The 144,179-nt window shown below is 42.2% G+C and overlaps 2 protein-coding genes across 7 annotated transcripts; both read right to left on the reverse strand.

Annotated features, from left to right (window-relative positions):
- Positions 1-14,322: 14,322 nt before the first annotated feature.
- On the reverse strand, positions 14,323-114,537 carry LOC133753321 (nuclear RNA export factor 2-like). Of its 6 annotated transcripts, none has more exons than XM_062183850.1 (22): positions 114,422-114,537; positions 37,299-37,396; positions 22,590-22,779; positions 22,227-22,371; positions 21,859-21,942; positions 21,665-21,769; positions 21,476-21,556; positions 21,273-21,342; positions 21,032-21,120; positions 20,804-20,872; positions 20,521-20,630; positions 19,041-19,077; positions 18,569-18,637; positions 18,433-18,488; positions 18,186-18,293; positions 18,009-18,067; positions 17,784-17,899; positions 17,644-17,686; positions 16,672-16,741; positions 15,674-15,856; positions 14,707-14,767; positions 14,323-14,578 (listed from the first exon to the last, which is right to left on the reverse strand). In XM_062183850.1, the coding sequence occupies exons 1-22, from the start codon at positions 114,439-114,441 to the stop codon at positions 14,534-14,536; spliced, it is 1,908 nt and encodes a 635-aa protein (XP_062039834.1). In that variant the 5' UTR covers positions 114,442-114,537; the 3' UTR covers positions 14,323-14,533. The 6 variants fall into 6 exon arrangements, with proteins under 6 accessions (XP_062039834.1, XP_062039833.1, XP_062039837.1 ...); XM_062183849.1 differs by having other exon boundaries at positions 20,804-20,911; XM_062183853.1 differs by having other exon boundaries at positions 20,804-20,911; positions 114,476-114,531.
- A 25,388-nt stretch (positions 114,538-139,925) lies between these two features.
- TMSB15A (thymosin beta 15A) lies at positions 139,926-142,840 on the reverse strand. The gene is made up of 3 exons (XM_062183330.1): positions 142,751-142,840; positions 141,084-141,196; positions 139,926-140,358 (listed from the first exon to the last, which is right to left on the reverse strand). The coding sequence occupies exons 2-3, from the start codon at positions 141,181-141,183 to the stop codon at positions 140,321-140,323; spliced, it is 138 nt and encodes a 45-aa protein (XP_062039314.1). The 5' UTR covers positions 141,184-141,196; positions 142,751-142,840; the 3' UTR covers positions 139,926-140,320.
- Positions 142,841-144,179: the final 1,339 nt, after the last annotated feature.

A 144,179-nucleotide genomic window follows, 5' to 3' on the forward strand; every position in this document is an offset into this window, starting at 1 on the left:
CAAGCCCCTTCTGTCAGGTTCTATTTGCCTCTCAATCAGAAAACTTAATTGTAGCTTAGACAGCACCTTTCATAGCTCCTCTAACTAGACTCTGTCCTTTGTTCTAGACCCTGTCTAGCGCACTTGGGCCTCATTCCTTCGTAATTATAACCTCTACTCTACTTCCAATGGCTCTACTCCCAACCTGTGTGTACTGATGGTCCTCTTCCCCACTTAATGCTGTATAATTGTTCAAACCTGGTTAATGCCACTCTTAGGATCATTGGTTACTATCCTCACTCTGTCTTTTATGAACTTGTCTAAATATTATCAGAGTCGACAAACTTGGAAGGCTTCCATAGCCTTGGCAACTCATGACGAGAGCCTAGGGTGGTTACTGGCACCATAAACTAGAGTGTCAATTTGTTGGGTCAACAACAGGAGCCACTGTGCACTTGCTCCTCATGTGGGATCTGTCCTTAATGTGTTGTACATTGTGATTTAATGCTATAACTAGTACTCAAACAGTATGCTTCACTTTGTGTTTCTATGTAGGTGCAAACTATTAAAATCTTTATACTAAATTGATCTTCTGTATAGAAAGAGAATTGAAAATGAAATCTTGATGTGATTGGAAGGGAAGAGGGAGCGGGAGAGGGGAGGGTTGCGGGTGGGAGGTAAGTTATGGGAGGGGGAAGCCATTGTAATCCATAAGCTGTACACTGGAAATTTATATTCATTAAATAAAAGTTAAAAAAAAGATTATGAAGATGATGAGATAGAAGAAATGCAAGAAGCAGATCTCAAAAAATTGATAAGAACATTAAGAAGTTCTCAAAAACAAATTCTTGAACTACAGAAATCCTTCATGGACAAGATAGAAAATCTCTCTCGTGAAAATGAAATATTAAGGAGGAATCAAAATGAAATGAAACAACTAGTGGAACAAGAAACTCTGATAGTGAAGAGAAATCATAATGAAATGAAGAATTCAGTAGATCAAATGACAAACACATTAGAGAGGCTTAAAAACAGAATGGGTGAAGCAGAAGAGAGAATATCGGACTTAGAAGACAGAGAACAGGAAAGGAAACAGGCAAACCAAAGAAAAGAAGAAGAAATTAGAAATCTAAAAAATATTGTCGGGAATCTACAGGATACTATTAAAAAACCCAACATTCGGGTTCTAGGAGTTCCTGAAGGCATGGAGAGGAAGAAAGGATTAGAAGGCATTTTCAGTGAGATACTAGCAGAAAATTTCCCAGGTTTGGAGAAGGACAGAGGCATCTTAGTACAGGAAGCTTATAGAACCCCTAATAAACATGACCAAAAGAGATCCTCACCACGACACATTGTAATCAAACTCACCACAGTGAAACATAAAGAAAAGATCCTAAAAGGTGCAAGAGAGAAACGCCAGATCACTCTTAGAGGATCTCCAATTAGACTCACAGCAGACTTCTCATCAGAAACCCTACAAGCTAGAAGGGAATGGCGAGACATAGCCCAGGTACTAAGAGAGAAAAACTGCCAGCCCAGAATATTATATCCTGCAAAGCTCTCATTTGTGAATGAAGGTGAAATTAAGACTTTTCATAGCAAACACAAACTGAAAGAATTTGTCGCCACTCGTCCAGCTCTGAAAAAGATGCTTAAAGATGTGTTACACACAGAAACACGGAAACATGGTCACCAATATGAAAGAAGGTAAAGGAAGGAAACCTCACAGCAAAAGATCTCAGGAAGCTCAATTTCTCTTTGACATAGAATTAAACTCTGATGCTCTGTTAAAGCAATGTGTTAAAGTAATCTATTATGTTCTCTTGATGTCTGTTCAATTCTAATTGTTCAAAAACAGCTGAATTTTTATTAAGAGCTATGGGTTATTTAAATATGTGCTTATTTTCAAAGATTTGAAGAATCACCTTGTAACAATGATCAAATTTGGTCTATGTTATGTCATGATTTTAAGGAATCTTATTTCAACCAGATATTTTGGATTTTGAGCCTTCTTGGCATTCTTGACAGGCATTCAAAAAATCAAAGTTTCAAACAATCTGGACTCTAAAATTTCCAGTAAATCTTGGACTTTGGTTTTTCCAGTTTGGGCCCAACTGAAAAAATCGAAGGACCTATGTCTCTCATCTTATAGAGACACCAAAATCAGGCTATTTGGATTATAGTAGAAGTACTGTCAAGATGTGACATGGTACTAAATTTTAAGTTTCTATAATGGAAAATGCTATTAATACAAATGTTTGAGAATTAAAAAGTCTAATGATTTTGTGTTACTAGACATGATAATTATCTTAATGAGAAAGCCCCAGAAGCCTAAAGGGTTAAATACTTGTAAAATCCTACAGGTGCTTTCAAAAATACTGTGAAGTAAGCAAGTGCCTCTTGTTGGTTGATGAGTTTATAATTTTAAACATGGCGACGTAAAGTCTTTTGTCATCCACAGTTAGATATGATTTGCTGCTAATAAAACTAAAGTGTTGTTGGTTCTGTGTTTAGCTGTCCTCCTATAGTTCCTATGGACTTTTTCCAGCCACTTCTATTGTATTCAGTACTTTGGGATGGCTCTGTCAACAGATGAAGCCAATAATGTATTGACAGTACCAACTGAGAGAAAGTATGGTTAACTGAGGTTACTAAAAACAAAAAGCAATTCAAATCAATTGGCAATCTACAAAAAGAGTTAAAGATTTTAAAAGCTATTATTAAAATTGCTATATTGGACTATTATGCTATGTTATATGTGTGTACATATTGTATGTCCACATAGGAAAATTTTATTAAGAGTTTTATTTTAAATGGCTTATAGATAAGATTGTCCATAAATTTAAGCTGCTAAAATTAATCAAAGATACATTTAATTTGTGTGACCTGAATCTCTGCATCATATGTTTTATACTTGGTGGTAGAAACTAAAAACATTTTATATGGTTGTACTTAAGTTTACTGGTTAAACAAACTACACCATGTTAGATATTTAAGAGGTGTTTCCAAATACATGATTCTTAAAATTTATAGAAGGCAATGGACCTTCTGGTAAATGTTTTCTTAAGTTGTTATCTAATGGTTGAAACTATTTGCTAAGTATTCATGTGATATTGCTATTGTCAGCAAGCGATCTAGGACTTGCTCCCTCATTTCTCTATTCTAAGCCCAACTTGTTCTTTCATTTCTCTATTCTCCTCAAGGTAGGAAACTAATTCTATTATGAAGGAATCTGTAGGATGCACAATTTAATCTTTAGACCTTATAAAAGGGATGGCTAACATTTTTCTGTAATAGCATAGCCAAAATAAGAACTTAAATAATAATCTCATAGCTAGATTTACTTCGCCATCAGTGAAGTAAACAGTAAGTAGGAAAAAACCTCCCTTTCAGACCAAAGGGAAAGAAAGTTTTTAAGTGAGAATATAATTTTCCTCATGGGCATTGTCTACCTTAGAAAAACTACTACAGAACATGCCTGTGACTATAGACTTGTAGTTCAGGCCACCGAAGATTAGAGATGGGACGTGGGCACTCCCTTGACTTGCATCCTCTGGTCTGCTTTAACACAAATCAGGAGGAAAAAAAAGCTAGGCATCAGAAGCAATGGGTGGCAGGCCTATTAATGGCTGATCTGTACAGTGATCTGCCCTCAAGGAGACCCAACAGGCCAGTCCACTGCAGTGGCTTTCAATGTGGTAAGCCTGGGCTTCAGCAGAAGTCAGCTTGTGAAGAGCCCTGGCAGCTCTGCCAAGAGTTGGATCACTGGAAATGGACCTGCCCTGGAGTCGAAGGATGCCCAGGTCAGAGCCACAGATCTTATTGGCTCTAAGCTGAAAAGCCCTTCACTCAGCCCAACTTCCAAAGTGACCACTGCAGCTGAGGGGACGGCCAAGTAGGGTCAGCAACATTGCGGGCAGAACTGCAAATTTCTTGTTAGAGATGCCACCTGCCTTTACCTGACCAGCTCTCCTCCCAGGCCAGCCAAGTAATGAAAGTCAACAGAGTGCCTTCCCCTAGGAGCTTCACACCTCCCTTAGGATGTACCCCAGGCGAAGAGATAGATAGGTCTGGGCCTCTTAACTTACAAGGCCTAAAGCCCACCAGATTATTATCAAGCCCCTTCTGTCAGGTTCTATTTGCCTCTCAATCAGAAAACTTAATTGTAGCTTAGACAGCACCTTTCTTAGCTCCTCTAACTAGACTCTGTCCTTTGTTCTAGACCCTGTCTAGCGCACTTGGGCCTCATTCCTTCGTAATTATAACCTCTACTCTACTTCCAATGGCTCTACTCCCAACCTGTGTGTACTGATGGTCCTCTTCCCCACTTAATGCTGTATAATTGTTCAAACCTGGTTAATGCCACTCTTAGGATCATTGGTTACTATCCTCACCCTGTCTTTTATGACCTTGTCTAAATATGATCAGAGTCGGCAAACTTGGAAGGCTTCCATAGACTTGGCAACTCATGACGACAGCCTAGGGTGGTTACTGGCGCCATAAACTAGAGTGTCAATTTGTTGGGTCAGCAACAGGAGTCACTGTGCACTTGCTCCTCATGTGGGATCTCTGTCCTTAATGTGCTGTACATTGTGATTTAATGCTATAACTAATACTCAAACAGTATGTTCCACTTTGTGTTTCTATGTAGGTGCAAACTGTTGAAATCTTTACTTAATGTATACTAAATTGATATTCTGTATATAAAGAGAATTGAAAATGAATGGTGATGTGAATCCAAGGGGAGAGGGAGCGGGAGAGGGGAGGGTTGCAGGTGGGAGGGAAGTTATTTGAGGGGGAAGCCATTGTAATCCATAAGCTGTACTTTGGAAATTTATATTCATTAAATAAAAGTTTTTAAAAAAAGAAAAAAAAGATATATGAGGAGATCAAGAAATTGAACAACAGAAAAACAAGAAATTCAGTTAAAAAATGGGCTAAGGATATGAACAGACATTTCTGAAAGGATGAAATACAAACAGCCAATAGACACTTGAAAGAATGCTCAGGTTCACTAGCCATCATGGAAATGCGAATAAAAAGTATAAAGAGATTTCACTTGACTCCATTTAGAATGGCTATCACTAAAAAATAAAATATTCTGGCATGGATGGGGGGAAGGCACCCTAATGCACTGTTGGTAGAATGTATACTGGTACAAACATTATGAAAGACAATGTGGAGATTCTCAGAAATCTGAAAATAGATCTACCATCTGCCCTAGCCATTCCATTCCTGAGAATTTACCCAAAGGAAATGAAATCCGCATGTGCAAGAGTTGTCCACACCCACATGATTACATCAACTCAGCTTACAATAACTAAGATATGAAATCAACTCAGATGTCCATCAACTCATGACTGGATAAGAAAATGTGGTGTATATATACACGATGGAATACTATTCAGCTATAAAACAATGAAATCCTTTCATAATAAAATGGATCCAACTGAGGACCATTATGCTCAGTGAAGTAAGCCAGTCCCAAAAAGACAAACATCATATAGTTTCCCTGATTTTTAGTAACTGATATAGAGTACAAAAATGTATTGTATGTGAATGAAACTGACATTTTGAGATTTGATTAATGTTTATAGCCTTTGTTCATACTTTGGAGGAACAGTGATCTTTCGCTGCTTGTTGAATTTTTTTATTTATTGTGGGGTTAAGCTTGTGATTATAAAGCAAATTTAAGGCATGTCATTACAAAAATTAAAATAAAAATAAGAAAGGAAGGAGAAGGGAGTGAGGCAGTGAAAGAGGGAGGGAGTGTAGTGTGAGAAGTATCATATTCTTAAAACTATATATATATATGAAATACATGAAATTTGTTCTCTTTATATATTTTTTAAAAAAATAAGCAATCCATTAAGAAAAAATAAGGAGAAAAGTTTGTTTTTTTAAAAAATGAACACAGTCTACAAAGCAATATGGAATACTATTAATGTAACGAATACTTGATTTATTAGGGATATCTGGAGAAGACACAGAAAAGGGCATTGAGATTCTACTGAACAAAATAATAGTTGAAAATTTCCCAAATCTTGAAATAGATACAGACATCCAGATTTTGGGAGCTCAAAGGACCCCCAACCAGACTCGACCAAAAAAGACATCCGTCCAAGGCATATTATAGTCAAATTATCTAATGTTAAAAAGCCTCTGCACATGGGAGACCCGGAGGAAGCTCCTGACTTCTGGCTTTTTATTGCCCCAGCTTTGGCCATTCCAGTCATTTGAGGAGTGAACCAATAGATGGAAGACCTCTCTCTGCCTCTTCCTCTGCCTCTCTGTAACTCTGTCTTTTTAGTAAATTAATAAATCTTTAAAAAATGACTAAAAATCATTGAAGAAAATAAGAAAGTAATTACAAAATTTCTTGAACAAAAAAGGATGTGAAAAACACAACATAATAAAACCTGTGATATACAGCCAAAGCAATATTAGGAGGAAAGTTTACAGCAGTACATGCTTACATTGAAAGCAGCAGAAAGATCTCAAACAATCTAATGATTCATCTCAAAGATTTTAAAAAGCAAGAGAAAAACAAAACAAAAATGAGCAGGAGGTAAGAAATGTAAGAATCAGAGCAGAAATAAATGAAATAGACACTTTAAAATATAAAAGGTAACCAAAAAAGCTATTTGAGAAGATTAAATAGATAAAACTTTGCCAGACTAACAGAGAAAGGAGAAAAAAGTAAAACAAACAAAATGAAAAATAAAACATTCTAATTGGTACCACAGAAATACACAAGATGTTAAGAAACTATTGTATGGGGCTGGCATTTTGACATAGTGGGTTAAGCTGCTGCCTGCAACAGCAGCTCCCACATTGGAGTGCTTTTGAAGTATAAGTCCCAGCTGCTCTGCTTCTCACTCAGCTTCCTGCTAATGTTCCTGGAAAGGCAGACGAAGGTGGTCCAAAAGCTTGGGCCCCTGATACCCCTGTGGGGAAGAGTGGGTGGCAGATTTTCTCTCTCTCTCTCTCTCTCCATTTGTAACTGAGCTTTTCAAGTAAATAAATAAATATCTGAAATAAATAAATAGAAAAGAAACTACTATGAATAACTATGTGCTAACAAATTGGAAAATCTCAAAAGAAATGGATAAATTCAAGGATACATATAACCTAACTAATTGAATCAAAATGAAAACATTTCAACAGATCTACAACAAGCAACAAGATTGAAGTAGCAATTAAAAATCTCCCATCAAAGAAAAACCCAGGGACCTCTGAATTTAAAACTGAAATCTACAAAAGATTTAAAAAAGAACTAACTCCAATACTTTCAAAACTATTCCCAAATATTGAAAAGGATAGAACTCTGTCAAACCATTTATAAAAGGCAGAAAACCAAAGACACAACACAAAAAGAAAACTACACCAACATCCTTGATGAACACAGATGCAAAAGTTTTCAACAAAATATTAACCCACTGAATCCAACACAGTAAAATTAACAGTCATACATCACAACCATGGGAGATTTATCTGAGAAATTCAAGTGTCGTTCAACATTTGTTAATCATCCTCATAAATCACATCAACAGAACATAGAACAAAAAACATGGTCATCTCCACAGATACAGAGAAAGCATTTGTAAGATGCAACATTCCTTCATGAAAAAATATCTCAGCAAATAGGTTATAGAAGGAGCATACCTCAAGATTACAAAGGCTATAAATGAAAAACACCCCATACGACAAATATCAGCCAACATCGTGCTAATTGGGGAACAGTTGAAAGCATTTCTCTTCAGATCTGAAACAAGACAAGGATGTCTACTAACACCATTCTTCTTCAATATAGTGTTGCAATTATTAGCAATAGCAATCAGGGAGGAGAAATAAATAAAAGATGTCAACACTGGAGAGGAAGAACTCAAAATATCCACATTTGCAGATGACATTATGAACATAAATAACCCAAAACACTCCTTGTATAACCGATAGAACTCATAAACCAATTCAGTAAAGTCACAGGGTACAAAATCAATGTACAGGGGCCAGCGCTGTGGCGTAGTGGGTTAAGCTGCCATCTGCAGTGCCGGCACTCCTGGCTGATCCACTTCCAATCCAGCTCCCTGCTAATGCACCAGGGAAAGTAGTGGAATATGGCCCAAGTCCTTGGGCCCCTGTACCCACATGGGAGACCCTGAGGAAGCTCCTGGCTCCTGGCTTCAGATCAGCACAGCTCCAGCTGTTGCAGCTAATTGGAGAGTGAATCAGCAGATGGAAGACCTCTCTCTCTCTCTCTCTCTCTCTCTCCCCTCCCCCCAGAGTCTCCTTCTCTCTCTGTGTAACTCTGACTTTCAAATAAATAAATAAATCTTTTAAAAAAACACAAAATCAATGTACAGAAAGTACCATTTTTCTACACAAGTTATGATCTCCCTGAAAGCCAACAAAGAAATGGCATTCACAGTCGCTGCAAGATAATCATGAATTTAAACATAAATTTAACCAAAGAAGTGAAAGATTTCCTTTTTTTATTTTTTATTTCATAAATGTCAATTTACAAAGTGCAACTTTTGTATTGTTGTGGCTTCCCCCCCCCCAACCTCCCTCCCTCCCGTGGCCCTCCCCTCTCCCTCTCCCATCCCGCCCTTCATCGAGTTTCATTTTCAATTACCTTCATATACTGAAGATCAACTTAGTATATACTAAGCAAGGATTTCAACAGGCTGCATTCACACAACCGCACAAGGTATAGGGTATTGTTCGACTAGTGGTGTTTTTAAGTTTCATAGTAAAACACATTAAGGACAGAGATCCTACTTGGGGAGCATGTATCCAGTGACTCCCATTGTTGATTTAACAATTGGCACTTTTATTCATGATGTCAGCAATCACCCAAGACTCTTGCCATGAGCTGTCTAGGCTATGGAAGCCCCTTGAGTTCACCGACTCTGAACTTGTTTAGTCAAGGCCGTATCGCAGTGGAGGTTCCTTCCTCCCTTCAGAGAAAGGCGCCTCTCTCCTTGATGGCCTGTTCCTTCTTCTAGGGTCTTGTTCACCAGGGTCTTTCATTTAGATTGTTTTTTGCCACCGAATCATGGCTTTCCATGCCTGTGAGACTCTCATGGACCTTTTAGCCAGATCCGAATGTCCCAAGGGTTGATTCTGAGGCAGGATTGCTGTTTTGGGCGTTTGCCATTCTATGAGTCTGCTGTGTGTCCTGCTTCCCCTGCAGGATCATTCTCTCCCTTTTAATTCTATCCTTCATTATTTGCTTACACTGGTCTTATTTGTGAAATCTCTTCGACACATACCCTATCTTTTTGATCGGTTGTGTATTTATACTTATCACTTTACCAAGTGCGCTGGCATTGGTACCTGCCTCCTTGGTAAGATTGAGTTGAAATCCCCTGGCACATTTCTAGTTCCACCATTGGAGGTAAGTCCGAGTGAGCATGTGCCAACCTATATATCTCCTCCCTCTCTTATTCCCACTCCTATGTTTAACAGAGATCACTTTTCTGTTAATTTTAAACGCCTAAGAATGATTGCGCATTGATTACAGAGTTCAACCAGTGGTCTTATGTAGAACAAACAGAACAAGAAAGATTTTTATAACAAAAAATTACAAAACACTGATGGAAATACTAAGGACATAAAATAATAGAAAGCTGTTCCTTATTCATGCATTGGAAGAATTAATATCATTGAAATATCCACACTACCTAAAGCAATGTACAAATAAGTGCAATCTATCAAAATGAAAATGAATTAGAAAAAAATAATTATAAAATTCATATGCAACCATAAAATACCCACAATTTCCAAAGTAATCATGAACAAAAACAAATCAAACTGGAGGTCTCACAATATCAGATTTTCAAAGCATACTACACCACTGTAGTAATTAAAACAGCATGCTACTGGCACAAAAACTGACACATAGATCAATAGAATGGAATAGAGGGCCAAGAAGTTAATCCTTGTACATAGAGCCATCTGATTTTTTATAAATTTGCTGATAACTCTGGCTTCAGAATCAGCCCTTAAAGCATTCGTATCCAGCTAAAAAGCCCACGAGAGTTTCTCAGGCATGGAAAGCCAAGACACTGTGGCAAAAAATGACCTAAATGAAAGATCTCTGTGAGATCCTGGTGGAAAGAAGGGACCATCAAAGAAAGAGGTACCTTTCTCAAAGGGAGGAGAGAACTTCCACTTTGATCATGGCCTTGTCTAAATAAGGTCAGAGTTTGTGAACTCAAGAGGCTTCCATAGCCCTGGCAGTTCATAACAAGAGCCCGGGTGATTACTGACATCATAAATAAGAGTGTCATTTGTTAAATCAACAACGGGAGTCACTGTGCACTTGCTCCCCATGTAGGATCTCTGTCCTTAATGTGTTGTACTATGAGAAATAATGGTAAAAATAGTCTTCAAACAGTACTTTATACTTTGTGTTTCTGTGTGGGTGTAAACTGTTGAAATCTTTACTTCTGTAAAGATTTTTCTTCTGATCTTCTGTATATAATTGAAAATGAATCTTAATGAAGAATGGGATGGGAGAGGGAGTAGGAGATGGGATGGTTTGTGAGTGGGAGGGTGGTTATGGGGGGAAGAACCATGATAGTCCAAAAGTTATACTTTTGAAATTTATATTTATTAAATAAAAGTTTTCTAAAAAAAAAAAAGAAATACTATTGGGGATGGAGGGCAAACAGAAAGTTAAAATTCACTTTGGAACTGGCACTGAAAGGCAGTAGGTTAATTCTCGGCCTGCAGTGCCAGCATCCCATATTGGCACTGGTTTTAGTCCTAGCTGCTCCTCTTCTGATACAGCTCTACTATGGCTTGAGAAATTTGTAGAAGATGGCCCAAATCCTTGGGCCTCTGCACCTGCGTAGGAGACTTGGAAAGCTCCTGGCCCCTGGCTTCAGATTGGCCAAGCTCTGGCTGTTGCAGCCATTTGGGGAGTGAACCAGGAGATGGAAGACCTTTGTCTCTGTCGCTCCCTTTCACTTTCTGTAACTAAACCTCTCAAATAAATAAACTCTTAAAAAATAAATAAATTTGGCCTGCGCCGCGGCTCACTAGGCTAATCCTCCGCCTTGCGGCGCCGGCACACCGGGTTCTAGTCCCGGTTGGGGCGCCAGATTCTATCCCGGTTGCCCCTCTTCCAGGCCAGCTCTCTGCTGTGGCCAGGGAGTGTAGTGGAGGATGGCCCAAGTGCTTGGGCCCTGCACCCCATGGGAGACCAGGAGAAGCATCTGGCTCCTACCATTGGATCAGCGCGGTGCGCCGGCCACAGCGCGCCAGCCACGGCGGCCACTGAAGGGTGAACCAACGGCAAAGGAAGACCTTTCTCTCTTTCTCTCTCTCTCACTGTCCACTCTGCCTGTCAAAAATAAATAAATAAATAAATAAATAAATAAATAAATTCGCTAATAAAACATATTGGAGAAAGGACCGTCTTTTCAATAAATGTTGCTGGCAAACCTGGATGTAGAATGAAATTAGATCCTACCCCTCAACATATACAATGATAAACTCAAGATGGATCAAAGACCTAAATGTAAGATCTGAAACTATGACATTTCTAGAAGTGAACATAGGAGACATTGGTATAGGAGATGATTCTATGGATAATGTCCCCAAAATCACTGTCAAAAAAAGCAAAATGAGACAAATGGTATCAAAATCAGAAGCTTCTGTATAGCAATTGAATAGATCAAGGAAGTGGAGAGGTATCTGACAGAATGGGAAAAAATATTCACAAGCTACCTGACAAAAATCAATATCCAAAATAAATCATGACTTCAAAAAAACTTGACAACAAAAATCAAGTGAATAAATGGACAAAGGAACTTAATAGATAGTTCCCAAAAGAAGATATACAAATGGCCAAGAAATATATGAATAAACTCTCAATGTAACTAGCCATCAAGGAAATGTGAATCAAGACCACAATGAGGTATCAACTTACCCCTCTCAGAATGACTAATATCAATTACACAGAGGGGCCGGCACTGTGGGGTAGTGGGTAAAGCCACTGCCTGCAATGCCAGCATCCCATATGGGTGTCGGTTTGAGTCTTGGCTGCTCCATTTCCAATACAGCTCTCTGTTATGGCATGCGAAGGCAGTGGAGGATGGCCCAAGTCCTTGGGCCCCTGCACCCATGTAGGAAACCCAGAAGAAGCTCCTGGCTCCTGGCTTTGGGTCTGTCCAGCTCCGGCCATTGTGGCCATCTGGGGAGTGAACCAGTGGATGGAAGACCTCTCTCTCTTTCTCTCTCTCTCTCTCTCTGCCTTTCCTTCTCTGTGTAACTCTTTCAAATAAATAAATAAACCTTAAAAAAAGAGGAACCTGTATATGGTTCATTAGTTGTGACAAATATACTAACATGAGATATTAATACTAAGTGTGGTGAGGAGTACATGGAAACTCTTTTATTACTACTTTATAATGCTTGTAACTTTAAAACTATTACAATATTAACAAATGCATTTAAAGTGCTCTTTCCTCCATAATGTATCAAAATAGAAACAAAAAAATGTTCAAGTATAGGAAATACATTGTGCAAAATATTAATGAGGAGTCATAATTTTAAACCGGTGGCATGTTACCTATGGATTTATAGGATTGTAACCTGTAATTTGAGTCATCTATACCCCATAATGGAGTGACAATCTCCATTCAGCTTCCAATTCTAGCTTCCTGGTAAGGCACACTATGGGAATCAGCTGATATCGCAAGTACTTGGGACTCTATCACCCATGTGTAAGATCCGCATTGTGTTTTAGGCTCCTAGCTTGACCTTTGCCTTTGCAGTTATTTCTTGGGTGAACCAGTGGATGGAAAACCTTTCTTGTCTCTCTTTGGATCTTTCTCCCTTTCAAAGAAATTTTAAAAATGAATTAAAGTTATTTTAAAAAACTATGCTGGTGGAGTCAGTGCTGTGGCATAGTGGATAATGCTGCTGCCCGCAGTGTCAGCATCCCATATGTGCACCAGTTCGAGTCCCAGGTGATTCTCTTCCAGTCCAGCTCTCTGCTATGGCCTGGGAAAGCAGAAGGTAGCCCAAGTCCTTGGGCCCCTGTACCTACCTGCATGGGAAATCTGGAAAAAGCTCCTGACTCTTGGCTTCGGGTCGGCCGAGTTTTGGCTGTTGCAGTCTTTTGGGGAATGAACCAGCAGATGGAAGACCACTCCCTGCCAACTCTGTCTTTTAAATAAATAAATATTTTAAAAAAAACTACACCAGACTCTTGTCTAAAGTGAAAGCATTACAGAAGTGTGAAAATAAATTGTGCAAATTTCCCTTTCAACTCCTGTCTAAAGTTTGAAACTGCTAACTGCCAACCATTGAGAGGTCCCACAGAGCTGACCAGAATATGATATTCTGTACTACTGTTTTTTTGGAAGTGAAAATGACTAGCTGAATTCCCTTAAGACAGAGCACACGGTGTCAGCTCTCTGATAAATGCACTGGGCAAATAGGCTGACTCACACCACACTCTAAGTGCAACTATGAGACCCCCTTGCACAGCCAGGAAGGGGAACAAGCTTGTCAGTGTATGGCAGGGTAGGTATTATCCCGGTGAGAGCTGTGAAAAGGCCCATTTCTCATCCATTTCTGTTTGTGAAAATGTTCAAATATTAGGAATAAGAAGTAAATTTTAAAATGTATTTCTTGGGGTCCAGCATTGTGGTATAGTGGGTAAAGCCACCACTTGGGATGCTGGCACCCCATATAGGTGCCAGTTAGTGTCCTAGCTGCTACACTTTTTATCCAGCTCCCTGCTAATGGCCTGGGAAAAACCTCAGTAGATGGTCCAAATGTTTGGATGCCTGCACCCACGTGGAAGATGCAGGTGAAGACCCTGGTTCCTAGTTCAGCCCTAGTGTTCTGGCCATCTGGTAAGTGAATCAGTGGATGGAGATCTCTCTCTCTCTCTCTCTCTCTCTCTCTCTCTGAAGATCTTTCAAATAAATAAATCTTTTGAAAATGCATTTCTCTCCTCTCCTCTCTGCCTCCCCTCTCCTGCATTCCCAGCTTCCTTAGTCTTCAGTAGACAGGAGACATCCCCTGCAAAGTTCTTGTTTGTGTCTTGTTACATGCCTGTTTCTGCAGGCCTCCAGGCAGAGCATCTAACAGAGTCAAACTGTCTGCAAGGCAATCCCTGGAAGTAGCCTGTGTTCCTTTCATTGGAATGCACTGCTAAACTATCCAGGGAGGCAAGTCTGTTGTATCTGCTAGGGACAGCCAGAGAGAACGATGTAGGTCAATAAGGAGTGGAGGCTTTCATCCTTGGCCCGGTTGGTTCATGGCTAGGGCAAAAGAAGAGCAATCTGGGACACAAAACATACAACACAAAATGCCACTCTTTATTATGAACAAAACCAGCAATATTTAGTAGAGAAAAAAGAAAACATATTCGATCTTTTGAATAGTTATTATACCATTCCTACAATGAACTCTTTGCTTCTCAGATGGATAAGTCTCCAATCTTATTCATAAATGTGGCTTTATATTGCTGGAAACGAGAACCAAAGATGACGCGGACAGAGATGAAGACAACATCCAAGGGCTCCTTTTAGACACTCTGTTGGAAGGCCTCCTTTGGGATCGTGCCCTTTGTCTGGAGGGAAGGAATTGGGACATCAGAAGAGCCAGGAGCTCAGAGTTATACCACCAAGCCACCTGACCTCCACCTTCCGGAAGGCCCAGAGCCATCCATCTTTTACCCACTTGCTTCCTGGACCTCACCTGGAGGTTAATGAAGGCCTGTGCTGCTCTGGTGTAGTTCCACTCATTCTCTTCAAGGCACCTGGAGTGGGAAAACATACACCAGTAACACAAGAGATCGCTAATCTCTCCACATCCTCACCAACAGTTAGTATCCATCATTTATTGTTTAAGTCATCATAGTTGCTGTGAAGTGGTCACTCATTATGATTTTTACTTACACCTCCCTAATGACTAATGATGACCAGAATTTTCCATGTTCTTGTAGGACATTTGTATGTCTTCTATGGAGAAAGGCCCATTCAAAAACTTTCTGCACTTTAAAATTTGGAATGTCTTTTTATTGTTGGTTGTAAAGTTTGTTCATATATTTTTGTCTGATATGTGGCTGTCAAATATCATGTCTCATTCTGTCACGTGGCTTTTAACTGTCTCAATCGTGTCCATTTGACGGAACAAGCACAGAAGCTTCAGCCATTTTAGGTTTCTTGTTACCCCTGCCTTCTTTCAAGAGATCATATCTGTCTCACACCCTGTATTGTTCCCCACCCCACCCCTGCATTCTTCCCCAGGTTTGGAAGCCAGTGGGCCAAACCTGAAGAACCAGTATGGAGAAGCTCACCTCTGCCTGCTGTCCCACCCACCCTGACCCCTAGCCCACCTAAGATATAAAAAGGCCCAGCCTGCTGGGGTCTGGGCCTCTGCCAGGTGTTTGGTCTGTGAGCATGATGGCAGTTGATCGACCTCTGTGGTTTTATTTTCTCTGAATAAATTCAGTCTGGCTGTGAGTTCATATTATTTCTTTCCATCTACCTGTATAAAAGTGTGACACCTTTTTCTCAGGCCCGTTAGTTTTGTATGACAGCAAAATAATCACATAGCTCCTTCCCCAAATTGCCTATGTGTTTCTATTCTGCATACCCTTGCTGTTCCAACTTCCCATTCCCCAGTCTCCAACTTCCCTCTCCCAAGCCCACCCAGAACTCACTTTTGAGACCACTCAAATTTCATCCCAGACTGGGTGGAGAAAGACTGCACCATTTGCAGCTGCAGCTGGGAGAGTGCGGGTGTGCAACTGGAGCTCGGTGTGGCTCCTGGGATGGAGGAGGTGCACTGTAACATGCTGCTGCTGACGTTCTTCAAAAACAGCTGGTCATTCGTGATGCAGAGACTATAATTTAAAAAGCATGTTCTCAAACTACTGCACAGGTGGACATCGCCAGACTCCCATCAACAGCATCCTCCATAACCACTGCCACTCAGCAACTGAATATTTTGCCTATCCCCACTGTTCGCACCTCCCAAGTCCCTAGGCTACTACTCTCTATCCGCCCCAGTTGGAGAGACTGTTTACCACCCATACTTCATCTGTAGTCTTACCCTTTCTGTGTACGACAGTGAAAGGGAGTGGAAAGAGATATGAGAAGGCACCGAGTCACAGAAAGTTCAAGTAATGGATTAACATCACATAGGCAGTGTTGCAGTCAGGAAGAGAACCCACACTCTGATTTCAGAGACCACGCTCTGAACCTCTAGCTCACACTGCTCCCTGGATGTACTGCTGGCCCTTCCTAATACTGGGAATATCCTCAGTACTACACCAGCACATTCCCACAACACTGGCCCCAGGGAGGAATGGGTTTTCTTTCTTTTTTTTTTTTTCATTTATTAAACTTTTATTTAATGAATATAAATTTCCAAAGTACAGCTTGGGATGTGAGGGCGATCTGGCTGCAACATCTGTCACCCCATTGATCGCCAGGGTTGATTCGGCTGATCTGGCTGGCTAGGCAGGTGTCCCCTTCCTCCCTCACCGCTCCATGTGCGTCCCTCCCAAGGCTGTGCGCTCGGTCGAAGAGGACGACCTTCCCCGCTAGAGGAGGACCGGTCTTTGGTCAAGGGTATACGAGTAGCTGCGCTCCCCTGCTAGAACCTCCAAACAAGCTCTCAAGGAATGGGTTTTCTTACCAGCAACACAGCACATACCTGGAAGTGCTGCCAGGGATAGCGATGAAGGTCCGGGTGAAGGCAAACACAGAATCCGGAGAACTGTTTTCTATTTAAAGGACAATAAGAAAAATATAGAGTTGCACGTGCTTTATCCGCTCACACACCATGCCCAGTCCAGGTCTTACACTCAAGGGGTTCAAGGTGAGACAAATGTTTGCTTTGTGTTAGGACAGCTGGGCGGACAGCCGGTGGGAATGGGGGAAGTAACAACAGGAAGACTCCACGCCTGGTGGTAGGGCTCCCATGTGACCAATCACCTCACAAGTTCACTTGATTCCTGTTTCACACCTGGGCAAGAGACAGCTAGTACAGCGCCATTTTGTGTATGGAAAAAAATGAGGGGTAAGATAACTGGCCCAAGGACACAAAGTAAGCACTTGAAATGGCACCACCAAACTCCACAGCCTGGGGCTGGGGTTGTAGCACCTGTGACTCTGGCATCCCATATAGGCATCAGCTCCTGTCCCAAACACTCTACTTCTGACAGCTCTCTTCTAATGTACCTGTCCAAGCTGTGGAAGATGGCCTAAGTCCTTATGTCCCTGTACCTACATGGGACACCTGGATGAAGCTCCTGGATCCTGGCTTTGGCCTGGCCCAGTTCTGGCCACTGTGGTCATCTGGGGAGTGAATTAGTGGATGGAAATTTCCCTCTCTCTCTCTCTCCCCCCTCCCCCTCTCCCCCTCTTTCTTCCCTCCCTCCCTCTAACTGCCCTTTAAATAAATGAATCTTAAAAGAAAAGCCTCCACAGCTTATATCCCTGATACCTGAGCGATGCAGGGAGGAAGTCATGGGCCTAGGACGGTTTATGAGCAGAATAGGGTCAGGAGAAATGAAAGGGAGAACAGGAAGGAGGGGAACAGATTGTGGAAGGCTGGGTGAGTTCTGAGGGGCAGGCCAGTCGGAGGAAGGGAGTGGTGGGGGCTCTGAGGTGACTCTACACTCACCTTCCTTGAACACCCCGTTGACAGAAAAGCAGAGCATAGTTTCCTGAAAGGGAAGAATTCAGACACTCAGGATCCCCCTTCACCTCCCATCCAGCTCCAGCTTCCTGGGGCCCGCTTGATGGAAGAAGGCAGATGCTCACCGTATGGAACCACATGTCTATTGAGAAAGAATTAAAGTCATGTTTGGTTCTTGGCAACACACTGAGAGCATCCACTATGTCACGGCTTGTGTGCTTCAATAGCTGCCTTCGCAAGTCTGTGCGGGAAGGGAATAGAAGATCGTTAATTGCCACACTCTGTCTCTGGGACCCTGCAACTGTCCCCTCTATACCCTCTTACCCACTTACGGGTATACACACACTTACGGGGGTCCGTGACACTCTTGATATTCCTGCTGTTCTGTAAGTACACAAACAGGCCGCTCCTAGAGGATGAGGAACAATAAATAGTGATCTAGGCAGTGTTGCTGTCACAGGAGCTGACCTGTGCCTGTCTGGGAGCTACATGGCCATAGACAAACTGAACTGAACTGCAGTACTCACGGGACTGGGTCCATGGAGTTGAAGGGCATGGTTAGAGAGAAGCAGGCCCTGTCATGGTAAGTACCAAGGAGACTATGACGATCCCCGTGGTCATAGATGAAGTAATACCTGTGGGGAGCAATGAGGAAAGGCTATCTCTGTGGTTCAGGACCCAAATGAGACTTGAAAACTCCTGTGAGCAGATCTGTGCTTGGGTGGGATGCCTGTCCTATTCCTCGCCTTCCTCGTGATGTCTGGGCATACTTACTCCTGCAGGAATTGCAGGACGAGACTCTTCAGCATTTCAGTTCCTTTTGGGATTTCCTGGAATAAAATCATTTGATGATGTGACTGATAAACCTCCCTTGCGACATCTCACATCCTGCTTTGTCTTTCTTCCTCACCTTGCAGAGTTTTACTAACTTAGGAGCACCAACATCAATGACAACAGGTGAGGCGATCTCTCGGCCATCCTGGATGGAGAAGAGAAGAGGAAGTAATCAGTGGAGACCACGAAAGTGACACTGGTTTACACAAGAGATGAACAGGCCTGGAAGGGAACAAGGGTTACAGCTAGGGGAGAAGTGTCCCCAAGAATTTCGTGGACAAAATTACAGTGGACAGCCACTTCATGGAGTCCTGGATAGCTTTTCTATTATATGCAATTGGGGCTTTGCATGTGTATGTGCACTTGTTTTTGTGTGTCTCTATGGACACATACCCAGGGAAACAATCATAGCTTTTTCAGGAATCCAAGTTCTCATCAGACGAGGTGCTGAAGCAAATATGTATCTAGAGAAGCCCAAAGAGCTTAGGGGGCAGGTATGGATGTTGGGTATATAGCAAGAGGGGAGAATGATAATTACAGATACTTACCAAGCGTAACAAATTAGGGAAGCAGTCCTGCATGGCACTGTCCAAATCAAAAAAAGAGAATGAAGCAACTGACAGTTTTGTTTGCACATCTTCTCCCCGTTTTCATCTCCCTCTTCCCTCTCCTTCTGCCTGTGTACCTCCCATCCATATTGTCCTGACACTCTTCTCTATGGCCGCAAAAAGCATCACTGGCAGTCCAGGTGTCCTTCCCCTCCCTGTCTCAATTACTGCCCTCCAAGTCCCTTCAGAGGCTTTTCAGGAAGTAGGGTATGGGATGGGAGATCAGGCCTCACCTATTTCTTTGAGTGTCCAGCACTCTTCTAGGCATGGCTGGGACTAGACCAGCTCATCTTCCCAGAGATGACCCAGGAGGAGACTGGATCAGGGAAGGGAGTGAGGCTCAGGTAGCAAGGAGAAGGTGGCATGTTGATGATGAGACAGAGGGAGTGAAGGTAGGCCAGGGAGATGTGGGGGAGACATAATAGGGACAAAGGAGGAACAGGAAGCAAATGGAAGGGGAAGAGGCTTGACCATGGTGTTGAGGTCAGAGAGGAAGAGAGCAGAGAGCATAAAGCAGCTCACTTGCTACAACTATTTCCTTCAGTGGCCCATGGCTGGGCCCTGGGACTGAGATGGGCATGGAGACAGTTATCTATTAGGCTTGGGCCCCTAGATGAAGGTTGAACTTTTTTCACCCATGTGAGGTCAGTCACAGCTGGACATGGTCAATGGAGCAGCCATGGGGGCAAGAGGCCTTCCCCAGAAGGCCAGACCCCAGCTCAGCATGGGGTGGAGGGTCTTGGCCCCTCTTAGGATCATTATGTTTTCTTCTCAAGATCCCCATGTAGCTGTGCCTGTCTGAGTCATCAGTGCCTAAAGCACGGATTTATATCCATCATGGACTATCCAAGGATCCTCTGGAGGACCGGGTGGGATGACATAATGAGGAGGAATGAAGGGGCAGTTCTCCTGTCAGCTTGTCCTTCTGTCTCCACAAACTCCTCTTCCCTTAGCCTTCCACTCCTGCTTCAAGAAGCCCTCTCTCATTGCCAGTGGCCCACATCTGACCCCCTGGAAACTGGATTTCTCCCAAAGGAGGGCCCAGCTCATAGCACTGGGCAGTGGAACAGGTGTCATGACAACAGCCATCTAGAACCTCGGCCGTTAGTACAGGGCAAGTAAGTCCCCATGTCAGCCTGGGACAGGGTGTGGGACCTGTTCTGGAGCAAAGGAAGGATGGCCCCTCTTAGGACACAGGAAAAAAGCCAGCTCCATCCCATCCTGGAGACAGGAAGGCCGGAGTGAACATGAGGGTCTGTACTGAAGAATCCACCTCAGTCCATATCACCAGTGTCTGGATCAAGGCTGTGGTCTTCCATAAAGGACTGAACTGTGGCCTCCTGCAGGTGGTAGTTTCAGGGGCAGCTTAAGCTCCCAGGGGATTAATGTCCACAGAATGGTGACAGGCACCTCCACTGACCTTATGTAGGCAGAGTGGTTAGGGAAGGTTCTGCACAACGGGTTGCCTTCTAGCCACAACTCTTCAAGATTCAGCTCTTTTAGCTTGTTTAATTCACATGCTGTCTTCAGCTGAGAAAAACAGAGGAAACTGGAAATTGAGTCACTGGGAGAGAGACATCAAGGACCCTTCACCCCCAGCCCCAATCCTCACCCACATGTACTTTTTATGTGCATATTGTTGTCATCTGAAGTGCACTCCTACTCACGCTCAACCCCAATTGCATCTAGCATCTTCTTCTCACCTCATTGTTGGAGAGGTTCAGGATCTTGACTTTAGGAGCATTCTCTATAATATCACACAGGCCGTCCAGCTGGTACAGTTTGTTGTTGCACAAGTTCAAAGACAACAGCTTTTTAGAAGGGGGAGTTAAAGTGACTGTTACCATCTATGACCTGGGAGCCAATTCTGCCCTCCACATCTTCTCCTTTACACCTCAACTTAAATTCCAGCACTGGGTGTAGGACCTCACCTCAGGGAAATTTTCTTCAATGATCTTCAGTGTGGCAGCCATGCACTGTCTTCGATTCAGAATCATATCAATATCATGGCCAACCAAGTCTTTGGGAAGCCAAGAGAAGGGAATCAGAAGTAGAGGCATTCAGAAAGACCAGCATCAGCACAATACCCTTTCCAAGTTGTCATCCCCTTGTCTCCCTCCCACATAAGACCCTTTGCCTTCAGCTGCCCAGGAATTTTCCTATGAGATGTACCTGGATCAAAGCGGAGGTTCTGGAGGTCAAGAGCTTGCCGGGAAGCATCATATCGCTTGTTCAAGGTCAACTGCAGAGACAAATGCGGAGCGCACAGCTCTGAGGTTGTGGGAGTGCTGGTGACAGGGAATTCTGGGGCTGCAGGAAGAAGAGGTGGGTCTGGGGAGGTGTAAGTTACACAGCATGTCTTGAGTCCACATTACCTTTAGCTGCTCCATTTCCTCTGGCTTCAACTTATTCTTCACAGAGTAGGGTACAGAAGAGCGGTTGACGAAGATAGGTATCTAGGAAAAGGAGGTGCGTGCAGGGGTGGGGGTGGGGTGAACACCAGGGCCTTTAATATCAAAGAATTCCATCAGCCCCTGGCCCTGGCAATCAGTACAGGCACACACCTTTCGGTTCTCATCATCACAAATCTTGTGGCTCACATTCTTCAGTGCAGATGCAGTGTCAGAATATTGCACAAAGAACCGAGCCTGATTGTTGATGTAATGAAACTATGGGGAATGAAGGGAAAAACAGTAGTCTCACAGCCAAGCCTCCTCTCTCCCCTGTGCCTACCCACCTGGCTTCACCACACTCTTACATCAACCGGAATGAAGTGAACAGCGGACTCGCTCTGGATTGAGCTTATCAGCCATTTCTTGTTATACTTTCTCCCATTGGGAATCTAAGTGTAGAAGGCAGAAATAAGCAGTTAGTGACAACACAGAATTAAGGATGGAGAATAGACTCAACCAAGTATTCTTTTGGGACCTTCTAACTAGCTTTAACAAACACCTGAAGAAGAATTTCTTGCTTTTATGCCAAATATGGGTTTTGCAGACCTCTCTTCTTTCCCCATTTAAAATCTCCTCCAGCAAGTCAACTGAAGGTCTTTTGTGCAAACTTCCTTCTTATGAGATTTTTTTACAATATTTCACCTCCACATGCAGACACTGACAAGACACTCACTGTGACCTTGAACCAGCATGCTATAGTTCCATCCTCTGTTTGCTCCCCCATTTCTCCCTCTGGACGTTTCTTAGATCCATACGCATCCACATGGTCATGATTATATTTCAGTCTCCTCTTGCTGCATTGCATACTATTGGGAGTGCTGAGGAAAGGGAAAGAAGCAGAGTGTGGTAAGTAGTAGACAGTATTCTGTAACGCTTCCCACGACTGATACCAGGGCTGCAGACAGGATTTCTCAGCCAGCACTCCACTTATAGCATTCTTCAGTCTTTCCATTATAAGAAGAGCAGGACCACGGAGAATGAGAGTTTTGCATTCTCAGGAATTGCTTCATGCAAATCAAGTTCCTCAGTCACTTACCGTCTTAACTGGGGTTCGTGGTGTACATTCCTCATTGCTACCGTTCCATCATCATCCTGGCGGCGTGAAGGGAAATGCTCATGCCTACCATGTTCATAAAGAAGGTTCCTCCTGGCAAAATTACCCTGGAAAGAACCCCAACTTCTCTTCCTTCCTTCATGAACACTACTGCTGCCACTGTGTTCTGAAACTGGGAACAAACAAACAAGTTTGAAGTCACATCAGTGCTCACAGGCTGTGTAACATATCATAGGCTAACACCATAGCAGGGCATTCAAGGTACCAATGTGCCCCCAGGGGACCAATCACACAAACACCAGAAAACAGAAATCCTCTCCCTGTACAGACATTTTACATATGGCACAAGAAAAAAATCTACAAGGAGGAAGCATCTGTGTGGAACCTTTATAAACCAGATCATGCATACCCGAAACGGTTAGACTGGGCACCACCCACACAGCAGGACTTGTCCTATTCTTGCCTTCTTCTCTCAGTCTTCTCTAAACTGACAACTGAACCATAACCTGGGAGACAAACTCTGTCGAGCCTTCCAAATCCAATCAGCCACCAAACTGATTTTGTGCAAGCTGAGCTTTCTTTGCTGGCACAGTGCAAGCTTTAAGGATAGGTGAGACTGATGCAACAGCCTCCTAACTTCTTCCTCTGCTTCCGTCTTTGCACTTGGTTTGCAGTATCTGGAGCAAGCTTTCTGTTGTCCCACCCTGAAATGCTTTTATTCCAGAGGTCAACACTTTCTAAACTGTACTCTTCTATAACAAGAATCTAAATGACAAACTGGAATGGTAAGGCATCAACTACAATTTCCAAATGTTTGGAAAGTCCCTGTTATTTTAAATGTGCCAATGCATCTTTCATTTTCTTTTCATGTTCTGGAGCAAAAGCTAACTACTAAGCTTGTGCCTAATTAGTGTTTGTTAAATTTGACAGATAAATAATGCTTGCTTGTGAATTCTAGGAACTGGCCTGGGGAAAGCCAGCTGAAATTACCAAGTAATCTGGCCCTCCCAGGTCAGCATGACCAGAGAATTGGACTTATGTAACAAAATATAAAGGAGTACAAGTAAGCAATGCACAATATAAATAGGCTATAGGCTGAGTGGGCCTCATCCTGGTTAATGAAACTCTGGAATCTCTTAATGTTTGCCTCTTTCATATCCCAGCCAAATAACATTTCACAGCTGCTTAATTGTGCAGAACACCCGGTAATGCACTCCTTACAATAAAGTCAAGCCATCCTCAGGTTTCTCAAGGACTCCACTGATGTCCAAGATTGACATAATACCATTGTCAAACCCATAACAAACTTCAGTAACTATATATCCTGACTTGCCATTAGGCACATTCCCAGCAGCCCAAACTCCCTTTTGTACTCCTTCAAAACCAAGACTGCCCTCGCTGAAGAAGACAGTAATTCTGAGGCACTGATCTGCTATCTTTCTCATTGGTTTATTAAGCTTTTTCTTTCCTTTACCCACAAACTTTATCCATATTATTCTGCTGTGGCATCATTGACAAGAACTGGGCTACTGGTACCATTATTTTTCTGTTGTTGATTGGTAGTTTGACTCTATCATGGTCAGAGAACACAGTAAGTATGATTCCAGTGCTTTTAGAATTGCTGCAATTTGTTTTATGGCCCAGAAGTCAGTCTACCGTCACAAATGTTGCCAGGTACTTGAAAAAAAAAAGAAAAAGAAAAACCAAAACCCTCCAAAAGTTATTGTAGTCACATACAGCATTCTACTTATATTCCATTTACATCTCATCACTGTATTGATTGCACTATTTAGAGCTTCCACTTTCTTCCTGTGTGTCTGTCTAGTAATTATATCACTTGCAGAGAGGGAGGTGTGGAAGTACCCAACCATAATTGCAGTTTTGGCTACTTCTTTTAACTCCATCAGTTTTTACACTGTGTACTTTGAGATTTTGAGTTTACACACACAGGATACTTACAAACTCTTGGTGGATTGATTGTTTTGTCATGCATTGTCTCACTTTGCATCTCTATAATTTTCTTTGCACTGACATCAAGTTTATTGGAGAGTGTAGCCTCAGGTATGCTTATAAAATGCTTTGAGTTATATTTCACTCTGCATTCATTCCTTGGAGTTCTGTTGCTGATCCACATCAAAACTTTTGCACATTTCCCCATCACCACTCCCCCAGGTTCACCAACATCATACCCAATACCCAATTCACTCTGTGGTGAGACTTAGCATGCCATCTCACTTCTCTCTCTCATACGTAGATCCTCAAAGGGTATTTTATTTTACCAGAGTCAACTGAAATGATATATCAGCAGATGATAACAGGAGTTGGTTTTTGGAGAGGTGGCTGAGGTAATTAGATTGTTATAAACCAACATCCTGGGGACGGCACTGTGGTGTAGAGAGGGTAAAGCCGCCGCCTGCAGTGCTGGCATCACACATGGGCACCGGTTCCTGTCCCGGCTGCTCTACTTCCGATCCAGCTCTCTGCTAAGGCTTGAGAAAGCAGAAGATGGCCCAAGTCCTTGGGGCCCTGCACCGGCATGGGAGACCTGGAAGATGCTCCTGGCTCCTGGCTTCAAATTGGCACAGCTCTGGCCATTGTGGCTATTTGGGGCATGGACCAGCGGATGGAAGACCTCCCCGCCCCCCGCCTCTCTGTAACTCTGCCTTTCAAAAAATTAAATAAATAAATTTTTAAAAAATAAACCAACTTCCTCTTGGACTTGAGTCTTTCTATTATGCTTGTTGTACATTACTTACTCCACACTAATTCAGGACACACTTGTGAAGAAACCTTGGTTCACTCCTGATCACTTTACAATGTGCTGATTACATCCAGATCTCAGATTAACTCCTTGGTGGTGGTAGTGGTGGTAGAGTGTGTGTGTGCTGGGGGGGGGGGGGCGGGGACCATTAATTTGACTGAGTGACATATGGCCAAAACAATTCTGCTACTCATAACTTTTGGGACTTTCCCAGTATATTAGTGAAAGCGAAATAAAATGTGAATGGAATATTTAACCCACACATTCCACCTGTTAGCTCTCAAGAACTTGGAAGTGGCCTGGAGTGCCCTTTCCCTTATATTTTACATCTCTCAGCAGGTTTGCCTTCATACCATATCCAGAGTCCACCTACTTTTTGGCCCTTCCATTGATACCACCCTGCCCTGTACTATACTGCCTTCGAAAAGCACTTCTGCTGTTATACTCCCTTAATATCCTTTTTCAACACAGCAGGCAGAGAGTTGTTTTAAAATTTAAGTCAAATCCTTCCATTCCCCTGCTCAAAGTCCTATAACAGGGATTTGAAGCTCCCTTCAATATGTTCAAAAGCCGTAAGTCCATATGATTCTCAAAACAACAACAAAGGACCTTACTTCTGACACTTGGAGAATCCCAGGAAAGCAACTCATTTCCATGAAATGAAAAAAATCGAATACTAAAGTGATGGCTAAGGGCACATGATAACAGTATGGAGTATAGGAAGGAACCAACTTTCTTTCAGAAATTATGTCACTGAGGGAAAAATGTGAAAGTGAACTACCGAATGGCCAACAGCTACAATCTCAGGCAAGACAATCACAGGGGCCAGAGCTGAGGCACAGCAGGTAAAGCCGCTGCCTGCAGTGCTGTCATCCCATATGTGTGCCAGTTCAAGTCCCGGCTGCTATATTTCCAATCCAACTCTCTGCTATGGTCTGGGAAAGCAGCAGAAGATGGCTCAAGTTCTTAGGCCCCTGCAACCGTGTGGGAAGGCCTGGAGGAAGCTCCTGGCTCCTGGCTTCATATTGGTGCAGCTCCGGCCACTGCAGTCAATTGGGGAATGAACCAGCAGATGGAAGACTCTCTCTCTCTCTCTCTCTCTCTCTGCCTCTCCTTCTCTGTGTAACTCTGACTTTCAAATAAATAAATAAATAAATAATTAAAAAAGACAATCACACAGGACAGTGTATAAGTGATACAAAGCCAGAGAGAGACCCAAAGGACATAGACTCCAAAAACAAAATATGGACCGGTACATCTGCATACCGAATTCTGCTTCAGTCTGATGGCTCCCAGTCCACAATCCCCTGCATATACTGGTTCTCACAATGTGAGATCTAGGTAATGATCCCACTTCACTGTGAAGCTTTAAGATTGTGACTATTTGTGCTCAGTTCTTCAGGTTCACCTGATTCTACCCTATAGGACCTAGGGAAGAACTGTCAGCATTTCAGCACTTCAGACCAACACCTGCAGTGCAAAATTTCCAGCATAATCTGTATTAATCCCAAAGGGTTGGGGAAAGGTCCCCTTCACATCCATCAGTGACAGGAATAGGAATCTGGGGTGCTATGTGCAAGCATCAGTCATATCCTCCCAACAGGAAAGGAGAAGGTCCCATCATTTTCACAGATATTGGTGTCACAAAACCAAGCATCATTCAAGATTGCCTGGCAGGACAAGCAGATAGCCCCTTCTGTGTTCCTCAGCTCCAAGAACAAGGCTCCAGCCATCACAAAACCTAGTCTGGCTGACACCCCACTCTCTGGGCACTAAAGCTATATACATACTAGGAAGATATACATATACTCGCTTCAAAGTCATACTTCTTCCCCCATGAACTGCTGCAGACTAGACAACTGTGGCTATCACAGACACTTCTGACACTGATTACTGGTGAATAAACCACTCAAATGTTATACTTTTGGGTTCTCGTCGAACTAAAAGCAAAACAACAATCCAAGTAATACCCTCAATTCCATATAAACAAACGTATTTCCCAACAAAACATACTCCATAAAGAAGGAAATATTACACAAGATATTCAGATGAAAATGCAGGGAGAAAGTAAACATGAAGAAACAAGGCAACATGACACCTCTAAAAGAACACAACAGTTCTCCAGAAACAGGTTTTAATTCAAAGGAAATTTGTGAAATGTCTGAAAAACAATTTAAGGGGCTGCCATAGTGGCGTAGTATGCTAAGCCTCCACTTACGTGCCGGCATCCCATATGGGTGCCATTTTGTGTCCCGGCTGCTCCTCTTCTGATCCAGCTCTCTGCTAGTGGCCTGGGAAAGCAGTGGAGGATGATGGCCCAAGTGCTTTGGACCCTGCATCTGCTTGCGAGACCCAGAAGAAGCTCCTGGTTCTTGGCTTCAGATCTGCTCAGCTCTGGCCATTGTGGATATTTGGGGAGTGAACCAGCCAATGGAAAACCTTTCTCTCTGTCCCTCCCTCTCTCTGTGTATAACTCTACCACTCAAATAAATAAAATCTTTTAAAAAAGAATTCAAAATAATTATCCTAGAAAAACTCAATGAGATGCAGGAGAATACAGACTGTTTAGGAAGTGAGAAAAATAATACATGATATTCTAAATGAAAAACTCAACAAAAAGAGAGAAATCATTAAAAATCTCTTTTTACAAAGGAGGACATTATGTATTGATGATACAAGAAAATAATAAAAATCAAAAATATAGATGCATGCAACACAAGGCCACCCAGATATATAAAGCAAATATTATTAGACCTAAAGGGAGATATAAACCCCCATACAATAATAAGGGATTCCAACACCTCACTGTCATCATAGACAGATCATCCAGAAAATCAGCAAAAATATGAGAGCATTAAACTGTAATAGGAATCAAATGGATCAAACAGAAGTTTATAGAATATTTTACCCAACAGCTACAGAATACACATTTTTCTCATTTGCACAAGGAAGATTTTCTATGATAGACCATTTATTAAGCCACAAATCAAGTCTCAGCAAATTTTTTAAAAATTGAAATCACATCACATATCTTCTCAGACCACAGAGATAAAACAAGAAATCAACAATAAGAATAATAGAACATTGACATACATGAAAAATGAACAATATGCTCCTGAATTACCAATGGATGACTAAAGAAATTAAAAAGGAAATAAACAATTTCTTCAAATTAATCAAATTGGAAACATATAACATATGAAAATCTGTGGGACACAGCAAAGCAATATTAAGAGGTAAGCTTACCCCAATAATTGTACACTTCTTAAAAAAAAAGATTTCCGTTACCTAATATATACTAAACTGATCTTCTGTATATAAAGAGAATTGAAAATGAATCATGATGTGATTGGAAGGGGAGAGGGAGCGGGAAAGGGGAGGGTTGTGGGTGGGAGGGAAGTTTTGGGAGGGGGAAGCCATTGTAACCCATAAGCTGTACTTTGGAAATTTATATTCATTAAATAAAAGTTTAATTAAAAAAAAGATTTCACATAAACAATCTAACAATGCAGTAAGAACTCTGACTCCCAAAATTAGAGGCAGAAATAACCAAAACTTAAAGTAATAAAAAAGATTAAGAGAAAAACCGGTGTTTTAAAAGAGATAAACAAAATGGAGAAACTTTTAGCCAGAATAACAAACAATAAAGAGAAAAAAATTCAAATAAAATTAGAGATTAAAAAGGATACATTACATTTGATACCACAGAATACAAAAGATCATAAGAAATTAGTATGGACAATTATATGTTAAAAATTGGAAAATGTGGGAGAAATGGACAAATTCCTGAATATATACAACCTAAAAGATTAAAACAAGAAGATATATAACTAAACAGCACAATAATAAAAGTATTTCTATTGAAGCAGTAATTAAAAATAGCCCATCAAAGAAAATTCCAGAACCCCATGGCTTTACAACTGAGTTCTAAAAACACTTAAACGGTGACTGTTTCAAATACTTCTCAAAATATTTCAAAACACTGAAAAAAGATGGAACTCTACCTAACTTTTTTTTTGACAGGCAGAGTGGACAGTGAGAGATAGAGACAGAGAGAAAGGTCTTCCTTTTCCGTTGGTTCACCCCTCAACGGCCGCTGCGGCTGGCACACTGCAGCCAGCGCACCGCGCTGATCCGAAGCCAGGAACCAGGTGCTTCCCCTGGTCTCCCATGCGGGTTCAGGGCCCAAGCATTTGGGCCATCCTCCACTGCACTCCCAGGCCACAGCAGAGAGCTAGACTGGAAGAGGAGCAACCGGGACAGAATCCGGCGCCCCGACCGGGACTAGAACCTGGGGTGCTGGCACCGCAGGCAGAGGATTAGCCTAGTGAGCCACGGCGCCAGCCGTCTACCTAACTCTTTTTATGAGTCCAGCATTATTCTGATACCAAGAACAAAACCAAAATCAAGACAATGGAAAAAAGAAAACTACAGACCAATATGCTTGATGAACATAGATGCAAAAATTCTCAACAAAATATTAGCAAACTGAATAAAATACTACATCAAAAAGATCACACATCATGATCAAATGGGATTTTTACCTGGAATGCAAGGGTATGGCAACATTTGCAAATCAAAAATAAGTCATGGGGCTGGTGCTGTGACATATCAGGTAAAGCTGCTGGCTACAGTTCCAGCATCCCATATGGGTGCTGGTTCGAGTCCCAGCTGCTCCACTTCCCACGCAGCTCTCTGCTATGGCCTGGGAAAGCAGTGAATGATGGCCCAAGTCCTTGGGCCCCTGCACCCACGTGGAAGACCTAGAAGAGGCTCCTGGTTCCTGGCTTCAGATCCGCACAGCTCCGGCTTTTGTGACCAATTGGGGAGTGAACCATCGGATGGAAGACCTCTCTCCCTCTTTCTCTCTCTGCCTCTCCTTCCTTCTCTGTTTAACTCTGACTTTCAAATAAATAAATAAATCTTTAAAAAAAATAAGTCATAAGTCACATCAACAGAGTGAAGAATTAAAAAATGCTTAACTAAATGGATGCAGAGAAAAGCATTTGATAATATTCAACATCACTTCATAATTTAAAAAAAATCTTAACAAATTAGGTATAGATGAAACATGAGCTCAAAATTATAAAGGCGTACTGAATGGGAAAAAGCTTAAAGTATTATCCCTCAGACTACAACAAGATGAGGAATCCATTTTCACCACTCTCATTTAATATAGTATTTAAAGTATCAGCAAGAGCAATTAGAAAAGATAAAGAACTAAAGGGCATCAAGATGGGAAAAGAGGAAATGAAACTATTCATGTTCACAAAATACATGCTTTTGTACATGGAAATTTCTGCACACTAAACCAAAACTGATAAAGCAAATAAATGAAGCTGCAGGATACAAAATCAACATACAATAAAAAGTCTCATTTTAATATATGAATAATGATCTTGCTGGAGGAGAAATCAATAAATAAATCTTATTCACAACAGATGAAAATGTAAATATTTGTAAATATGTGCAAATAAATTTAAGCAAAAAAGTGAATGAGCTCTACAATGAAAATTATAAAATGAGAAAACCACATTTTCTTTTTGTTATTTATTTATTTTTTGACAGACAGAGTGGATAGTGAGAGAGAGAGACAGAGAGAAAGGTCTTTCTTTTGCCGTTGGTTCACCCTCCAATGGCCGCCGCGGCCGGTGCGCTGCAGCCAGCGCACCGCGCTGATCCGATGGCAGGAGCCAGGTGCTTCTCTTGGTCTCCCATGGGGTGCAGGGCCCAAGCACTTGGGCCATCCTCCACTGCACTCCCTGGCCACAGCAGAGAGCTGGCCTGGAAGAGGGGCAACCGGGACAGAATCCGGTGCCCCAACCGGGACTAGAACCCGGTGTGCCGGCGCCGCAAGGTGGATGATTAGCCTAGTGAGCCGCGGCGCCGGCCAAGAAAACCGCATTTTCTTAACCTCTTCCTGTGACTACAGTGTACAACCAAGTTTGAAAATGACTATGTTAAAGCCTCTGCTTTTTGTTTATACTTGAAGATGCGTGGAATGCCTGCCACCTCTTTTGCTGACTTTCCACTCAGTGCCATTTTGGAGACCCAGTGAATCTATTAGCTCAGAGCAGGAGTTAGGAAACTACCATAACCCTGGCCAAATATGACCTATGGCCAGTTTTAGCAAGGCCTGCAACCTCAGAATGTGTTTTACACATTATAATTCATTGTAAAATATCAAAACCAGTCTATAATTCCAAGACATGTGAAAATTACTTGGAAATCACAGGTTTGGGTTCATAAATAAAGTTTTATTGGAATACATAACTACGGTATCTGTTACAGCTGATTTGTTCTACAATGGCAAAGTTGAATAATTCCAATCGAGACGAAATGGCCAGCCATGTCTCAAATATTTATGATCTGGCCCTTACTTGGAAAAGATTACTGATCTCTGGCTTAGGGCACATGTCTTTAGAGTAAGCTCACGGTAGCTCTGATAAATGGCTGCAGTCACTTTGGTTAAGTCTAGGAAGTATGCTTGTTCCCTGTGGCTCAGTTGTTAGGGTCTTCCTCAGTAGTACCTTCATGCAAGATAACGCTGATACAAATGCAGGAAGAGAATAAGAGTGCATCACACACCATCAAGAAGGCTCACATCACCAGACCCACAGCCTCATTTAAAATTTCTTTACATATTTGCAAATCACATTTTACTATAAATGAGAATCACTGATAATTTCATAATGACTTTTAAACACTAAAATGCAATTTAAATGATGTTCAGATATTTCATGATCTAGGGAGTCATATGATCAACTTCAGCGATCACTATCAGTCAAACCATTGTGTACTCTTCCAGTCTTGCTGCCTCTCAACATTAGCAGCACTCATCTCAACCCAGGGAGTGAAATGCTTCTACTTGGCCTCTGGCCCCATGATACCACAAACCCCACTAAATAAGGGCAACCATGTCAATGGCAGAATCTCCTCTCTCATCGAGGGCCTACAGATGTCAGTCACTTCAGAACACTTCAACAAAAACTAAAACAACTGTCCCCCTTGCCATCAGGTTTCTCAGTGCTGTGAGGGAAGGAATGTCCTGACTCCCAAACAGCAGCGGCTCGTTCCATCAGTGCATTCGCTTCCAAGGCTTTGCATTTCTGTCTACCACCCATGATAATTTCTACAACCGTTTCAATCTGCATAGCACGGAATGTCAACATTTCTTCCTTGAGTGTGAACTGGATCCTTGTTGTCTTCGGGCCCAGTGAGTTCAGATAACCTATCCAGATCCCCATTTCCATCAAGGCCCTTTGTTTGCAGTCACTCTTAGCACCAAGTGCTCTATTAGTCAAGGTCCTACTTGCCTATGCCAGAATTCACTCCAGGTATTTTATGAAGACAACCCATATTTGATAATATATGTGACATAGCTTACCAAAAACTGGGGTGGTGGGGACAGAAAAGGGGGTCTAGATGCTACACTGCCAGGGGAAGCTCCCACTGTGTGATTATTGCAGCTGCAATACCACTGCTGCCTGCCAGCTGACTTATGTCAGAGGCAGAATTCTGTAAAGTTTGCAACGGTAGCACCACAAAAATCAGAAACCTCTCCCATTACAGGTAGCTGACCCTGCATGTGGCTTTCTATGAAGTTTTACCTTCAGATCCCATACTCATGTATATCACCAAGGGCCCATTTGGGAACTTAACTCAAAGTGCCTCTAGCAAATGTGTATGAGTTTATGTGTGCGTTTTTGTGTGATGGGGTGTGCAAGCACTAATGTGTGTGTGTGTGTGTGTGTTTCCCTTCGTGTTTTAAACTTTCTAGTCTCCATATACAGGAAAGCATATAAAAGTGTGTGAATGTGTTGGAATATATTTCAAGGGAGCCAAATCATTAAATATTTCTGAAAACAGTATAATGTTCACCATTGTAAATGATGCATTTACAACAAAAATGCTAATTTCTATTTGTTAAATCAGTTTTATGTTTTAGTATTACACCCAAAAGATTTATTAATCTCTATTATTAATGCCCAATATTCTGTATCTTCTCTTGTGTTTTACATGAATATAATCATATTGGCAATTTTATTTTCACTTTTATATATTAATTTTGTATGGATGTACGCAGGCATGCATTCATACCTTCCTGTGCTGCCTAGAAGAACCCATAATTTTACTGTGATAGATTCAGTAAGATGTTAAACAAAAGGTGCCATAAAGGTTCTCCTTTCTCTTTACTGAATGTACGGTAAATGCTTCTAATGTTTCACTACTGAAAACAGTGTTTGATGGGGTTTACTGTTTTACTATCTATTTAAAGAAATACACTTCTATTTCTAATTTGCTGAGAATTGCTGTTGTTGCAACTAAACCTGATTTGTTCATTTACTGTGAACACTTATTTTTATACTGGATTTTTTGTGATCAGGTTCCATCCTTCCTTTGTTCAGCTAAAGTTTTCCACTGCACTAATATGGATCTCTTAAAAGATGAAACCAATCGTGTATATTTGGGATTAAAGTTAACTTTATCATGCCATATTACTTGTTGTTGTCATTCTTGGATATAGTTTGCTTTTGCATTTATGTGGTTTGCATCCATGCATCTAGTTGATACTGGACAGTAATTTTGCTTTTTCATGTATTCCTTGTCAAGAATACTTTTAATAACAGTAAGATCCATTATGTCACTGTAGAAAGTCATAATAATTTCCTCCTGAGATTTTCATCAAATTGATCTAAAATTTGAAGTTATCAATCTATCTTCTCCATAATATTGTTTCCAATATTTTCTGCTGCTCCAAGTGTCACCCTCTTCAATCCCAAATTAGCTTTTCTACTCTTTTGTTAAAAGGTATATTTTTTATTTATTTGGAAGTCAGAATTGCAGAGAGAGAGAGAGAGAAAGAGAGAGAGAGATATCTTCCATCTACTAGTTCACTCCCCAAATGACTGCAATGTCCAAGGCTCGGTCAGACAGAAGCCAGGGACTTCATCCAGGCCTTCCACGTGGGTGCAGGGGCCCAAACACTTGAGCCATCTTCCTCTGCTTTCCCAGGAATATTAGCAGCGAGCTTGACTGGAAGTGGTGCAGCTGGGATCTGAACGGGCACCCATATGGGATTTCGGGGCTGCAGATGGTGGCTTAACCCACTATGCCACAGTGCCGGCCCTGGCTTTTCTAGTCTTTATAATTTTCTCCAAGCACATTGCCAGAGGTTTTATCACTGTGCTGTGTATCTAAAGCACAAACATCTAGCATTTTTGTTCAACTCTGTCACATCTCTTATCACATTCCTCTGTATCTGTTCTTAGTTTTGTTATTTATCCTTGACATAATGGAAAGACATGAAACTATTTCTTGTAAATGAATAGTCTTTGCAGCTACCACTGGATTTTATTTTCAACCATGAATATAATGGACTTTCAAATATCCAATGGTTTCAACTGTTTGGAAAAGACCTGGAGCTAAATAATATTGACTCTTTTGACCAATCACATCACATCTGTTAAATTATACCTGTAGAATACAAAATGACTAAGGAAGAGGGAATTACATCCCTGAAGTAAACAAATTTCTATTATAAATGTATATAAAATACACTTCAGAGAATGGAAAAGAATGGAAAGGACACTGAATTTTTTTTCACACAGGTTGAGGATTCACAGCACAAAAATATTTTCAGTTTATTTATTCTAGAGTTCTGTAACTTTTAAAAATGTATTTATTGCGGCTGAGGTTGTGGTGTAGTGGGTTAAGTCACTGCCTGTGTTGTTGGCACCTCAAGTCCTGGCTGATCCACTTCTGATCCAGCTCCCTGCTAATGTGCATGGGAAAGCAGTGCTCTAAGTAACCCAAGTATGTAGGCCCCTGCATCCACATGGGAGACCTGTAATAAGCTCTTGGCTCCTGACTTTAGCCTGGCCCCACCCTGGATCTTGCAGCCATTTGGGGGGGTGAACCAATGAATGGAAGATGTCTCTCTCTGTCTCTCCCTCTGTCTCTATGTCTTTTAAATAAATAAATACATCTTTAAAATGTATTTCTTTATTTGAAAGGGAGAGACAGAGAGCTATCTCCCATCTTCTGGTTCACACCTCAAATCTCCCATCTTATGGTTCGTACCTCTATGGGCATGGCCATAGCCAGGAGCACAGAAATCAATTCAAGTCTTCCATGTGGCTGTCAGGGACTCAACTACTAAAGCCATCACTAACTTCCTAACAGGATGCCCATCAGCAGAAAGGTATAATCAGAAGCAGAGCTGAGACTTGAACTAAGACAACTCCTATATGGGATGCAAGCCTCCCAAGCAGCACCTTAACAACTGCACCAAATGCCCACCCCAGGACACTAACTTTGAAATCCTACCAGTCTGGATCCTCATCCAGGCTCTGTCACTCGCAGCCTCTGTAACTTTAGGCAATAACTTAATCTATCTGAGCTCCCATCCTTTTGCACAGTATTCAGTGCTGCTACATACCAAATGTTTCACTTTTTCCCCGTTCCAGGCACCCAAAAAACTACATTTTCTGACTGTCTTCATTTGGGCACGGCCATGTATGTGACTGGCTCTGGCCAGTGAGTTGTAAGTAATGTGTTATTTCTAGGTGAGAACATTTGCTTGCTGGTTTGAGACCCTTTGGGGTGCTCTTCCCCTCTGGCAGCATGACTGACCACCTTCTAGGTGGTGAATGTTTCATCACTTTTGATCTCTGAGCCATTCCAGTAACAATCATTTCAATCCTTGGGGCAGGTGCTGTGGCGCAGCGGGTTAACGCCCTGGCCTGAAGTGCCGGCATCCCAAATGGGCGCCGGTTCGAGCGCTGGCTGCTCCACTTCCAATCCAGATCTATGCTATGGCCTGGGAAAACAGTAGAAGATGGCCCAAGTCTTTGGGTCCCTGCACCCATGTGGAAGACCTGGAAGAGGCTCCTGGCTCCTGGCTCCAGATTGGCACAGCTCTGGGCATTACGGCCAGTTGCGGAGTGAACCATCGGATGGAAGACCTCTCTCTCTCTCTCTCTCTCTCTCTCTTTCTCTCTCTCCCTGCCTCTCCTCTCTCTGTGTAACTCTGACTTGCAAACACATAAATAAACCTTTTAAAAATGCAACTTGTCCTAAAAAATAAATAAATCCTAATATTCATCATCCGAGGAAGGACATGCACTTGCCCTGGACATGTACCAGAATTGGAAATAGGCTGCTGAGGTCCAGCACTACCTGGCCTCTGCTAACTTGTCTCATTTGCAGCTTAATATAGTGCCTTCTCACGATTTTTCTCAGAGTTAAATGAGAAAACTTACATGACAAGGTTATCAAGTATATGCCACATCATAAGGACTCAAAACATAGCAGCTATAATTACTAAATAATTTGTAAAGAAACCTGTGGATTATTTGTATAAAATGAGAAGTATTGCTTCAGCTTATCTTAACAGGTAAGCTTTCTCCTGCTGTCAGGACTAGGGCACTTTATTTTTTGTTATAGATCAACATTTCCTAATGGTACCTTTAGTACTTAGTTTCTGCCACAATGATATCAGAAACATGCTTAACACTTGGGAGTTATTGCTGAGTAATGAAAAGGTGCAAAGCTTCAGCTAGCAGAAAAACAACTGATATAAAATGAATTACAGAGACTATACACTTTCTTCATGACAAGAATATATGATAATTATTTTTTTTATTTTTTGAATATACAATAATTATTATAAAGATGCATTCCATTCTTCGTCGTGCACAATGGTACAAGGTTTGAAAGTGGTAGAGACCGTGCTGATGTTGGCAGCACATACGCTGAAGTGGCAGACTACTTAATTTGAATAGTGAAGAACACTAGTACTTTAAAAGCTCTGGGGGAAAACAGTGCATTCCACATAAGCTAGGGAAACTATCCCTCCCTTTGAGATTCATGCTGTATTTTAGCACTTTATCCTAAAAAAAAATTCTATAGTATGGAAATTTGTTTACCTTCACGCTGGTTTGCACCACTCTTCCTTTGAGTAAACGACATGTTTGTCGTTGCTGTCTTTTGGCTGGAGTGTTTTGCAGATCTCCAAAATGCACAGCTGAGGAAAAATAGATTAAGGTACATTTAATGTGAGGCTAAAATAATAAGAAAAAATTTTTTCTACCATCTGTCAAACAATCTTCAAAGACTCATAAATGTAAGCACAATCTCAGTATTTGCTCAACTTTACAAATCCACTGCCAGGGTATATCAAATTTATCAATTGTGATTTCACTTAGTTTTTTTTCCCCTTTAATATGTTCACTATTGCCACATGAAGAAGAGGAGAGAGCACACAGGAAAGAAGTTTAGAAGCAATGCATGGAAATTCAGGGGAGGAGGTGTGGAGAAACAAATGGTGCCTGGCTGGACTATTTGAAGCTGTTTTGAGATTGTAAGCACAAAAACAACTGCCCCCACTCCCAAATGCATTTTGCATGAACCTTAAATAAAGTATAACAAATAAATTCTGAATCTTCATATCGTTGAAGCTATCCAGCTTTTATAGAAACATCAAATTATTTGGAAGAAACCCATTGTCTCTCCAGTCCCTCTCTCTCCTGCATCTCCCCTGATCAGGTTTGGAATGTTTTCTGGGGGGCCGGCGCTGCCAGCATCATATATAGGCTTCGGTTCGAGTCCCGAGTCCCGGCTGCTCCACTTCCTATCCAGCTCCCTGCTAAAGTGCCTGGGAAAGCAGCTTCTATAGATGGCCCAGGAAACTGGGTCCCTGCAGCCACGTGGAAGACCTGGATGGAGTTCCAGACAGCCATATGGGGAGGGAAACAGCAAATGGAACATCTCTTTATGTATGCGTGTCTATCTCTCTCTCTTTCAAATAAATAAATAAATAAATATTTTTAAAATTTTTTTGACAGGCAGCGTGGACAGTGAGAGAGAGAGAGACAGAGAGAAAGGTCTTCCTTTGCCGTTGGTTCACCCTTCAATGGCCGCCGCAGCTGGCGCACCGCGCTGATCCGATGGCAGGAGCCAGGTGCTTCTCCTGGTCTCCCATGGGGTGCAGGGCCCAAGCACTTGGGCCATCCTCCACTGCACTCCCTGGCCACAGCAGAGAGCTGGCCTGGAAGAGGGGCAACCGGGACAGGATCGGTGCCCTGACCGGGACTAGAACCCGGTGTGCCGGCGCCGCAAGACGGAGGATTAGCCTAGTGAGCCGCGACACCGGCTAATAAATAAATCTTTAAAAAATAATGTTTTCTGAGAAAATAAACCAAGAAAGGGAAGAAAACATTTACACAACCAATTAAGAGACAATTTAGGACTGCCTACGCAGTCACCTCTATCCGCGGGCACCTAGGAAGTCTGTAGTGTCCTTAATAACGACATCGGCAGGAAGGAGCCAAGGAGAGACAGGGAAACAGGCAGGGTGAGAGGCCAGGTTAGGGCTTCAGTGAGAGCGCGAAGGTGGGAAGCGGTCTTACATAACTTCCAGAGCCCCGCCCCGGAGAGAAAACTTACAAGTTCAGGAACCTCGCTGCCTTCCCTCCCCCCAAAACTTACTCCCTGCTCTACCCACTCGCACCCGCCACACCGTACCCCTCGCCCCCACTCTGCCGCCACATCTCACCCCACCTCAGCTCCTGTGCTTAGACCTGCTCCACCACAAGCTCCCAGGCGTCGAGGTTCAGACGGAACCCCCCAACCCCCATTTTCTCTGTGAGCGAACAAACGTTCGGTCGCTTCGGGAAGCCAAGCCCGCCCCCGATAGCCCCGCACCCCCCTCTGGAGCCCTCCGCCCTTCCGAAGCCACTTGCCTGCCCCTAAAGCCACATCTCAGAGTACACGTCCAGCATCGGCTAGTTCGTGCCCTTCCTACCAGAACATCGCCCACCGCGGCAGGAAGTGAGTCAACGACCAGGCAGGTGCGTTCTGGGGACACTGTGCCGCCTCAGCCAGGACGCCCACCCGGGTTCCGAACGTCCTCTGCACCTGCAGTCGGATACCTCGGAGGGTGAAGTTAACGGGACTCTCCGTCTGTGTCAATGGCGGATCCTCCTACTTCGTAGTTCGGTCTCGCGGTCTCACGAACTACGTAACACTCAGCGTGTGCACGGTCAGTCCTTCCGTTACGCAGAGGGCGGAGCCTCACGTGACCCAAAGGTCGCGTGCAACCAATAGGAATAACATCCGTGCGCACGTGGATGCAATGGCCCCGCCTTACCACGTGTTGTTTGTAACTAAGTTACTGTCCATTCGAACGTCCACAGAGTTAAGCAGTTCAAAAACAAACGTTCCCTTGGTTGAGAGGCTGGGCTTGCTAACGTGCCTGTGTTGGGGTGGGGATGTGGAGGGCTTATGCGTCTATGGCCTACACATGACCTAAATAACAGGTCGCCTCTAATGGCTTCGAGTGCTCGGGATGCCACATGCTGGAGTGCAGAAAAAGCCACATAAAGGAAGAACCCACATGGAAGAATTGGTGTTACCTCACAACCATAGAAGGGACGTCATAACCAGAGAGACAACATCACCTCAGCATTTAAGAGCCCGTAGTGCTGACAAGACCAATAGGGCTGGGCTTGGCACATGATTGTAGTGTCCATGTGATGGCAGCACCCATGAGACCTATAGCCTTTGGAACGTACAATATTTATAATCATGCGCCTGTGAGGGTTGAGCCAGCTTTTTCCAGTAGGGTTTGCTGACAGCATGATTTCCGTAATCTGCATGTAATCAAGATACCAGGCTCTGGATGAGAACTGGAAATCTGACATTGCCCACGGTCCTGGGCTCCTCGCTGATGGTGGTACCCCTGGGTGACCTTACGCAGCACACAAACTTGGGCTTTTAGTTTCCTCCTTTTGCCATACATAGCTTCATTTGTTTGTTTTGTTTCTAACACGTGACATTTAATGCATAACAAATTAATACCTGAAAATAAGATATCTCCTCCCTAAAACCATCATTTTAGAAACTACAGTAAGAGCTTAAACAGAGAGCACAGATATGTATTTTTAACTTAATTTCATACAGAGTCAAAGGAAATTAAACCTACTGATTTTTAAGTCATTAGTTTGAAAAGGAAAATATGTATAGTGACTATTATGGGCCACAGACTTCAAAGGGTAAATGAGATTAAGAGTTGTAACTTTTTGAATTAGATGCTATGGTAGAATTTTACAGGTAAGGAAGTTAAAGCACAGAAATTCTAAGTTTCTTTCTTAGGAGGTCCTACGCATTTCAGGTAGAGAACCAAATATCTCCTCCAGACAGTCTGGCACCAGACTGTGTCCTTGATACTCACCAAAGTCCCCAAAGGAAATGCAAATTAACTCAGTCTTACTACTTCACAAGAACTTGAAGCCAGCCCCTGACTTGACATTGTCAAAGTTCTCTTTGAAATACTGCTGGAATAATTTCAAATACTACTAGTAATTAGCACCAATTAACATACAATCTAATTAAAGAACTCAGAACACTTATTTTAATGTATACATATAAACCTATCATGAATATATAAAATATTTGTGTCCCGGTCGGGGCGCCAGATTCTGTCCCAGTTGCCCCTCTTCCAGGCCAGCTCTCTGCTGTGGCCAGGGAGTGCAGTGGAGGATGGCCCAAGTGCTTGGGCCCTGCGCCCTATGGGAGACCAGGAGAAGCACCTGGCTCCTGCCTTCGGATCAGCGCAGTGTGCCGGCTGCAGCGCGCCGGCCGCGGCGGCCATTGGAGGGTGAACCAACGGCAAAGGAAGACCTTTCTCTCTGTCTCTCCCTCTCACTGTCCACTCTGCCTGTCAAAGAATAAAAAAATAAAAAATAAAAATTAAAAAAAGATGGTATAAGACACTAAAAGTTAACTGAAAACTATTAGGCTCCATAAAAATGATAAACAAAAGCATTGAAAAAAGAAGCATTAGCAAGTTGTTTAAGCATCATAATTGGTTCTTATCTGAATTAGGGGAAATATAAATGAGTGGCGTCTGAATGTATATTTCTGTGAATTCCCAGAATTTGATTTTGTTGTATCTATATTATTTCTGTGAATTCCTAGAAAGGACAGAGAAAGGAGAAAGAGAATACATACTTCAGAGTATTTTAATTGAAATTCACAAACAGTTCTTCTGCTGATTGGCGTGGGAAACTGTAGTTGGGTCTGTATGTCCAAAATAATTCCAGTGAGGTCCTTCTGGTTTGTTTGCTTAGGTAAATGATGCTACACAAACTTTGAGATTATTTTGGTAGATGTTGCATGGTTATGTAAAGGAAAAAACGGAGGAAAACTGCACAAATATTCCCACCACAGTTGAAATTGAATATACTGGTGAGGACATCACACTGTATTTGTGGTCCTAAGCCTATTGAAGATATCCAGGATTACTGGGATGCAGACTAGGAAGAGAGGACAGTATTTGGAAAAATCAGATCATCTTAGACAATTTTCAGGAATTATGTATGAGACGCATGTAAATGTACAATAAGGAATTTTCAAGTTGGATTTATAAATCATCAATTAGAGTCACAGGATGGACTCCTGCTACAAGAGCAAATATCTGTCCCAATCCTGGTTTCTATAACTGCACACATATAAACATATCCTCAGTGAAAGACACAGAGGTATTGCATCCAGCCCAACTATGCTCAACTGGACTTACACTTAATTAGTGGTGACTGGGGTAAACGTCTTTTTCACCAAAAGAGAAATCCTGGAGTTCTAATTGTAACTCTTTTTTATGTTAGATTTAGCTCTGTCAGAGCTGATACTCCTACCATCACTCTCTGTGAGATGATGATCCAGAGTTTCTTTTCTTTTTTTTTAAAGTCAAGCTGGAGCCATCTTTTCTTTTTTTAAAGATTTATTTATTTGGAAGTCAGAGTTATATACAGGGAGAGGGAGAGGGAGAGGGAGAGGGAGAGGGAGAGGGAGAGGGAGAGGGAGAGGGAAAGATCTTCCCTCTGCTGGTTCACTCCCCAAATGACCGCAATGGCTGGAGCTGTGTCGATCCAAAGCCAGGAGCAAGGAGCTTCCTCCAGGTCTCCCACACGGGTGCAGGGGCCCAAGGACCTGGGCCATCTTCTGCTGCTTTCCCAGGCCATAGCAGAGAGCTGGATCAGAAGTGGAGCAGCTGGGACTTGGACCGGCACCCATACAGAATGCCGGTACTACAGGCGGTGGCTTTACCCACTACGCTGCAGCGCTGGCCCCTATGATGATCCAGAGTTTCTAAGGGTTTTATTTAAAAAGTATATCAGTGGGGGCCCATCCGCACTCTCTGTTATATAAAGGGTGAGTGGGAATAAAGATCTGTGTCTGGCGCCCAGTTTAGGTACTACATTTATTCATGTGAAGCAGGTTAGAGAAACCATTTTATCCTGCATATGATTTAGTAAGGTTTAATGGGAACAACTTTTCTCTCCTTCACCTTTTCGCTTTATGATGGAAATTTTGGAGATCAGCATTTAAGAAGAGTGGTCTAACTTAGCAGAGAAGAATAACAAAGAGTAACAATCTTGGGGCTGGTGCTGTGGTGCTGTGGGTTAGAGTCCTGGGCCTGAAGCGCCAGCATCCCATATGGGTTCTGATTCTAGTCCTGGCTGCTCCTCTTCCGATCCAGCTCTCTACTATGGCCTGGGATAGCAGTAGATGATGGCCCAAGTCCTTGGACCTCTGCACCCACATGGGAGACCTGGAAGAAGCTCCTGGCTCCTGGCTTCAGATCTGTGCAGCTCCAGCCATTGCGACCATCTAGGGAGTGAACTCTCTCTCTCTCTGCCTCGAACTCTCTCTGTAACTCTGTCTTTCAAACAAATAAAAATAAATATTTAAAAAAGGTAACAATTCCAAATGCTTTTAATTTTTTTTTTAATTTTTTGACAGGCAGAGTGGACAGTGAGAGAGAGACAGAGAGAAAGGTCTTCCTTTTGCCATTGGTTCACCCTCCAATGGCCACCGCGGTAGGCGCACTGCGGCCAGCGCACCGCGCTGTTCCGATGGCAGGAGCCAGGTGCTTCTCCTGGTCTCCCATGGGGTGCAGGGCCCAAGCACTTGGGCCATCCTCCACTGCACTCCCTGGCCACAGCAGAGAGCTGGCCTGGAAGAGGGGCAACCGGGACAGGATCGGTGCCCCGACCGGGACTAGAACCCGGTGTGCCGGCGCTGCAAGGCAGAGGATTAGCCTAGTGAGCCACGGCGCCAGCCAAATGCTTTTAATATGAACACACATATGTACTACTTAGTTAGATGTCCTGTATAAATTTATTTTCACAAAGAAAATTTGACTTGCCTAGTAACAACATACAGGGAAAACCACCGGATGGGGTTCTATCACTATAGAAAATTTATTCAAAGCATATTTCCTTATTTCTTTGTAAATTTCATTAACTTAGCTCAAAGAAGCTATAATGTCAGTGTTAAGCAATGGAAAACAAAAGGAACAGTTGCAGATATTGCTCCCTGTCAAAATGCCCAGAAAGCCCTCCCTTGATTTAATGTAGCATTCAACAGCTTTAGCATATAGGCTCAGCTTTAGCTATAGGGGACGACAAGACCTTGCAAATAACGAAATTCCATCCACAATGAAATCTTCCTTCAGGCACAGAAGGAGACGAGTAAGATGGATAGGATTACGATTACATACTTGGTGTTTAATTGAGAGCTTTGCCTTTGTGAGGACACGACTCTCCAGTATAGTGGGAAAACCCTCTTCATATGAAGATCATTACAAAACAAGTATTGTGGCTGAGTATTTTTGTCAAATTTTGGTTATTTCTTTTAAAGATTTATTTATTTATTTGAAAGACCCGCTGGTTCAATCCCCAGATGGCCGCAATGGTCGGAGCTGTGCAGATCCGAAGCCAGGAGCCAGGAGCTTCCTCCAGGTCTCCCACTAAGGTGCAGGGGACCAAGGGCTTGGGCCATCTTCCACTGCTTTCCCAGGCCATAGCAGAGATATGGATGGGAAGTGGAGCAGCCAGGACACAAACCAGCACCCATATGGGATGCTGACACTGCAGGTGGCGGCTTTACCTGCTATGCCACAGCACTGGCCCTGGTTATTTATTTTTATTCACTTGAAGGATACAAAGAGAAATTCAGACAGGGATCTCCCATCTACAGGTTCACTCCCCAGTATTCACAAAAGCTAGGAGGGAAGGGTTAGAGCCCAGCTCAGCATGAGATTCAGGGTCGGTGGTGTGGTCTTAGGATCACCCCATTCTGTCCTGATGGTCCCTGTGCAACTGTGCCTGAGTCATCAGTGCCTTACCTGAGGAATCACATCCAACACAGACTACAAAGGTCTCCTCTGAAGGCCCAGGCAGGATGACATAGTGAGGAGGAAGGGAGGGGCAGCACACCATCAGGCCTTTCCTTCTATAGCCTCAATCTCTTCTGCCCTCTGTCACTGCTGGTTGCTCACATCTGGCCCCCTGACTCAGGGGACCAGGGTTTCTCCTGAAGAAGGGCCTAGCTTCCGGCACTGGGTCAGTGAAATAAATCTCATGATGACAGCCACCCAGGGACGAGCCCCCTCAGCACACTAGGAAAGCTCCCATTAAGGGAATGTGGGTTCCTCTCAGGACAGAGGCAGGAAGCCAGTTTGAGGCAAGAAGGTTTGAGTAAGCCATGAGGCTCTGTGATGGAAAACCTGTCTCAGTCCAGGGCACAAGCATCTGGTTCAACACTGAATGCTGTTGTCCATGGTGAAGACACAGAGCCCTGCTTCCAGAAGCCCACTGACAAGAGGGAAGGGGGAAAGGGGAGAAGACCAGAAGGAAAGGAGATCTCGGAGCAGAACTAAGGAACAGAGAGGAGAGGGTAGGGCTATGGACTTCCCAGAGGATTGGGATTGCCTCCTCCTGCACTGGAACTTTCAGGGGTGGCTCAGGCTCTCAAGGGATGAATGTCCACAGAAGAGTGACAGGCACACCCAGTGGTCTTACATAGGCAGTGTGATCAAGGAAGGTGTTATACAGGTGGTTCTTTCTAGCCACACTCTTCCAGCTTCAGCTCTTTCATCTTGTCCAATTCCTATGCTGTCTTCAGCTGAGAAAAACAGAGGAAACTGGAAATTGAATCAGAGAGGGGTGGGGAGAGAGAGACATCTGGGACCATGCACCAGTCCCCACCGTCATCCACAGGTACCTTTATCTGCATGTAATTGTCACCCAATGTGCATGCCCACCACCTTCAACATCAATTTTTCACCTGGCTCCCTCTTCTCATCTCATCTTCGGATTTTCAGAATCTTGCATTTAGGAGCCTCCTCTATATTGTCATACAGGTCCTCCAGCTGGTACAGTCTGCTGTTGCACAAGTTCAAAGATGACTTTTTGGGAAAGAAGAGTTAGAATGATGCTAATTATCTACAGGCCACCCTATCTCCCCCTTTGACCTAAACAGCAGGCCTGGGCCTAGGACCTCACCTCAGGGAATTCCTTTTCAATGATCTGCAGGGTGGCAGCCATGCAGTGTCTTTGATTCAGTATTATGTCAATATCATGGCCCAATATCATGGGAAGCCAAGAGAAGGAAATCAGAAGGAGAAGGGTCCAGCAGGACCAGAGCCAGCACCAACTCCTTCCCAAGCTATCATTGCTATGTCTACTACCCAGGCAGGCCCCCTGCCTCCACCTGCCATGGAATTGCTGCTGTCAGTGACATCTGGGGCAAAGCAGGGGTCTCTGGGGCACAGCATTGTGGTGTAATGGGTTAAACCTCCACTTTGGATTCCCGGCTGCTCCACTTCCAATACAGCTCTCTGCTACTGCACCTAGGGAGGCAGTGGGGGATGGTCCATTTGCTTGGGCCCCTGCTACCTACATGGGACAACTGGAGGAAGCTTTTGCCTCCTGGCTTTGGCCTGGCACAGCTCTGGCCATTGTGGCCATTTGGGGAGTGAACCACTGGATGGAAACAATCTCTCTCTCTCTCTCTCTCTCTCTCTCTCTCTGCCTTTCAAACAAATGAAATAAGTTCTTTTTTAAAAAGCAGTGTCTGAGGTCAGCTACAAGATGGCGGAATAGGGAGGGAGCTTACTGATAGTCCAGGAAAAGATAGTTTAATAAAAGTGGAGATACTGTAGTCTCAGGGAAGAGTTAGGGGAAAAACTGCAGAGGAAACTCTTTTGGAATTAGAGGGACACGATGGATCTATGTGGAGGGCACCGGTGCCCATGGCTCAGGACTCCAGGTGCCGAGTCTATCCACCAGCGCTGGAAAGAGAGGTGAGGTGAAAGCACAGTAGCCCGAGACACTGGCGGAAAAGTGGCAGGAAGAGCCTAGAGGGAACAAGGCTTTCCCGTGGGGAAAAGTGTACCAGCCAAACTAGAGGAGAGAAAAAAATAAAAGGGATGGTACAGACACAACTCTCTCTCTCCATTCACCATATAAAGGCATGCAAGACAATAGAGCAGGCACCATTTTGGACATACGTAACAGCTGTGCCAGCTCGGGGCTGTGCCCATCCTCAGCAAAGCAGAAAAACCTGACTCTGGTGGGGAGTAATAACAGGATACTAAGACCTAGTGAATGTGTGGAGCTTATGAACCGGGACTGTGAAAAAAAAAAAAGCTGAGCGTATGTGGGAGAACTCATGGTGTGGCTGAGATTCACATCTTAGTGGGAGACGCCACAAGTTCCAGCGGCCTTGGCTACTTGGTGAGATACATTGCAGGGGAATCTGAGCTTACACTGAAGACCGCACAGATCCTTTGTGTGGTCCTTGGGAGAGAGCAGACGAATATTATACCCACTGGGGCTAGCACTCAGGCACTGATCGTCATCGAGGATAAGAGCTCAGCTGAGCAGAATTACTTCCCTTCTCAATAAAAAACAAAGAGAGAGAGAGAGAGAGAAGATTTACCATGCCAAACCTGAGTGTGTAAATTTGGCACACCCTTAACCCTGAAGAACTCAATAGAGCTCTCTGGCCACACACACCACAAGCCTCTAGAGAGTCACCAAAAGCAGACAGTCCACTTAATATAGAGTTAGAGTATAACAAGAAAAGCTGCCACAATGAGAAAAAAAGAAGAAACCAAAGAATATCTCCACAATGCCAAACAATAAATGCAAAAACCGAGGAAACAAGAACAAGGAAGACATCATGACTCTCCCAAAAGAACATGACACTCCAATACAAGATTATGAAGATGATGAGATAGAAGAAATGCAAGAAATGGAACTCAAAAAATTTATGATAAGAACATTTAGTGTCGGGGACTGCGCAACATGTGGCCTCTTAGCGATAAACTGCTGAAGTAGAGCTAAGCAGCCCAGGCCGGAAAGTACTGATAACGCCACCCTGTGTCTTAAGAGTTTATGACCATTCCCCCACCTGCACAAGCATTGCAGTTGCAAGATAACCTTGTGACCTCCCTCTGCTTGCACAAGCATTGCAGCTGCAAGGTAAACTAGCCTCCTCCCCCCGCCCGACATCCTGCCTTCACGATATATAAGTGAGTGGTTAAAAAAATAAAGACACAGCTTGAACACCCATGTTGTCTTGCTGTCATCTTTGTGTCTCCTGTCCCTTTCATTCCCCATTCTAGGTACTTGGCCCTAGTTGATGTTCTGCAGGACGGGACTATTTAGAAGTTATCAAAAACAAATGCAAGAACTAATGAAATCCATGCAGGACATGAAAGCAAATCTCTCTTGTGAAAATGAAATCTTAAGGAGGAATCAAAATGAAATGAGGAATTTAGTAGAACGTGAAATTGAGATATTAAAGAGAAATCAAAATGAAATGAAGAATTCAATAGAACAAATAAAAACCACATTTGAGAGCTTTAAAAAACAGGATCAGTGAGGCAGAAGAGAGAATATTGGATTTAGAAGACAGAGTACAGGAAAGTATACAGTCAAACCAAAGAAAAGAAGAGGAAATTAGAAATCTAAAAAATATTGTTGGGAATCTATAGGATACTATTTAAAAAAACAACATTTGGGTTCTAGGAATTCCTGAAGGCATGGAGAGAGAGAAAGGATTAGAAGGTGTTTTTAGTGAGATACTAGCAGAAAACTTTCCGGGTTTGGAGAAAGAAAGAGATATCTAAGTACAGGAAGCAAACAGAATTCCCAATGAACATGACCAGAAGAGATCCTCGCCATGACACATTGTAATCAAACTCACCACAGTAAAATATAAACAAAAGATTCTAAAATGTGCAGGAGAGAAATGCCAGATTACGCTCAGAGGATCTCCAATTAGACTCACAGCAGACTTCTCATCAGAAACCCTATAGGCTAGCAGGGAATGGCAAGATATAGCCCAAGTACTAAGAGAAAAAAAACTGCCATCCCAGAATATTATATCCTGCAAAGCTCTCATTTGTGAATGAAGGTGAAATAAAGACCTTTCGTAGCAAACAGGAATTGAAAGAATTTGTCACCACGCGTCCAGCCCTGCAAAAGATGCTTAAAGATGTGTTACACACAGAAACACAGAAACACAGTCATCAATACCTAAGAAGGTAAAGGAAGCAAATCTCTCAGTAAAAGATCACAGGAAGTTCAAAGCATATATTAGAAATATCTTGGAAAAATGGCAGGGCAAAGTCACTACTTATCAATAGTCACATTGAATGTAAATGGCCTTAACTCTCCAGTTAAAAGACACAGGCTGGCTGAATGGATTAAATTAATTAACATGCAATTATTCTTAGGCATTTAAAATTACCTAAAAAGTGATCTCTGTTAAATATAAGAGTAGGGGCCAGTGCCTTGGTTCACTTGGCTAATCCTCCACCTGCGGTGCCGGCACCCTGGGTTCTAGTCCCGGTTGGGGCACCGGGTACTAGTCCCAGTTGCTCCTCTTCCAGTCCAGCTCTCTGCTGTGGCCCAGGAGGGCAGTGGAGGATGGCCCAAGTACTTGAGTCCCTGCACCCACATGGGATACAGGGAGGAAGCACCCAGCTCCTGGTTTTTGATCGGTGCAGCACTGGCCATAGTGGCCATTAGGGGAGTGAACCAACAGAAGGAAGACCTTTCTCTCTGTCTCTCTCTCACTGTCTATAACTCTCTGTCTCTCTCTCACTGTCTAACTCTGCCTTCAACAATAAAAATAAAAAAATATATAAGAGTGAGAATAAGAGGGGGAGGAGATATACAGTTCGGCACATGCTCACTCAGACTTACTTCTAATGGTAGAGCTAGAAACCTGCCAGAGGATTCCAATTCAGTCCCATCAAGCTGGCATGTACCAGTGCCATCTTACTTGCTAAAGTGATCAATTTAAGTTCATAACTGATCAAAAAGATAGGATTAAGTGTCAAAGGGATAACATAAATAAGACCAGTGTCTGCAAATAATAATTGATAGAATTAAAAAGGAGAGAATGATCCTACATGGGAAGCAGGATACACAGCAGACTTATAGAATGGCAAATGCCCTAAACAGCACTCTGGTCTCAGAATTAGCCCTTAAGGCATTCAGATCTAGCTAAAAAGCCCATGAGCATTTCGTAGGAATGGAAATCCAAGACACTGTGGCAAAAAAAGTGACCTAAATGAAAGATCTCTGTGAGTGGGATCCCAGCTGAAAGAACGGGCCATCAAAGAAGGCAGTACCTTTCTCTGAAGGGAGGAGAGAACTTCTACTTTGACTATGGCCTTGTCTAAATAAGATCAGAGTTTGTGAACTCAAGAGGCTTCCATTGCCTTGGCAGCTCATGACAAGAGCCTTGGGAGATTACTGACGTCATAATAAGAGTGTCAATTGTTAAATCAATAACGGGAGTCACTGTGCACTTACCCCCTTGTAGAATCTCTGTCCTTAATGTGCTGTACTATTCGAATTAACGGTACAACTACTGCTCAAACATTACTCTATACTTTGTGTGTCTGTGTGGGTGCACTCTGTTAAAAACTTTACTTAGTAAATACTAAATTGATCTTCTGTATGTAAAGATAATTGAAAATGAATCTTGATGTGAATGGAATGGGAGAGGGAGTGGGAGATGGGATGGTTGAGGGTAGGAGGGATGTTAAGGGGGGAAAAGCCACTATAATTCAAAAGTTGTACTTTGGAAATTTATATTTATTAAATAAAAGTTGAAAAAGAAAAAAGAAAAAGCAGGATCTCTGGAGGTAAGAGCTTTCTGGGAGACATCATACTGTTTGTTCATGGTGAGCTGCAGAGACAGGTGTGGAAAGGACACTCTGAGGCTGTGGGGGTGCCGATGACAGCGACATCTGTGGTTGTAAGCAGAAGAGGTGGGTCTGGGGAGTGTGCCTTGGGTATGCATTACCTTTAGCTGCACCATTTCTTCCAGCTTCAAATTATTCTGCATGGAGTAGGGGATAGCAGAGCAATTGATGAAGATAGCTGTCTATGAAAGGAGGGACTGGTAAGCACCAAGGCCTCTAATACCAAAGAAGACCATCAGCCCCTGGCCTCAGGAATCAGTAGAGGCAATGTTCTCAGCACACACCTTTCAGATTTCATCATCAGAAATCCTGTGGCTCACATCCTTCAGTGACAATGCAGTGCTAGCCTCCTAGACAAAGAACACGGCTTGTTTTCCTCATAGTAACAATCCAGGAAGGTGAAGCATCAACAATCTTTTTGGATAACCTTTCCCAGGCTTCCTGCAGTAAGCTTATTCTCATTGTCATTTCTTTGTACTTGCCCTTTGATGGTTGGGTATATTAACTCTAGTAATAAATGGACAGAACAGGTAGCCCTGTATTTATATCATTTTTGCTTTTTCAACTTGTCAGAACGAGGAATACTATAAACTTATACAGAAGCCCACATGGACATCAACCAATGTCACATATCCTTCTTGCTTCTGGTGGGATGAAGGATGAATGCCCAAAGTGCAATGTTTAGATTAATTGTCCTACTTCCCTGGGAAAATAAGCTGACATTTGACATGCTGGCCCCATACTCTTTGAAATGAATTAACCTGATGGTTGTGCTTCAGCTGAATGTTCTGAGCAACAAATCAAATTCCTAAAGAAGTATAATGGCTAATGAGGCAAAATAGCTGCTTTTTATAATCTAGATGAAAACATAACAAAGTTATAAAAGTATTGAAAAACCTTGGGGCCGGCCTTGTGCCATAATGGGTAAAGTTGCTACCTGCAGGGCTAACACCCCATATGGGCACCAGTTTGAGTTCCCACTGTTCCACTTCCAATCCAGCTCTCTTCTATGGCCTGAGAAAGCAGTAGAAGATGGCCCAAGTCCTTGGGCCCCTGCACCCACCTGGGAGACCAGGAAGAAGCTCCTGGATCCTGGCTTTGGATCGGCACAGCTCCGGCCATAGCGGCCCATTGGGGAGTGAACCAGTGGATGGGAGACCTCTCTTTCTCTCTTTCTCTCTCTCTGCCTCTGCCTACCCTTCTCTCTCTGTGTAACTCAGACTTTCAAATAAATAAATAAATCTTAATAAAAGGTGTAGCAGCTGAGACACAAGCTAGCACCCATATGGAATGTTGGTGTCACAGGCAGTGGATTGACCTGCTACACTAACACCAACCCCAATTTAAAAAAAAAATCGAAAAACCTCATTTAGTTTCATTTCTTGAGATACTAGAATTTAGGATATTCTACAGTCCAAGAAAAACTAAGAAAAGAGAGAGGGGATTGCACTAAGAGATTAATCTTTTGGATATTTCTCCATCATGATCTCCTTCTCTCTCTTTTTTAAAAGATTTTTATTTGAGAAGTAGAGTTACAGTCAGAGAGAGGGAGAGTCAGAGAGAGAGGTCTTTTATCTGCTGGTTCACTCCTCAAATGGCTGCAGGAGCTGGAGCTGGGCTGATCCGAAGTCAGGAGCCAGGAGCCTCCTCCGGGTCTCCCATGTGAGTGCAGGGACCCAAGGACTTGGGCCATCTTCTACTGCTTTCCCAGGCCATAGCAGAGAGCAGGATCAGAAGTGGAGCATCCGTGACTTGAACCAGCGCCCACATGGTATTCCAGTGCTGTAGGTGGAGGCCTAGCCCACTGAACTTCAACACATGTCCACCATCGTGATCTCTCTTTTTTTCTTCTTTTTTAAAAAGATATTTATATATTTATTTGAAAGGCAGAGTTACAGAGAGCCAGAGGCAGTGATATTTCATCTGCTGGTCCACTCCCCAAATGGCCACAATGGCTGGAGCTGGGCTGATCCCAAGCCAGGAGCCAGGAGCTTCCTTTGGGTCTCCCGTGTGGAATCAAGGGCCCAAGAACTTAGGCCATTTTCTAGTGCTTTCCCAGGCTTATTAGTAGGGAGCTGGATGGGAAGTGGAGCAGTCAGTTCTTGAACCAGTGCCCAAATGGGATGCTGACACTCTAGGAAGTGGCTTTACCCACTACGCCAAAGCACGAGCCCCTAGAACTTCTTTAAATACTTGTTGTGATGGTGGCCAATCTTCACATAGTCTTTGACATCTTCCCAAGTGTTTTAACACAATCTGTGTAGCAAGGGTCAGAGCTCTGTCAGCTCCAGGGGTGCCTCTCAGAGACAATATCTCCTGGAATCATGCAGTGCACTGCCTGAGCAGCTCTCCACTGCTGTTCTGCTTGTCATTTCTACCCCAATGTTTCTGAAGTGAAAACTGAGGCCAGAGCCTTTGAGAAGAGATGAATGCTGGGGCTGGTTGTGAAGACTCGGGCTCCTACTGAAGGGTGGGAGGAAGGAAAATGACATCCCTATAACATTTGCTACATCAGAAGCATTTTTGCATCTTGGTCTCCCAAGCCCTGTGCATAGGTGTGTAGATGCTATGTCTATGTCTACCACCCAGGTAGACTTACTGCTGCTCTTATTTGAGAAAACAGAAGCTAATACCAGCTGGAGGGGGATCCAGGATTCATCCTGAGGTCCATCCACAGCCCAGGTCTGCCCTCCTCTCATTACCTTCCCCCTCAGGGCACAGGAAATTATACAGTCATAGCAAACACTGGAAGAAGAAATTAGAAAACTAAAAAATACTGTTGATAATCTACAGGATACTATAAAACACAGGTCCTAGGAGTTCCTCAAGGCGTGGAAAGAGAAAAAGGATTAGAAGGCCTTTTTAGTAAATAATTACAGAAAATTTCTCCAATTTGGAGAAAGAAAGAGACATCCAAGGACAGGAAGTACACAGAACTCCTAATAGACATGACCAGAAAAGATCCTCGCCACGACACATTGTAATCAAACTCACCACAGTAAAACACAAAGAAAAGATTCTAAAATGTGCACAAGAGAAAGGCCAGATTACTTTCAGAGGATCACCAATTAGACTCAGAGTGACATCTCTTCAGATACCCTACAGGCTAGGAGAGAATGGCAAGGTATAGTCCAAGTCTTAAGAGAAAAGAAATGTTAACCCAGAATACTACAACCTGCAAAGCTCTCATTTATGTACAGAGGTGAAATAAAGACATTCCATGGCAAACAGAAATTGAAAGAATCTGTAACCACCCGCCCAGCCCTGCATAAGATGCTAAAGGAGGTGCTACACACAGAAACACAGAAATATGGTCATCAATATGAAAGAAGGAAAAGGAAAGAAATCTCCCAGTAAAAGTACAAAGGAAATCCAAAGTAAAAAAAAAAAGAGGGGGGGATTTTTATGTAAAAATGGCAGGGCAAAGTCGTTACTTCTCAATAGTCACCTTGAATATAAATGCTCTCAACCTTCCAGTTAAAAGACACAGACTGGATAAACGGATTAAAAAAACAAAGCTCAACTATTTGTTCCCCACAAGAAACTCAACTCACCAACAAAGATGTGCACATACTGAAGGTGAAAGGATGGAAAAAGATATACCATGCTTACAGAAACCAAAAAAGAGCTGGTATGGCCATCTTAATAGCAGACAAAATAGAATTTATCATAAAAACTGTTAAAAGAGACAAAGAAGGGCACTATATACTGATTAAGTGATCAATCAAACAGGAAGGTGTCACAATTATAAATATGTATGCATTTAATTATAGGGTACCTGGCTACTTAAAAGAAAACTTAAGGAATCTAAAGGGAGACATAGACACAAATACAATAGTAATGGTGGATTTCAGTACTCCACTTTTAGCAATATACCAATTTCCCAGACAGAAAATCTGCAAGCAAACAACAGAGTTAATCGACACTATAGACCAAATGGAATTAACAGATATCTACAGAACTTATCAGCACACAGTTGCAGAATAAACATTCTTCTCACAAGTGCATGGAACTTTCTCCATGATTGACCGCATGCTAAGCCATAAAGCAAGTCTCAGCAAATTCAAAATCATACCATGCATCTTCTCAGACCATAAGGTATTAAAGCTGGAAATCAGCAACTCAGGAATCTCTAGAACATATGCAAACACATAGAGACTGAACAAAATTCTCCTGAATGAACAGTGGGTCTTTGAAGAACTCAAAAAAAATAAAAAATTAGGGCCAATGCTGTGGCGCAGCAGTTAAAGCCCTTGCCTGAAGTGCATCCCATATGTGTGCCAGTTCTAGTCCTGGCTGCTCCTCTTCTGATCCAGCTCTCTGCTATGGCCTGGGAAAGCAGTGGAAGATGGCCCAAGTCCTTGGGCCCTGCACTCATGTGGGAGACCCCAAAGAAGCTCCTGGCTTCTGGCTTTGGATCAGCGCAGCTCTGGCTGTTGCAGCAATCTGGGGAGTGAACCAGTGGTTGGAAGACCTCTCGCTCTGTCTACCTATCTCTATAACTCTGTCTTTCAAACAAATAAAATAAATCTTAACAAAAAGAAATCAAAAAATTGCTGGAAACAAATGAAGATGACAAAAAACATATCAAAGCTTATGGGATACAACAAAAGCAGTGTTAAAAGGAAAGTTTACAGCAATTGGTGCCTACATCAAGAAATTAGAAAGACACCAAATAAATGAATTATCCATGTGTCTCAAGGATCTAGGAAAAAAAATAGCAAACCAAACTCAAAATTAGTAGGAGAAAAGAAATAATTAAAATTCGAGAAGAAATCAGGCCAGTGCCACGGCTCAATAGGCTAATCCTCCACCTTGTGGCGCTGGCACACCAGGTTCTAGTCCCAGTTGGGGTGCTGGATTCTATCCCCGTTGCCCCTCTTCCAGGCCAGCTCTCTCCTGTGGCCCGGGAGTGCAGAGGAGGATGGCCCAAGTGCTTGGGCCCTGCACCCACATGGGAGACCAGGAGAAACACCTGGCTCCTGCCTTCGGATCAGCGCAGTGCGCCGGCCGCAGTGGCCATTGGAGGGTGAACCAACGGCAAAAGGAAGACCTTTCTCTCTGTCTCTCTCTCTCTCACTGTCCACTCTGCCTGTCAAAAAAAATTAGAGAAGAAATCAACAAAATTGAAACAAAAATATACAAACGATCAGCGAAACAAAGAGCTGGTTTTGAAAAAAAAAACGAACAAAATTGATATATCATTGACCCAACTAATGAAAAAAGGAGAGAAGACCCAGATCAATAAAATTAGAGATGAAAAATGAAATGTAACAACATACACCACAGAAATAAAAGGAATCATCAGAAATCACTACAAAGAGCTGTATGCCAACAAACCAGGAAACCTAGAAGAAATGGATAGATTCCTGGACACAAAAAAAACTACCTAAACTGAACCATGGAGACACAGAAAACCTAAACAGACCCATAATTATGACAGAAATTGAATCAGTAATAAAGACCCTCCCAGCAAAGAAAAGCCCAGGACTGGATGACTTCACTGCTGAATTCAATCAGACATTTAAAGAAGAACTAACTCCAATTCTTCTCAAGTTATTCAAAACAATTGAAAGGGAGGGAAGCCTCTAAAAATCGTTCTATGAATCCAGAATCATCTTAATTCCTAAACCTGGAAAAGAATTTCAGATTAATTTCCCTGATGAACATAGACACAAAAATCCTCAACAAAATTCTAGCTAACTGAATCCAACAACAAGTTAGAAACATCATTTACCCACACCAAGTGGGATTTATCCTTGGCATGCAGGGATGGTTCAACATTTGCAAATCAATCAATGGAATATAGCACATTAACAGACTGAAGAACAAAAACCATATGAGTATCTCAATAGATGCAGATAAAGTGTTTGATAAAATACAACATCCTTTCACGATGAAAACTCTAAGCAAATCGGGTATAGAAGGAACATTCAATACAAAGTAATTTATGACAATCCCATGGCTAGCGTTCTATTGAAGGGGGAAAATTTGGAAGCATTTCCACTGAGATCCAGAACCAGAAAAGGATGCCCACTCTCACCATTGCTATTCAATATAGTCCTGGAAGTTTTAGCCACAGCTATTAGGCAAGAAAAAGAAATCAAAGGAATACAAATTGGGGAGGAAGAAGTCATACTATCCCTATTTGCAGGTGACATGATTCTATATATAAGGGTTCCAAAAGACTCTACCAAGAGACTATTGGAACTCATAGAAGAGTTTGGTAAAGTAACAGGATATAAAATCAATGCACAAAAATCAACAGCCTTTGTATACACAGATAATGCCATGGCTGAGAAAGAACTTCTAAGATCAATCTTATTCACAACAGCTACAAAAAATACCTTGGAATAAATTTAATGAAGGATGTCAAGATCTCTACAATGAAAATTACAAAACATTAAAGAAAGAAATAGAAGAAGATACAATAAAATGGAAAAATCTTCCATGCTCATGGATTGCAAGAATTAATATCATCAAAATGTCCATTCTCCCAAAAGCAATTTATAGATTCAATGCAATACCAATTAAAATACAAAAGACATTTTCTCAGATATAGAAAAAATGATGCTGAAAATCATGTGGAAACACAGGAGACCTCGAATATCTAAAGCAATCTTAATTTTTTAAATTTATTTGACAGGTAGAGATATACATAGTGTGAGAGAGAGACAGAGAGAAAGGTCTTCCTTCCATTGATTCACCCCCCCAAATAGCGGCTATGGCCAGAACTACTCCGATTCGAAGCCAGGAGCCAGGTGCTTCTTCCTGATCTCCCATGTGGGTGCAGGGCCCAAGCACTTGGGCCGTCCTCCACTGCCTTTCCGGGCCACAGCAGAGAGCTGGACTAGAAGAGGAGCAACTGGGGAGAAAACCCAGCACCCATATAGGATGCTGGCACTGCAGGCGGAGGATTAACCAAGTGAGCCACGGCACCAGCCCCTAAAGCAATCTTATACAATAAAAAACAAAGCTGTAGACATCACAATACCAGATTTCAGACATACTACAAGGTAGCTATAATCAAAACACCCTGGTATTGTCACAAAACAGACTTTCAGACCAGTGGAACATAATGGAAACTGCAGAAATCAATACAAGCATCTATAATCAACTTATTTTGACAAAGGAGCTAAAATCAATCTGTGGAGCAAGGAAAGTCTCTTTAACAAATGGTGCTGAGAAAAACTGATCTCCACATGCAGAAGTATGGAATTTGATTCATACCTTACATCTCAAAAAAAATCCACTCAAAATGTATCAAAGACATAAATCTACAACCTGACACCATAAAATTATTAGAGAACACTGAGGAAACTCTGCAAGACATTGGCATAGGCAAAAACTTCTTGGAAAAGACCCCAGAAGCACAGGCATTTGAAGCCCAAATTCACAAATGGGATTACATCAAGCTGAGAAGCTCTTGCACTGCAAAAGAAACACTCAACAAAGCGAAGAGGCAACGAACAGAATGGGAGAAAATATTTGCAAACTACATAACTGATAAAGGATTAGTATCAAGAATGTATAAATAGCTCAGGAAATTCAACAACAACAAAACAAATAATCCAGTTAAGAAATGGGCAAAGGACTAGAACAGGCATTTTTCAAGAGAGGAAATTCAAATGTCCAACTTGAGAAAATGCTTAGAATCATTAGCTATCATGGAAATGCAAATCAAAACCGTGGTGAGGTTTCACCTCACTCCTATTAGAATGGCTAACATATAGAAATTAACAAATGACAAATGCTGGTGAGAATGTGGTGGAAAATGTACCCTTGTCCATGTAAACTGATACAGCCACTCTGGAAAATAGTATGGAGATACCTCAGAAATCTCAATATAGAACTACCATATGATACAGCCATCCCACTCCTGGGAATTTACCCAAACCAAAAGAAATCAGCATATGAAAGAATTATCTGTACCCCCATGTTTATTACAGCACAATTCATAATAGTGAAGACATGAAATCAACCCATACGTCCATCAACTGTTGATTGGGTTAAGAAATTATGGTGTATATACACTATGGAGTACTACTTAGGTGTAAAAATTGAAATCCTATCTTTCGCAACAAAATGGACACAACTGGAAACCCTTATAGTTACTGATATAAGCCAGTTCCCAAAAGACAGATATCATATATTTCCTTGATCTGAGGTAACTAATAGAATACCCGACATCTAATGTATTGGAACAAAGTAGACATTTTGAGATTCAATGATTTTTATACCCCTTCTCTCTTTGTTGAGGAACAATGTCTTTTGTTTTTTTCATACCATTTGTTGACCTCTTTTACTAAGTGTAGTGTTAACTATATGATTTTTAAGTAAACTGAAAATAGAGCTTTGTAAAATTTAAGAGTGGGAATGTGAGAGGGAGGAGTAAGAAGGGATGTCACGTGGGTGGGAGGGAGGGTAGGCGGAAGTGTCACTATGTTCCTCAATTTGTATATATGAGATACATGAAACTTGTATAACTTAAATAAAACGTAAGAAAAAAAGAAAAGGCAACTGAGGTAATAAAAGTTTTGCTAAATGAGATTATTCCATGTTTTGGGATTCCTCGCTCCCTGCAGAGCAATAGTGGTTCAGCTATAAATCAGAGGTTACCCAGGGAATAACTCAGGCTTTAGGCGTTGACTTTAATCTGTACTGTGGATGGTACCCTCAGTCCTCAAGGAAAGTTGAAAAGGCCAAAGACATTCTAAAGAGACATATTCTTAAGTTACCTCAGAAGGTTCAAAACCCCTCGTGGCAGCTTCTACCTCTAGCCCTAATCTGGAGTCACAACATCCCTGGAAGCCTAGACCTAAGCCTAGTTCTTCAGATAACTTTTTGGGATACCTTTTCTTACTAATGACATAGTCCTACGTAAAGTGGTCCAATGGATGACTGACTATGTCACTCAACTGTCAGCCTTTCAGCAGGCATTAAGTGAGTTACATGAGGGTCCCCCACCAGGAGAAGGAAAGCCCCTTTTCCTCCCCACAGATCTAGTCCTGATAATGGCAGTGGAAAAGGGGACATACAAGCCACTTTGAAAGGGGCCCTTCCTTGTCACCTCGTCCACCTCCACCACCGTTATGATCCCTGGAATAGACACCTGGATACATCATTCCAGAGTGAAAATGTGGACGGCTACGGAGACCACTCCAATGCCAGAGGCCTTGGACCAGCTCGACCCTCCAGAGTCTACCTACACCTGTGAACTGTTGGAAGGCCGAATGCTACTCTTCAAAAAGACACCTGAGTGATAACTACCTTAACTGCCACCCCATGCTATGCTATCTTCTCTCCTGGGGGCTGGTGATAGTACTCATCATTCTTATCTCTCAGCCTGGCTGAGGCAGCCACAAAAAAACTGGGGATACTCTCTAAAGCTGTTCTTGGCTGCATGCTTTACATCCCTTATGGGATTGCTAGGGGGACTCATGGTAGGGCACACTGCTTCCCATGCTCTCTGTCTTCTGTTTAATGATGATGCACTAGCTGCTGGCACTCTCCAAACAGACAGGGTGGAGCACTACTCCTTCATCCACTTAGCAAGTGTAGCTGCTAACCTAAGCAATCGCTGGATGTGTTTTTCTTCTCTACAAACAACAACTGAGCCCTGGTAGTTTAAAGTGCGACCTTGGAATGGATCTGCCCTGACTGTAACCAAAAATATTTGTCCTTTCTTAACCCTATCATTCTCATAGATCAGCTCTCGTGGAAGGGGGAAATGACTTCCTGTGTAGTTATAGGAGGGCTGTATTGCTATACTTATATTTTTGGCCCATCAAAATGCAACAAAATTTTTGAAAATAAAACTACAACTCACCTGACAAGTGAAACAGTATGTAAAATGTTTCAGAGCAGTGAGGGTGGGGATAATATAAACCACACACATTCAAAGAAAAACCAATACCTTAGAAGTACCCTAGGGGAAGGAGGCAATAACATTCTTAACAATAAGGTAGCTGAACTCCTTAACATCACTGGTGACCTAAAACCCAGGGCCATAGGCCAAAAGCAACAGAAACTACTCTGCCTCCCGTTGAGAATGCTCTTTGTGGGCTATAACATCCAGTCAAAAAGGTCATGGTGTAAGATGTCTACATCCAGGAAACACTCAAGGATGTTGGTCACTAGGCCAATTGGTGCCAAACTCAGATGGATTCTTCTTTCTGAATCAGTGATTGAAGAGACTTACCAGGCCCTCTCAATACTAACGCTAAAATCACAGTAAAGGAGAACCAGTGACCTTGATTGCACTAGGTGTTACTGGCCTGGTGGCATCCATGGCTGGGCTGATGTATGGAGTGGTTAGTACTCACCTGCATGTCTCAGACATCACCACCACTGTGGGTGAAGTTGGCTTCAATTTCAGAGACTTACAAAAGTCTCTAACCTCACAAGCCCAGATGGTCCCAGACCACAGACTTCCTCTGGACAATATGTTAGCTCAACAGGGAGGAATATGTGTGGTAGCAGACACCTCTTGTTGCTTCTATATAAATACCTCAGGAGCTGCAGACACATGGGCTGATCACATCCTACAAAATGTGATGTGGATAAAAAGCCTGTCAGTTAAAACCCACCTGACAGGTCAGGTTTGGGAACAAATAAAATCCTGGTTACCATCCACAGCATGGGTACTTTCTCTGCTGGGCCTATTCTGTGTGATACTTATTTATTTAAAGATTTATTTATTTATTTGAAAACCAGAGTTACACAGAGAGAGAAGGAGAGGCAGAGAAAGAGAGAGGTCTTCCATCCGCTGGTTCACTCCCAAGTTGGCTGCAACGGCCGGAGCTGTGCCGATCCAAAGCCAGGAGCCAGGAGCTTTTTCCTGGTCTCCCAGGTGGGTGCAGGGGCCCAAGGACGTGGGCCATCTTCTACTGCTTTCCCAGGCCATAGCAGAGAGCTGGATCAGAAGTGGGGCAGCTGGGACTTGAACCGGAGCCCATATGGGATGCCAGCACTGCAAGCAGCAGCTTTACTGCTTTATCCGCTACCACACAGCACCGTCCCCACTACTTCTTTCTTTAACATTTGTCCCATGTATCCTTAACTGTCTTGTCAAATTTGTCTCTCAAAGTTTACAATCCATCAAACTGCAAATGGTCCTTCAGATGGAACCCCGCATGGAGCCTGCTACATGACCACCACCACAGCCCTTGACCTCCCACACCTTAAGGGTCCCTAGGACGACCACCCCTGTCAGCAGCAAGTAATCAGAATGACATGAACACCCCAAGTTCCTACAGCAGTAGGGTATGAATTAAAATGGGTGGGGATTTGAGGCCATCCAGTGGGGTTGAGTGGTTTGTGGGCCCCTCAGAGGTAGGTAGAATGTCCTTCACAAGTAGGCCACCAGCTGTGGCTGGAAAGCTTGTTCCAGACCTGCTGTCATATCTCCCACTATAGCTTCTTGTGCTGCATGTGTGACCTTGTGGTTTTAAATCACATCTTCAGCTTAGTTGCAATCTTCCACCCAGGGTTAGCAGATGAGGGGTCTTAGTCCCTAAGGAGAATCGGACTATCTCCAAGAGATTCCCATTTATCTCCATGAGCCCCAAGCCAAACAACAAACAGTATGTATAACCCCCCCCCCCCCCCCGCCCCGTCCAATGGATGTTCAATAGAATGACCCAATGAAAAGACAAATAATGCCTTAAAAACCCTGGGCACTTCCTGAAAACCAATATCCCATTCAGGCACTCTGCCTGGTCTCATCTCGGATCAGACACTTTTCTGTCGCTTGCAATCAAATACAAGTTTCTGCTTCTTTGCCAGTTGTTTCCCAGCTTTTTATTTCTATACTGAACTGAGGAAAAGAACCCAGAAAACTTGTTGCGGCAACCGCCCTCCCCTCCATGACCGGTAACAGATGCCCTAAGTGAAGGGCCAGTATATCACATTTAAGGGCAGAGAGAGAAAGAAAAATCATAAAGGAGACCAGCCCTGCAGGAACACCAGATTCCCAGTTCTGGGGCCCTTCCCCCTGAATGCCACACACGAGAGAGCTTTTGCCACTTCTACCAAATAAACTCGCTTTCACTCTTGCACTCTGTTTTGGGCTATTCTCTTTATTTCTATACAGAGCAACAAGTCCACAGAGCAGGGAAAGCAGACTCCCATGACAAGGATGTAACACTGAGTTCACACACTTTGATAAAGTATAATTGTGTACCTGTTTTCTACTTAATTCCTCCCAAATTCAAAAACTGCTTTCAAATAAATATGGGCTAAAATTCTGTATGTTCTTTTAAAGGAAAATTATTTTAAAGTTAGCTCTTATATCTTAAAAGTCCAGATAACAGGATTATCTGATTTTCTCTGTTTCATGATATGGTTAACTATCCTCTGTAATCAGTTCATAAGCTGATGTCGCATACTCATACTTCCCATCAAGATTTTTCTGTTTTCATAATTACATAGGTTTTATATATATATATATATATATATGTGTGTGTGTGTGTATGTACATATGTATATATAAAACCTATGTATATATAGTCATATATATATATATATACACACACACATATATATAGGGGAAGTTTTCCATGTTTTCTGCTGAATTTATTGAGTCTTGATTGCTTAAAAACTAAGTTTTAAGGAAGTTAATATTATTTGCCTATTCTAAAGCTTTTGAGTGATCAATTTAACGCTGATGAGCTCTGGCTCACAGCTTTGTTTAAAACACTCAGATTAAATGAATTATTTTTGTTTTGATCAAGAGGTTTAAACCTTTGACAATACAATAATGCCAAACTTATGTGTGCTTATATAAAGGTCGCATGTTTTGTGCTCTGAGGTCATGGGATGTTATTCCAGAGCAGACCCAACCCCCATGACTTTACACCAGACATAGCTTGTCCTGCATGTTATGTTGGTTGTGTGATCATGGTGGTAGTGGGAATGTACATTCTTTCCCCCACCCTCAGCATCCAACCTAGGGCACAGGTGGTGCTGGGACAGGTAGTTTACCCCTACCCCACTCCAGTCTCATCCTTGCTTGCAACCCTTTCCCACCTAGCACATCCTGGCACTAATGGTTAAAATCCTGGGGGTAGGATTCTGCTGTCAGTGTAGCATTCCTGGGGAGTCTCCACCTCTAAAGCAGTACACCCCCATCAGCGTTTTACCCAGCAGCCATATGGGAGGCATACATATGTCTTTCTAGCTGTGCATCATGGCCAGATAAAGAAAAACTTGTAAACAGGCATTTTTACCCCATTCAAGCTGCCAGCTGCTTTCCCTTGCTCTAAGAGTTTGTCCTTGGCCCTGATAGTAAAAGCCATTGAAATGTGCTCCCTGTCTCCCAATGTTGTGGGCGAGGTGGGGTCTAAATTCCTATTCCAGGACCCTGCCTTTTACCTGGAGAAGTATTCTAAGTACAGGCACAAATATGGTTCACAAAGTGATAAAGGTGAAGAACACGCACACACACACACAGTCACACACACACGTGGGCATTGCTTAGGAATAGAATGGGCCAAGAAGGGAAAAGGATGGGGGAGGGAAGTAAAGAGATGGTGCCTCGGGGAGACAGACGGAGAGAAAAAGCCCCTCTCAGTTGCTGGCTTCTTTTTTTTTTTTTTTTTTTTGACAGGCAGAGTGGACAGTGAGAGAGAGAGATAGAGAGAAAGGTCTTCCTTTGCCGTTGGTTCACCCTCCAATGGCCGCCACGGTAGGCGCGTTGCTGCCAGCGCACCGCGCTGATCCGATGGCAGGAGCCAGGTGCTTCTCCTGGTCTCCCATGGGGTGCAGGGCCCAAGAACTTGGGCCATCCTCCACTGCACTCCCTGGCCACAGCAGAGAGCTGGCCTGGAAGAGGGGCAACCGGGACAGGATCGGTGCCCCGACCGGGACTAGAACCCGGTGTGCCGGCGCCGCAAGGCGGAGGATTAGCCTATTGAGCCGCAGCGCCGGCCACTGGCTTCTTTTTTTAAAAATTTTTTGACAGGTACAGTTACACAGTGAGAGAGAGATAGAAAGGTCTTCCTTTTTCCTTTGGTTCACCCCCCAAGTGGCCGCTATGGCTGGTGCGTTGCGGCCAGCGTGCTGCGCCAATCCGAAGCCAGGAGCCTGGTGCTTCCTCCTGATCTCCCATGGGGTGCAGGGCCCAAGCACTTGGGCCATCCTCCACTGCCTTCCCGGGACACAGCAGAGAGCTGGCCTGGAAGAGGAGCAACCAGGACAGAATCTGGCGCCCCGACCAGGACTAGAACCCGGGGTGCTGGCACTGCAGGCGGAGGATTAGCCTAGTGAGCCACAATGCCGGCCTAGTTTCTGGCTTCTTATGAGGTTGGAAGGGGGAGTGGTTACATGACACCCCCAGGTCCTGGGAAAGAGGTTATTTGACTGACAGGGAGGCAGATAGGATTACCTGGGTGGGATGAGATGTGTTTTCCAGCTCATGGTCCTAATCTAGCTACCTGCCTTATCCACATCACTACCAGAGAGAGCAGGACCAAATGGCACTGTCAGAATATGAATACCTTTTACAACACAAGACTAAAATCAGATAAAAGGGGGGATGGTAAGCTTCCCTGAGGACCCTAATAAATGGACAGATAGATGGATGGCTTAAGGTGACTGACATGTCTGGCCTTACCTGAAAGCGCATAGTTTTCCTCATGGGCACTGTTTTTGTTTTGTTTTGTTTTGTTTTTTTGACAGGCAGAGTGGACAGTGAGAGAGAGAGAGACAGAGAGAAATGTCTTCCTTTTGCCGTTGGTTCACCCTCCAATGGCCGCCACGGCCGGTGCACTGCAGCCAGCGCACCACGCTGATCCAAAGGCAGGAGCCAGGTGCTTCTCCTGGTCTCCCATGGGGTGCAGGGCCCAAGCACTTGGGCCACCCTCCACTGCACTCCCAGGCCATAGCAGAGAGCTGGCCTGGAAGAGGGGCAACCGGGACAGAATCCGGTGCCCCGACCAGGACTAGAACCCAGTGTGCTGGCGCCGCTAGGCGGAGGATTAGCCTGTTGAGCCACGGCGCCGGCCCATGGGCACTGTTTTAACTCATGCCCGTGACTGTAGATTTCTGGTCCAGGTCACTCCTGACATAAGAAAAAAGGTTCAGATAATAGCTGCTTTATGCAGTGATCAGCTATCAAAGAGACCTATCAAGGCCAGTTCACCTTCCAAATAGCACCCATTTTCAATGTTAAAGGCTACAGCATCAGACAAACAGTTACTGTGACAGAGGCTGGCTTCCAAGGAGGCCCTGCCTACTCTGCCAGAAACCTGGCCACTAAAAATAAGACTGTTCCAAGGGTTAAAGGACTCTCATATCCTAATCCCAAAACCTGTTGGCCCTAAACTACAGAAGCCCTTCACTTAGCCCAGTATTGCTAATGGGAGAATGGCACCAGGTCATTGTTGGTGTTACAGGTAGAACTGTAAATGTTTGTCCTGTATTACTAACCCCTCTCCTGAGATCATAAACATTTTGTGACTTCTAGTTATTCATTCCAGTCAGGCAGACCCCTGGGTTAGCCCAGGGGATTGGCCATATGTAAAAACCCTCAACCCATCTGAACTCACTTTTCCAGGTAAAACTTGTCCTGACAGAGGAAGGTAACAACCAAGATAAGATCCCAATGAGGTGGCTATTTCAAATCCTGACACCCACCTCTTTGCCTCACCACTATTCCAGAACTCTAAAGAAGTCATAACCACTTTAAAAACTGTGAGACTCCCCCATGTCTGATCCCAGTTTTGTAATCTTGTCCTGATCCTTCTCAAAAGTTGCCATCCCCCATCCAAAAATGTATATATAAAGAGTCTATTGATTGATTCATCAGAGATACCTGCAAATATTTTATTCTTTATGAAAATAAAAAACTTTGTTTGACTACAAGTGTGTCATTGATGGTCTTTAGAGTACACTGGCAGCAAAATGGTTCTGAAATGTTTGCCCCACCTGGGTAGTAATGCAGGGTCTCCTAATCATTTTTCAGTGTCTAGGCTCCATGTTTATCACAGATCTGTGAGGGACAGAAAATGCCATGGGTGTCTGCATCAAGGTGCAGGACACTGCGGTATGGCGTGGAGTGTGGGGTGGGAGGGCTGATGAGGATGGAAGGCATCAAATAGCAGTCATGGCCAGAAAGATCCAGCAATACCTGCTCTGTTCATTTCATCCTGGCACACTCTCGTTGATATAGGGGAACAGTGTGGCTGGGGATATGGAATTTATGTGGGCTTAGCACTAAGAAATGGCCTCATTTCTAATATGTCATTTCTCTTATGACATATCACACACAAATGTATCAAGAACATGTAATTCCAATGATGTATACCTTTTTTGTTTTTTAGAAATCTATTTATTTATCTGAAAGTCAAAGAAAGAAAGGGAGAGACAGAGAGATCTTCTATCTACTGGTTCACTTCCCAGATGGCCAAAACAGCCAGTGTGGTCCAGTCCAAAGCCAAGAGATAGGAGCTTTATCCTGGTCTCCCACAGGGGTGGCAGGGACCTAAGTAGTTGGGCCATCTTCTCTGCTTTTCCAAAGCCACTAGCAGAGGGCTGGATCAGAAGTGGAGCAATCAGGACATGAACCGGTACCCATACAGAATACCAGCATAATAGGCAGTGGTTTTACCTACTACGCCACAACACCAACCCAAAGGCATACTTCTTTTAAAAATACATTTATTTGAAGACAGAGTTACAGAGAGGCAGAGGCAGAGAAAAAGAGAGAAGACTTCCATTCACTGATTCACTCCCCAGATGGCTGCGATGGCTAGAGCTGCAGCAATCCAAAGCCAGGAGCTTTTTCTGGGTCTCCCATGTGGGTGTAGGGACTCAAACACTTGGGTCATCTTTTCTTTTTTAAAAGATTTATTTATTATTTACTTGAAAGCCAGAATTACACAGAGAGAGAAGGAGAGGCAGAGAGAAGGAGAGGCAGAGAGAGAGAGAGAGAGAGAGAGAGAGAGAGAGAGAGGTCTTCCATCCGCTGGTTCACTCCCCAATTGGCTGCAATGGCCGGAGCTGCACCGATATGAAGCCAGGAGCCAGAAGCCTCCTCTGGGTCTCCCACATGGGTGCAGGGGCCCAAGCACTTGGACCATCTTCCACTGCTTTCCCAGGCCATAGCCAAGAGCTGGATCAGAAGTGGAGCATCCAGGACTTGAACTGGCGCCCATATGGGATGCCGGCACTGCAGGCAGCGGCTTTACTTTCTATGCCACAAGGTATACTTCTTAAAAGCACTGTGGTAGAGTGTATGTGGTGGAGTTGGACCCCTCTTTATCCTCATCAGATCCTCCATGGGCAAATCCCCAGAAGCAATGGCAGGAACTCCAGAAGAGGAGCCTTGATGATGCCCTTTGCCAGCCTTCATCGCCAACAAACTATATTCCTCAGACTATCTCAGGGTCCTGTGTATTCATCTTCACCCTCTACTCTTTGTCCCAGAACTTGTCTTTGAACTGATGCTCTAAATGCTGGGATCCTTGATTTAAGACCTCACCCTCAACCCTCACGTACGACTTCTATTCATCTTCCTAAATATGGATTCTACTGATCCTATTTGGCTGCCTGTGAGGTTTAAATGGCATCATTCTCTTAATGATGACAGAATTTCCCTCTGTATTCTGGCCTTTGTGGTCCCATCTTCCTGTAATCCCTTTGCCAGAGAAAAACCATTGTTAACTATGAAACGTTATCCCGGGGGCCACATCCAGGGCAAAAACCTTAAACCTAGAGCAGACAAGGTTAGACACTGTCCCTTACACTCAACAAAGTAAAATAAAGTGGGGAGAAGTAGCCTGGAAGATGTGAGCATCTCAACCTGCATCAGAAAAGCTACTGCCATAATGCTAGCAGGACACACTTTTCCTAAATGAGGCAAGTCCTTGGTTGCACACAAACTTCCTGGCCCTGCAAAATCACAAAGAAGAAATGAATAACAGTCCTTCAAACTGTACCAGATCTGTATGGCCTTAGACTCTGCAACATCCGGTCAGTTACGTCAGAGCTATGTCTGCTCCTCTAGGAGGCCCCCACTTCCTTCTGCAAGTCAGGCTAAACCCCTATCCTCTCCCTCTTACTCAGTCCCCACAAGTCCTGCCATGGTATCAGGCCCAGCTCCTCGTTGAGGTCTAATGACTCCGGTGAGGATGTCATGCTCTTATATATTAAGGTGGTTCTTGTGCAGTAATTGCCTTGACCTCCCCAACCTCTGGTCCCTAGAAATGTGAAGAGTGACAGATACTCAGTGAACACCTGTGTGACCGTCAAGATCCAGGAAGAAGGAACTCATTGTGGAAAGGCTCAGACACTGAGAACCAGGAAAACCTTTTGATTCATTCTTGTATCTCCATACACATCCACAGTTACCTCTCCCTGGAGCTCCAAGAATTTTCCAGAGCCCCAGATCATGCACACATCTAATGGAAACTCAGAATCCCCAAATGAGTGTAGACAAAGCACAATAATTCAATGGAAAGTGGTAAGGACCCTTCCCCCAGCCCAACACCATTACACTGCACAACCCAGAGATGGCACTGGATTTCCTATGTAATGCACATAAGTATATGTGGTTCCCTTCTTCTCCCCTCTTCTTCTTATCTTCTCACTCACTACAAAATCCTGATGACACTGACTTTAATAAATAACATCCCTTTTAAAATTCAGAGAAGTCAGAGTGGAAAGGAAGTAAATATTGTCCTTGTGGAAGATTCACCAAATAATGTGTTGGGATCTGGACCAAGGTTTCCAGTTAAACCCTCACAAAGCCACCTTCAGATACGGTAATTTCCTTTTATATATGAGAAAGGTGAGGATCACAAAGATTAAGCAAATTTCTCAGGTTCACATTGCCACTGAGATCCAGTGTCACATCCCTGTTTGACACCAGGGCCCATGTTTAGAACCAGGACCACAACTAACCTTGTAGATGCATGATTTGAGCAATGAAAACTGGAATGTGCCCCTAGTAAGAGTATAGCCACTCTAGAGTGCAACATAGTGACACCTAGTAAATATCTATCAAGCTGAAAGTGATTAGCCTGAAATACAAAGCACATTTAAGAAGCAACATAGATGAGAACAAATGATGCCAAGGGATTCACTTAAAATATATATAGTACCAAGCTATAGTAATCAAAACAGTATGGTACTGGCATAAAAACAGACATATAGGGGGCCAGCGCCGTGGCTCACTTGGTTAATCCTCCATCTGCGGCGCCAGCATCCCATATGGGTGCCAGGTTGTAGTCCTGGTTGCTCCTCTTCCAGTCCAGCTCTCTGCTGTGGCCCAGGATGGCAGTGGAGGATGGCCCAAGTGCTTGGGCCCCTGCACCCGCATGGGAGACAAGGAGGAAGCACCTGGCTCCTGGCTTCAGATCAGCATAGCACTGGCCGTGGTGGCCATTTGGGGAGTGAACCAATGGAAGGAAGACCTTTCTCTCTGTCTCTCTCTCTCACTGTCTATAACTCTACCTGTCAAATAAAAAAAGACACATAGAATAACTGAACAGAACAGGATCCCAGAAATAAACCAAGCATATACAGAAAGCTAATTTTTTTGACAAGAGCACCAAGGCTACATAATTAAGAATGGATAGTCTCTTCAGCAAATGAATTTGGGAAAATATATGTACACATGAAAGAATGTACACATTAAAGAATGAAATTGGAACCTTAATGTATATTCAAATGAAAATTCAAAATGTCTATCTCCCTTTATGTGAGATTTCTAGAACTGTAATTCTGGATGTAATTGTGAGGAGTTACAAGGGTTAGTAGGCGGTTAGGTAGGACTCTGTCATAATGAGGAACTAGGTGTTTATGAAAACTGACATCGGCTTATTAGACAAGATATTGTCCCCAAGAAAATGCAAATATTGATAGTTAGGGAACACAATGTGTCCCATACCCATAGGTAATCACATGAGAAAGTAGACTCTGGCATCATACCAGAACACACCACAAAGCAGAATGTCTCAAGTACTTAACAACTGATCAGGTAGGCATAACCTACCTTAACTGGTCAGGTCAACAATATTTCTAAACTGTCACACCTCCCAAGTGGTCAACATGGTCATGTTTGTTAATTGATCAGGAACCATGACTGCTATGTGAGTTACATAGGAAAAAACAAAGTAGACCCCTGACATATAGAAAATAAGTAGAAGAATCGATCAATTGATATGCACTTCCTATATATAATATATATATAAGCTCCCAACATCCAGATCTTGATGGGTCCCTCCTTTAGGGACCACTCCTGGTAAGGAGGATCTCTATTTCTAAACAAAATCTACTTTCACTTGCTTTCCTCACCCCCTTTATTGTCTGCATTGTAATTTTTCATGTTCATGAGACAAAGAACTGACTCCAAGCTCCTGTAACACAACCACCAAAGGGATGTCTATCTCCATTTTGCATTTGGTTTTTCATTTTCAGAAATTATGAATGAGAAAACAGATGTTTTTCTTCAGAGTAATTCATGAAACTGGGGGGTATCTGTCAACTTTGGAAAACTCCTGGCCGGCGCTGCAGCTCAATAGGCTAATCCTCTACCTGCGGAACCGGCACACTGGGTTCTAGTCCCGGTCGGGGCACCAAATTCTGTCCCGGTTGCCCCTCTTCCAGGCCAGCTCTCTGCTGTGGCCTGGGAGTGCAGTGGAGGATGGCCCAAGTGCTTGGGCCCTGCACCCCATGGGAGACCAGGATAAGCACCTGGCTCCTGGCTTCAGATCAGCGCGATGCGCCGGCCACAGCGGCCATTGGAGGGTGAACCAACGGCAAAGGAAGACCTTTGTCTCTGTCTCTCTCTCTCTCTCACTGTCCACTCTGCCTGTCAAAAAAATAAATAAATAAAAAACTCCTATTTGCTTTGAAAGACTAAATATGAGCTTCATCTGATCATCTACATTTTGTTCACTGACCTTCTCCTTTACTCACTCTTCCCTCACCACTGTTGGATGGCATGTAGACACTGCAGAGCAGGCCATCCAAGACTCCAGGTGCCCACCCCTGCAAAGCTTCCCAGACCATCTCCCCAGCCCTCCTGTTATCCTCTCCCCAGGTTGCTATGGACACAGATGTCCAGACCAGTTTCCCTGAATCATGGCCATAACTCAGAGGCAGGCTGTTGCTCAGCAACAGAGGCAAAGAGCCAAATATAATCCCTGAAAGAAACAGTGGGCCCCAGGTAATGTCAGTGCTATTAGGAAAGTGGATAAAAATCACACCTCCAAAGGAGCCACCTCCTCTTCCCACAAAGAACTCCTACCCTAGATCTGCAGCCCTATGGGCCAACCACTCTGTGGTCTGGAAACCTGCACCATCGGCTGATATCTCCATTTTCTGGTCACTCCAAGGTCCCTGCCTATAGCCTCTCCCCTCAACCTTAGTGCATGACTGCTGATAATATTCCTAAACAAGGATCCCTCTGATTCCAGCTGGCTGTTCATGAAGTTTAAATGGCATAATTCCTTAATAACCAAATACCTCTATATGCACTATGTCTTTTGATCTTACCCTCCAGTAACCTGTGCCACAGAAATAATTGAATAATTTCACCTCCTCAGTGAGCATATCCAAAGGCAGGGACCACAAACTCAGAGCAGGCAAGGTTAGACATTGTTCCCCCAAATCCTACTGGAATAAAATAAAGTAGAGAGAAGTGGTATCTATCTGCTGCCATTACCCTAACATGCATCAAGGAAAGGGAGTGATGTAATATTAGCAGGGCATACTGTATAGACACTGAAGAAGACTGTAATAAAGGGATGCCCCGAAGAAGGTGAGCAGCCAGGGAATTCCAAGATCCTGATTGCTTCCTAGACAAGTGCCATTGTTGAGCATGATACCTGCAATATGGTCTCATCACCAGCACTTTTGCCTGCATAAAAGAAACCCTGGCTATAACTCAATCCAATTCCTTTGTATTCCATGGTGTATTAGTCTGCTAGGAATGCCATAACAAAGTTCCACAGACTTTTTTTTGACAGGCAGAGTTAGACAGTGAGAGAGAGACAGAGAGAAAGGTCTAGAAAGGTCTTCCTTTTTCCGTTGGTTCACCCCCCCAATGGCCACTGCAGCCAGCATACCAGGTTGATCCGAAGCCAGGAGCCAGGTGCTTCTCCTGGTCTCCCATGGGGTGCAGAGCCCAAGCACCTGGGCCATCCTCCACTGCCTTCCCGGGCCACAGCAGAGAGCTAGACTGGAAGAGGGGCAACCAGGACAGAATCCTGTGCCCCAACTGGGACTAGAACCCAGTGTGCCAGCACCGCAGGCAGAGGATTAGCCTAGTGAGCCACGGCGCTGGCTTCTCCACAGACTTAAGTAACAGAAATTTGTTTTCTGATAGTTCCAGAGGCCTAAAATCCAAGATCAAGGTCAATGGGCTTGGTTTCTTTGAAGATCTTTCTCCCAGGCTTTCTTTTCACATACCACTCTCTTTCTACCTCTTCACATGGTAGTCATTCTGTGTGTGTTCATCCCTGGTGTGTCCAATCTTTGTTTTAATTTCATGTTCTTACAAGGACGCTAGACAGATTGGATTAGGAAACATCCTTATCGCTTCATTTTAACATAATTACCTCTTTAAAAGCCCCGGCTTCAATTACAGTCACACTGGGAGACACTGGGAGTTAAGATTTCAACATATGACTTTTCAAGATATGAATGTTTCAATATAGAAATGCTATCAGTATATAACAACTGATGACGTTAAAATCAGAAGAAAGAAGGGGCTTACTCAACATTTTAGTAACAACTTTTCCAGCTTCTACACAATAATCTCCTAGATCTGGCAAGGCCTTTATCTTGCTCAGCCTCCCTCTTTGGCTACATACTGGCTCTATTTCACCAAACCTTCAGTTTGATTGCTTATCTGAAATACACCCCAAATTTCTTCTTTGGGACATAGATTTCCTTCTCTGGCAATAGGTTTTCTTTCACCAAATTTCTGTTCCAGCTTATTTATAAATGCCACCAATCTCTGAAGAGGGAGTTACACACATTACAGTAAGATGGAAGAATGATAACAACAGTGTTCATGAAGCAAGATGTCTTCTTTTATAGGTTAAAATGGTATATTCTGAAAAATTCAGAGGTTGAAATTAAAACCCCCAAGTACCTCAGAATATTATCTCTTTTTTTTTTTGACAGGCAGAGTGGACAGTGAGAGAGAGACAGAGAGAAAGGTCTTCCTTTGCCGTTGGTTCACCCTCCAATGGCTGCCGCGGCTGGCGCGCTGCGGCCGGTGCAACGCGCTGATCCGATGGCAGGAGCCAGGTGCTTCTCCTGGTCTCCCATGGGGTGCAGGGCCCAAGCACTTGGGCCATCCTCCACTGCACTCCCTGGCCACAGCAGAGAGCAGGCCTGGAAGAGGGGTAACAGGGACAGAATCTGGCATCCTGACCGGGACTAGAACCCGGTGTGCCGGCGCCGCTAGGCGGAGGATTAGCCTATTGAGCCGCGGCGCTGGCTAGAATATTATCTTATTATGAAATACAGGTGTGGCGAGAGCGGCAAGATGGCGGAATAGGAAGGGAGCACATTGAGAGTTCGGCAAGACAGAGGTTAGTAAAAGTGGAGATACTGCAGGGTCAAGGAAGAGTAGGGGAAGAAACAGCAGAGGAAACTCTTCCGGAACTAGTGATTCACAGTGGACCTGCGTGGAGAGCGTGGGAGCCCAAGTTCGGGACACCAGCGGCAGACTCAACGCAACAGCGCTGGAACGCAAGGTGAGCCGAACCTCCATAGCCCGAGACACCAGCGGGCAAGCGGAAAGAGGAGACTAGAGGGAACGAGGCTTGAAACTCCGTTGGGAAAAATTCACCAGGCTAACTAGAAGAGAGAGAGGAAAAAAATAAAAAAAAGTAACCGATACGGACACAAGTTTCTCTCTCTCCGCTCACCTCTCAAAGGCGACCAAGACAGAGCAGGCGCCATTTTGGACATACGTCATAAGCAGGGCGACCTCAGGTCCGCACTGGCCCTGAGCCTAGCAGAAAAACCTGACTCTGGGGAGAGGGGTGAAATAACAGGAGATTAGCATCTAACTTGGCAACCCTCTGGGAGACTGCAGGAGAATTGGAGCCCACACTGAGGGCAGCACAGATTCCCTGTGTGGTCCTTGGGAAAGAGCTTCCAATCTCTGGCTCCTGTGGGTATATCATTTGCCTGCTAACTACCTCCAATTACGTTCAGCTGTGCGGAATTACTTCCCTTTTGAATAAAAAAAAAAGAGATTTACCACTCCTAACCTGGGAGTGTCATCTTTGACACACCCTCAACCCTGAGGAACCAAACACAGCTCTCAGTCCACACTCATCTCAAGCCTCTAAGGCTCCACCGAAAGCAGACAGTCCACTTAATATAGAGCCATAGTGTAACAAGAAAAAACACCACAGTGAAGAAACCAAATATCTCCAACATGCCAAACCACAAACGCAAAAACCGAGGTAACAAGAACAAGGAAGACACTATGACGCCCCCAAATGAACTACACACCCCAATTCAAGATTATGAAGATGATGAGATCGAAGCAATGCAAGAAGCAGATCTCAAAAAATTGATAAGAACATTAAGAAGTTCTCAAAAACAAATTCTTGAACTACAGAAATCCTTAATGGACAAGATAGAAAATCTCTCTCGTGAAAATGAAATATTAAGGAGGAATCAAAATGAAAGGAAACAACTAGTAGAACAAGAAACCGTGGTAGTGACCAGAAATCATAATGAAATGAAGAATTCAATAGATCAAATGACAAACACATTAGAAAGCCTTAAAAACAGAATGGGCGAAGCAGAAGAGAGAATATCAGACTTAGAAGACAGAGAACAGGAAAGGAAACAAGCAAACCAAAGAAAAGAAGAGGAAATTAGAAATCTAAAAAATATTGTCGGGAATCTACAGGATACTATTAAAAAACCCAACATTCGGGTTCTAGGAGTTCCTGAAGGTATGGAGAGGGAGAAAGGATTAGAAGGCATTTTCAGTGAGATACCAGCACAAAATTTCCCAGGTTTGGAGAAGGAAAGAGACATCCTAGTACAGGAAACTCATAGAACCCCTAGTAAACATGACCAAAAGAGATCCTCACCACGACATGTTATAATCAAACTCACCACAGTGAAACATAAAGAAAAGATTCTAAAATGTGCAAGAGGGAAACGTCAGATTACTCTCAGAGGATCTCCAATTAGACTCACAGCAGACTTCTCATCAGAAACCCTACAAGCTAGAAGGGAATGGCGAGACATAGCCCAGGTACTAAGAGAGAAAAACTGCCAGCCCAGAATATTATATCCTGCAAAGCTCTCATTTGTGAATGAAGGTGAAATTAAGAATTTTCATAGCAAACAGAAACTGAAAGAATTTGTTGCCACTCATCCTGCCCTGCAAAAGATGCTTAAAGATGTGTTACACACAGAAACACAGAAACATGGTCACCAATATGAAAGAAGGTAAAGGAAGGAAACCTCACAGCAAAAGATCACAGGAAGCTCAATTTCTCTTTGACATAGAATTAAACTCTGATGCTCTGTTAAAGCAATGTGTTAAAGTAATCTATTATGTTCTCTTGATGTCTGTTCAATTCTAATTGTTCAAAAACAGCTGAATTTTTATTAAGAGCTATGGGTTATTTAAATATGTGCTTATTTTCAAATATTTGAAGAATCACTTTGTAACAATGACCAAATTTGGTCTATGTTATGTCATGATATTAAGGAATCTTATTTCAACCAGATATTTTGGATTTTGAGCCTTCTTGGCATTCTTGACAGGCATTCAAAAAAATCAAAGTTTCAAACAAGCTGGACTCTAAAATTTCCAGTGTGTGACCTGAATCTGTGTATCATATGTTTTAAACTTGTTGGTAGAAAGAAACTAAAAACATTTTATATGGTTGTGCTTAAGTTTACTGGTTAAACAAACTACACCATGTTAGATATTTAAGAGGTGTTTTCAAATACATGATTCTTAAAATTTATAGAAGGCATTGACCTTCTGGTAAATGTTTTCTTAAGTTGTTATCTAATGGTTGAAACTGTTTGCTAAGTATTCATGTAATATTGCTATTGTCAGCAAGCGATCTAGGACTTGCTCCCTCATTTCTCTATTCTAAGCCCAACTTGTTCTTTCATTTCTCTATTCTCTTCAAGGTAGGAAACTAATTCTATTATGAAGGAAACTGTAGGACGCACAATTTAATCTTTAGACCTTATAAAAGAGACGGCTAACATTTTTCTGTAATAGCATAGCCAAAATAAGAACTTAAATAATAATCTCACAGCTAGATTCACTTCGCCATCAGCGAAGTATACAGTAAGTAGAAAAAACCTCCCTTTCAGACCAAAGGGAAAGAAAGTTTTAAAGTGAGAATATAATTTTCCTCATGGGCATTGTCTACCTTAGAAAAACTACTACAGAACATGCCTGGGACTATAGACTTGTAGTTCAGGCCACCGAAGATTAGAGATGGGACACGGGCACTCCCTTGACTTGCATCCTCTGGTCTGCTTTAACACAAATCAGGAGGAAAAAAAAGCTAGGCATCAGAAGCAATGGGTGGCAGGCCTATTAATGGCTGATCTGTACAGTGATCTGCCCTCAAGGAGACCCAACAGGCCAGTCCACTGCAGTGGCTTTCAATGTGGTAAGCCTGGGCTTCAGCAGAAGTCAGCTTGTGAAGAGCCCTGGCAGCTCTGCCAAGAGTTGGATCACTGGAAATGGACCTGCCCTGGAGTCGAAGGATGCCCAGGTCAGAGCCACAGATCTTATTGGCTCTAAGCTGAAAAGCCCTTCACTCAGCCCAACTTCCAAAGTGACCACTGCAGCTGAGGGGATGGCCAAGTAGGGTCAGCAACATTGCAGGCAGAACTGTAAATTTATTGTTAGAGATGCCACCTGCCTTTACCTGGCCAGCTTTCCTCCAAGTCCAGCCAAGTAATGAAAGTCAACAGAGTGCCTTCCCCTAGGAGGTTCACACCTCCCTTAGGATGTACCCCATGTGAAGAGATAGATAGGTCTGGGCCTCTTAACTTACAAGGCCTAAAGCCCACCAGATTATTATCAAGCCCCTTCTGTCAGGTTCTATTTGCCTCTCAATCAGAAAACTTAATTGTAGCTTAGACAGCACCTTTCTTAGCTCCTCTAATAATGACTCTGTCCTTTGTTCTAGACCCTGTCTAGCGCACTTGGGCCTCATTCCTTTGTAATCATAACCTCTACTCTACCACCAATGGCTCTACTCCCAACCTGTGTGTACTGATGGTCCTCTTCCCCACTTAATGCTGTATAATTGTTCAAACCTGGTAAAGGCCACTCTTAGGATCATTGGTTACTATCCTCACCCTGTCTTTTATGACCTTGTCTAAATATGATCAGAGTCGGCAAACTTGGAAGGCTTCCATAGCCTTGGCAACTCATGACGACAGCCTAGGATGGTTACTGGCGCCATAAACTAGAGTGTCAATTTGTTGTGTCAACAACAGGAGCCACTGTGCACTTGCTCCTCATGTGGGATCTCTGTCCTTAATGTGCTGTACATTTTGATTTAATGCTATAACTAGTACTCAAACAGTATGTTTCACTTTGTGTTTCTATGTGGGTGCAAACTGTTGAAATCTTTATACTAAATTGATCTTCTGTATATAAAGAGAATTGAAAATGAATCTTGATGTGAATGGAAGGGGAGAGGGATCAGGAGAAAGGAGGGTTGTGGGTGGGAGGGAAGTTGTGGGAGGGGGAAGCCATTGTAATCCATAAGCTATACACTGGAAATTTATATTCATTAAATAAAAGTTAAAAAAAAAGAAATACAGGTGTGGCAACTGTAATTAATTTAGATGAGATTATATGTGTAAGCCCCTAACAAATTTGACTAACATCCTCATAAAATGAGAAAATTTGTACAGAGTGATGCTAACGTGCAGACGCTATGAAGAGACATAGGGAGAAGATAGCCACCTATAAACCAAGAAGAGAAGCCTCAGAAAGATATTTCCCTCACAACTCTCCGAAGAAACCAATCCAGTTGACATAACGATTTCAGATACCTAGCCTCCAGAACTGTAAAACAATACATGTCTGTTGTATAAGCTACCCAGTTTGTGTACTTCATTGTGGTACCCTAGAAAACGGATACAGCTTCTGTTGTTAAAGATTTCTTTATTTGAAAGGCAAAGTGAGAGTGAGAGAGAGAGAGAGATATCTTCTATCTGCTAACCTGGAAATCCATTTGGGTCTTCTACATGGGTGGCAGGGGAGCAAGTACTTGGGCCATCTTCTGCTGCCTTCCCAGAAACATTAGTAGGGAGCTGAATTAAAAGGGGAGCAGCCAGGACTCAAACTGGCACTCAGATGGGATGCCAGCATTGCAAGCAAGCAGCAACCCAACCTGTTGCACCACAACACTGGCCCTTGTATCCACCTTCTAATCCACCTTTTTGGCAGACTTCTCTCCTGAGTATTTGGTGGATGTTGCTGTTCAGTGCCACAGAAAATAACTTTTTCCAAAAGATCTGTGGTTCCAGAATCCAGAACACTCTTGGGACACCTAGCATCATTGGGACCTTGTATGCCTCAAACTTTACCACTTGCGTAATGCTTAAGCATGGCATACAGACCCTAATAACAGAGTACCTCTATTTGATTCTGGATTCTGCCACAAACTAGCTGTTATGATCATGTGCAACTTATCCTTATCCTGTGATAATTCCTCATCTGTAAGAAGACTGATGTAATACAGCTGACTTTATGGAGTTGTATTAAAGATTTTAGTTACAGATCATGTAAGTATAGCTGAAGCAGTTCATGTAATCTCTCTTGTAAAGGTAATGTCTGATGCTCTGCATAGGGTATATGGTATCAGTATGGGCACTGGAAATAGAACAATCAATTCTCAAATCTCAGATCCTTTTTATTGTTATCTGTCTCCTCTCAGGATCTGACATAAGAAACCATTGTGACTTCAGGACAGGTATTTAAGTTGGCCTATCAGCTAACCCGTAAGGCCCAAAAGGCACAGAAGTCCAGGCCAACTGGAAACTCTGTAGTTGGGAAACTGAAACAAAATCTTCCAAACCAGAGCTTCACTTCAAGTTGGTAGGAGGAGATACATAGATTCCAGTTACCAAGGCTCTCTAGCCATAGGCTTTGAGGTCTTGAGGTGGGACTACATACAATGAGGGTCTCTTTACACTTCCAGAGAGGTTGGCCCTCTAAAAACTTTCCTCTTAACTACTTATCTTGCTGTTGAAGTCCTTAGCTTTTGGCAGTCCACCACTCCCACACAAGGTAGACAGCCATCAGGCGTAGTACTTTGCTCTGCATTCCTCTCTTTGCTGGGCTCATCCCAGGTCTAAGCCACTATGAGGCCACAGCTCACAGAGGTGCCCCTGGAAATATAGATTAGTGGTTGTCGAGAGCGGCAAGATGGCAGAATAGGAAGGGAACACACTATTAGTCCGGGGGAGAGACAGGTTAATAAAAGTGGAGATACTGCAGGGTCAAGGAAGAGTAGGGGAAGAAACAGCAGAGGAAACTCTTCCGGAACTAGTGATTCACAGTGGACCTGCGTGGAGAGCGTGGGAGCCCAAGTTCGGGACACCAGCGGCAGACTCAACACACCAGCTCTGGAACGCGAGGTGAGCCGAACCTCCATAGCCCGAGACACCAGCGGGCAAGCGGAAAGAGGAGACTAGAGGGAACGAGGCTTGAAACTCCGTGGGGAAAAATTCACCAGGCTAACTAGAAGAGAGAGAAGAAAAAAAAAAGTGACCGATACAGACACAAGTTTCTCTCTCTCCGCTCACCCCTCAAAGGCGAGCAAGACAGAGCAGGCGCCATTTTGGACATACGTCATAAATAGGGCGACCTCAGATCCGCACCGGCCCTGAGCCTAGCAGAAAAACCTGACTCTGGGGAGAGGGGTGAAATAACAGGAGATTAGCATCTAACTTGGCAACCCAGTGGGAGACTGCAGGAGAAATGGAGCCCACACTGAGGGCAGCACAGATTCCCTGTGTGGTCCTTGGGAAAGAGCTTCCAATCTCTGGCTCCTGTGGGTATATCATTTGCCTGCTAACTACCTCCAATTACGTTCAGCTGTGCGGAATTACTTCCCTTTTGAATAAAAAAAAAGAAAGAAAGAAAGAGAGATTTACCACTCCTAACCTGGGAGTGTCATCTTTGACACACCCTCAACCCCGAGGAACCAAACACAGCTCTCAGTCCACACTCATCTCAAGTCTCTAAGGCTCCACCGAAAGCAGACAGTCCACTTAATATAGAGCCATAGTGTAACAAGAAAAAACACCACAGTGAAGAAACCAAATATCTCCAACATGCCAAACCACAAACGCAAAAACCGAGGTAACAAGAACAAGGAAGACACTATGACGCCCCCAAATGAACTACACACCCCAATTCAAGATTATGAAGATGATGAGATCGAAGCAATGCAAGAAGCAGATCTCAAAAAATTGATAAGAACATTAAGAAGTTCTCAAAAACAAATTCTTGAACTACAGAAATCCTTAATGGACAAGAAAGAAAATCTCTCTCATGAAAATGAAATATTAAGGAGGAATCAAAATGAAAGGAAACAACTAGTAGAACAAGAAACCGTGGTAGTGACCAGAAATCATAATGAAATGAAGAATTCAATAGATCAAATGACAAACACATTAGAGAGGCTTAAAAACAGAATGGGCGAAGCAGAAGAGAGAATATCAGACTTAGAAGACAGAGAACAGGAAAGGAAACAAGCAAACCAAAGAAAAGAAGAGGAAATTAGAAATCTAAAAAATATTGTCGGGAATCTACAGGATACTATTAAAAAAACCCAACATTCGGGTTCTAGGAGTTCCTGAAGGCATGGAGAGGGAGAAAGGATTAGAAGGCATTTTCAGTGAGATACCAGCACAAAATTTCCCAGGCTTGGAGAAGGACAGAGGCACCTTAGTACAGGAAGCTTATAGAACCCCTAATAAACATGACCAAAAGAGATCCTCACCACGACGTGTTGTAATCAAACTCAGCACAGTGAAACATAAAAAAAAAAAGATCCTAAAATGTACAAGAGAGAAACGTCAGATTACTCTTAGAGGATCTCCAATTAGACTCAAGCAGACTTCTCATCATAAACCCTACAAGCTAGAAGGGAATGGCGAGACATAGCCCAGGTAGAAGGAGGTACCCTTCTCCGAAGGGAGGAGAGAACTTCCACTTTGACTATGACCCTATCGGAATAAGATCAAAGTCAGCGAACTCTAAAGGCTTCCATAGCCCTGGCAACTCATGACTAGAGCCTAGGGAGATTACTGACGCCATGAACAGGAGTGTCAAATTGTTAAATCAGCAACAGGAGTCACTGTGTACTTACACCACATGTGGGATCTGTCCCTAATGTGTCGTCTAAAGCGAAGTGATGCTATAACTAGTACTGAAACAGTATTTTTATACTTTGCATTTCTGTGTGGGCACAAACTGATGAGGTCTTTACTAATTATATACTGAATTGATCTTCTGTATATAAAGAGAATTGGAAATGAAAAAAAAAACAACCTGGAGTTAAAAAGGAAATGGCGTAGAAAATTAATTAATTTGAAAAAAAATTATGTAGGATCTCTGTCTTTAATGTGCTGTGCATTGCTATTTAATGCTATAATTAGTAATCCAATGGTAGTTTTTTCACTTGATGTTGCTATATGGGCAAAATGTTGAAATCTTTACCTAATATATACTAAACTGATCTTCTGTATATAAAGAGAATTGAAAATGAATCTTTACATGAATGGAAGGGGAAAGGGAGCGGGAAAGGGGAGGGTTGCGGGCGGGAGGGAAGGTATGGGAGGGGGGAAGCCATTGTAACCCATAAGCTATACTTTGGAAATTTATATTCATTAAATAAAAGTTTAATAATAAAAAAAGAGAAAGAGAAAAACTGCCAGCCCTGAATATTATATCCTGCAAAGCTCTCATTTGTGAATGAAGGTGAAATTAAGACTTTTCATAGCAAACAGAAACTGAAAGAATTTGTTGCCACTCGTCCTGCCCTGCAAAAGATGTTTAAAGATGTGTTACACACAGAAACACAGAAACATGGTCACCAATATGAAAGAAGATAAAGGAAGGAAACCCCATAGCAAAAGATCACAGGAAGCTCAATTTCTCTTTGACATAGAATTAAACTCTGATGCTCTGTTAAAGCAATGTGTTAAAGTAATCTATTATGTTCTCTTGATGTCTGTTAAATTCTAATTGTTCAAAAACAGCTGAATTTTTATTAAGAGCTAAAGGTTATTTAAATATGTGCTTATTTTCAAATATTTGAATAATCACCTGTAACAATGATCAAATTTGGTCTATGTTATGTCATGATTTTAAGGAATCTTATTTCAACCAGATATTTTGGATTTTGAGCCTTCTTGGCATTCTTGACAGGCATTCAAAAAATCAAAGTTTCAAACAATCTAGTCCCTAAAATTTCCAGTAAATCCTGGACTTTGGTTTTTCCACTTTGGGCCCAACTGAAAAAATCGAAGGACCTATGTCTCTCATCTTATAGAGACATACAACTAATCAGACTATTTGGATTATATTAAAAGTACTGTCAAGATGTGATGTGGTACCAAACTTTAAGTTTCTATAATGGAAAATGCTATTAATACAAATGTTTGAGAATTAAAAAGTCTAATGATCTTGTGTTACTAGACATGATAGTTATCTTAATGAGAAAGCCCCAGAGGCCTAAAGGGTTAAATACTTGTAAAATCCTACAGGTGCTTTCAAAAATACTGTGAAGTAAGCAAGTGCCTCTTGTTGGTTGATGAGTTTATAATTTTAAACATGGCGACTTAAAGTCTTTTGTCATCCACAGTCATATATGATTTGCTGCTCATAAAACTAAAGTGTTGTTGGTTCTGTGTTTAGCTGTCCTCCTATAGGTTCCTATGGACTTTTTCCAGCCACTTCTATTGTATTCAGTACTTTGGGATGGCTCTGTAAACAGATGAAGCCAATAATGTATTAACAGTACCAACTGAGAGAAAGTATGGTTAACTGAGGTTACTAAAGACAAAAAGCAATTCAAATCAATTGGCAATCTACAAAAAGAGTTAAAGATTTTAAAAGCTATTATTAAAATTGCTATATTGGTCTACTATGCTATGTTATATGTGTGTACATATTGTATGTCCACATAGGAAAATTTTATTAAGAGTTTTATTTTAAATGGCTTATAGATAAGATTGTCCATAAATTTAAGCTGCTAAAATCAATCAAAGATACATTTTAATTTGTGTGACCTGAATCTGTGTATCATATGTTTTAAACATGTTGGTAGAAAGAAACTGAAAACATTTTATATGGTTGTGCTTAAGTTTACTGGTTAAACAAACTACACCATGTTAGATATTTAAGAGGTGTTTTCAAATACATGATTCTTAAAATTTATAGAAGGCATTGGACCTTCTGGTAAATGTTTTCTTAAGTTGTTATCTAATGGTTGAAACTGTTTGCTAAGTATCCATGTAATATTGCTATTGTCAGCAAGCGATCTAGGACTTGCTCCCTCATTTCTCTATTCTAAGCCCAACTTGTTCTTTCATTTCTCTATTCTCTTCAAGGTAGGAAACTAATTCTATTATGAAGGAAACTGTAGGACGCACAATTTAATCTTTAGACCTTATAAAAGAGACGGCTAACATTTTTCTGTAATAGCATAGCCAAAATAAGAACTTAAATAATAATCTCATAGCTAGATTCACTTCGCCATCAGCGAAGTATACAGTAAGTAGAAAAAACCTCCCTTTCAGACCAAAGGGAAAGAAAGTTTTAAAGTGAGAATATAATTTTCCTCATGGGCATTGTCTACCTTAGAAAAACTACTACAGAACATGCCTGGGACTATAGACTTGTAGTTCAGGCCACCGAAGATTAGAGATGGGACACGGGCACTCCCTTGACTTGCATCCTCTGGTCTGCTTTAACACAAACCAGGAGGAAAAAAAAGCTAGGCATCAGAAGCAATGGGTGGCAGGCCTATTAATGGCTGATCTGTACAGTGATCTGCCCTCAAGGAGACCCAACAGGCCAGTCCACTGCAGTGGCTTTCAATGTGGTAAGCCTGGGCTTCAGCAGAAGTCAGCTTGTGAAGAGCCCTGGCAGCTCTGCCAAGAGTTGGATCACTGGAAATGGACCTGCCCTGGAGTCGAAGGATGCCCAGGTCAGAGCCACAGATCTTATTGGCTCTAAGCTGAAAAGCCCTTCACTCAGCCCAACTTCCAAAGTGACCACTGCAGCTGAGGGGATGGCCAAGTAGGGTCAGCAACATTGCAGGCAGAACTGTAAATTTATTGTTAAAGATGCCCCCTGCCTTTACCTGGCCAGCTTTCCTCCCAGGCCAGCCAAGTAATGAAAGTCAACAGAGTGCCTTCCCCTAGGAGGTTCACACCTCCCTTAGGATGTACCCCATGTGAAGAGATAGATAGGTCTGGGCCTCTTAACTTACAAGGCCTAAAGCCCACCAGATTATTATCAAGCCCCTTCTGTCAGGTTCTATTTGCCTCTCAATCAGAAAACTTAATTGTAGCTTAGACAGCACCTTTCTTAGCTCCTCTAATAATGACTCTGTCCTTTGTTCTAGACCCTGTCTAGCGCACTTGGGCCTCATTCCTTTGTAATCATAACCTCTACTCTACCACCAATGGCTCTACTCCCAACCTGTGTGTACTGATGGTCCTCTTCCCCACTTAATGCTGTATAATTGTTCAAACCTGGTAAAGGCCACTCTTAGGATCATTGGTTACTATCCTCACCCTGTCTTTTATGACCTTGTCTAAATATGATCAGAGTCGGCAAACTTGGAAGGCTTCCATAGCCTTGGCAACTCATGACGAGAGCCTAGGGTGGTTACTGGCGCCATAAACTAGAGTGTCAATTTGTTGTGTCAACAACAGGAGCCACTGTGCACTTGCTCCTCATGTGGGATCTCTGTCCTTAATGTGCTGTACATTTTGATTTAATGCTATAACTAGTACTCAAACAGTATGTTTCACTTTGTGTTTCTATGTGGGTGCAAACTGTTGAAATCTTTATACTAAATTGATCTTCTGTATATAAAGAGAATTGAAAATGAATCTTGATGTGAATGGAAGGGGAGAGGGATCGGGAGAGGGGAGGGTTGCGGGTGGGAGGGAAGTTATGGGAGGGGGAAGCCATTGTAATCCATAAGCTATACACTGGAAATTTATATTCATTAAATAAAAGTTAAAAAAAAAGTTTAGTGGTTGCCAAGGATGGGGGCAGAGGGGTATTAAGACTGATTGCTAATCTTTATAGGGTGATACAAATGTTACTGAAGTCTACTGCGGTAAGGATTGCACAGAACAGTGAATATACTAAAAAACAGAATTGTACATTTTTAAATAGAAGATTTTATGTTATATGAATTATAGCTCAATAAAAATCACAGAAGTAAGTTAATTGCATAGCAGTGAGTCTGTATTGTCCTAAATAATATCTAAATTGTCACAAACTGTTGGTATAAATATGCATGTAACAGGCACTCCTGATTATAGTGTTCCTTTATAGAAGAAAATCAGAAAACAAGTTTATGTTGACCAGAAGAAATTATGTTTTCATAGCAGCAGAAAGATCAGCTCCATTGTATCCTACATTCATGTGAGAAGAATTTGTAAGGAATGAACTTAAATATTTGAGATTCCCAAGTGAAGTGCTGAAGACGTGGCATGGTTTCTTCTCATTGTTTATAGTAAAATATAAGAGTATAGAGATAAATTTTAACAGCTGTTAAGTAAAAAGGAAGGAAGGCTTAATGATTTGGGAAATTCTGAGTCCACACAGATTGCACAACATGCTAAAATTATGAAATTTACTATTAGCAAAGCAAGCCCTAAAGAGAAAGCCAAGGATATGGCTGGGCTATATTTTTCAAGATTTTTGTAAAGATGAAAAGACCAGAATAGTCATTAATACAAAGGTCTCTTTTAAATTAAGCAGGTGACTCATGGATCCCTTCAACCATCTCAACACTATCCAGAAATAGCAATGGGATTATCTGTGAAGGATCTTTTTGTCACATGGAGTTTATTCTCAAAACATACAGACTTTAGATTTCTAAAGACGATGCCAGCAGAAACAGTGCCAACTTGAACTGAAAGAGAAAGGATGAAATAAAGGAAGGCTGTTGGACTCCCAAAACTCTACAGGCAGTAAACAAGCTGATAAAAGTACACCATTGCAAACATGTACACCCCTCTTTAAGAAAAATGGAAAGATGACTGAGGATAGAGCCTTAGATGTAAGTGGTGAAGACTCAGCACAGATTGTAGGGCCTTTAGCTACAGAAGAGTATTCCCAGCCCTTGAAGTCAAATGAAGTTTACACAACTGGATTTCAGGATCAGTTGAAGCTGGTAATACTTTTCACCCTTTCATTTTCTCCCTTTTGGAGTGAGAATGTAACTATTATTCTATGCCTGTGCCACCACTATAATCAAAGAAGGGGTGATGTTTTTTCTAGTCCACAGGTCCTCTGGTAAAGAGAATTTTTGCCTGACAAAAGATCATACCCAGGTCCTCTCTCCTATCTGATTTAGATGATTTCCAAAGCAGACTATGGCCATGAGTTGATATGTAATGTGTTGAGAATTTAAGGGATATTGGGATAAGATGAATGTATTTTCCAAGTAGAATGGACATGCATTTTTGGGAATCAGAGGACAAAGGGTGGTAAGCTGAATGTAGGCTCTGAAAGTATCCATGTCCTAGATCCAGAGAAGAGTCATGGTATGATTTTGATTTTTTTTTAATTTGCCATGACTTGTTTTATGGCCTAGCATGTGGTCTATCCTAGAGAAAGTTTCATGCACTGATGAGAAGAATGTGTATTCTGCAACTGTGGGATAAAAAGTTCTGTGGTATCAGGTTGATTTGGCCTACAGTGTCAATCAACTCTGTTGTTTCTTTGTTGATTTTCTGACTTGTTGATCTGCTCACTGCTGAAAGTGGGGTATTGAAGTCCCCCATTACTATTGTATTGGAATCTATGTCTCCCTTTAGATCCATTAACATTTCTTTTTAATAGCCAGGTGCCCTGTAATTAGGTACATTTATCATAGTTACATCTTCCTGTTGAATTGATCCTTTAATCATTATATAGTGTCCTTCTTTGTCTCTTTTAACAGTTTTTGTGTTAAATTCTATTTTGTCTGATATTAGGATGGCCACACCAGCTCTTTTTTGGTTTCTGTTAGCATGGAATATCTTTTTCCATCCTTTCACTTTCAGTCTGCAGCTATCTTTGTGAGATGTGTTTCTCATAGGCAGCAAATAGAAGAATCTTGTTTTTAATCCATTCAGTCAACCTGTATCTTTTAACTGGAGAGTTGAGGACATTTATATTCAAGGTTTTTACTGGTAAGTAAGGACGTGGCCCTGCCACTTTTCCATAAGCATTCCTAGTGTTTACTTTGAATTTTCTTTGCACTTTTACCGGGAGATTTTCTGTCTCCCTGTCTCTCTGCCTCTCCCTCTCTATGTAAATCTGAGTTTCAAATAAACTATTGTTTTAAAAATCCTTCTTCCAGCTCTAGTTGAACTCAAGCTGCATAGCTATAATCTCTTATTCATGGCCTTCTTGAAATTGCTCTTAAAAATGATCTTATGAGATTAATAAAGTCAAAAACGTAGTCAAATACACAATTTTATATATTTAGAAAAAGCTCCCCTGAAATTAAATGATTTTCACTTATAAAAAAAAACAAAAAATAAAACATAGATTCTTATTCACAAATAGAGTTCCTTGTGCCACACTGCTGTAGAATTGGGAAGTAGATTGAAACAAATTGTTGAATAATAAGATAAATAATATATGAAGAGCAAATAAAAGTGAGTGACATATATACATTCATAAGTATGAGCAACTTTATTATGTACTTGCATATGCATATACTATCTCTGGAATTATACACAAAAATATAGTAATAGTTTCATGTGGGTAGGGGAAATTAGATACAGGGGTGAAAGAGAAAGCGATTTTTCACTATATGTCATTTTAAACCATGTGTATTTCCATCTATCGCCTATACATCCACCCACCACTTCCTTCCTCCCTAAGAGGTGTAGGATATCTTTCCTTTTTAGAATAAGAATTCCTATCTCCTTCAAGTAGAAGCACAAGAGAACTACCCAATCTAAAGAAATGAAATGTGTCATATTTTGGTTATAAAGTAAAAAGCAAGTTCCATTTCAGCTCAGTATGTGTAATAAACTACTCAGTTGTCTCCACAGGGGTTCTTTCTGAACACATTTATCTCTTATACAACTTGGCTTCCAAAATTATGATTTTTAAAAATTGCTCATGGGGCCAATATGATGGTACAATAGGTTAAGCTGCTATCTGTGATGCCACCATACCAAATCCGAGTGCCAGTTTGAGTCCCAGTTGCTCCACCTCTTTTTTTTAATATTTATTCATTTATTTGAAAGCCATTGTTACACAGAGAGAAGGTGAGGCAGAGAGAGAGAGAGAGAGAGAGAGAGAGAGAGAGAGATCCTCCATCCACTGTTTCACTCCCCAATTGGCCACAAAGGCCAGAGCTGTGCCAATCCAAAGCCAGGAGCCAGGAGCCTCCTCCAACTCTCCCACATGGGTGCAGGGGCCCAAGGACTTGGGCCATCTTCCACTGATTTTCTAGGCCATAGCAGAGAGCTGGATCAGCTGGGACAAGAACCGGTGCCCATATGGGATGCCAGCACTGCAGGCAGTGGCCTTACCTGCTATGCCACAGCACTGGCTCCCAGTTGCTGCACTTCTAATCCAGCTCCCTGCTAATGTGCCTGGGAAAGCAGGCGAAGATGATCCAAGTTCTTGGGCTCCTGCCACCCATTTTGGAGACTCAGACAGTGTTTCAGGCTCCTGGCTGTGGCCTAGAGCAGCTTCAGCCATTGTCATCATTCGGGGAATGAATCAGCAGATCGAAGATCTCTGTCTCTCCTCTTTCACTTCACCTTTCAAATAAATAAAATAAATCCTTAAGAATTATACTAATATTGGGCAATCATACTAGAAAATCCACCTGGACTGGAAAGAATGGGGCCATCAAAGAAGGAGGTACCTTTCTCTGAAGGGAGGAGAGAACTTCCACTTTGACTATGACCCTGTCGGAATAAGATCGAAGTCGGCAAGCCCAAAAGGCTTCCATAGCCTTGTCAACTCATGACTAGAGCCTAGGGAGATTACTAACGCCATAAACAAGAGTGTCAAATTGTTAAGTCAACAACAGGAGTCACTGTGCACTTACTTCTCATGTGGGATCTGTCCTTAATGTGTTGTCCAATGTGAAGTAATGCTATAACTAGTACTGAAACAGTATTTTACACTTTGTGTTTCTATGTGGGTGCAAACTGATGCAATCTTTACTTAATATATACTAAATCTATCTTCTGTATATAAAGATAATTGAAAATGTATCTTGATGTGAATGGGGTGGGAGAGGGAGCTGGAGATGGGGGAGGGGTGCGAGTGGGAGGGAAATTATGGGGGGGAAGTCATTGTAATCCATAAACTGTACTTTGGAAATTTATATGTACTAAATAAAAAAAATAAAATCCACCTGGGCAAGCTTCACTATATATTGATTATATATACAACTTTCACTTCCCTCAGTTTCTTTCCCAAGACTACCTAATCACAAAATTAGAATACTTTTAATAATAGATTATTCAGCTTTATCTGCGTGCTTTACTTCTGCCTAACATAAAACCTAGCAGTATCACCCATCTGGAATCCACCTTCCAGAAAAATCAATTAGGAAGTTACCTTGAGACTATTAGAACTCAAATATTGTCTGTTCTTCTTCTTGGGGTAAGTAAGTTATACTCTACTCTTCTCCTATTCCTTGAAATGGTGATGACATAGTTTTTTTCATCCAGTTAGGATAACCTGTAAGTAAAATTCTACTTTCCACTATTCATTCTAATGAGGTCTAAATACAAACCTGAATCTTCTTAATTTTCTAGATTACTGTTGGTCTTTGTGTTTGACCTGAGAATGAGGGTATAAATCTCGATAATCTCAGAAAAATAAGCTCAGGTCTTTATGGACCTAGAGTATTTTGCAATTTGTGATGGTAAGTTAACAGACAATAATAAACCTAGCAGTTAAGAGTCCCAGACTAGAGTATGAAAAAGCATGGGGGCTGCCCCACCCTTGAACAAATCACATCACTCTGTCATTCATTGGGTATTTTAAGCCTAGAGATGTGGAAGTGGAAGATTCATTCATTTAAAAAGAGAGAGAGAGGTTCCAAAATGGCAGAGTAGGGAGGGAGCCTACTGCTCTGGTCTAGGATAAGATAGCTTTAAAAAAAGTGTAGAGAGTGCAGTCTCAGGGAAGAGTTAGGGAGAAAACAGCAGAGGAAACACTACGCAAACTAGAGGGACACAGTGAACCTAGGGTGGAGGATGTGCACGCCCATGGCTCAGGACTCCAGCAGCTAAGAGCCTCTGCATCAGCGTGGGAGAGGGAGGTGAGGCCAGACTGCAGCAGCCCAAGCCACTGGCTATAAAGCTGCAGGAAGAGCCTGGAGGGGACTCGGCTAGGAGCCCCATGGGGGATAGTGTAACTACCAAACTAGAGAAAAAAAGGGGGGAGAGACACATTTCTCTATCCCTGATCACCTTACAATGGTGCCCTGTAACAAGCAGATAGAGCAGTGCCATTTTGGACACACATAACAGCTGCAGCTGCGCCAGCCAGTGTCAATGCCCAACAATCAGCTGAGTGGAGACTCCTGACTCTAGTGGAGATAACTAACATGGAGATAAGTGCTCTAGAATGTGGGAGACTTGTGTGCCAGAATAGGCTATGTGGCAGGACTCACAGTGTGGCTGGGATTTGGGCAGTCACTGTGGGAGAATCCAGGGCTTCCTAGTTACCTGATAAGGTACATTGTTGGGGAATTTGAGCTTACACTGAAGATTGCACAGATCCTTTGTGTGGTCCTTGGGATAGGGCAGACGAATATTACACCCACTGGGGCTAGCACTAAGGCACTGGTCTCCTTTGAAGAGAGGAGCTCAGCTGAGCAGAATAAATCTCCCTTCTGATAAAAAGAAGAGATTTACCATGCCAAACCTGGGTGTGTCACCTTAGGCACACCCTTCACCCTGGAGAACTGAACAGAGCTCCCTGGGCACACCCACTACAAGCCTCTAGAGATTCACTGAAAGCAGACATTCCACTTATCTACAGAGTCATAGTACAAAGATAAAAGCTGCCACAGAGGGGCCGGCATTGTGGCACAGTGGGTTAAAGCCACAGCCTGAGGGCCAGCATCCCATATGGGTGCTGGTGCGAGTCCTGGCTGCTCCTCTTCTGATCCAGCTCCCTGCTATGGCCTGGGAAAGCAGTAGAAGGTGGCCCAAGTCCTTGGGCCCCTGCACCCATGTGGGAGACCCAGAAGTGGCTCCTGGCTCCTGGCTGCAGATCAGTGCAGCTCCAGCCATTGTGCCCATCTGGGGTCTGAACCAGCAGAATGGACGACCTCTCTCTCTTTCTCTACCTCACTCTGTAACTCTGTCTTCCAAATAAATAAAATAAATCTTAAAAATAAATAAATAAAAGCCGCCACAGACGAAGAAGAAAAAAAGAAACCAACGAAAATCTCCACAAATGCCAAACAACAAACGCACCAATTCAAGAAATAAGAATAAGGAAGACAACATGATGCCCCCCAAAAGAACATGACACTTTAATACTAGATTGTGAAGATGATATTGAAGAAATGCCAGAAATTGAATTAAAAAGCATCGATCATAAAATTACAGAGAAGTAATCAGAAGCAAATGAATGAGCTACTGAATTCTGTACGTGACATGAAAAAAAATTCCTCCCGTGAAATTGAGATCTTATTGAGAAATCAAAATGAAATGAAGAATTCAATAGAATAACAAATGCAGTGCAGAAATCAGTAAGCAGAAGAAAGAATATCTGACTTAGAAGAAAAAGCACAAAAAATTATACAGTCATACCAAACACAACAAAAAAAATTAGAACACTAAAAAGTACAGTTGATAATCTATAGGCTACTATCAAAAAAAACCAGCACACGGGTTCTAGGAGTTCCTAAAGGCATGGAAAGAGAGAAAGGATTAGAAGGCCTTTTTAGTGAAATAATAACAGAAAACTTCCCTAATTTGGAGAAAGAAAGGGACATCCAGGTACAGGCAGCAAACAGAACTCCTAGTAGACATGACAAGAAGAGATCTGCAACAAAACACATTGTAGGGAGAGCAGCAAGATGGCGGAATAGGAAGGGAGCACACTGATAGTCCGGGAAGAGAAAGTTGAATAAAAGTGGAGATACTGCAGGGTCAAGGAAGAGTAGGGGAGGAAACAGCAGAGGAAAATCTTCTGGAACTAGTGATTCACAGTGGACCTGCGTGGAGAGTGTGGGAGCCTAAGTTCGGGACACCAGCGGCAGACTCAACACACCAGCGCTGGAACGCAAGGTGAGCCGAACCTCAATAGCCTGAGACACCAGTGGGAAAGCGGAAAGAGGAGACTAGAGGGAACGAGGCTTGAAACTCTGTGGGGAAAAGTTCACCAGGCTAACTAGAAGAGAGAGAGGGAAAAAAAAGTGACTGATATGGACACGAGTTTCTCTCTCTCCGCTCACGCCTCAAAGGCGAGCAAGACAAAGAGCAGGCGCCATTTTGGACATACGTCATAAGCAGGGCGACCTCAGGTCCGCACTGGCCCTGAGCCTAGCAGAAAAACCTGACTCTGGGGAGAGGGGTGAAATAACAGGAGATTAGCATCTAACTTGGCAACCCAGTGGGAGACTGCAGGAGAATTGGAGCCCACACCGAGGGCAGCAGAGATCCCCTGTGTGGTCCTTGGGAAAGAGCTTCTGATCTCTGGCTCCTGTGGGTATATCATTCGCCTGCTAACTACCTCCAATTACGTTCAGCTGTGCGGAATTACTTCCCGTTTGAATAAAAAAAAAAAAAGAATGAAAGAAAGAGAGATTTACCACGCCTAACCTGGGAGTGTCACCTTTGGTTCCCTGAGGAACCAAACAGAGCTCTCAGGCCACACTCTTCTCAAGCCTCTAAGGCTCACCGAAAGCAGACAGTCCACTTAATATAGAGCCATAGTGTAACAAGAAAAAACACCACAGTGAAGAAACCAAATATCTCCAACATGCCAAACCACAAACGCAAAAACCGAGGTAACAAGAACAAGGAAGACACTATGACGCTCCCAAATGAACTACACACCCCAATTCAAGATTATGAAGATGATGAGATCGAAGAAATGCAAGAAGCGGATCTCAAAAATTGATAAGAACATTAAGAAGTTCTCAAAAACAAATTCTTGAACTACAGAAATCCTTAATGGACAAGATAGAAAATCTCTCTCGTGAAAATGAAATATTAAGGAGGAATCAAAATGAAAGGAAACAACTAGTAGAACAAGAAACTGTGATAGTGACAAGAAATCATAATGAAGTGAAGAATTCACTTCATTAAATGACAAACACATTAGAGAGCCTTAAAAACAGAATGGGTGAAGCAGAAGAGAGAATATCGGACTTAGAAGACAGAGAACAGGAAAGGAAACAAGCAAACCAAAGAAAAGAAGAGGAAATTAGAAATCTAAAAAATATTGTCGGGAATCTACAGGATACTATTAAAAAACCTAACATTCGGGTTCTAGGAGTTCCTGAAGGCATGGAGAGGGAGAAAGGATTAGAAGGCATTTTCAGTGAGACACTAGCAGAAAATTTCCCAGGCTTGGAGAAGGACAGAGGCATCTTAGTACAGGAAGCTCATAGAACCCCAAATAAACATGACCAAAAGAGATCCTCACCACGACATGTTGTAATCAAACTCACCACAGTGAAACATAAAGAAAAGATCCTAAAATGTGCAAGAGAGAAACGCCAGATTACTCTCAGAGGATCTCCAATTAGACTCACAGCAGACTTCTCATCAGAAACCCTACAAGCTAGAAGGGAATGGCGAGACATAGCCCAGGTACTAAGAGAGAAAAACTGCCAGCCCAGAATATTATATCCTGCAAAGCTCTCATTTGTGAATGAAGGTGAAATAAAGACCTTTCATAGCAAACAGAACTTGAAAGAATTTGTCGCCACTCGTCCAGCCCTGCAAAAGATGCTTAAAGATGTGTTACACACAGAAACACAGAAACACGGTCATCACTACAAAAAAAACGTAAAGGAAGGAAATCTTCCAATAAAAGTAAAAAGGAAATTCAAAGTAAAAAATAGGAATATACTTGGGGAAATGCTAGGGAAAAATTGTTATTTATCAATAGTCACGTTGAATGTAAATAGCTTCAACTCTCCAGTTCAAAGACAAAGACTGGCTTGATGGATTAAACAACAAAACCTGGGGCTGCCACTTTGGTGTAGCAAGTAAAGCTGCTGCCTGCAGTGCCAGCATCCCATATGGGTGCTGGTTCGAGTTCTGGCTGCTCCACTTCCAATCCAGCTCTCTGCTATGGCATGGGAATGCAGTAGAAGGTGGCCCAAGCCCTTGGGCGCTTCACCCATGTGGGAGACTCATAAGAGGCTTCTGGCTCCTGGCTTCAGATAGGCACAGCTCTGGGTGTTGTGGCCAACTGGAGAGTGAATCAGCGGATGGAAGACCTCTCTCAATCTCTCTCTGCTTCTCCTCTCTCTGTATAAGTCTGACTTTCAGATAAATAAATAAATCTTTAAAAAAATTATTTTCTGTCTACAAGAAACACATCCCACCAACAAAGATACACACAGACTAAAAGTGAAAGGATGGAAAAAGATATTCCATGCTAACAGAAACCAAAAGAAGAGCTGGTGTGGCCATCCTAATATCAGATAAAATAGACTTTAACACAAAAACTGTTAAAAGAGACAAAGAAAGCAATATGTAATGATTAAGGGATCAATTCAACAGGAAGATGTAACTATGATAATCATGTATGCACCTAATTACAGGGCACCGGTTTATTTAAAAGATATGTTAAAGGATCTACAGGGAACATAGACTCCAACACAATATTAATTGGGGATTTCAATAACCCATTTTCAGCAATGGACTGATCAACCAGACAGAATATCAGCAAGGAAGCAGCAGTGTTAATCAACAATATAGACCAAATGGACCTAACAGATATCTACAGAACTTTTCAACCTACAGTTGCAGAATACACATTCTTCTCGCAAGTACATGGAACTTTCTCTAGGACTGACCACACGCTAGGCCATAAAGCAAGTCTCAGCAAATTAAAAAATGTCAAAATCATACCATGCATGAATCTTCTCTGACCACAATGGAATGAAGCTAGAAATCAACAACTTAGGAATGTCTAAAATATATGCAAACACATGGATACTAAACAACATGCTCCTGAATGAACAGTGGGTCACAGAAGAAATCAAAAGAGAAATCAAGTGAGAATCCTCCAAGATGGCAGAATAGGGAGGGAGCACACTGATAGTCCAGGAAAAGATAGTTTAATAAAAATGGAGATACTGTAGTTTCGTGGAAAAGTTAGGGAAAATTCTGCAGAGGAAACTTCCGGAACTAGTGGGACAAGGTGGACCTATGTGGAGGACATGGGTGCCCATGGCTCGGGATCCGAGCCACCAAGTCTACACACCAGTGCTGGAAAGGGAGTTGAGGCAAAACTGCAGTAGCCAGAGACACTGGCAGGGAAGCAGCAAGAAGAGCCTAGAGGGAATGAGGCTTGAAGCCCCATGGGGGAAAGTTCACCAGGCTAGCTAGAGGAGAGGAAAATATAAATAAATAAATAAAATGGGGCCAGTATGGACATGATTCTCTCCACTCACCTTACAAAAGTGAGCAAAGAGTAGGCGCCATTTTGGACATACGTAAAAGCTGCGCCTGCTATCAGCCAAGCAGAAAAATCTGACTCTGGTGGGGAGAAATAACAGGAGGTTAGGACCTAATGAATGTGTGGAACTAATGAACTAAGACTGTGGAAAAAAAAAGACCTAGAGTGTGTGAGAGGACTCATGGAGTACCGAAGTGAGTACTCTCCGGATGCCACAATCTCGGTAACCTTGGCACCCAGTGGGGGAGTACAGAGGAATTTGACCTTACACTGAAGACTGCACAGATCCTTTGTGTGGTTCTTGGGACAGAGCAGACAAGTATTATACCCACAGAGGCCAGAGCTCAGAGCTCAGTACTGCCTTCAACTCTGCTCAGCTGTGCGGATTTACTTGCCTTCTGAATAAAAAGAGAGAGAAAGAGAGAGATTTACCACACCTAATCTGGATGTGTCACCTTTGGCACACCCTTAACCCTGAAGAACCGAACAGAGCTCGCTAGCCACACCTGTCACAAGCCTCTAAGGATCCATCAAAAGCAGACAGTCCACTTAATCTAGGGACATAGTATACTGAGAAAACCCACCACAGCGAGGGAAAAAGTAAAAGAAAAAAGAAGAAACCAAATATCTCCACAATGCCAAACCACAAACGCAAAAACCGAGGAAACAAGAACAAGTAAGACATTATGATGCTCCCAAATGAACTACACACCCCAATTCAAGATTATGAAGATGATGAGATAGAAGCAATGCAAGATACGGATTTCAAAAAATTTATGAAAAGAATATCTAGAAGTTTTCAAAAACAAATTCTTGAACTACAGAAATCCTTAATGGACAAGATAGAAAATCTCTCCTGTGAAAATGAAATCTTAAGGAGGAATCAAAATGAAAGAAAACAACTAGTAGAACATGAAATTGTGATAGTGAAGAGAAATCATAATGAAGTGAAGAATTCAATGGATCAAATGACAAACGCATTAGAGAGCCTTAAAAACAGAATGCGTAAAGCAGAAGAGAGAATATCAGACTTAGAAGACAGAGAACAGGAAAGGAAACAAGCAAACCAAAGAAAAGAAGAGGAAATTAGAAATCTAAAAAATAGGAATCTACAGGATACTATTAAAAAACCCAACATTTGGGTTCTAGGAATTCCTGTAGGCATGGAGAGGGAGAAAGGATTAGAAGGCATTTTCAGTGAGACACTAGCAGAAAATTTCCCAGGTTTGGAGAAGGACAGAGGCATCTTAGTACAGGAAGCTCATAGAACCCCAAATAAACATGACCAAAAGAGATCCTCACCACGACATGTTGTAATCAAACTCACCACAGTGAAACATAAAGAAAAGATTCTAAAATGTGCAAGAGAGAAACGCCAGATTACTCTCAGAGGATCTCCAATTAGACTCACAGCAGACTTCTCATCAGAAACCCTACAAGCTAGAAGGGAATGGCGAGACATAGCCCAGGTACTAAGAGAGAAAAACTGCCAGCCAAGAATATTATATCCTGCAAAGCTCTCATTTGTGAATGAAGTTGAATTAAAGACCTTTCATACGAAACAGATATTGAAAGAATTTGTCGCCACTCATCCAGCCTTGCAAAAGATGCTTAAAGATGTGTTACACACAGAAACACAGAAACACGGCCAAAAAGAAGGTAAAGGAAAAAAACCTCACAGTAAAAGATCACAGGAAGTTCAAAGCATATATTAGAAAATATCTTTGGGAAAATAGCAGAGCAAAATTACTATTTATCAATAGTCACATTGAACGTTAATGGCCTCAACTCTCCAGTTAAAAGACACAGACTGGCTGAATGGATTAAGGAACAAAACCCATCTATTTGCTGCTTATAAGAAACACATCTCTCCAACAAAGATGCATACAGACTGAAAGTGAAAGGTTGGAAAAAGATATTCCATGTCAACAAAAACCAAAAAAAGCAGGTGTAGCCATATTAATATCAGACAAAATAAATATTAACACAAAAACTGTTAAGAGAGACAAAGAGGGGCACTATATAATGATTAAGGGATCAATTCAACAGTAAAGTGTAACTAATATAAATGTATATGCACCTAATTACAGGGCACCAATTTATTTAAAAGATATGTTAAGGGACTTAAAGGGAGACTTAGATTCCAATACAAAGTACTGGGGGATTTCAATACTCCACTCTCAGAAATACAGATCACCCAGACAGAAGATCAACAAGGAAACTGCAGATTTAATCGACACTATAGCCCAAATGGATCTAAAAGATATCTACAGAACTTTCAATCCTACATTTAAAGCATTTACATTCTTCTCAGCAGCGCATGTATCCTACTCTAGGATTGAACATATACTAGGCCATAAAGCAAGTCTCAGCAAATTCAAAAGAATTAGAATCATACCATGCAGCTTCTCAGACCACAGTGGAGTGAAGCTGGAAATTAACAACTCAGGAATCCCTAGAGCATATGCAAACACATGGAGACTGAAAAACATGCTCCTGAATGAACACTGGGTCATAGAAGAAATCAAAAGAGAAATCAAAAACTGTCTGGAAGTAAATGAGGATAACAACACAACATATCAAAACTTATGGGATACAGCAAAAGCAGTGTTAAGAGGAAAGTTTATAGCAATAGGTGCCTACATCAAGAAATTGGAAAGGCACCAAATAAATGAGCTTTCAATTCATCTCAAGGATCTAGAAAAACTGCAGCAAACCAGACCAAAATCTAGTAGGAGAAGAGAAATAATTAAAATCAGAGAAGAAATCAATAGGATTGAATAAAAAAAATTACAAAAAATCAGCCAAATGAAGAGCTGTTTTTTTGAAAAAAAATAAATATAATTGACACCCCATTGGCCCAACTCACTAAAAAAAGAAAAGACCCAAATCAATAAAATTGGAGATGAAAAAGGAAACATAACAACAGAAACCACAGAAATAAAAAGAATCATCAGAAATTACTACAAGGACTTGTATGCCAGCAAACAGGGAAATCTATCAGAAATGGATAGATTCCTGGACACATGCAACCTACCTAAATTGAACCAGGAAGACATAGAAAACCTAAACAGACCCATAACTGACACAGAAATTGAAACAGTAATAAAGGCCATCCCAAAAAAGAAAAGCCCAGGGTCAGATGGAATTATTCACTGCTGAATTCTACCAGACATTTAAAGAAGAACTAACTCCAATTCTTCTCAAACTATTCAGAACAATTGAAAGAGAGGGAACCCTCCCAAATTCTTTCTATGAAGCCAGCATCACCTTAATCCCTAAGCTGTAAAAAGATGCAGCATTGAAAGAAAATTACAGACCAATATCCCTAATGAACATAGACGCAAAAATCCTCAATAAAATTCTGGCCAATAGAATGCAACAACACATCAGAAAGATCATCCACCCAGACCAAGTGGGATTTATCCCTGGTATGCAGGGATGGTTCAGCATTCAAAAATCAATCAATGTGATACATCACATTAACAAACTGCAAAGGAAAAACCATATGATTATCTCAATATATGCAGAGAAAGCATTCGATAAAATACAACACCCTTTAATGAAGAAAACTTTACACAAACTGGGTATAGAAGGAACATTCCTCAAAACAATCAAAGCAATTTATGAAAAACCCACGGCCATCATCGTATTGAATGGGGAAAAGTTGGAAGCAGTTCCGCTGAGATCTGGTACCAGACAGGGATGCCCACTCTCACCACTGCTATTCAATATAGTCCTAGAAGTTTTAGCCAGAGTCATCAGGCAAGAAAAAGAAATTAAAGGGATACAAATTGGGAAGGAAGAACTCAAACTATCCCTCTTTGCAGATGATATGATTCTTTATTTAGGGGACCCAAAGAGCTCTACTAAGAGACTATTGGAACTCATAGAAGATTTTGGCAAAGTAGCAGGATATAAAATCAATGCACAAAAATCAACAGCCTTTGTATACACAGGCAATGCCATGGCTGAGAAAGATCTGCTAAGATCAATCCCATTCACAATAGCCACAAAAACAATCAAATACCTTGGAATAATCTTAACCAAGGACGTTAAAGATCTCTACGATGAGAATTACAAACTATTAAAGAAAGAAATAGAAGAGGATACCAAAAAAAATGGAGAAATCTTCCATGCTCATGGATTGGGAGAATCAATATCATCAAAATGTCCATTCTCCCAAAAGTAATTTATAGATTCAATGCAATACCAATCAAGATACCAAAGACCTTCTTCTCAGATATGGAAAAAATGATGCTGAAATTCATATGGAGGCACAGGAGACCTTGAATAGCTAAAGCAATCTTGTACAACAAAAACAAAGCCAGAGGCATCACAATACCAGATTTCTGGACATACTACAGGGCAGTTGTTATCAAAAGAGCATGGTACTGGTACAGAAACAGATGGACAGACCAATGGAACAGAATAGAAACACCAGAAATCAATCCAAACATCAACAGCCAACTTATATTTGATCAAGGATCTAAAACCAATTCCTGGAGCAAGGACAACAAATGGTGCTGGATTTCCACATGCAGAAGCATGAAGCAAGACCCCTACCTTACACCTTACACAAAGATCCACTCAACATGGATTAAAGATCTAAATCTACGACCCAACACCATCAAATTATTAGAGAACATTGGGGGAACCCTGCAAGATATAGGCACAGGCAAATACATCCTGGAAAGGACCCCAAAAGCAGTCAGTCAAAGCCAAAATTAACAATGGGATTGCAACAAATTGAGAAGTTTCTGTACAGCAAAAGAAACAGTCAGGAAAGTGAAGAGTCAACCAACAGAATGGGAAAAATATTTTCAAACTATGCTACAGATAAAGAGTTGATAACCAGAATCTACAAAGAAATCAAGAAACTCCACAACATCAAAACAAACAACCCACTTAAGAGATGGGCCAAGGACCTCAATAGACATTTCTCCAAAGAGGAAATCCAAATGGCCAACAGATACATGAAAAAATGTTCAAGATCACTAGCAATCAAGGAAATGAAAATCAAAACCACAATCAGTTTTCACCTCACCCCGGTGAGAATGGCTCACATACAGAAATCTACCAGCAAGAGATGCTGGCAAGGATGTGGGGGAAAAGGGACACTAAAATCACTGTTGGTGGGAATGCAAGCTGGTAAGGACACTATGGAAATCAGTCTGGAGATTCCTCAGAAACCTGAATATAACCCTACCATACAACCCAGCCATCCCACTCCTTGGAATTTATCGAAAAGAAATTAAATTGGCAAACAAAAAAGCTGTCTGCAGCTCAATGTTTATTGCAGCTCAATTCACAATAACTAAGACTGGAATCAACCTAAATGCCCATCAACAGTAGACTGGAAAAAGAAATTATAGGACATGTACTCTATAGAATACTATACAGCAGTCAAAAACAATAAAATCTGGTCATTTACAACAAAATGGAGGAATCTGGAACACATCATGCTGAGTAAATTAAGCCAGTCCCAAAGAGACAAATATCACATGTTCTTCCTGATTGCTGACAACTGACAAAGCACCAAAAAGGAAACCTGTTGAAGTGAAATGGACACTATGAGAAACAGTGACTTGATCAGCCCTTGTCCTGCTGATGAACAACTTAATACTTTATCCCTTTTAGTATTCTTTTATCCTACTTAAAACTATTGGTTGAACTCTGTAATTAACACACAATTATTCTTAGGTGTTGAAATTTAACTGAAAAGTGATCTCTGTTAAATATAAGAGTGGGAATAACAGGGCAAGGAGATATACAATTTGGGACATGCTCAATCTGACTTGCCCCAAACGGTAGAGTTAGAAATGTGCCAGGGGATTCCAACTCAATCCCATCAAGGTGGCATGTACCATTGCCATCTCATTAGTCCAAATGATCAATTTCAGTTCACAATTGATCATAATGATAGGTCTAAGAGTCAAAGAGATCACATAAACAAGACTAGTGTCTGCTAATACTAACTGATAGAATTAACAAGGAGAGAACGATCCAACGTGGGAAGCAGGATACACAGCAGACTCATAGAATGGCCAATGCCCTAAACAGCACCCTGGCCTCAGAATTAGCCCTTAAGGCATTCAGATCTGGCTGAAGAGCCAATGAGAGTATGTTAGACATGGAAAGCCAAGACACTGTGCCAAAAAAAAAAAAAAAACACCTAAATGAAAGATCTCTGCGAGAAAGATCCCAGTGGAAAGAACGGGCCATCAAAGAAGGAGGTACCTTTCTGAAGGGAAGAGAGAACTTCCACTTTGACTATGACCTTGTTTAAATAAGATCAGAGTCCGCAAACTCAAAATGCTTCCATAGCCTTGGCAACTCATGACAAGAGCCTAGGGTGATTACTGACACCATAAACAAGAGTGTCAATTTGTTAAGTCAACAACAGGTGTTACTGTGCACTTACTCCCCATGTAGGATCTATGTCCTTAATGTGTTGTACTATGTGAATTAATGGTATCACTAGTACTCAAACAGTATTTTACACTTTGTGTTTCTGTGTGGGTGCAAAATGTTGAAATCTTTACTTAGTATATACTAAATTGATCTTCTGTATATAATGATGATTGAAAATGAATCTTGATGCAAATGGAATGGGAGAGGGAGTGGGAGATGGGAGGGTTGCAGGTGGGAGGGAAGTTATGGGGTGGAAAAAGCCATTGTAATCCATAAACTGTACTTTGGAAATTTATATTTATTAAATAAAAGTAAAAAAAAGATAAAGCAAAATATTACAGTAAACAAGTACGGATGACAACACAACATATCAAAATCTATGAGATACAGCAGCAGCAGTGTTAAAAGGAGAGTTTATAGTAATTGGTGCCTACATCAAGAAATTGGAAAGGCACCAAACAAATGAGCTATCAATGCATCTCAAGGATCTAGGGAAACAACAGCAAAGCTAATCCAAAACTAGTAGGAGAAAAGAAATAATTAAAACTAGAGAAGAAATCAACAAAATTGAATCTAAAAACAATACAAAGATCAGCAAAATAAAGAGCTCATTTTGTGAAAAAAAAAAAACAAAATTGACACACCATTGGCCCAAGAATCTAAAAAGGAGAGAAGACCCAAATCAATAAAATTAGAAATGAAAAAGGAAATGTAACAACAGACACCACAGAAATAAATGGAATCATCAGAAATTACTACAAAGAGGTTTATGCCAAAAAACTGGGAAACCTAGAAGAAATGGATAGATTCCTGGATATATACAACCTACCTAAATTGAGCCATGAAGTCATAGAAAACCTAAACAGCCCCATGACCAAGTCGGAAATTCAATCAGTAGTTAAGGCCCTCCCTACAAAGAAAAGCCCGGGATGGAATGGCTTCACTGCTGAATTCTACCAGACATTTAAAGAACTATCTCCAGTTCTGAAATTATTCAAAACAAACAGTTGAAAGGGAGGGAATCTTCCCAAATTCTTTCTATGAAGCCATCATCAACAAAATTCCTAAACCTGAAAAATATGCAACAGAGAAAGAGAATTATATAACAATTTCCCTGATGAACATAGATGCAAAAATCCTTAACAAAATTCTAGCCAATGGAATCCAACAACACACCAGAAAGATCATCCACCCAGACCAAGTGGGGTTTATCCCTAGTATGCAGCGGTGGTTCAACATTCACAAATCAATCAATGTGATACATCATATTAACGAACTGAAGAACAAAAATCATATGATTATCTCAATAGATGCAGAAAAAAGCATTTGATAAAATACAACACCTTTCATGATAAAAACTCTAAACAAGGGCTGTCATTGTGGCACAGTGGGTTAATGCCCTGGTCTGAAGCGCCTGCATCCCATATGGCACAGGTTCGAGACCTGGCTGCTCCACTTCTGATTCAGCTCTCTGCTATGGCCTGGGAAAGCAGTAGAAGATGGCCCAAGTCCTTGGGCCCCTGCACCCATGTGGGAGATCCAGAAGAAGCTCCTGGCTCCTGGCTTCAGATCAGCACAGCTCCAGCCATAGAGGCCAATTGGGGAGTAAACCATTGGATGGAAGACCTCTCTCTCTCTGCCTCTCCTCTCTCTATGTAACTCTTTCACATAAATAAATAAAAATCTTTTAAAAAAGAAAAAAGAAAACTCTAAAAAAATTGGATATAGACATTCCTCAACTCATTCAAGGCAATTTATGACAAACCCACAGCCAGCACCCTATTGAATGGGGAAAGGTTGGAAGCATTCCCACTAAGACCCAATACCAAACAGGGATGCCCACTCTCACCATTGCTATTCAATATAGTTCTGGAAGTTTTAGCCACAGCCATTGGGCAAGAAAAAGAAACCAAAGAGATACAAACTGGGAAGGAAGAAGTCAAAATATCTCTATTTGCAGATGACATGATTCTCTATATAGGGGATCCAAAAGACTGCACGAAGAGGCTATTGGAACTCATAGAAGAGTTTGATAGAGTAGCAGGATATAAAATCAATACACAAAAATCAATAGCATTTGTACAGACAATGCCAAGGCTGAGACTGAACTTCTAAGATCAATCCCATTCACAACAGCTACTAAAAATATCAAATACCATGTAATAAATTTAACCAAGAATGTCAAAGATATCAGCAATGAGAATTAGAAAACATTAAAGAAATAAACAGAAAAATATACAAAAAATGGAAAAATCTTCCATGTTCATGGATTGGAAGGATAAACATCATTAAAATGTCCAATCTTCTGAAAGCAATTTCCAGATTCAATGCACTACCAATCAAATTACCAAAGACATTCTTCTCAGATATAGAAAAAATGATGCTGAAATTCATATGGAAACATAAGAGACCTCAGAGAGCTACAGCAATCTTATACAAAAAAAAAAAAAAAAAAAAAAAAAAAAACAATGCCGGTAGGCATCACAATACAAGATTTCAAGACATACTACAAGGCAGTTATAATCAAAACAGCCTGGTACTGATAGAAAATCAGATAGACAGGCCAATGAAATAGGACAGAATTGTGAGAAATCAATTCAAGCATCTACAAAGAACTTATATTTCACCAAGGAGTTAAAACCAATCCCTGAAGCAAGGACATTCTCTTCCACAAATGGTGCTAGGAAAACTGGATTTCCACATGCAGAAGCATGAAGCAAGACCCCTACCTTACATCTTATACAAAAATCCACTCAACATGGATTAAATTTTGAAATCTATGACATGACACCATCAAATTAATAAAGAACATTGGGGAAACCCTGAAAGATATAGGCACAGGCCAGACTTCTTGGAAAATACCCAAGAAATAGGCAGTCAAAAGCAAAAACAACAAATGTGATCAAATAAAATTGAGAATTTTCTAAACGGCAAAAGAAACACTCGGAAAAGTGAAGAGGCAACCCACAGCATCAGAGAAATTATTTGCAAACTATGCAATTGATAAAGGATTAATAACCAGAATATACAAAGAGATCAAGATACTCCACAACAACAAATCAAACAACCCACTTAAGAGATGGGCAAAGGATTTAAACAGACATATTTCAAAACAGGAAATCCAAATGGCCAACAGACACATGAAAATATGTTCAGGATCACTAGCCATCAGGGAAATGCAAATCAAAACCACAATGAGGTTTCACCTCACCAAATTAAGATGGCTTTCATACAGAAATCAATAAACATCAAATGCTGGTGGGGATGTGGGGGAAAAAGTACCCTAATCCACTGTTGGTGGGATTGTAGACTGGTAAAGCCACTCTGGAGGACAGTATGGAGATACTCAGAAATCTGAATATAGACCTACCGTATGACCCAGCCATTCCACTCCTGTGAATTACCCAAGGGAAATGATATCAGCATATAAAAGAGTTATCTGAACTCCCATGTTTATCGCAGCTTAATTCACAATATCTAAAACATGGAACCAACCTAAATGCCCATCAACCAAAGAATAATAAAGAAATTATGGGATATGTACACTATGGAATACTACACAGCAGTAAAAAAAAAATCCAGTCATTTACAACAAAATGGATGGAACTGGAAATCATAATACTTAGTGCAATAAGCCAGTCCCTAAGGGACAAATACCATATGTTCTCCCTGATCTGAAAGAATGAATAGAGCACTGAAAACGAAACCTACAGAAGTGAAACTGACACTTCAAGAAGGGATGACTTGAGCTACTCTTGTCTTGACTATCAAGGAACCACTTTGATTTTTTTGTTTGTTTGTTTCTCTTCATACTACTTGTTGAACTCTCTACTTAGCATAGAGTTAATCATAGGTGTATAAAGTCAATTGAGGGAGAAGCCAAGGTGGCGGTATAGAAGCAAGATGTGCCGAGTTGCACAGAGGGAGACTGATGAATAGAAGGGACAGTCAGGCAATGGAACCATGGAAGGTTGGCGCAGGATGGCACAGGAGTACGCCAGAGAGTACTGGAGATCACACCAGGGAAGGTATGGTTGCCTGAACTGCAGAAAGAGAGCACAACAAAGAACCAGTTAAATATGATGGCCACTGGGGCAGCTGTGGCAGGGCAGCTACAGCAAACCCATCTATATGTTGCCTTCAGGAATCACACCTCACCAGCAAAGATGTACGCAGATTGAAAGTGAAAGGATGGAAAAAGATATTCCAAGCTGACAGAAACCAAAAAAGAGCTGGTGTGGCCATCCTAATATCAGAGAAAATAGACTTTAACACAAAATCTATTAAAAGAGGCAAAGAAGGACACTATATAATGATTAAAGGATCAATCCAGCATGAAGACATTACTATTATAAATTTATATGCACCTAATTACAGGGTGCCTGACTACTTGAAAGAATTACTAAAGGACTTAAAGGGAGATAGACTCAAGTACAATAGTAAGAGGGGACATCAATACTCCACTTTTACTAATGGACAGATCAACCAGACAGAAAACCAACAAGTAAATAAGATAGTTAATTGACACTATAGACCAAATAGACCTAGTAGATATCTACAGAGCCTTCCACACCACATCCACAGAGTACACATATTTCTCCCCGGTACATGGAACTTACTCTAGGATTGACCATATGCTAGACCATAAAGGGAGCCTCAGCAAATTCAAAAAAATTGAAGTTATACCATGCATCTTCTCAGACCAGAATGCAGTGAAACTCGAAATCAACAACTCAAGAATCTGTATCATATGCAAACACATGGAGAATGAACAACATGATTCTGAATGAGCAGTGGGTCATAGAAGAAATCAACAGAAATAAAAAAATCTAAAAACAAACAAAAATGACAATACAACTTATCAAAACTTGTGGGATACAGCAAAAGCAGTGCTAAGAGGAAAGTTTATAGCAAGTGGTGCCTACATCAAGAAACTGGAAAGGTACAAAATAAATGACCTCTCTATGAACCTCAAGGATCTAAAAAACAGCAGCAAACCAAAGGCAAATCCACCAGAAGAAAAGAAATAATAAAGATTAGAGAAGAAATCAACAGAATTGAAACAAAAAAAATATAAAAGGTCAGCAAAACCAAGAGCTGGTTCTTTGAAAAAATAAACAAAATAGAGACACCATTGGCCCAACTAACCAAAAAAAGGAGAGAGAAGACTCAAATCAGTAAAATTAAAGATGATAATGGAAATGTAACAACAGACACAACAGAAATAAAAAGAATCATCAGAAACCACTACAAAGAGCTGTATGCCAACAAATTGGGAAACCTAGAAGAAATCAATAGATTCCTAGACACATACAACCTTCCAAAACTGAGACATGAATACATAGAAAACCTAAACATACCCATAACCATGAAAGAAATTGAATCAGTAATAAACGCGCTACCAAAAAAGAAGAGCCCAGGACCGGAAGGCTTCACCGCTGAATTCTACCAGACATTTAAAGAACAACTAATCCCAGTTCTTCTCAAATTATTCAAAACAATTGAAAGGGAGGGAATCCTCCCAAATTCTTTCTATGAAGCCAATATCACCTTAATTCCTAAACCCAGAAAAGACACAACAGAGAAAGAAAACTATAGACCTATCTCCCTGATGAACATAGATGCAAAAATACTCAACAAAATCCTGGCCAACCGAATCCAACCTGGACCAAGTGGGATTTATCCTTGGTATGCAGGGATGGTTCAACATTCAAAAATCAATCAATGTGATACATCACATTAACAAATTGAGAAACAAAAATCAAATGATTATCTCAATATTTGCAGAGAAAGCATTTGACAAAATACAACACCCTTTCATGATGAAAACTCTAAGCAAATAGGGTTTAGAAAGAACATTCCTCAACACAATTAAGGCAATTAATGACAAACCCATGGCCAGCATTATATTGAATGGGAAAATGTTGGAGGCATTTTCATTGAAAACTGGCACCAGAGATGCCCACTCTCACCATTGCTATTCAATATAGTCCTGGAAGTTTTAGCCACAGCTATTAGGCAAGAAAAAGAAATCAAAGGAATATAAATGAGAAAGGAGAAAGTCAAACTATCCCTATTTGCAAATGACATGATTCTATATATAGGGTATCCAAAAGATTCCTCTAAGAGACTATTGGAACTCATATAAGAGTTTGATAAAGTAGCAGGATACAAAGTCAATGCACAGAAATCAACAGCCTTTGTATACACAGACAATGCCATGGCCGAGAAAGAACTTCTAAGATCAATCCCATTCACAATAGCCACAAAAACAATCAAGTACCTTGGAATAAATTTAACCAAGGATGTCAAAGACCTCTATGATGAAAATTACAAAATATTAAAGAAAGAAATAGAAGATGACACAAAAAAAATGGAAAAATCTTCCATGCTCATGGATTGGAAGAATTAGTATCATCAAAATGTCCATTCTCCCAAAAGCAATTTACAGATTCAACACAATACCAATCAAAATACCAAAGACATTCTTCACAGACCTAGAAAAAATGATGCTGAAATTCATATGGAGGAACGGGAAACTGCAAATTGCTAAAGCAATCCTACACAATAAAAATAAAGTCGGAGGCATCACAATTCCAGACTTCAAGACATATTACAGGGCAGTTATAATCAAAACAGCCTTGTACTGGTACAAAAAAAAATGGATAGACCAATGTAACAGAATAGAAACACCAGAAATCAATCCAAACATCTACAACCAACTCATATTCGACAAAGGAGCTAAAACTAACCCCTGGAACAGGGACAACCTCTTCAACAAATGGTGCTGGGAAAATTGGATGTCCACATATTGAAGTATGAAACAAGACCCCTATCTTACACCATATACAAAAATCCACTCAACATGCATTAAAGATCTACATCTATGCCACAACACCATCAAATTAATCAAGAGCATAGGGGAAACCCTTCAAGACATTGGAACAGGCAAAGACCCCAGAGGCACAGGTAGTCAAAGCCAAAATGAACAAATGGGATTACCTCAAATTGAGAAGTTTCTGTACAGCAAAAGAAACAGTCAGGAAAGTGAAGAGATAACCAACAGAATGGGAGAAATTATTTGCAAACTATGCAACTGATAAAGGATTAACAACCAGAATCTATAAAATGATTAAGAAACTCCACAGCAACAAAACAAACAACCCACTTAAGAGATGGGCCAAGGACCTCAATAGATATTATTCAAAAGAGAAAATCCAAATGGCCAACAGACACATGAAAAAACACTCAGGATCTCTAGCCATCAGGGAAATGGACATCAAAACCACAATGAGGTTTCACCTCATCCCAGTTAGAGTGGCCCTCATACAGAAATCAACAAACAACAAACAACTAATGCTGGAGAGGATGTGGGGAAAAGAGCACCCTAACCCACTGTTGGTGGGAATGTAAACTGGTAAAGCCACTGTGGAAAACAATATGGACATACCTCAAAAACCTGAATATAAACCTACTGTATGACCCAGTCATTTCACTACTGGGAGTTAACCTAAGGGAAATGAAATCAGTAAGCAAAAGAGCTATCTGCACCTCCATGTTTATCACAGCTCAATTAACAATAGCTAAGACATGGAAACAACCTAAATGTCCATCAACCGAAGACTGGATAAAGAAATTGTGGGATATGTACACTATGGAATACTACACCGCAGTAAAAAAGGATGCAATATGATCCTTTGCAACAAAATGGAGCAAGCTGGAAAACCTCATACTTAGTGAAATAACCCAGTCCCATATGTTCTCCCTGAATTGGGAGAATTAATAGTGCAGCTAAAATGAAACCTATAGAAGCGAAATAATTACTTTTAGAACTAATGTCTTCAAGAATCCTTGACCTGATTGTCAAGAGATAGTTAACTATTGTTACTTTTTACTGTGTATATCCTTTTTGTTTTGTTGTTGGTTTTCTTTCCTCTGTTTTATTTCTCTCTCTCTCTCTCTCTCTCTCTCTCTCTCATCTCTATAGGCTGAACTCTCTATATTACACAGAATTAATTACATGTATTTTAAAGCAACTGGAAAAAGATCCCAGTTAAAAACAAGGGAGGGAATAAGAGGTGGAGGAGGTAGTCTAAAACTGTAAAACAGTGTAGTTCTGCATACAGGCATATAGACTTACCTCTCAGGGTACAGCCTAAGAACTAATCATGGGGCTCCAAAACCATAAGAATCGGTGGTATAAACACCATCTTCACTGTTACAATGATCCTATTAAATGTTAAAGGCAACAGATAGCCCAGTCTAAGTTTAAAAGTGATGAAATAAATAACATCATGTACCCAGTAAAAATAATAGAATTAAAAAAGGAAGGAAGGACCAACATGGGAAGCAGTCCACACAGAAGACTCCTAGAATGACTTTCGTAGTAAATAACACTCTGACCTCAGAATCAACCCATAAGGCTTCCTGGTCGGGCTGAAAGGCCTGCAAGAGCACCTCAGGCATGGAAAGATAAGACTCTGTGGGGAAGAAAAAAAAAACCTACACGGAGGATCTCTGTGAGACCCCAGAGGAAAGGAAGGGTCATCAAAAAAGAGACACTCATCTCTGAAGGGAGAGGAGAACATCCTCTTTGCTTAGGGTCCTGTCCAAAGTCTGTGGTCACAAAAGGCTTCCATAGCCCTGGCAGCCCAAGACAAGAGCCTCAGATGATCACTGACGTTATAACAAAAGAATGGTAATTGTTAAAGGAACAACAGTAGTCACTGTGCACTCACTCCCCAAGTAGGACCTCTGTCCCTATTGAATTGCAATATGAGAATGGACTGCAAATGCTCTTCCCAAACTGTACTCTGTATGTTGTGTGTGGGCATGGGGGCAAATTGTTGAAATCTATGATTAGCATAGAATTGGTCATCTGTATATAAAGTCATACTAAAAATGATCCATAATGAAGAAAGAGATGGGAGAGGGAATGGGAGGTGGGATGGGAGTTGGGTGGGGGGCATGGGGGAAAGAACCACTGTATTCCTAAAGTTGTATCTATGTAAAAATGCATTCATTAAATAAAAAAACGAAAAAAGTCAATTGAGGGTGAATCTCAGTAAGAAAGACAAGTGGGAATAAGAGAGGGGGGAGGAAGTTTGTAACTGTAAAGCTGTATACTTCTGCAAACATTCCTAAGGACTAACTTCTAAGTATACAGTTTAAAAACTTGTCATTGGACTCCAAATCCCATTATGCTAGGTGATAAAAATGTCATATTAAGTGTTAAAGTGATCATATTAAGTGTTAAAGTGAACATATAGATAGAATTAAGTGTTAAAATGACCATATTAATAGGATCAAGTGTGGGGTAATTATAGTAGAAAGAATTTAAAAGGAGAAAATGTTCCAAAATGGGAAGAAGTCCACACAGCAGACCCTGAAAATTACTTTAAGTAACACTCTGACCTCAGAATCAGACCTTAAGGCTTCCTGGTCTGGCTGAAATGCATGTGAGAGCGTTTCAGGCATGGAAAGCCAAGACACTGTGGCAAAAAAATACTCTACATGAAGGATCTCTGTGAGTGAGATCCCAACTGAAAGAAGTGGCCATCAAAGAAGGATGTACTTTTCTCTAAAAGGAGGAGAGAACTTCCACTTTGCTTATGGCCTTGTCTAAATACTGACCGAATTTGTGGATTCAAAAGGCTTCTATAGCCTGGCAGCACATGTAAAGAGCCTTGGGTGGTCACTGACGTCATATGTAAGAATGTTAATTGTTAAATTAACAACAAGAGTCACTGTGCACTAACTCCCCACGCAGGACCTCTGTCCTCAATGAGTTGTATTATGAGAGTTAAATGTGACACTTGTTCTCAAAGAGTTTGTGTGTATGTGCGCATGGGTGTGCCAAATTGAAATCTTTACTTAGTACAGAGCTGGTCTTCTGTGTACAAAGCTAATTGAAAACTAATTTTAATTGAGAAAGGGACTGGGAAGTGGAGGAGGAGGAGGGGTGGAAGTGTGGGTGGGAGGCAGGTATGGTGGGGAGAAAACTATATTTCTAAAGTTGTACATATGAGATTTATATTCCTTAAAAATTAATTTTTAAAAAAATAAATCAAAAAAGAAAAAAAGAAATGTGTGTAACAGTACTACTGCAAATATAGTTTTGTAAAACTATATTTATACATTTGTCAAACCAATGGTTAAAAATATTATTATAGGCCGGTGTCGCAGCTCACTAGGCTAATCCTCTGCCTGCGGTACCAGAACTCCGGGTTCTAGTTCCGGTTGGGGCGCTGGTTCTATCCCGGTTGCTCCTCTTCCAGTCCAGCTCTCTGCTGTGGCCCAGGAAGGCAGTGGTGGATGGCCCAAATGCTTGGGCCCTGTACCCGCATGGGAGACCAGGAGGAAGCACCTGGCTCCTGGCTTCGGATCAGCACAGCAATGGCCATAGCGGCCATTTGGGGGGTGAGCCAACGGAAGGAAGACCTCTCTCTCTCTCTCTCTCTCTTTCTCTCTCTCACCGTCTAACTCTGCCTGTCAAAAAATATATATTATTATAGTTTTAATGACCTGTGATTACTTTAAAATTTACTGTATATGGATGAAATGGTCATTTGTCCACATTCCCATTTAATTAGGATCTTTTTGTTTTTGCTAAACTTATTTGGTGAAGCATTAAGCCTTTTTACGGTAATGTAAATTTAAAAGATGTTATCTCAAAAGCTAAAAGAGAGGTGGGGAGGGGAGGAGAAGGAAAGGAGGGAGGGGGAGAGATGCAGGGGGAGGAAGGAGAAAATAAACAAGAGGGAAGGAGGGTGGGAGGGTAGGAGGGAAAGATCAGGAGGGAGGGGGAAAAGAAGGAAGGGAGTATCATTACATTCATAGAATTGTATCTGCAAACTATATTGAATCTGTTTTAAAAAAAAAAACTAGTTAAAAGTAAAAATAAATAAGTTAGAAAAAAAAGAACAGAACCAGGAGTGACCTTAATACAATTCAGTCACTGACTCAACTGCCTGGGTTTGTTTTCAATATAAGACACTCCACGCCTGAGCCCTAGGATTACTTCGGAAAGAGAAATCCCATGGAAGCTGCGGTTTGCTCTCAGCTAAATGCTTGTTAGCAGACAGTATATCAACTTTCAGTCAGTCCCCAGTTTTCATACTGCTTCAAACCACACACATGATGACTCGTACTACTGTGCTATCTAGGCTTTAAAATCACAGAGAGATTTGCTACTGCAAATGAGGTTCTATATCCTCTCTTGTTCTGCAATTAAGTGATTTTATAACTTTCGAAAGACCTTATACTCACTCTGGATAATCCCAGAAATTTCATAGCCCTCAATGAAATGATTGTACACTGAAAAAAAAAACTGTTAGCAACTGATACACTGATGCTTACTTAATCCAGAACAATGAAGGAGAAACAGAGGGCCCACTGGTTTATCAACTAGTCAGGGAATAAAGGTACAGGACCTGAATTCAGCTATAACACAGAAGGCACTGAGGCTTTGTTGCAGCTCAGAAGTTTATTAATGAAGGGGATAGGGTCAGTTGATGTTTATATGCTGGACCCCCACAACCCTGTATTCTGGCTGCAGTGGTAAAGAGGGAACCCTATTTTGGTGGCCACAGGTGATGTTATTCCAGGAACATGATGAGCCCTATTTCCTGGGTCCTTATAGCCATGACTGGGTTCTAGCACTATTAAATGGGCTCCTTTTCTGTTTCTTGTACCTGAGCTGGAAGGATGACATTTTTTAAGATCTCATTATAGTATGGGCTGAACACCTGATGGTTGTGATGCATCAGATTGACAAACTTCCAGCCCAGGTCTGCCAATTCCCCTTCGATGAAAATAAGGCCTCCAGGAAAGTCTAGTAAAGACTCTTGCATGCCACGAACTAAACAGCTTTTGAGGAACAGATGGATCCGCTGATCTGTGAGCAGGGAGAACAGTGGAAAGAGGGAAGAAACAGGTTTCAGAAGAAATTCACAATGCTCTTGCACTCTCTGTTCACCAAAGTTTTAAGTTAAATGAGTTATTCAATAAACTACTACTCATTTGGGTAAACCATATAAACAATGTTACTGTTGATTTCAATTCGAAGGACTGAATCTTATCAAGCTCCCAAAGATAATAAGTGATCAACAGATGGTGAGCTATAGAATTTCTAGTTGCTCATATGATTGCTTTACATAGCTATTAGTGAGATCCCATTTTTTTTTCTTGATTTTCCTTGCCGGAAATCCAGCCTTCTGTTCCAGACACCTGAGAAAAGCAGAGGCTCCTGGGAACCAGCAATCCCCCTGATGGAGCTGATACTCTCTACCATTGAACAGAACCTCATGAAAAGTGAATGCCTCTGGATTCAGACTTTGGACATGAACTCCACTGAGAACCACAAAATGCATGGCCCACCTTGCAGAAACACAGGGCCCAAATACCAGGTCTCCCTGATGGAGAACTTCCAGAAAAAATGGTAGATAACAACATTTAGTGACTATTGAACAGGAACATGGGGCTATAAGTAAATTTAATATATATATTAAAGTCACTTTTATTTTTTGGTTTTCTGCTGTTCATTTAATTTATTCTCTGGATTTAGTTCTTTCTATACCAAGAACTTTCTAGTTTTTGTGAAATAATTCAGTCTTAGTTTAGCTATTCACTATAGCACTTTCTTATTGCTGTAACAATAAGCATTTGACCTCACAAGAGGATCCTAGACACAACCTGAAATTCTAAGGACACGTGTTACAGCCAGTGCACCAAATTCGTAGTCAGACACCCACACCAGAATATGGGAAGACATTAAAGTTAAAAGCCAGCTGATGAAATTCACTGCTTCCATTCTAGCATGGAACATGTCCTATAGCCTCACAATCAATTCCATGAAAGGGAGTAGAGGTCCACATGGTAACTTAAATCATGGAATAAAGAGAGTGTTTTGCACCATAGATATCGGACTATTGCTAACAAATAGCCAGGAATAACTTAGTGGTGTTGGTAGGCCAGAGCCCCCCACACCTGTGAATTACATATTCAACTTAAAACCATCCATTCACTTTTCAAATCAAAAGAGGTCTATATTATATAGATGAGGAAATAAAACCCTTTCCAAATGAACATACTTTTTCATTTTAAATGAATAACCCACTTCCATGGTAAGATCTACCTTTCTCTACCACCTACATGCTTGCCACTCTTTCCCACCGTTACTACAGACACTCTTACCAATGATGCTACGAATGCAGTTCTCTTTTTTGGCAATGTTCTGGAGTTGACCTACAAGAGATTTCTTATTTTCGTTGCTCAAAGCAGTGAAGCCCATGTCCATAAGGCCCTGGTGGATTTCCTGAGACACTTGTTCACTCACACTCAGCATAGCCTCTTCAGGTCTAGATAATGAAGCACAGAAATCAGAATGGCCCTAGTACGGGGGCAAAGCCCAGAGAGCCCGATACCACAAGCTAAGTCCATTTAAGGGTGAATTAAAGCCCACTAATACTGGAGCCAGTGGGCAGGTGAAACAGTTTCATTGTGACCCTCAAAGTACCAACTAATCCATATGCTTTCATTATTGGATGCTCTTAGCATTCTTTAGTCTCATAACTTTTATTTTAATATTCTCTTGGATAATTTTCCTGGTTGTTTTTCCTACATCACCAATAAATTTGAAAATGTATTAAGAGACTTAGACCTCTAATTCCTTTTTTTACTTTGGTATGGTATCCCTGCATGTAATGAACGATCAATAAATATGACTGATCAAATGATAAACTTCTGAACATACATAACACAAACCAACTGTCATCTTATAGAGCATATGGTTCATTTTTTAAAAAAGATTTATTTTATTTATTTGAAAGAGTTAGAGAGAGGTAGAGACAAAGAGAGAGTTCTTCCATCCGCTGGTTCACTCCCCAGATGGCCGCAACAGCCGGAACTGCGCCAATCCAAAGCCAGGAGCCAGGAGCTTCTTCCAGGTCTCCCACATGGGTGCAGGGGCCCAAGGACTTGGGCCATCTTCTACTGTTTTCCCAGGCCATAGCAGAGAGCTGGATTGGAAGAGGAGCAGCCAGGACTAGAACCGGCACCTACATGGGATGCCGGTACTTCAGGCCAGGGCTTTAACTCGCTGTGCCACAGAGCCATCCCCAATGATTCATTTTTAGGAAACATGACAATAAACATTTGTAGCAAACTAACCTTCCCATCTTCCTCTTTGGACAGAGGGTTTTATTTTTCTTTATCTCAAGCCCCAATACAACTAATCAAAGACACCAGCAATTATTGAAGATGGTTCCAAAGGACCTTTGGGTACTTTGTGGCAAACAGTAAGCCCAGGGGCCGGCACTGTGGCACAGCAGGTTAAGACATTGCCTGCAATGCCAACATCCCATATGGACACCAGTTCATGACCTAGCTGCTCCACTTCTGATCCAGCTCCCTGCTAATGCACCTGGGGAGGGCAGCTGAAAATGGCCAAGTACTTGGGTCCCTGCCACCCATGTGGAAGAGCCAGATGAAGTTCCTGCCTCCTGGTTTCAGTCTGGCCCAGCCCAGGCCACTGCAGCCATTTGGGGATTGAACGAGCAGATAGACGACTTCTTTCTCTATCCCCCCCCCTTTCTGTAACTCTGCCTTTCAAATAAATAAACAAATGATTTAAAAAAAAGAAGCAATAGTATATTACTACTCACCTATGTCTCAAATACCACATATTATTTTCAATGCTAAGAAAGATTTCTACAAATCTCACCTGGAGTTAAATTCCTCTGTCAGGGCCTTGATTATGTATTTCAGTTTATTCACAAATCCAGGTGACCTGAATAATAAAACACTACCAGAGAAACTTCTGGCCACTAGCAAGACTGAAGTCAGGATGGTTAACTGGCACACTGTTGATTGCATCACCTGCAGCCGGATTCTGTCCATCAGCAAGGTCTGGTGAGGCAGGAAAGAACAGGATGTCAGGAGACGAGGATTCTAACGGAGGCAGTGAATACAAAACAAGAGGGTGACACTTCGCCATGTGTACCTACCTCAGGGAATTCTTCGTTTTCAGGATCCCAGTGAAGAAGGTTCAGGTAGCCCTGGTATAACACCATGGTGGGACTGGGAATCTCTGAGCTGTTAGCTTCCTGACTTCTGGGTGAATAGGTCTTGCTTGATGAGCAGCTAGGAGAGTCAGAACTTGCAGATGGTGTAATGAGGTCTGCAGCTGCTTTAGTTAGCCATTTGGTGGTGAAGACAAGGAGATCTATTAGAAAGAAGGGAATATGTATCTTCAAACTCCGTGTCTTGCAAACCAAGGCTTTAAGACAAGAATGTGGAAGCTCAGCCTGTGGGCCATTTAAGGCTTGTGAAATCATTTGGTCTGGCCCTGCCAAAACCCACAGGTGAGACTCAAAATTCAGTTAATTCCACAGCAGGCTAATTTTTAAGTCTATGAATCTGTATGGCCCATGAATGATGTTATAAACATCCAGATGGCCCTTGGCAGAAAAAAGATTCCCCACTCCCTGCTTTAAGATATATTCCTCGTTAAGAAGTAATTTTGTAGGTTTTTTCTTTCTTGGAGAAATGCTCTTTTTCTCTACTCCTTACACGAGGAAGAAACTTTCTATTCAAAAAGTAAAAAGATTCTACTTCTTGTTAAGAAGGTAGGCCCAAAGTCAAACCTCCCCTCTCATGCCCTTAAATTTTATACATACGGGGCTGCCTGTCAAGCAGCTCCTGGAATTTAGCTCGTTCATACTGGACAGAATGTTGCTGCAGAAAAGGTCGAAGGCTATGGATAGTGTAGTTCATCATGTCCATTTTCATCAGGCCCAGAACGTGAAAAATACCCCTGTCACAGGAAGAAATAGAATACTTATACTATGAGGAGCAGGCATCTGGCAGAAAGATGAAGACACCACACAAGATGCCTCATGTCTGTATTAGAGCAACTGGGTTTGAGTCTTGGCTCCCTCCACTCCTTAATATAGCTTCCTGTTTCTAGCTTTCTGCTAACATGCGCCCCGGAAAGCAGCAGGTGATGGCCCAAGCACTTGAGTCACTGTCACTCACATGGAAGATCCAGACTGAGGTCTAGGCTCCCAGTGTTGGCCTGGCCAAGCTCCAGCTGTTGTAAACATTTCAGCAGTGAACCAGAGAATGGGAGACTTCTATTCCCCCTTTCCCTTTCAAACACAGTCAAAATGAATAAATAAAAATAGTTTAAAAAGAAATAAAAAGGTCGTCAGTGGAACCAAAAGTGTTATCTGCTGTGGTTAGTAAGAATGTGTGTAATTGCACTTCAAATTCATTAGACAACTCATTTTATTTGTATGGGTCTTGGGATGGGGGCAATTATTGTTTCTATGTTTCTATGGACTTAGGACAAATAGGAGGACATTTGGAACGTGTAATAAATAAAGGGGCCCCAATAATCTAAAGATAATCATTGGAACTTTGAGTAATTGTCCTTGGAAAATTAAAATCAATAATTCAAGGAGGAGGAAAGAAGTGTTGGGTCTTCAGTAAACAAGAGCTAGACAACACACAGGCTATGTCACAATACCTAGTTCAGAGCTGTCTGCATAGTATTTAAGACCGACTTAAGGAATAGCATGTCAAATCTCACCTCAGTAATTCTACTGGATCTGTTATACTCTCCAGTTTCTGCACTGCTTCATCTCGAATTGGTGCACATAACATGCCCATCAAACTGAGAATGGAGTTAGAGAGATGAGGTACATCCAAGGCCCCATGCTCTGCTTCCTGCTTAAGCAGACCCAGGTCAAGAGCTTCTTCGATCTCACGTTTTAGTTGGTTCTGGCGAGGTAATAGCAGTGAAAGCAAGGTCTGCCAGAGAGAGAAATCAAAAGAGCTAAGTTCTGTTTTGAACACTGAACTTTCTCCAATGAGAAAGGTACCCCAGGCCATATCTTCTGAGAGTCAGGAAACTGGGTCTCTAAATATCCTAAAGTATTATTATCCTCTGTTTAGAGGACAATTATAATTTAACATTCTATTGGGATCATTTATAGTGGCAGTCATTATTTTATAGGCAGAATGAGATAAAGATATAAAAAACAAGAGTGTGACAAAAAGAAGTGTAGGATAGCAGAAATATAAAGTACACGCCACCATAAGGTGATAAGAGGTTCTTAATGAAGGTGAAGGACATTTTTATTTTTACGCAAATGGTAAGGATGAAATTAGCAAAGAATCAAAGGTCATTGGATACAGCTTTTGACTCAAAAGTATAAGCTCTTGGTGACCAAGAACACTTTTATTCACCTTTTTGCTTCTGAAACACTTAAAACATAGCAGAAGTTAAATGAAAATTGTTGAATTTAATGACATATTGGATTGTTAGAGCAATATCCTAACTGTGAAGTTTCACCTTATACAAGCAAAATGAAAGCTGCTTACATAGTGGACAGTATTTATGGAATGTGATAATTAGCACATTAATGATCATCAACAATCCAAGAGTCCAGGATGCCCAGCAACTTCACATCAACAAATAGAAGTTTGGTTACTCACATCCTTAACTTCCTTTAGTAGTTCAAGAGCACATGCAAAATTGGGTGGAGCACTTGACAGTTGCTCTTCCATATGGTCCCAAAAAGCATTGTACATTGTCTCCACAAATCTGCCTTCCACACTATATGAAGATTAAATGAGAAAATTACCCTTTACCTAGATAATTGATACAGATTCGTAATCTCACAACGAACATTTAAAATCATGAGAAACTATTAAATTGACAGGACAGGAGAAGCCACATCTAAATCTGAAAATGATTAAATCAACCTAAGCTTGATACAAAAGCATTGGAAAAATCCTCCCAAAAGGCCCTTGGTTCCAAAGAAGCTAAGTTCCTGCAGTAGGAAGAATCATGGGCTTAGAGTTGAGATCGTAAATTCTAATCCTATGTCTAGCCTAGATGTGTGACTTAGTTTCCATTTCCATAGGCTTAATCCATGAACTAGTTGATCACTTCACTTTAGGCCTGAAAACTAGAAGCATTTTTCTTCTTGCTGACAGCTAAAAGTCTCTAAGATCCTTCAAATTCATCCAGCCCAAACCTTCAAACCTGTTTCTTGTGTATATTTGGCCCCATAAACCAGAAACAATAGACTTTTTCCTTTAAAATATATAAATAACATACATAAATATAAAAGAACAATATGAAATATAAAAGTAATATAAAATATACAAAAATATAAAAAAAAACAGGCAAAGTAGCTCTCTCACCATACCAATCTAACTTGTGAGAGGTCACCAACTAACTGGTGTTTCCTGAAACCCTCCTTAATTCCTTCCCCTTCATCAAATTCCAGAGACTCTGCTTCCTAAATATCTCTGGAATCCAACCCCACTTACCTGGATTATTGCAATAGTCAAACGGCCACCCTGTCCCACAGTCTTAACCCCAAAGATGACATATATTCTAGCTAAAATCAGTGATTTTTGTAAGATACAAGTCTGATCATGACAAAAGTTATTCATCTTTATCCTGTCTGCATCTGTAGACAGTTAAAGAGTAACTGCTAGGAGCTACTTCCTTCAAGTCTTTCTGAAAACATCGCTATCTTTCACTATAACTGAGATCCTAAAATGAACATTTTGAAAATAGCAGCATTGGTTTATTGTTTTGTCAATAGTTGCATTGGTTTATTCCTGGTTTAAATATAATTTGTCACTTTTATTCCTTTAAACTAGTAAATACATTAAGTATCCTTGCATTTTATTTAATGGTACAACTTAAGACATACCTGAATATTACATTTATTAATAAAATGCGTCAAACATGATTAAAAGCTATTTGTGTGAACTCTAAAGGCTTCCATAGCCCTGGCAACTCATGACTAGAGCCTAGGGAAATTACTGACGCCATGAACAGGAGTGTCAAATTGTTAAGTCAGCAACAGAAGTCACTGTGTACTTACATCCCATGTGGGATCTGTCCTTAATGCGTTGTCTAATGTGCAGTGATGCTATAACTAGTACTGAAACAGTATTTTTACACTTTGTGGTTCTGCGTGGGTACAAACTGATGAGATCTTTACTAATTATATACTGAATCGATCTTCTGTATATAAAGATAATTGGAAATGAAAAAAAAAACTGGTGTTAAATTGGAAATGGCATAGAAAATTAATTTTTTAAAAAAATATTATGTAGGATCTCTGTCTTTAATGTGCTGTGCACTGTTATTTAATGCTATAACTAGTACTCCAACAGTATATTTTTCACTTTGTGTTGCTATATGGGGGCAAACTGTTGAAATCTTTACCTAATATATACTAAACTGATCTTCTGTATATAAAGAGAATTGAAAATGAAAAAAAAAAAAGCTATTTGTGCTGTATACCTCTGCAAGAAAGAGTACAATAGAGAAAACAGTAGAATCTACCTATTTGGAGGTAAAATTCTCTCTTCCATGTAGAAATCTTGGTTGACCATGATTTCGTGAGCAATGCTCATCTTGGAAACTTCATTAATTGTCTCTATCAGCTCTGTGACAGAAAGTGCTGCAGATCGGCTCTCTGGAAAAAGGCATAGCAACCATCAGCAGGGAGCCTACCCAAGTAAAATTTCTATTTTATTCAACAATTCAGTCAAGGAAGGCCCTCAGATTTAGATTCATCAAACACACCTTACACAGACTCACTCAATTCCTTTAGCATTTGAGGTGTTCTGACTTCTTTGCCTTTCAAAAGTACTGCAAACTCTCAGATGTCAGGCATGGCAAGAAGTTACTTTATGAAAAATTCAAAGTGATTTCAAAATCTTCCATTGAAATGTCAAAACAGTAAGGAAAATGCAGCGAAGAAACAAGGAATAAGTTGTGTTTTACAAAATAGACATTTACCTACAAGTTACTATGGTCCTACTATCTTCTTCCCACCTCCAAGACTACATGCAAATGAGAGCTAAAGTCTCCTTGCAAGTAACACCACAAATCTTACTATATGGCTCTAAATCTGAATCATCCTTCTGAAGCTGTTTTCAGATCTAGGGATTCAATAGACAAATGAAATTACAAAAAGAATGAGTGATTGACAATTATTTGCCAATTTTTATTTTTTTACCTATAGAATTAAGGCAAACAAACAAAAATCCAAGCTTAATCATTATCAAACATTTAATAAAGTATATTTTAACACTCCAAAAGGCACAAAGAAAATAAAGTCAGCACTAAGAGTAGTCCTTTAAAAGAAATCAACTAAATTTTATTTTAAAAACGTATTATCACATCTTTATTATTTAATTGCATTCAATATTGGTAAGAAGTATATCAGAAACCAGCATTGGAATTTGGGAACCAGTGTCCTAAGTTCATTATACAAACTATTTGCAGCAGTAATACATAAAAAGCATATGTAGTGGTTATAACAATTACTTGGTATTTCTGATAAATTAAAATAAAACATGCAATGAAGCTATGTCCTCATTCACCTTCAGGGTAGTTTCATAATTTGTACAGGGAGAACTATTTGTCCCCAAAACATAATAAAATTCACATGTAAGAATCCTAATACTCTAGGAAGATGGTTTACTTACTTGAATTTTTCATTTTAAAAAAGTCATTAAACAAAAACCTCACCAGCTGGCATTTGCCCTTCAATATAGGGTAATTTTTTCAAGATTTATTCCATATTTGAAAGGCAGAGTTACAGTGGGGGGGGATATATCTTCCATCTGTTGACTCACTCCCCAAATGGACCTAATGGCCAGGTATGGGCCAGGACTAAGCCAGGAGCTTGGAACATCATCCAGGTCTCCCATGTGGGTGGCAGGGTCCCAAATAATTGAGCAATCTTCCACTGCTTGCCCAGGCTCATAAGCAGGGAGCTGGATGGGAAGTGGGAGCAGCATGTACTCAAAGGGATGCTCAAAGGGGATGCAGCAACACACAAGGCAGCTTTATCTGCTATGTCACAATTGTCAGTACCCCAACAGAGTATTTTCTAGCCTAAGTAAAAAGCTACATATGTTAATACATAACATCAAGGGGTGAATGTTTGGCCTAGCAGTTAAGACACCACTTGGGACATTTATATCCCATAAGGCAACACCTGGGTTCAAGTCCCAGATCCACTTCTGATTCCAGCTTCCTGCAAATGCACACTCTGGGATGCCATGGCCCAAGTACATTGGTCCAAGCCACCAATATGAGACCAGATTGGTTTACAGGCTCCTGGCTTTGGCCTGGTCCAGCCCTGGCCATTTCAGGCATTTGGGGAGTGAACCAGCAAATGAGTTCCCTCTCTCTCTCTCTCTCTTCCTCTCTCTCTCCCTCTCTTCCTCCCTCCCTCTCTCTCCCCCTCTCTCCCTGTGTGTGTGCATATACCAGCAAATAAGAGACCTCTGTATCTGCCTTTCAAATACATAATCAACTAATTTAAAATATATCATCCAATCAGTTCATTAAGACATTTGAAAAACATTACAAATTAAGAATTATGACATTTTGTTTAATAACAGTGACCTCAAGTGGCCACTAAAGAAAAGTGTTATTTAATACCATCACAATCTCCAACTAGTCTTTCCCCATTTCAGTTTTCAAGATTTAAAATCGAGTTGAACAGGAATGCAGATTAATAATTAGTAAAAGTAATTGGATATTAATAGGAGGTCTGAAAATCTGAGCCTCTGTGAATTTGGATGAAATAAAAACCTCAAATGTCTAACATAAGATGTCAAAAAGACATTGTGTCCCAAAGTTTGCATAAAAATTCTGTTATTACAGATCTAAAGATTTTATCTCAGAGTAGTGATAATTCTTATGTCAACAAAAGCACCCCTGGAAAAGGAGAGAACATAATCCCAGCATCAGGTAATTTGGATTATTTATAATCTATCCAAGATCTACCATTCACATTCTAAAATTCAAAATACAAAAATGTTATCTATTTCCCATGTTTTGAAATGCCACAACCACTCTCAAGTCTTGTCGAACAAAAGGAATTATGCTTTGATCTCTTTCCTTCAGCCAAAAATCTTTCAATTGTACTTACCAGTCAGGTCCTATATGTAAAGATAAGTGTAACAAAAGACAAGGAAAATAATAATCCAGGTGGACTAGCAGAACAGTAAGAAAGTAAAGATGCAACACTACAGAGGTTTCTTTTTTTATTTCTTTATTTGAAAGGCAGAATTACAGACCGAGAGAGAGACAGAGAGAGAGAAACACAGAGAGAATCTTCCATTCGCTGGTTCACTCCCCTAAAAGGCCACAGAAGCCAGGGTCCCGGAACTCCTGGTCTCCTCTGTGGATGGGAGAGGCTAGGAGAGGTCCGAGGACTTGGGGGCCATCTGCTGCCTTCCCAGAAGCATTAGCTGGGAGCTGGGTTGGAAGCTGAATGGCTGGGACTCCAACCCGCACCCTGGGTTAGCACCACCATGCCGGCCCCTATCAAACTTCTATGTTCTTTAAAGACACTTAAACCACAGGCTTTCTGCCTATTCCTTTAACCTCACTGCTTTCAGGGACAACCCAAGGAAGTGATTACACCATTCTGAACCTACCGGGAGGGTGGTTATCTGTAGAGCTGCTCTGATTTTCCTGAGTCTGTCCCGGGGTTTTAGGGGTAGGAGCCTTACTCTCTGCTTCACTGGAGTCATTCTGGAGCACAGATTCTTCATTGATTTTTGGCATCTTGATGTTATCTGTAATTGGAGAGAAAAGAGGCAAGCTGTGTAAGATCTGTGATCAAGGGAAAAAGGAAAAGAGGGCTCTTCAACTGTGTTCCTTGGTGACTAAACTCACTGTTCCCAGTTGGACAGCGTTAGAGACAAGTTCTTCAGGGGCCCAGGTGGGGTAAGAGGAACGCAGGACTAGTGAAACCATCTTTACTGAAACTAAAGAAGTTTAGTGTTGGTCATGCAGAACAGGAAACTAAGGTCCAGAGACAGCCAACTCACCCAAAGGTACAATACCACTCTGTACAATACCAGCCAACCTAGAAGAGGAATCTCCCTTGACGCCCGCTACAGGTAAGTGATCCCAGAATACCCATTTCCTCCCAACTGCAGCTTCTGATCTACCTGATGAGGGCCAGTGACCAGCACTCTGGCATCAGGAAGCCCCCAAGAAACTCAAATCCCTGGCTCCTCACCTCTTCCCAGTCCTTGACCTGCTGTTCAGCCGCTGTGTCTGCTAGTGAAGCCCCTGTGGCCCACTCAACCTTGTCCTGGGACATACCACTGCAGGAACACCAAGGGGGGGGGTCATCAGGAGGGAGGTCAGATGAAACCACTGAAATGATTTGGGGCTACTTAGAGCACACCCCTACCCATGATACCAGGTAGTACAGCCCAAAGCGCATAAACAAAGGACAGTTACTTTCCTGTGTAATACATCAGGTCATGTGCTCAGGGTGCCTCTGGAGCCTCCAAAGCCAGAAAAGCAACAGGGTCAAGCCAATAGATGAAAAAGGCAGGAAGTGGAGATTCCACCTAAGGTTTCTGGCTCCTATCTTCCCTCGTAGATGTCAAGTATCTCAGGAGCTTGAAATTAGTATTCTCAAGCCCTGTTCTCCCATAAGCAGGGAACTATTTGAAGCTTTTATCTCCATTCCCCCAGGAAAAAAATAACATTTAAATAACTGTTTGGAAAGGAAAGTGAATGTTCTAAGCAGGCCTGGATTCAAAACATTTATGAACCAAAAGAAATGTATTTTTTAATTCCATTGTCCACAAACTCTGAAGTATCCTCATCTCTTATGTTTTTTTTCTTATTTTTCTTTTTTTTAAACTTTTATTTAATAAATATAAACTTCCAAAGTACAACTTTTGGATTATAGTTGCTTCCCCCCACCATAACCACCCTCCCACCCACAACCATCCCATCTCCCACTCCCTCTCCCATCCCATTCTTCATCAAGATTCATTTTCATTATCTTTATATGTGGAAGATCAACTTAGTATATACTAAGTAAAAATTTCAACAGTTTGCACCCACACAGGAACACAAAGTAAAAAGTACTGTTTGAGTACTAGTTATACCATTAACTCACATAGTACAAGACATTAAGGACAGAGATCCTACATGGGGAGTAAGTGCACAGTGACTCCTGTTGTTGATTTAACAATTGACACTTTTGTTTAAGGCGTCAGTAATCACCTGAGGCTTTTGTCATGAGCTGCCAAGGCTATGGAAGCCTCTTGAGTTCACCAACTCTGATCTTATTTAAACAAGGCCATAGTCAAAGTGGAAGTTCTCTCTTCAGAGAAAGGTACCTCCTTCTTTGATGGCCCGTTCTTTCTACTAGGCTCTCACTCACAGAGATCTTTCATTTAGGTCATTTTTTTTTGCCACAGTGTCTTGGCTTTCCATGCCTGAAATACTCTCATGGGCTTTTTAGCTAGATCTGAATGCCTTAAGGGCTAATTCTGAGGCCAGAGTGCTGTTTAGGGCATCTGCCATTCTGAGTCTGGGTATATCCCACTTCCTATGTTGGATTGTTCTCTCCTTTTTAATTATATCAGTTATTATTAGCAGACATTAGTCTTATTTATGTAATCCCTTTGACATTTAATCCTATTATTATGGTCAATTATGAACTGAAACTGATCACTTTGAGTAGTGAGACGGCATTGGTACATGCCACCTTGATGGGATTGAGTTGGAATCCCCTGGCATGTTTCTAACTCTACCACTAGGGTTAAGTCTGAGTGAGCATGTGCTGAACTGTACATCTCCTCCCTCTCTTATTCCCACTCTTATATTTAACAGGGATCACTTTTCAGTTAAATTTAAACACCTAATAATAATTGTGTGTTAATTAAAGAGTTCAACCAATGGTACTAAGTAAAACAAAAAAATACTAAAGGGAATAAAGTAGTAAGTTATTCCTTGACAGTCAGGACAAGCGCTGCTCAAGTCATTGTTTCTCATCATATCCATTTCACTTCAACAGTTTTCCTTTTAGTTGCTCAGTTAGTTGTCACAGATCAGTGAGAAACATATGATATTTGTCCCTTTGGGACTTGCTTATTTCACTCAGCATGATGTATTCCAGATTCCTCCATTTTGTTGCAAATGACCGGATTTCATTTTTTTTTACTGCTGTATAGTATTCTATAGAGTACATATCCCATAATTTCATTATTCAGCCTTCTGTTGATGGGCATTTAGGTTGATTCCAGGTCTTAGCTATTGTGAATTGAGCTGCAATAAACATTGAGGTGCAGACAGCTCTTTTATTTGCCCATTTAATTTCCTTTGGGTAAATTCCAAGGAGTGGGATGGCTGGGTTGTATGGTAGGGTTATATTCTTCCCAGAATAGAAGAGGAATATCAGAAGATTCTAGGTGATCTGGGAGCAGCCTGAAAGGGAATGTTTGAAGCTAGAAGTGAGGCATCAGGGATGAGGAAGCCATTAAATATCTTTTTTTTTTCTTCTACCCTCCTCTCCCTCACTCCCCTGCAGCTCCAACTAAATGAGACTGTACTTAAAGCAGCACCTTATAGGACCGAGAAGCGAGCCGAAAGGGCCCCGCTTCTGCCATCTAGTGGGCGCAGGCGGGTAGCGCCCCCGGCCCTGCGTTCGCAAGCGGCTGTGCGCGGTCCGTCCAAGCCACCATGTCCCCTTTGCTCTCAGCACACACAGCTGAAGCTTCTGCCTCCTCAAGTCCTTGGCTTGACCTTGTCGCCCCTGTATTCTCCTTTTCACGACTAAGCGCTTGGAACCTGGTGCTCACGCGTCATCGTTGTCCCACCACTCCTCGAAATCTCCAGACCTTCCCCAACAACTCAAGGGAAACGCTCTTTGCAAATGTCGTGGTGACCTCCACCTCAAAATTCCAATGACCAGTTTGGAGCCAAGGCCTGCCTGGCTTTCATGCTGATTTCGTGGTGTTCACTGTTCCTTTTTACTTGATCTCAGTGGCAGGATCAAGACGGTACCCGCAGCGTCTCTGTGTTTCCCTCGAAAAGTCGCAATTACGTAGCTTCAAGGAAAGGATTTCAAAGCAGTGGAAGATGAAGCTTCCGGAGGCAGCATTTATCTCCACATTCACATCTCACTCTATTCGTTCCCAGGAATGCTGGCCTTTTATTATCTTTAACAGGCCATGTGCCTTCCCACCTCAGCGTTTCATACATGTTTTTCTTTCTCCCTGTGAGGCTTTCTTCCTTCTTTAAACCACTTTCCCAGACTGACTTCTCACTGTTCAAGTCTCAACTTCTAAATCTTGAGTTTCCCAGAGAATCTTCTAGGGAGAGTTCCCTGTTAGCATCTCTCTTAACATTCTGTACTTTTGTAAATGATAAAAATGATCACAGTTTATAGTTGGGAATTTATTTGCATAAATGATATTTAGCAAATATTCAACACTGCTATGAGACCAAGGTTTCTCACGGTAGGAGCCATGCACATTTTGTTCTTCACTGTGCCAAGAATATATTATGCACAAATATGAGTGAATGAGTGAATATACATAAATACCTTAACTACAAAGAAAAACAGTGATATTGGATGAATGACATAAAATGGGCCACATTCCCCTGCCAAACTGGTTGGGCCTATCTTAGTTACTGGAGTCAACCTTTCTTCCTTTGTCTCCTTTGTCTCTCTTTCTTTCACTTTTCTTGGCTTCCAATGCACAATGGCCAGACCATATACAGACTGTCTGCAACTTACGATGACTTGACTTATTATTTTTTTTACTTTATAATGGTGTGAAAGTATACCCACTCAATCCTTCTGGTTTTCAATTTCAGCTCAGTATTCAACTCATTATACTCAATATTTTACACATTTTTAGAAAATAGGGTTTGTGTTAGATGATTGTGCCCAACTGTAGGCTAATACAAATGTTCTGATCACATTCAAGGTAGGCTATACTAAGCTATGATATTTGCTACGTTAAGTGTATTAAATGCACTTTCAACTTAATGATATTTTCAATTTGTGATGGGTTTATTGGGATCTAACCCCATTGTAAGTAAAAAAAAAAGGAGCTGGTGTTGTGGCTAGCAAGTAAAGCCACAGCCTGCAATGCCGGCATCCCATGTGGGCACCAGTTTGTGTCCCAGCCCCTCCACTTCTGATCCAGCTCCCTGCTAATGGCTGGAAAAAGCAACAGATGATAGCCCAAGTGTTTGGGCCCCTGCCACCCATGTGAGGGACTCAGAAGAAGCCTCTGGCTCCTGGCTTCCGGCTGGCCCAGGCCTGGGCATTAATACCATCTGGGGAGTGAACCAGCAAATGAAAGTATACTCTCTCTCTCTCTCTCTCTCTCTCTCTCTCTCTGTGTGTGTGTGTCTTTAACTCTGACTTTCAAATAAATAAATAAATGGTTTTTTACAAAATAATCTTTGTACAAAATTAGAACTGTGATCCACAACCTTCCCAGGAAACCAATCAGATATTCTGTAATAAACAACCCAGGATAGTGGCCTGCTAAAAATCAGGCTTCCAGGGAACCATATTGCTATCTGTAGTAACAATCCAAGAAGTTAAACAATAAATTCTGTAACAATTGGACCCAAATAGTCAGGACTTGATTAATAATGACAGCTTCCCTAGTTGTTCCACCTTCCACCTTCAGATCAAACAGAGCAAACCAAATACGCTCCTCTGACAAACCCTATAGACTGTCACCCTTCTAATCAGCCCACCTATAGCTTCCCTAGGTCAATGGGCCCCAGTCAAGGCTTCCCTAAAGCCTTCCCTTTTTCCACCATAAAACCTCCCTACTCCTCAGCTGCCTTTGAGTTTCTGTCAAAACACAAGTGACAGAGGCTGACCCCTTGCTATAGCGAGCTCTGAATACATAGACTTTGCTTGTTCTCATTTGGTTGATCTTTATTTCTGCACCAGCAAAACTAACACACTGACAAAGAAAAGAACATTCGCTTGAGAAAACAGGACATTGGGTCCTGTAAAGGAAGCATTTCCCCAGAGCCGTGGACAGAACAGTAAAGGGCAGCAGTATCTCAGAAGCAGTTCAGAAAGAGGCCTATTCCTGAGTGAAGAATCTCTCACTCTCACTCTTGCTTTCTGTCACTCCCTGACTCACTTGCATGCAAGATGGCACTGCATAACCACAGCCCAAAGTGTCACAGTGCAGTATTCAATACACACACACACACACACATATAAATGCGCAGTGATTTTATATATATATATACACATATATATAAATAAAATGGAAATATATAAACATATATAAATAAAATGTGCAGTGATCCAATCAGGGTAATTAACATTCTGTCTCCTTATCATTATTTCATAAATGGAGTCTTTGAGCTCCTGTCATCCAGTTCTTCTCAAAGATAATACAGGTTACCATATGGTCACCCTTCTGTGCTATAGAACTTATTACTCCAATCTAACTGTATTTTGGTACCCCTTTCCAACCTCTGTCTATCCTCCCACTCCTAGCTTCTAGTAATCACTATTTTACTCTCTTCCACTTGGACATAAACTTTTGAAGCTTCCATATAATAAAAAAGAATATGTAGCATTTGTCTTCCTGTGTCTGTCTTATTTCACTTAAAGTCTTCCTGGGGCCAGTGCTGTGGTTAATCCTCTGCCTGTGGTGCCAGCAACACATATGGGCACCGATTCTAGAACCAGCTGCTCCTCTTCCAATCCAGCTCTCTGCTGATGGCCTGGGAAGGCAGTGGAAGATGGCCTGAGTGTTTGGGTCCCTGCACCCAGGTGGGAGACCTGGAAGAAGCACCTGGCTCCTGGCTTCAGATCAGTACAGTTCCAGCCACTGAGGCCATTTGGGGAGTGAACCAGTAGATGGAAGACCTTTCTCTCTGTCACTCCCTCTGTCTGTAATGCTGCCTCTCAAATAAATAAATAAGTCTTTTAAAAAATGTCTTCCGGGGCTGGCGTTGTTGACATAGCAGTTTTAGCTGCCGCTTGCACGGTCAGCATCCCATGAGTGACAGTTTGAATCCTAGCTGCTCTGGTTCCTATCTAGCCCCCTGCCAATGTACCTGGAAAGCAGCGAAAAATGGCCCAAGTGCTTGGGCCCTTACCATTTTCATGGGAGGTCCGGATGGAGTTCCAGGTTCCTGGCTTCCACGTGGTCTAGCTCCAGTTGTTGCAGCCATCTGGGGAGTGAACCAGCATAAAGATCTCTCTGTGTCTCTCCTTCTCTCTCTGTAACTGCGTTTCAAATAAATAAATTAATCTTAAAAAAATAAAGCCTTCTGTTTACACATCGATTTTCCTAAAACTGATAGGGTTTCATATTTTTTATGGATGAGTATTATCTTATTGTATAATCTGTACCACAATTTCTTTATCCACTGGTCCATCAATGGACACCTTGGTTGATCTGATATCTTGGCCACTGTAAATAGTGCTGCAATAAACAATGACATGCAGGCATCTCTTCGATATGGTAATTTCAATTCCTTTTTATATATCCCCAAAAGTGAGGATTGTGGATCCTGTGGTAATTTTATTTTGGTGTTTTTAAATATTGCATTTATTTTTCTTTATTTGAAAGGCAGAGAGAGTGGGACAGAATGCACTCTCATCCTGATTCACTTTCTAAATGCCCACAGCATCCAGGGAGTGGCCAGTCCAAAGCCAGGAGCGAAAAACCCAATCCAGGTCTCCCACGTGCACTGTGGAAGTACCTGGAGGCCATTTGAGGAGTGAACCAGCAGATGGAAGGTCGGTCTCTCTCTCTCTCTCTCTCTCTCTCTCTCTCAAAGGCAGAGTTAAAGAGAGAGAGAGAGAGAGAGAGAGAGAGAGAGAGAGAGAGAGGTCTTCCATCTGCTGGTTCACTCCCCAAATGGCCACAACAGCCGGAGCTGGGCCAAACCAAAGCCAGGAGCCAGGAGCTTCTTCCAGGTCTCCCACGCAGGTGCAGGGACCCAAGGGGCCATCTTCTACTGCTTTCCCCAGGCCACAGCAGAGAGCTGGATCGGAAGTGGCGCAGCGGGGACCTGAATCAGTATTCATTGGGATGCTGGCGCTGCAGGTGGCGGCTTTACCCGCTAAGCCACAGCACGGCCCATAAATTTTTGTTTTGTTTTGTTTTGTTTTGTTTTGTTTTAAAGACAAATCTATATCATTTTTCCTGCCCCTAATATGCTTGTAAAACAGACTCCAAATATTGTCTTTGTCCACATGATAAAAGTAACACTACAGCCCCCTTTTCTGTTCTCCTCCACATTTGTCTCTGACTCCATTAATACCATGCTTACCAATTTCGTGTCTCCTTACAGCTAGCGCGGGCTTCTAATCGGTTCCGGCACCTCCTTGCGGGCTGGGAAAGTGCACGGGCATAGTTACACACAATTAGCCACAGGTAAAGTACAGGGGCGCTCAGCCCTCAGCACCTGGGGGTATGCTTTCCAGCGGCTGGCTTTTTTTGGCTTCCCCAGGGCATTTTAGCGCTTCCTCCTAGGGCGGAGCCGCAAGGGCAGAACCCTACGTGGTGGATCTAAAGACTTTCTCTTCCTGCCCTCAGTACAAGTTTCTGCTGGGAGGGGAGACTAGGGGAGGGGGTGGAGGAAAAAGTTTGAGCACCCGGAAGTTCTGGGCTGGAGTTTACGGATCTGGTTCCTAGGGCTGTAAGGATTCCCAGGAAGTCGGAAGTTCTGGTCTTGCTTTCATGGATCCGGTTTCCATAGGCCGGTCCTAGCATCCAGTATCCAGTCTCAGGCTTTTAGAGTTGACTGGACTGCAGAACCTGTCTTCCTGTTTCGCAAAACCTGCACATTCACTACGACTCACCCATGGGGCATGAAATAGTCCGCTTGGTGTGCAGACATGTTTGAGGTGCGCACACTGCCACCGCCTTTGCCTCGTCAGCAGGCTCAAACTTCCATGGCTTGCTTGCTGTCTGCACAGGGCCGTGTGATGAGTGCAGTGGATGTGCCAGGGGCCCTGTGGCTATTGGCTCTGCAGTTGGTGCAGGTTGCTCTTCTCTGGAATGACTGCAGTCTGTGACCACAGAGGCACATCTAGGTGTACCTTACTACCGGTTCTTGGCTTATGGGTCAGGTTGGTGCTGTTCAGCTGGGGCTTGATATCTCTGATGACCAACTCCACATCCCCACTTGTAGGGGCAGTTCTGAGGTTCCAGTGAACCTTGAGCACAAGTTATAACCCCAGCACCTGAGGATGCTTGCATGTGGGTTATTGCCCTGGGGGTACAACCCAGATCCCAGACACAGTGAAGCTTTGGGATTTAAGAACACCTGGATATAATTTAATGTTTCCTATACCTCAAGTTGAGCCGTAGGCATGTTGGAAGCCCCTGTGGTCCAAAAGCCCTATTCACCATAGAGTGCCCCCTAGAGCTCAGCAGCCCTAGGTGTGGTGGGAAAAAAAAGCCCCTGGAAATAACTTGGGGAACTGAGCAGTTAAATATGAGATCCAGAGATCTCAGATCTAGATCAACCTATGGGGAGCCCTGGCAAGGGCTGTGATGTAGATCTACAGGAAATCCCTAACATGGGTTACAAGAAGGAGACCTTGGAATGCCAGATCGCTTCTAATGTCAGGGTTTAAGCCAGTGCTTGAACATAACTGGACTCACACGGAGTCATGCCTTTTTTCTCCACAGCTTACCAAAAGACTTTCAGCTATGGGTAAATCTATGTCCTTTTATATACACACACACACACATTCACACTGCCATGGGACCCCAGATTCTCATGAATCAAAGGCTAGATATAGCATTTCAGGTGTTTAATAATAAAGGGCTAAGAAGGAGTAGGTACTCCAACATGGGAAGTAGCCCAGACAGCAGGGGTACAAAAAATGAAATAGTCTAAGATCACGAAGGAAACTGGGCCAGTGAAGTTTTCTACAAGGAAAATGTGGGTAGATTTATGAAGGACAGAGGTTGATCCTGGCAAGATAGATAAATAACTGTGCTGGTGGGCTTACGAAAATAGCTGTCAGTAGAAAAAAGATTCCAACTGATCCCCAAAGAATTAAAAAGCATAACAAGTACAAAAGTTAATGTGGACCACTTCAAAGCCCTTGTTGAAATTGTTGGATGTTTTGAGGTTTTGAGGTATGGGGCAGAAGGGGAGAATAGTGACGGTGAAGGCAACTCCTCTCGAGGAAGAGCACTTTCCCTCTTGGCTTTGGTCACAGCACTAGTGGTGGGTCCTGGCTCCAGAGGCCCTACAGACAACCTCACTGGACCCACAGCCACATGTTGAGCTCGCTGTATACTGGGGATCACCTTGCAAAGTGGTAAGTCAGCCAAGAGCCTGAAGCAGGAGTTGGAATCCCACCCAGACATCAGTTGGTGAGCTTCTCCTCACTGTCCCCTCCCTTGTGCTTGAGGGTTTTGGTTTCTTTGCCCAGATGATCTCCTTGTTCCTATGGCTAAACTCTCTTTATTGTATGCCTTCTAAATCTTTCTTTAATTGGTGGCTCTCAGAAACATCATATCAGTCTGCTACTGGCAGAACCTGGGGAGCTAAGCTGATTGCTACCTTACTAAGGTATTAAAGCTGAGTCCTGAAAATCTCTCATGATCAATCCCATACACCCACCACGTACACACACCATGAAGGGGCCTATGAATACGCAGGCATCATGGATTGTATTTGTGATCTGGGATGCCAGGCCTGAACTGATCCACAAAGGGTCCCCCAGGGATTCCCGGGAGCTGAGGGACATGGTCAAGAGACCCTAGGACGCCAGGTTCGACCCAATTCACTCTCTTCTTAGGTCACAAGTGGGCTTTTTTCAGCTATGGTTAACTCAAAAATCCACTCATATGGACTCGCCCCTAGGTTGCCTCCTTAAAAAGTTGGAAAATGCCATTCATTGAGAAACCACTTGCTAAAGTGCCTGGAAATGCACTTAACAGAGCAGCAAAGAAAGCTGCCACTTAGGAGGTTTTGGAAATAGTTCTAATACCCCAGACTATATAACAATCTATTGCCTATTGCCCTCCTTAGGAAGAGAATGGCACCCTAAGCTACCTGACAGCTTACCCCTTGCAATACGTATTTATGGAAAGCCCTTCCTCATCTCTGACAACATTATCAATTTAGGTCAGGTGCAGACGGCGCTAAAAGAATATGACAACAAGTTTCTCTTTGTGCCAGATTCCAAACATCATGAACAGCCAATCTCTTCAGGAGAAAGAGCATTGTTTAAAAAAAAAAAACCTTGGGGAGAAGGATCCCCCTCTGAGGAATTGTAACCTAAATGGAAAGACCCCTATCAGGTGCTACTAGAACTCCTAATGAAGTTATGGTTCTTTATTGCTCCTTTTTGGCCCATGTATATTCATCCTAATTCTCAAATTTGTCTCTTCCAGAATTCGAGTTTCATCTAAAAATTATATTCGTGCAAGGATTCCAGCCATTGCCAATGACTGTTGACAAACCTCTAGCTCCTTGAACTGAATTGCTAGATCAAAAATAAGGGATTTCCATTCTGTGGCTAGGCAGGGACAACACTCTGACACAGCAAGAAGAAGCTACAGAAGACAGACTTTCCTCCCCTGGTCCCCAGCAAAAATTAAGAGATGAAAATTTCTGAGAGGGGAAATGATGTGGGAAGCAGAGAGCCAACAAAAATTTTCCCCTACACAGCTGCAAATTTTAACCCAGGAAGCCAACATCTGATCATCATGGAATGCAGTTCACCCCTTGCAGCTCCGGTGGATATTGGCCCAGGTAAGAATACTCTTAGGCGGTCTTGGCAGGTAAAAGTAGAACTACGCTGGTTCTCCCTCCTAGTCCCTTGGGAGTGTTATGGGCTTACGTATTTTAGCCTTTATTCTAGGTTGCTGTCTCCACAGAGATAAGAATTCAAAGCAGAGGTATAAACACAGTGCACAAATGAGAGCAGGATTTATTTAAAGCCGAGAGAGTTGAGATAGTGAATATACACTCACATGTGAGCATAGGCCACTCCACATGAAGATATACCCATCACGAGTGGGCCAGAGAGTTGCCTATGAGTACAGAGAGAGTGGAAAAAGGTCAGAGGAGGATCCATAAGCATGATCCAGAGGCCAAAAGGGAAAGGAAGGGCCCTTCCAACACCATCAGTCTCTTTTATGAGACAAGGAGTGGTTCCCTGATTGAGTATACAAACAGGGTGAATTTTAGTGTGCTGGAGGCTTGCTGGAGGCTTCCCAGTTTTCCACATGCAGTTTAATCTCCATGTAGCCATTATAGCGTTTCCTCCTTCCTGCTCTTGGGTGAGACAGATGTGCATTAAGGGAAACCAAGTGTACTAGACTGATAGGGAAGGGGGCAGAATTACAATGCAGGTCTAGCAGAAATGCCACTTCACTATTCCTACCTAACCATCCTGCCTACTTCCTCCCTATCAGGAGGAGGTCTATACACAACCTGACTGTAGTCCCCCACTTTTTGCATGCTTGGGGTAAAGAAATATACTGCATTACCTTGGAAGCACACTTAGTCAGAAGGGAACCACTGTAATCTCTCTCTGACAATTCAGAACTCTGCCTTTTGTATTTCAAATAACAGACTTTCCCAGATTTAATAATTTTCCAGGACATGCCATTCACAGTGACATTGTACTCTCTCCTTTTATGGTGTGTGACTTAACCTGCCCTATCATTTCCCAGGGCTGAAAGTGTTTTCAATCATGAAACACTTCTCTAAATCACTAGTTTCTAAACTTGAAGGTTCATATGAATCACCAATTGGTGGGCCTCTCCCCCTATTTCCGATTTATTAGGCCTGAGGCAAGGCCTGAGAATTTGTATTTCTGCAGTCAAATGCTCTACCACTGAGAATTTGTATTTCTAACAAGGTGATGCTACTCTGCCATTCCAGGGACAACGCTTGTAGTCCTGCAGATTTATTATTCTGTTTTTCCTCTCAAGACATCAGTAATAACAATTTTGAGGGAGGAAACATTCTACATGAAAGAGATTCAGGAGGCCAGCGCTGTGGCGTAGTAGATAAAGCCTATAGTGCCAGCATCCCTTATGGGCATTGGTTCGAGTCTCAGCTGCTCCACTTCCGATCCAGCTCTCTACTATGGCCTGGGAAAGCAGTACAAGATGGTCCAAGTCCTTGGGACCCTGCACCCACGTGGGAGACCTGGACGAAACTCTAGGCTCCTGTCACCTCATTGGCCCTTGGTGAAAGTTGGCCCACCTACCATTTCACTTGTGAAATTTTAAGCTATAGTGGAGAAAGCAGCTTGTACTTCCTGTAACTCCTGTGATTATTTAAGGATGCAAACCCCTAGAAAAACAGAAGTAAGATAATACTTGAGGTTGCAAGAAGGTACAAAAAGCATAATCCTTTTTATAGAAAATTAATGGATACACAGTCTGGGTGGCTATAGAGTCATCCCTTAGTATGCATGGGGGGTTGGTTCCAGAACTCCCCTGCAAATACGAAAATCCACTGGTGCCCAAGTCCCTAATGTAAAATGGCACAATATTTGCATATAACCTATACACAACCTCTTGTGAATTTTTAAATTTTATTTATTTATTTGAGTGGGAAAGGGAGAAAGAAAAAAAAGGGTGGGGAGAGAGGAAATATTCCCATCCACTGGTTCACTTCCCAGATGCTTGCAAGGGCTGGAGTTTGGCCAGAGCCAAAGCCAGGAGCCAGAAACACAATCCAGGTCTCCAGCATAGGTGACAGGAACACAGTTACTTGAACCATCACCACTGCCCCCCAGGGTGAGCATTAGTCAGGAGGCAAAGTCAGGTATCAACACTCTTTCATGGGACTTAGGTTTCTGAACTATTGTCTTAACTGCTAGGTGCAATGTCCATCACCTCCCATATATTTTAAAACACTTCTAATTACTGATAATACCTAATACACAGTAAATGCTATATAAACAGTTGTTATACCGTATTGTTCAGGTAATAGTGACCCCAAAAACCTGTATATGTTCAGCACAGATCTAACTTTTTTCCAAATATTTTTTATCCAGTTAGTTGAATCCACAGACTTCGAACGCAAGGATATGAAAAGCTGTCTACATCCAAATGCTAACAATTTTAATTGCTGGGATTCTAATTGGTTTTTATAAATGTAAAGTGTTGAAAGTATTAAGGATAGACTGTGACATCCATTTATATGTATTCCTTATTTTATCTGTCAACGTGGGCTGCTATATCAAAGAACCACAGACAATTTTCTCACAGTGGATGCTAGAAATCCCAGGGAAAGATCTAGCAGTCAGGTTCTGATGAGGGGTCTCTTCCCGTCTTGCAGACTTCTCACTGTATACCCACATGGTGGAGACTTCATTCCGTCCCTCCCACCTCCCTCTCTCTTCTAAGATCACACTCTTATAGGATTAGGACCTTACCCTTATGACTTCTTTTAACCACCTTCTAAAGATCCTATCTCCAGATATAGTCACATTGTGAGTTAGGGTTTCAACATGACTTTGAGAGGGCCATAATTCAGTCCATACACTCACCATGAACACCAGAAGTGTGTAGTTCATTAAGACAACAAATTCTGTTCAAAGACCCAAACACGTGGTTCAATGTTACAGGTCACTGATAGGTATTAGTTACTCTAGTTTATGTTCAATAGGAAGCCACCACCTGCAGTGCCATCATCCCCTATGGGCGCTGGTTCTAGTCCCAGCTGCTCCACTGCCAATCCACCTCTCTGCTATGGTCTGGGAAAGCAGAATAAAATGGCCAAGTCCTTGGGCCCCTGCACCTGTGTGGGAGACTTGGAGGAAGTCTTGGCTCCTGGCTTCAGATTGGTACAGCTCTGGCCATTGCAGCCATCTGGGGAGTCAATCAGCGGATGGAAGACCTCTCTCTGCCTCTCTGTAACTCTGCCTTTCAAATAAATAAATCTTTAAAAAAAAAAAAAAGAAAATGTGATGTGCTTGGTACAGTGCATGTTTGCAAGTGCCTGCTGCCAACTTTCCATCTAACCTCATCCTCATGTTCCCCCTTCCATTAAGTAGAAAACCACTTTCCAGCAGGCAAAGGAACGCAGTTTGGATTTCAGCCCTTATTCACTTTGAGATTTCTTCAAACCCTGTATTTCTGTCTTCATCTCTGTGTTATGAGTTATGTTCCCTTTTCTAAGGTTTTTGAATTCTGTTATTCCAATTCTAGGGAGAAAAATACCTAGTATCCCTAAATTAGGAACTACTGGACCTGGACAAAGAATATTTCTCACATGAATAATCTGCAAAAAATGGCCTTACATCAACCATTTTGTTTGGTTGAAAAGGGCACCCTATGTACCTTTAATTCCTTCGAAGACTATAGAGAATAAACCACAACAGTTTCAAATAATGCTTATAGTTAGAATTTTAATTCTTACATTAGAAATGAACATAAATCATGAGAAGCTGTAAAACCATGCAACTTGCTGAAAATTATGAAGTCATGGAAGCATCTGTTGTAGAAGGTTAAAACTGGTTCATCCTACAGGGGTGCAAAGACTACAGGCGCAGAGGTCATCAATGGAGAGAATGACAGCATGTGCCATTCTGGAATTTATATAATAAACGGAAAGTTTAAAAACGAACTTAAGGAAACAAGGGACCTCTTTGCAAGGGAGCATAGGTGGTAAGAAATCAGAATGTGCCTAAAATCTCTACAAACACATAAGTTTACAAAAGAGAAGCCCAAAACCAAGACTCTTGGACAATGTTGAAATTTGCTCTTGGGAGGCGATCTTCATTTTATGATGTTTGAACAGACTCTTTCTCCTGTTGGATAGCTAGGGAGAAAAAAAAACAAACAAAAAATCATTGAGAGTATTCTTCTAATATTAAAGTTCAGTTTCTTCCAAAAGACCTCTTTGGTAAGTTATTAAAGTCTGTCAAACGTGCTTTAAAATTTAGAATGCAAAGGCATGTTGAATGCATACTGACCATATGAACACTAGCCAGAATATACATCAACTGTATGTATCCCCCATCAACTTTTCCACTCCCTCATTTCAGAGGTAGGTTTACGCATTGCACATTTCCCATATATTATTCTAGAACTGAGAAACACATGAGACATTTTCTTCAAATTTATCTGCCCTTACACTATTAGGAGTATGTATCTTTTCAGAACATTTTTTAGTAATTTTGGAACTCCAAAAGCAGACATGACAAAAAAATGTCCCTGAGTTCTTTAGGGATATAATCACAAATTCAAACTGTCAGATAAACTAATATTTCTTTAAGTCCAAGATTCCAAGATTGGTTTTAATGGTTTTCTTTGTAATTTTATAACAAGAAGCTAGTTTTTTATTCCCCCATTACTACTAGTGTGTAGAACCTTTTATTTAACCCAAATAAGACAACGATTTGATAGTCTTAACTGTTCCATTAAAGATAATAATTCTCTAACTATTGCTGACTTTGTGGGAACATTTACTAGAAGACAGTTTCATTTACTGAACCTATTAACTCACACTATTGTTTGTCTCCACTAGAAAACCCCATGACTTACTTTCCTTCGAGGGAAGAGTATTTTTCTCTTCAGTATTGGTTTTCTTCAGTTTTGACTTGTCAAACTTCTCCACTTCTGATAAGTCTGGCTTGTCACTCATCTTGGCTAAAAGACTGAAAAAAAATTTAAACCTTAGTTGGTAGAAATATTATCAGATTAAAAAGTTAAGCCAATAATTCTCACACTTAATGTATATTTTACCTTCTGGTATCAATAGGAAAACAGCAAGATATGTTTAAAAAGTCATATTTTTTATGAGAATAGTTTCAATTGTACATCAGTAGGCCATTTCTCAAAGGCAGCCAATGCCATTGCATAACGAGGCACTAGGAACCAAGACACCGGAAACCCAGAGCCAATATGTCTGACTCTTAAAATCAGAGTCTGCAAAGATAAAATGGAGGTGATAGGAGCGCAGGGGCAGGCAGCCATAGCCGGAAAAAGGAAGAGTGGGTTTAACCGGGCAGTGAGTTTGCTAGCAGGAGACGCGCTATCTGAGCATTTTCACTTCCCATTCAATTCCTCTGCTTGGGGATTTGGGTGGAGGTGGCGCTGGCATGGAGGCAGCACACAAAGAAGCCTGGCATAGCTGCACTCATTTCTTGCCACGCTAAATGCCCAAAGACAGCAGCCTAAGGGGCTGCAGTGAGAGAGGGAGAGTATTTACCCCGACCCTAAGCGATGGCACGTCTGCCACTAGCCGCTTGCGGCACACGTTTGTTGGTAACCGCCGCAGGAAGGGCCAGCTGTTAGGCTCAGCCCCAGGGCCCCACAGCACGCAGTCAGCGAGCAGAGCCGAGTCCTAGCTCGGCAGCTTTTCTCTGGGACGGGCGAGGCAGGGCGATGAGGCGGCTCGGAGAAGCGCGGCCGGGGAACCGGGGAAGCAGGGGAGCGCCGTCCCCGCGCGGCCGGGAACCAGGGGAGCGCCGTCCCCTCGGCCGGGAACCAGGGGAGCGCCGTCCCCGCGCGGCCGGGAACCAGGGAAGCGCCATCCCCGCGCGGCCGGGAACCAGGGGAGCGCCGGGTGCCGGAGGGCGTCCCTTCGGCCGGGCGCAGACAATGGGAGGCGCCAGGCGGCGGCAGGCAGCGCTGTCGCGCGCGTGCCCGGCCCCACCCTGGCCGGGGCGCAGCCGTCCCGCCGGGGGCCCAGGGCCGCAGGCGGACGCCCCCAGGCAGCCGGAGAGCCGCAAGCGCTCCCCTGCGGTCGAGGTGCCCCCCCGAGCCCGGGGGCCGCGCCAGAGCCCAGTCTCCAGCAGAGGAAGCCGGAACCAGCGGAACAATAGGCCGGGCTGTGGGCGGCGGCCGGGCTCCGGCTCCCAGCAACCGCGACCTCCGCCGCGCGCCCCCAGCCCGTCCGCCGCGCGCCCCCAGCCCGTCCGCCGCGCGGGGAAGCCGGGGCCCGGGCCCAGCCCGGCACGGCCGGGAGGCCCCCCGCGCCTCGCCGTCCGCACGGCCCCCGCCGCCCGCTTCGGGGCTCCCCGCCGAGGGCGCGGCACCGCCCAAGGCGGCGCCACAGGAAGACAAAGGCGCAGGCCGCCCGCCAAACGCCACCCCCAACCTCGGCCCCGCCGGGCCCGCACGGTGCGACCCCTCCCGCGCTCCGCACTCCGGGCGGCGCCCTCCCGAGCCCTTTCCCATCTGGCTCCGGCGGGGCCGCCCGGCCTCACCTGCACGCGAGACGGGACAAAAGCGGCCCTCCGGGCGTGTACCGCGGCTCTCAGGACCTGGCTGCGGTTCCCGCCTGCAACCCTCTACTTATAAAGCCCGCGGCTGGCCCCGCCCCAGCCTTCTCTGATTGGCCGAGGGCTCCCAGACTCTCTTCCTTGCCTCACCCTCCGCTGTATTTTTTAAAGATTTATTTATTTATTTATTTATTTATTTGAAACAGTTACAGAGAGAGGAGGTGGGGGAAATGACACACACACACACACACAGATTTTCCACCTGCTGGTTCATTCCCCCAAATGACCACAAGCCAGGAGCCAGGAATTCTATCTATATTTCCCAAGTGGGTGGCAGGGGCCATCTTGCTCCTTTCCCCGGAACGTTAAGCAGGGAGCTGCATCCGCAGTCGGACAAGCAGTACTGGGACTGGCGGGCTCCCTACTCTCTGCTTTAGCCTTGTGGGGCTTGAGTTCACTCTCTCAGCCCCTGCTACAGGGGCTTGGTGATGACATAGTCAACGCCATCCCCCCACACCCAGTCCCTATCTTTTCTGATTTCCGGGGGTAACAAGGCCTCTGTGATAAGTAGAATACATGTTGCACAGTTATCATCGAACGTCTGGAACTCGGAGATAAAAGCTGATTGAACTGTGCTCAGACTCTGGACTTTTTCTAGGCTGTGGAGCACAGGTAAGCCATGATGACTGAACGGGGGTTTGGAAGCCACAGTCAGTGTTGTCTGTGCTTGACAGGTCATGGAGTAACGGTGCTCATGGAGAAGACGAGTGATTCAGAGTCATCCACTCCCACAGCTAGGCATTCCTGTGACAGTGGTGCTCTCCTAGTAAAAGTCACATTTTTTACTTTCTTGGGCCCTGGACATAATAGCAGACAGACCCTAGCACTTTGCTCTCTCAATAGGAGACTGGATAAACACATATTTGTAGATCAAAATAACAAAGCCGCAATTGAACACAATTTTTGGACAGTCTGTTTGGAAACAAAAGTAGGGATTTAGCAGTTACTTGAAAGAACTAAATGTTCAAGGTCATTTTCTGGAGATTTTCCCAGAATCTTAGAGCCATTATGGTAAAATGTAGGTAGTACTGTGTCTTTAGCTTGCACCCCATGGTCTCCTGTTAGCTGACATGTGGCAGCATAGATGTACATTTCCATGCACAACATAAGGCATCATTTGAAACAGTGTTCCTGGCCTGAGACTGCACTCCTCAGGCCCTCTACCTACATCAGTCTGGTGTCAAGAGGGATGGTCATCCTTCTCCCTACCCTCTCTCTCTCTCTCTCTCTCTCTCTCTGTCTGTCCTATTCCTCATTCACTCTACCCTAGCTGAGGTCTCCCTGCTGTTCCTCAAGCAATGAACTGTCGCTGTTGTCTTTGGACCTTTGCGATGTCTGTTCCATCTTTCAGGAA

Source organism: Lepus europaeus, chromosome X, assembly GCF_033115175.1.
Source record: "Lepus europaeus isolate LE1 chromosome X, mLepTim1.pri, whole genome shotgun sequence".
Classification (NCBI taxonomy): domain Eukaryota; kingdom Metazoa; phylum Chordata; class Mammalia; order Lagomorpha; family Leporidae; genus Lepus; species Lepus europaeus.

Excerpts from the sequence above, each read along its gene's own strand:
- LOC133753321 (XM_062183849.1), bottom strand. The coding sequence starts at position 114,441 with ATGTCATCCTTCCAGCTCAG. Across the intron at positions 20,631-20,803 it reads TGAACCTCTCCAACAATGAG|CTGAAGACAGCATGTGAATT; the intron begins GTGAGAAGAAGA and ends TGTTTTTCTCAG. Across the intron at positions 18,294-18,432 it reads GTCCTGCAATTCCTGCAGGA|GTATTACTTCATCTATGACC; the intron begins GTAAGTATGCCC and ends TGCTCCCCACAG.
- TMSB15A (XM_062183330.1), bottom strand. The coding sequence starts at position 141,183 with ATGAGTGACAAGCCAGACTTATCAGAAGTGGAGAAGTTTGACAAGTCA. Across the intron at positions 140,359-141,083 it reads TACTCTTCCCTCGAAGGAAA|CTATCCAACAGGAGAAAGAG; the intron begins GTAAGTCATGGG and ends TTTTCTCCCTAG.